At 40.0% G+C, this 144,179-nt stretch overlaps 1 protein-coding gene across 1 annotated transcript; it reads left to right on the top strand.

The window, feature by feature from the left end:
• Positions 1 to 26,952: 26,952 nt before the first annotated feature.
• Positions 26,953 to 97,530, top strand: STAC (SH3 and cysteine rich domain). Its single transcript, XM_009095934.4, has 11 exons — positions 26,953 to 27,449; positions 50,512 to 50,788; positions 68,892 to 68,992; positions 71,181 to 71,262; positions 72,682 to 72,797; positions 77,106 to 77,187; positions 81,410 to 81,474; positions 82,383 to 82,471; positions 86,231 to 86,282; positions 86,408 to 86,545; positions 94,630 to 97,530. Exons 1-11 carry the CDS (start codon positions 27,333 to 27,335, stop codon positions 94,726 to 94,728), a joined length of 1,218 nt encoding a protein of 405 aa, XP_009094182.2. The 5' UTR covers positions 26,953 to 27,332; the 3' UTR covers positions 94,729 to 97,530.
• The last annotated feature ends 46,649 nt before the right edge of the window (positions 97,531 to 144,179 follow it).

The raw sequence follows: 144,179 nt of genomic DNA, 5'->3' as shown, positions 1-144,179 counted from the left end.
TCAAGTTAAATATCTCTTTTCCTTGATTATCTTTCTCCTTTCTTTTTGCAAGCTATATTTTCTCTTCCAGGTATGATATATAGCTGTCTCAAGTTATATTACAGCTGAGAGTCTCCAGCTTTCACTTCCTGTGATTACCTTTTTGTACCTGTGTTTAGAAAGTATATTCCTTGCTTTGTGCTATGCTAAGCAGGCAGTCTGGTGAAAAAAACATGAAATCATCAAATAAACTGGTTCTTAAACCCAGGAAAACAAATGTTGCACTTAATTATCTGTACTCTCATTTAATCCTAGGTGATACTCTATTAGGTTCTGATTGAAGCTTCCAGCAAGTGTGTATGCACCCCAGGAAACAATTAGTAGAGAGTAATACTGCACTCTTCTCCAGAATGAAAATACTATCTCAGCACTGCAAAATTATGCTACTAATTATTGATGTTCCATCTCGGCTGATAACAAGAATGCTCAGTTGCATTAGATAAATAACAATATGCCATGAAGGCTCTAAAATTCAGTACCTTAGAAAGACATTTTTCAAAAGCCATAATAATAATTTTTGTCTTTCTTTACATCAAATTACTGACCAGTGGTGGAAAAAAAGATTATGGCATAAAGTTAATATCATTGTGGTATCCCAAAAATAATTCATGTTTGATCAAATTTAGGTGTAACAAGTTGAACTGTTCTTCCTGTACTAAAATCAGCAGCAGAATTTCCAATGGGATTGGGGCAAAGCAGCTGAGTCACTTACTGAAAGCTGTAATTTTTAGGAAAAAAAAGACAGCTCAGACTATGATATTGTCCCATGACTAAATATAGGGGAAAACCAAGCCTTTCTGTCTTTTTTGTATGATTGCAGCGTGGTGAAATTCTCAGAGGATGAAAGGACAGATCTGAATGTGATATTTCCTGAGAGAAGGATATTAGTTTTATGAGTCTAAATATAGAGAGTGGACCGACTGTATGAGAGTCACAAACTCCTAAACTCAGTGTGAGAGAATTATAATCACCAGAAGTATAAGACTGCTATTTGTGTAACGTCAAAGGAGTCCTGACCCATGCCAGAAAGAAAGAAACCAGAAAGAATCCATTTTCAGAAAGACACATTATTCACTTACAGGAGCTCCTAATGTAGGCAGAAGGATGCGCCCTGCCAATGTAGGCAGAAGGATGCGCCCTGCCATGTGAGAATGGATTTCCTACACAGAAGGGATTTGTATAGAAAATGAGATTATGAGAAAATGCAACTTTTTGAGAATCCAAGATTCAAAAGATTAACTGCAGAAACTGAATCTAAACAAAAACCACTCCAAAAATGTTTCTATACAGAGAACCAGATTGTATTCCAGAGCTTTTCAAACTTCTTTTCTCACTTGACATGTATTTGCTTATTACCAGGATACATAGAGCAAATTCATCTTATTTTATTCTTCCTCCTCTTCAGGGCAAGAATTAGTCTTCATGAGGTTTTGCTGTTTTATGCTGACTCCTGCATCTCCTTAGTTGGCGTTGGCTCACATTCAGAGTGATAGTAAAGCTCAGGTAGGTTGCTTGAGGAGAGTTTTGTGGGGAGGCATTGTCCTTTTGATTGCAAAACAGCCTGTAAAGAAAGTACTGTAACTTTCCACAGCTTTTTCTCAGGGGTAGAAAAACCTAACAAGAAGGTCCTAAAATCAAGTTATGAGGGTGAGAAACTTCCTTTCAGTCTAGAGAGAGGGTGGTTACTTCACAAACTGGTGGTCTTCCCTTTTCTGCTGCCAATAGCTATTTCTCTTCTATTGACAAGACAGAGAAACCAGGACTACTCCTACATTTACTGCTGTCCCCATACATTTTTTCATACTGTGGGGAATTGGGCAAGAAGCTCGTCCCTCTCATTAAATGCAGAATTTGTCTGCCTGAGGCTGAGTGGAGTGGTGTTTTATTGAATATACTCCACTGCACTGATCCATTGCACCCAGGGAGGGCTGTTGAGTTGTATCCTTTTGAAATACAAGGGTTGTTCCCTCTTCACTGACAGGGCTTTTTTTTCAAGTCCAACGGCATGGATCACTAGTGGGTTTTGTGTGAGCTGCTAGTCAGGGAACAGTTAGAGAGAATTATTTACCTTGAGGGACACACAATTAAAAATTCTTTCAAATCAAAAAGCCATGTCTCTTCTCTAACACCCTATTTTTTTTAACTTTAGTCAGAAAATTTAAAAAAATAATGTTAAAAATATAATGGGGATATATTGAGGTGGTGAAGAAAATAATTTGGTGGCCTTAGTGAGTCATATCACTGTTTTGCTTAACACCTTTTTCAGTTTCTTATTAGCAGACAAATGGACATAGACACAGGAGCATTTCCTTATACTGGCTTGTAGCAGAGCTCTAGGTTCGGCTGCTTATGATCCTTCAGCCAGCCATCTCCTCTGCCTTTGAATAAATAACTCCTCAGGATGCTATTGCAATGCTTGGATATTTGACCATTTCCAAAAATAATTCCTTGTGAATATCCCTGAGTTTGTAAATGAATCATTTCAAACCATGAATCACTGAGATGTGCTACAAAGGGAAAACAATAGCCCCAGTCACAGTTAAATTTATGGCTTAAAAGTTATAAACCCAAGGCTTGTAGAAACAGAATTCTAATTTGGCTAAATACTCCAAACTCAAGATGGAGAGCAAAGAGATGAGCTTTTTATGAGCAGCTTCTCTTCAAGCAGCTGAAGCTGTTGGCTGTTGTTTGGCGTGCTGAGCTGCAAAGCTGTCCTGTGCTGCTCCCAGGTAATGCAGACCTTCAGCTTTCTCTGCCACTTGGGGTATAGCAGAGCAAAGACGGGACACTCCCATCTCCTGGGAAGCACTCAGATCTTTAATTCCCAGCAGATGCAATCAGCACTGCCACTGATGACCTTTACCTGGGTGTGTATTTCAGGCTAGGTCTCATGTGGTATCTTCTGCTTGCATTGCCTGATATATCCGCAGCATGCATGTTGCCATAATTAAGGCAAATGAGAAATTGCCTCTCCGAACAAGACCCTTTTGCACTGCCTCCATGAGTTGGTAATATCAGCCACAACCTAGTCAGTTTTAATGAGGTTGTTGACACCTTCAAATGGACAAATAAAATAAAATAGCTCTCCTGGCTACAGAAACTGCTGTGATTTACATCAAAAAAGCCTAATAGGCCCCAAGACAGTGGTAGAGCATTTGAATTACTGCTACACACCATTGTTCTTCAGCTTCATCTGTGAGTTTTAGGTAAAGGCAGGGAAATGTCATCCTATTTAATTATCTGTTTATATGTGTATGTGTTTTTCTCAGGAGAAACACATTATGGTGTACCTGCCAAAGAGCTCAGAGCCGGGACATAAAGTTTTATAATCCTTTTATCCTCTCTTCTTTAGATACCCCAAAATATATTCTTATAAATTATTTCTACATTTTGTCTTCCTAATGTGTTTTTCTCCTCTCCCAGCCATAGTGGACTATTAGGGCCATGTTCCTAATTTTTTTTATTAACCAGCTGCATTTTTGTACATTGTTGCATATAGGTAGTTTTTCATTCTTTTCCAGCACTGCAATTTGTAGATGTAAATATTTTTTTTGCATCCTGGTATTCTTCTTAAAATATCCCTACCTGACATCACCACATGTTTAAAGTGCACAGAATGCTAAGTGTGGGCATTAGTCTGTAAGCATATTTTATAATTACATTACTGTGCATGTAGAAATGGGTTTTTTCTTCCATGATTACACATTTTTCATATATGACATGATATGATTACATTTAGAGGAACCCCAAGGGTTCAGTATGTTAACTCCGAGGGGTGCTAGTGAATTAGAATGCGCAATCAAACACCAAAGCTTTTATTATACTTCATAAAAATGTGTGGTTACTGAAAAACATATGATTTAGTTAAATGTGCAATTACTACTGGATTGAATGGCATATCTGATTTTATCTATCTTTAAGTAAATGTTAAGGGATCTGCAAAGTAACCTATGAAATGAGGTTAGGATCGCTGAACTGTTTGAGATAAAACTGGATGGAATATTAGATTAAAGCAAAACTTTTCAGTCACATTGTTCACTGGATGGAAAATCAATTTTTGCATGACCTAAACAATCTCCCAGTGGGGAACTAAGTACAGAAAAAAATAATTCCTTCAGGAAAAATGAGGAACTTATAATATTCTTTTTCATATTTCTTGTAGCATTTTCAAAGTGAAAACATTTCCTCTTCAAATCCTCATTTTAGATCATGATAAGCAAAATTAAAATTTAAGAAAGAGATACGAGCACTAATAGAAAAGTGCAGCTTTAAATTCTAAAACAAAAATAGTTATGCTTTGTCTTTAATCCAGTGATGAGTTGGAGAAGGAAAACACCTTATGCAAACTACATTTTATTTGTTACATTTTATTAGTTTGTTTTAGTTACTATCCCAAAATAATAAATTATTTCTGAAGTTCCATCTTTTCAAGAGCTATAATGAAAAATAGCTTAACATATTTAAGACTTGCATTAATTATTCCTAAAACTATGGACTTCAGTTTCAGTGTTCACACAGAATTTGGAAAATAGCAGGAGGAAAGCTTAATGTCTTGCTTTTAAGTATGGAATTAGAAGGATGTGTCTAAGAAACTCATGTAAGATTACCTATTTTTACTAGACACAGAGGAGAATTTGTCAAAATTTTCCAAAATTAAAAAAAAAAAAAAACAAAAAACCCACACCCATCTCTAACCCAAGACATTGCAAGACTTTTAGAGAAGTATTCAAAAGGCCTCATCCTGCCGTAATTGATTCCTGAGCTTCCCAGCTATTAAGATTCTGCCACCTTTGATGAACCTGTTTTGCTTAAGCCAAAAGAATCTCTTCCTGTCTACCTCTTCCAAGAAGAATCAGCTGTAGGGAAAAATATCAAGTCTTATGTTGGGGTTTTTTTGGTGGGAAGTTCAGATTAATTATTCTATGTGTTTCACCACATTCCTCAGGTAAAGAGAAGCCATTTTAGAAAGTTTTCTTGAGTCACGATTCTGAAGTGATAAAAAGATGTTATAACAGGAAGTCTAATCTTCTTTTCCTGTTTTTCTCCAAATATATTGCTTTGGCTACTGAAAAGAAGAGACAGAAAAAAATCAATAACAGGAGTTCATCATATAATTTCCTTGTCAGCCTATCCAGAAATCAGCTGCCAGATTAAACAAACAAAACAAAACCATAGAAAACAAAAAAACCCACAAACGAACTCCAAACAACCAACAGAAAAAAAACCAAGTATGCTATTATGTTGGCCCCAGGAGAAAAAAAAAAAAGAAAAAGAGTTTAGAAAAGAGTTTATCTGAGACTTAGCTGTTTAATCTTGTGGCTGTGAATCTGTAGAAGTAAAAATTGCTTTGACATTTCATGATAGTGATGGTGTCTGCATAGCCCTGAGAAGACATCCCCAGCAGCAAGGTCAAGGCCAAAGGCCTCACCTATCTGCCTGCTGTAAAATTCTGGGAATGTCATGAAAGCACATCACCTGGCATGCTGGGAGTCCTCAGAGGACATTTTTGGTGCACCTACCCCTGTTGTGCAGGCAATAGGAGCTGGTGAGATCAGCATGGGTGAAGACAGATGCAAAGTCCCCCTCCCATTCTTGTGGGTCTCTTCCAGCACAGATTATTCAGTGATTTGTGATACTCCTCCCTCCTAGGGCTTTGCACTCCTGGAGCACAGCCACGAAGCACCAGCAATGTCCCTTGACCACCCTTTGCCTTCCTGGGCAACCCTGGGGCTGTGGCAACACCAGCCACTTTCTGCTGGAGCTGAGCCTTTTGCAGGCACCTTTACTACTGCCCTCACCACAGAAGGAACGTGTCATATCCACATGGGATGCCTGAACCTTGCCCTTCTCATCCTCATCAGCAGACCCCAAACCACAGAACTGTAATAGTTTCAAACAGCATTGCTTCTGGCAAAGAGCTACAGAAATATTTAATCATTATGGTCTTAACTGACATGCAAGCAGCATCTCTTTGGCTAAACTGTTTTTGGGTTTTTTTTTCCTTTTATTGCTTTAATGATAGATTAATTAGTTTTTAAAGTGCTTGTGTCTCTTGCCTGCTTTAATGGTTCTTTAGATGTTTGCGGATCTAATCTAAATACAAGTTTGGTGGTCCTTATATTCCAGGCCAGATTCTGCAAATTATTTTAATTCACAGGAAGTATTTAGGCACCAGGCTAAGAGGCTGGATTTTTAGAAGAGCTCAAGAAGCTGGACAGACTGTGTAGACACTTAAAATTCCACTATGAATGACAGAGCAGCAAGATGTTGAGAGTTCTCTATTTTCAAAACAACATACAAAAAAAAAAGTTTTGTCTCAGTAAGAGAAGAGAGAATTTGAAAAATCATCCTATATTTGCAGACATTAATTCCTGTAAATGGCACTGCAAATACTCCTGGATTGATTGTTCAATATATTTTGTAAAAACCCAATTCTTCCTATCACTAATAGAGAATTGCAAGTCTTGTGTATTCTGCCAGCCGAGAAAATTCATCTACCTTTGTTACCAAGTTTTCTAGCTTTTACTTTTCAGAATTTGAGTGAAACTTGTTTTTCAATCCAAAATTATGTTCTAGCTTAATTGGAGGCCAGCATGTCTGGTTGGAATTGTTTGATGGTTTTTTCAATTCTTTGAGTTTCCTGTGATTTGTGATGTCTTTTATTTGGAAGTAAAGGCACAGCCAGCTTTTTTCCAGGGCTTGTTATTCTATTATAAAGCTACATAAAGGAGTAAGTGCCTATAGGTAATGAGCAACAACCAATACTGTTGTGTAACCAAGTCACCCCCTTCTGCTTCCTGTCTTTTCATTTAGTCCTCAAAGTTCCCTTCTCTCTGCAAATATTATGCTTTGTGCTAAATGGTTGCTGGTACTCAGTGGATACAGAAAGAGTGAAGCTGGCCTACAAGGTGGTGGGGATCTCTAACTCATCCCTTTAAGGGCAGGGCTTTAGAATAAACTATGCCCAAGCTACTGGATTAAGTTTGCACTTGGGATCATAGGCCAAAAGGATCCTGGTAGTGGGCTACAGGAGCAAGGAAAACTGTGAAGGCACTGATGCTGGCTGGAGATATGACTCACTTCTTTCCAAGCATGATGCATCACAGTCTGATGTGGTTTGCAGCAGTTCCTGAGAGACCTGAGGGTACTATGCCAACCTCAAGATAAAAACTGAGAGGACAGTTCTGAAATTCCACTCGCGGAGGGGAAGATTTCAGTTGTGTGTTGAGGAAATGTACTATCTCCACAAAGTGGGAGAATTAAGAAAAGGTCTCTATCAAGCATCTAAAATGTCCTGTATGCAGCTGGGAAAGAATGAGGACTGGAAAAATGGAGAAGAAATGTACAAAAATTGAATTAGGAGATTTAAGAACAGACATGAGCACCATTTTTTCTCTTTTCAGCAAATCAAAGAGATAAATTTGAAATTCCTAATTTCTTTCCATTTTTCCCCTTTTCCCCATAAGAATCAGTTTGTATTACATGCCCTGTTAGAAACTCTGTTCTGTTTCTCTGTAGTCTCTAGCACATTCAGGACCCCTGCCTTTCATTCTTATAGGTAACATTAACAGCCATTTGTCAGGAGTGCTTCTGTAGTGACATCCTCACAGAGATACTGTAAGTCTGCTACTCAGGAGACAATTATCTAGCAGTGAGAACAGCACGGAATGCAAGCATTTCAAAATGGAGTCAAAGCTGTAGTGAAGCATTTGCCTCAAGCTAAAATAAGCCAGGTAGACTAGAGCTGAAACAATAGCATGGTGCAGGCACATGCTGAGTAGATGAAGCATTCTTATTTTATCATAAAATCTTCCACACTAGATAGTGTAGTGTTTAAAAAAAAAGAAATAAAAAGTAGCATGAGCTACTCAGCACTACAATTCTGTTCTATCTCATGGCAGATTGACACCCTGCACTGGCTCAGGGCTCCCCAAGTATCATCCAGGTCCACATAATAGAAGGCCACTCAGAATGACTCACCATTTAATATGCTCACCTTCTATATACTCACTATCTTTCTGACTTCAATAAGGTTTTTTGGGCTTTTTAAATTTATTTTAAAGTCACACTCTTTTCTTTCTGCCCCCTCTTTGTTTTTAACCCAAACTGTTGGCTATAGAGGTTTTGTCCAGAGTACCCAGCAAGATAGCACAGCTGTGCTCCAGCTGAAATTAATAAGAGGATTTTTCATAACAACAGGAATCCTGGCATGCACTTAGGAGCCTGTGAACTGGATAGTGGCTTTTAAGCCAGTGCCCTGGTGTCCAGCTCCTCACAGGCAGTGGGAGAGCAAGCTTCTAATCTCCATCAGAAGCACACTTCTTGTCCTGTTTGTGAATTTGTTGTGTGGGTGGTGAAAAGGGAAGAAAACCCTGTCACTTCTCCAGACTTCTTGTAAGATTCCTGCTTTTCATGACAGTAACAGTGAAAGAATAATTTCTGAATGACCTAAAATATAGGGATTTCTCTTGTCTGACCTCCCCAGCTGGCTGGTTGCAGGGAGGAAAACTGTGCAATTAGAGATGTCAGAAAGGTAAATGAGGTGTTTTTCTTCTTTTAGTTGGTAGTGAAGAGGCATAGCACTTGAGCTGTTATCTTTCTGATTGATATTAGCCCTGGGGAGAAAGACTTGTAGAGTCTTACTGTAATGTGTATATACATTGTTTTAATTGTGTAGCAAAGGAGGAAGAAAAAAAATATATATACCTACCATTATTACCTTTAACCCTGCTGACCATATATAAGGAGATCCTACCATTTGAGAGCAATTGAACTTGTTCTGGTCATTCTCTAAATATATTAGAGTAGTAGCTGTTTCTAAGATTCCCATTCTTAAATGTTCTGGCAGTACCTGAAATGATTCAAAGTTCAGATAAATGTTATGTACTTTCTGCTCTATGTTGATATTAGGGTGGCATGCTTCCCAGTAGCAAAGTAAATAATTAGCACATGAGAAGTAATTATTTCTGTTAATAAACAGCCTCAGTGCCAGTTTGCCCAACATAAACCTATCAGATCTGTATGCCTAGGCAGCACAAATAGTCCATGGGGCCATGGCCTCAAAAAAATTCTAATAATACAGATAGGGTAAGGGTGGTTGCTAAGTGGTTGGAAATCTGGAACCTTGGGGGAAGAGATGATTCTATAATTGTGCTTCTACCTCAAATTCACCAATGATGAAATTAGCTGTAGGGGACTCTCTCCCTCTGGATGCACTGCCAGATTAATAAAGCTCAAAATAATGGCTCTGAAGAACGGCAGGCAGAGCATGGTCTCATATGCCCTGCCATGAGAGTGAAGTTTCCTATCCATTCTAGTAAGAATGATTGCAGTAATGTCTGTCTCAAGTTCTTCTTCTATCCAGAATGAACATAATCCAGTGAACCCATCTGTGTAAGCTGGTACAGAACAGTTTGTCACACAGCAAAAGGTAGTCTAGTTTGGCAAAGGAGGAAGTGCAACACCCTTAGAAAAAGTTCCCTAGTAAACCCTGTAACCCCAGCTCCATTTGGCCGAACAGCTGGTTTCTAGCCCTCCTTCCAGCTCCTTGAGAAGAGGTGAGGCGAGCTTTTCATACAGGTGTCACTGAGAGGAGAGGATGAAGATTGAAGCCAACCTGCCTGGAAGGCCACCAACCAAGTTCACTCTGTGAGTGCAAGGAGGGACAGCTGAGTGTCAAGAGTAGGATGATGATCCCTTTTAAATTAATTTACAGTGGTCCAGATAAGATTAACAAAGCTGTTTCAGCCCCTGAACTTCTTGCTATGTCATGATGAAAGGAACAAAAGCACCAGAAAATTTAAAGATCACCCAGAGTACAAAGAGTCACCGTCACTAAGCTGGCATTTGCCTAAATAAGAGACATGAAGAGGGAGAAAGAGTATTATGGGATAGCAGTGAGGTTCAAAAGAAGTACATGAATTGACTCCTTTCCTAATAGGAATAATAAGGGTGAATTTCCTTTTTCTTAAAGATGTGGCTTTCCAGAATCTGTAACACACACTGAGCAGTTACACTTAGGGGTCTTTCCCAACCTAGACAATTCTGTTATTCTTAGACTCTTTCCATCCATCTGTCATGCAGCTGTCAGATGAAAGGGTAGTTGGATTGAGCTTGAAAATGAAGCCTTCTTTACCTTAGAAGTACTATTTCTCACTCCTCTTTGTCATTTTTTGAATCACTGCAACATGCAAAACTGCTAACCTTATCTCTCCTCCTGCTAATTAGGCAACAGCATTAAAAACCTTTATTAAAGGCACCCCTCCTGGGTGGCTGCAGATATATATACTTTCACAGAGTAATTGCTTTCTGGCCCTCATTTTAATTGGAGTCCATGGGGGGGCCTGGAATTCCGCTGCCTTCATCTCCCACTGGCTCACTGTGCCTGTGACACAAATTTAGAAACAGGGGACTACTTTCCAGATCTGCATCTGAAAGAAAATGTAAGTGAAGGGAAAAAACTAACAACAGTTAGTAGATAAGATGTAAGAGGAATTAGACTGGAAGAGAACGAAGTCTTTCACTTTGGTTCCTTCTTTCGCTTTGGTTCCTCCTTTTTCTGGGAGAAAAAAAAAATTGTGAAAAATTTTCAGGCATTTCTGTTTTCTGTCTTTTGTCTAACATGGTGTAGCTTGTAACTAGGTTAACCAGATCCTGAAGGAACTTAAAGACCATTTAAAGCAAAGCCTAAATAAAACCTATTTTGGAAATATGACCCACAGCTTTCTAGGTCCTTGGAGTCTCAGGCAAGGAATGTAACACAAATATGAAAGGAACTGCCTCTTCCAATTCAGACTTTGTCAACTTTAGCTCCAGAAAAAATGTTTCAGCTTTATTGAAACTTCATATTTTGTTGAAAATGGACCCTTTTAAAGGTGCTGAAAAACTATTTGCCTGAATAAAACATTCTGTCAGAGGAACTCCAAAAAACCAACAGGTTGGAAGAAAAACGTGTGTTCATGCCTGATTACACAGAATATAGTCAGGAGGGTTTTATGCATAGAGACAATGCTTGGTTTTATGCTTTGAGTTTTTGAGATATGTGCTTTTGCTAGGTATTTCAAATTAAATGAATAGTAGTAAAATGGTAATTGTATTGTTCTTATATGTCTTCAGAGTTAATATATTCTAAGATGAGCTAATTCATATCCACCAAGCTATTGTTTCAGGCAGTAGCTGCAGACACTTCTACTCCATATAGTGCTCCAATTAATGTTTTCTAAATTATAGTCATAATCATAAGGACTGGAAACTGTAATTTTTCAAAAAAGTGCGCAGATATAACAGCATGAAAAGAAATTCTGTCTCATTTAAACATTTTAAAATAAGTTTTGTTCAATTCTTTTTGTATCAACACAGAAATAGCTTCATAAAACTGCAGGTATATAATTGCCTCTTTTGGAGGATTTTTTCCCAACATCTCACAGTTTTGACAGTTTTCAATTAATTCCACTAGAATTTAATATACATCCTTCATTCTTCTAACCCTTTTTTCTCTGTAAGTCTAGGTACTGGATTAGAGTTTTACCACAACCTAAAAATGCCCCAGTGCAGTGCCACACACACTGAGACAGACAAGGCTCTGCACCTGAGCGTCAGTCCGTGGTAATTGTGGTGCTAGTGTTTTGTTTCTTCTCTCTGACAAAAGGCTGATTACTGTTGCTATCTCTGTGCCCAGTTGGGTCCTCCTAGGGAGGTCTGTAGCTCCTCATCACATCTATCTAATTAGGCTGATTGGTTCACAGCGCTGAGCCAGCCTGATTGAGAGGTGTGCTTGGCTCAGTGTTCTTATTTCTAACTGCTTTTTTGTGTGTTAAATGAACCTTTGCTGAGGCCCTTTGTGAGCCTCTCTGCCAGCTTGAAGCAAAGATGCGTGACCAGTGTAATGCTGAAGTATAACCTATCCTTCTAACTTGCTGTGGGTGAACTACACTACAAATACCCTGAGGTCTTAGTTTAAAGTTGTAGCTACATAGAGAGAGGAAAAAAAAAACAGCCATGGAGTTCAAAGATTAAGGATCTGGACAGACATTCATAAAACAGGGATCTAAACATAGAGATTAGTGCAGGCTGATTAAATTCATTTTCTATTTAAAGGTAGTTTGGCCATCCCAGATTGCTTTAAATCTGTTTTGTAGATTTAGATTTTTGAATTTATAAATTAAAAGCTGACTGTATTTTTTTCAGGGGCTGGGAGCCTACAGCTGATATAGTTTCAGGATGCAATTCTTGCAGCCCTTTCATAATGCAGTGATCTCATTCAATTGTCCTTCAGGGCCTCAGAAACTCAGCTTCCAGTGTTACAAAAGAAATAGACTTTTCTAGTAGAAGTATCATAGAAACACATGAGGAGGTTGATGATGGGTTACACTGGAGCAAGAAGAAGGATGAGACAGGGCTGTGCCTGGAATGAGCTGCCTGACTTCTGTGCTGCAAGAGCAAGAGGGAAACAGGGGAGAGAAGGAGGCTGCATGGTGTCAAGCAGAATTCAGGCATTGGTTCATCTTTTACATCCGAAACTTAGAGATGTTTAGATTAATGAGATTTACTCACTCCATAGTGGTGGTCCAGGAGCTAATTCTCTGTTGGCTGTAATTTTTGTAATTAAAATAATTATTTCAGCACACCATAACTAGGAAAGCATTTGCAGCACTTGCAGCATATATATATATATATATATATATATATATATTTATAGATATGTGTGTGTGTGTGTGTCAGATTGAACTCTCCTAAATGTGCAATTGCTCTATTCTCAGAGAAACCAACACTCTTACATTACAGCCTTCAAGTTGTCCGTTGACTTTGACGAGCAGTTACAGGAATGCTGTGCTGTTTAATATGGGCTGTGAATTTAATATGGGCAAATGTTCCTTTTTGTTGAACCTCATAATGAACACGTCTCTAAATATCTCTAAAGCTAAAACTATCAAGTGCTCTACTGGGTTCAAGTTCTCCTACGGTTAAGTAACAGTTAACGCCAAGTGCATCAAAATTTGCAGAAATCATGTTCCTCTAAAACAGATGAACCACCTGACAGATTTACATCAAAATCAGAGACACTTTTTGCAGTTTCATTTGATTGCATGGGAGAGTGTTTCTTAATCTGATGTTCTGCTGTGCAAATTTAGAGTGCTGCCATTAACTTTGAAAGCACTGCAGTAAATCTACCATCCATGTATCTGACTCAGCAAAACTAAACCTCACATTCTTTTCAGAAACTGAGTTCTTAATATTCTGTTCTTTTACCTTTGTTTGTTCTTAAGGGATTGTCGTGGTTTGAGAGGAAATGAAGTTTTTTGGGATGGTGTGGTCATGCCAATCGGTGTTCAGATTTTAATATTGGCACCTGGTTTGTCCACTGAGGGCATGGATATGCCTCTGAGAACACAGGGGGTTAAAAGCTGTGAACTCCCAGGGGAAACTCTCTTTGGGTTCTGGTCTTGGAAGAGAGCAGACCCTCCCCTGCCCGGCTCCCAGCTGGGCAGGGGGAGGGGAGCCATGTGGCCGGAGGGAGGTAGGCCAGTCCTGGGCTGAAGGGTAGAGGAGCACTGCGAGGGCTTCGGGCAGCCATCCCCCATTTCGCCTCCCACCCGGAGGGAAAGAGAGAGAAAGAAAGCAGCCTGTGCCTGTGATAGTGCAGCTGGCGTGAAGGAGAAGGGGGGGGGGCGTGCCCAGCAGAGCAGCCAGCCATGGAAGTTCATGAACCAAACGGGGAGAGCCTGAGACTTTTAACCCTTCTTGGGATGATGGAAACCTTGCAAATGCTGATTCCTCCTGAAGTTGAGGAGATAGAGCGAGATAGCAAGAAAATGGGCAAGTAAAAGACATTGAGAGAAGTTGAGAAGGATCCTAGGTGGGAGGAGATGATGGAGTGGCCTTTGGCTAGACTTTTCTTGAATAGCCATGACAGAACCCTTGATTTCCTGTGACACAGAGACTGCCTTCTAGGGGGAGGCAATGGCTCAGAGCCAGGAGAGTGCGGTGATGTGAGAGTGTGTGAACAGAGACGACAAGTGAGGAGGGTGGTGGTGGTGCCCTCTGTCTTCGAAGAAGAAGAGGAAGATGATCTCTGTTCAAGAGACCCCTCAGTCCCAGGGGTGAAATTTGGGGGGGACAGGTGTCCCAAAAGGAGAGGGACTGTGCTCTTTTTGGAACTGGACAAAGTATCCTTAAAGGGAAAAACCCTAGAAGCAGCTCTGATCCATGTGCAGTGGTGAGAGCACTGGACATGGAAGGAAGAGGTCACAATGGCAAATGTTCTCCGGGCGGTGCCACATGTGACACAGAAACACGAGAAGTTTAGATTATTTCCTGGGTGAAGTCTGTGGTGCAAGAGGGACTCCTCTCTTCTCGAGGAATTGAGAATTGATTATCTAAAGGGTGGTGATGGACTGAGAGCGAGTGATCTAAAGGGTGGTAACGGAACTAGGAAATTTGTTGTTGGGAGGAGGAGGAAATTTGGAAGGTTTTCATCCTGTGTTCTGTGTGTGTTTCCTTGTAGTTTTAGGTTAATAAAGTTTTTCTTTCTTTCAATCTTAAGTTGGAGCCTGCTCTGCTCTATCTCTGATCACATCTCACAGTAGATACCAGGAAAAGAGGTATTCTCATGGAAGCACTGGCATTGCGCCAGGCTCAAACCATGACAAGGATCAAAAAAAAAAATCAAATTGTTTCATTTTGAAGGAGAAGGAAGATGTTACAGCTGCAGCAATGTGCAACTTTTGATCCATTTTCCATTTCAAATATACATTGGTATGTACAGCTGAGAGATCCACAAAGAATTTTGCATTCAGAATTAAAAGCTCATTTGCACACAGTATATACTGTGCATTACCTCCTTTTATAGAAAGACCACTGCTCAGGAGTAGTTGTCTAGAAAAGGTCTTACTTCAGACACATGACAGATAAGAAATCAAAGCATTTCCACAAGTACACTCCTTCCTCCTTTCATGCACCCACGTGGCTTGGACCAAACTGCATTTACTCACAGGTTTGAAAGGCTTTGTCCGCATCATAAATGGTAAACGCTGGAGAGATTTGTCTGAAGACATGAAATTAAAATGTGCACACAAGTATTGCAGTCAAAGACCAAGGGAGAGTGTGGGGGGGAGAGGGCAGTTTGCTCTGGTGTAAGAGTGAGAGAGGTAGGAGCTATGTTTGGTGTCTCAATAAGAATTATAGGTATTTGTCTTCATGCCTACATGGCTTATGGCATTACAGCTGAAAAGCTGGGCTTAGGGAAGGCTCAACAGTCTTTGATAGGATACTTTACATTGTTGAATTAGAATTTCAAGGAATAAAAGACCACCTCTTTCTCTTCAGTTTGAATAACAGATCTTTATGTGATCATCAAGCTGAAACAGCCAATGAGTCTATGGTGCATAGGTGTTCACTTTACATAAATAGGAAGCAGTTTTTCCTCTCACCTCCATCCTCTCACTGACCAATCCCGAGCATTCTCCTAAACATTTTTTGAAATCGGCATGCAGTCTGTTCCTGACTTCACATGGTGTGAACACAGGCACACAGGCTCTATTAAACAAATCGCTCTGTAACTCAATGGTCTTTCCTTACCCACCTGGGAAAAGAGGGAGAATCCTCAAGCAGCAGATCAAATGCCCACATACCTTTAAAAAACGTCCCCCAAGAAGGCTTACAGCTCATGAATTTCTTCCAGATCTCCAGGGAGTCTTTAACAAAGGCCAGAACACTGACCATACTTTTGCTGAGCAGCAATTCACCTCCTCCGCATTGGGAAAACTTTTCCAGCTGGTTACAATGCTACCTAAACTGGCAACCATACTTCTTCACATTGGCCAATAAATCCCAATAGGGATTATAGTGTTGTAGTATAATCTGAGTGAAAAAATAGTAGGTTAAATTTGTTGGAGAGACCTGGCAAACCATTTGTTAGATAAGGCCCCCAGTATCAAAGCTACAGTTGTGGGGAATATACAAAACATTTACATGTCCAGGACAGATAGTGGAATATGAGCTGATAACTAAGGTGACTAATTAAAGCAGCAAACCTTTGCTTCCTGAATTAACACATAACATTTGAATGGAATTAATAAGAACCCCTGAGGCTGAAACAGGGACATGGCTTTTAAACTGTGCTGAAATGCATTGAAATAGTTACACTTCTTTGTAAGATTGACTATACAGAAAAATACAGAAAATAGGAATGTGTGTGCTAAAAACAGAGACTGTCCTTTCTCAGTTGGAATGTCTGACAGCTAAAACAAATTGGTTTGGCTTTGTCATTTAAAACAGTGACTGATATTTTGTCAGGTTGTTCCCTTGTGAATAGATTCTTACAAAATGAGAGCAAGGATTCCATTAATTTGTGTCTCATCCTTGGTCCCAGGTGATGTAGTTAATATAGTTTCCGTAATGTCAAGTTAATACTTGTTCCTCCTTTTGGTGAATTCTTTTGCAAACTTGCCCTCAGCTTGTGTTATAACCTCCGCTAGAAGAGAAGTTGAACTTGAGAACAGAGACTTTAGGCTTGAGCTAAAAAATGTATAAGATCTAAAGAAATGAAACTTCCACATATGTCTTCAAAAGCAAGTTGAGTTATGGCTCTCCTCTTTCCTGTGGGGGGCCAACCCAGTGCCTGGATGTTTCACAGAGTTTTACCTCTTCTTCCATTAATTTTTTTGCTATTTTCTGTGTGAAAAGCACAGTTCCACATCTTGACTAAAGAGGAGGATGAGGTATTTCAGCTGGAGACAGTGGGAAAAAGTTGCCAAATGCAAACATGCTGTTGACATGGATAGTGCTTCCCAAGAGACCTGGTCCTTAGCCCCGGGAGCCTCTAGGCAGAAGATGGGAAGAAGTAATACTCAGCATCAGAATATCTAACTCATTTCATGAAACAAGCTGAACATCTATTCAGAGAAAACTTATGCTTTCAGGAAGAAATTTCTCCAAAACTTTAATTTCAATTTAAAATATTAATCAAAATTGATGACCTTAACTTTTCAACAGAGCAGTTATTTGTATTCTTCCATGCCTTTGGGAATTTTTGAGTGGTCTTCTCAGAGATAAAATGAACACTGGTGTAAAACTGTTTCACAAAATAAATTTGTATATTTCAGGAAATATTTCTCTCACAATGATAGAAATAAAAAAGTAATTGGCATAATTTGGTACAATCAGATGGTGCAAAAAGCACTAAAAAGAAGCAAGCATTAGAGAGTGATAAATCCAAGGATTGGATTTTTTCTCTTTTTCATTCCTCTTGAAAAAACCCACAACATAGTTAAAGCATTATCAGAATTGATGTTGATCTCTCTGGCTATGATTTCAATGAGTTAAAACTTCAGAGATGTTTGGCTGTATTCCAGTTTTTCTCAGTTCTGTGCTCTTTTAGGAATTTTAATTTTTCTTGGATAATTAGATCTCTGACATTAGACGCATATAATTAACAGGGAAAATGGCTTGCATGCTGGCTATAATAGCCCAGTCTGATCTGTTTGCCAGATAACTGTTATGACCTGTTTTTTTGGAACCAATTTATTCCCACAGATAGCAGTAGACATGCCTAACTGGAACCACTTCAACTTGTTTGAAAGGATGAAATCCTGGGACCTTTTACTTATTTCAGTAGTCCCAGGGTTTTGCATTTCTTTTTAAGATAATATTTTTCAACATTTATATATATATATATATATATATATATATATATATATCTGAATCTGAATGGCTCCCCCATGCCAATAGAATAATAGGACTGAAACTTCATGTGCAATGCTGTATTGCTCAGAGATGTTTATTAGAACTGTCACAGATGCTTTTACTGTAATTTTCAAAATGTGCCTCTCTGGGTGGGAGGGAGATGTGTTCTCTTTAAACTAAAATATTAGCTTTATCTGTCTGTTGTTAACCAAAGTTCAAGACTTGAGTGTCATTCACATCTTTTGCAAAATTGTCACCAAGACTTTTTAATAGCCTATTTACCAGCTGCTAAATAAACACCACCTGACAATAAAGGACTGGAAAAAAATGTTTTCAGCTGCTTGTTACCATGTATTTTATGCTACTTACAACTTTTTGCATTTAGATCAAGTTTTGGTTCAGTAAAATAAAACTTTCTCTCCTCATTTTTAAGGAATAAAAAATATGGCTATGAGGTGAGGAGAGCCAGCACCATATTACTTTTTATTTTTGCTTCTGAGCATGGGATCCAGGAAGAATTTTTAGGTGACTAATAATAACTAAAAAAGAAAAAAAAACCCAACCAAACAAAAAAACCAAAACCAAAGAGAACCATATTAAAATAATAAAAGCCTAGAAAGTAGGCTGAAAGTGTTTTGGACCAAAGTGGTGTTAGCATTTTCAGCTGAGTGCTTGATTATGGTCCAGCTTTTCAGTCAAGGCCACAAGAAGAAGGTTTCACTTCTGTGGCATAAGAGAAAGATCCATTAGGCATTTTTGAAAAATCCCAGGATGATCTGACAACAGTGTATTACATGGAGAAATTTCACGGAGAAATGGCTGTTAAGACATGTTCCAAGCATCCTTATAATTCTACTGGGTGCAATAGATTAAAAAAATAGATCACGGAAAATTCAAAACTTTTACCAACTCTGCAGTTAAAGCATATCATTCACATTACCCTATATTCTTTGCTTTTCTATGTGAAAGATAAAAACAGATTTCCTACACAAAGCTCACATTAGAGGGTCAACAAATACAGAATTTTTTTTCTATATCAGATAATCCTCTAAACTACTACTTTTGATGTATTGAGTTTAGTGCAGTGATTTTTTCTCTCATCTCTCCTGAGCATAATTCCTTAGCTTTCAACATGTCTACACTACATGAAGTCACTACTGTGCTAAGTATACAGCATGTGAACATATGTGGAAGTGTGTCTATATATAGTTACTGTTTAGATTCCACCTTTTCTATTTCAGTGTCTTTGCTTAAGGTATCAGGTTTGAAAAAAGCACTGTGCTTTTTTTCTAAAAAGAAAAATGTTTTTATACTCCCTCCTCCAGTTTCTAATAGTTAGTGCAGAACAGCACTCTGTTTATCATAACAAACTGAGAGGAAGGGAGCAGCAAAAGGGAAAAATTTTGATGATAAAATTTTTGAACAAAATCATTTTATTGCACAAATTAGATTTACAGCTCCACTGGGATAGAACATATCCATTTTTAAAAGATCCATTATTTCCTGCAATATTTAAGACCAGACAGAATCCCCAACTATCTGCTAGTTTCTGCACATGCTCAAATTAGAACAATGCCTATGTTAAAGAGTTCACAATTTGCATACAAATTTTCTGTGTTTGCAGAAGTTCATATTGGAGGGCTGATCACATCCCTTTGTGAAGACAACCTCCTCTCTATCCCACTTCGATTGCTAGAACTTTACTTTTCATATTTTCCTGTGAATCAAAGTCTTTTTCTGACAGAAATGATCTTTCCCTAATGTCTCCTTTCTTGAATCAGAGTCAGCTAGTCAGAATGCCTAGTATCTGGCATTCTAGAGGAATGCCCTAGTTTGAAACAATCCCTTGCATTAGGAGATGATGGGTATCCCTTCTGCTATAAAATTCTGCTTTCTTTAATGTTTGGTCTTCTGTGTTTACATATGTCCAACTACCAACACTCACTTCTGCTTGTTCTGTTTTTGGCTAAATTTCAACCATTCTGATGCTCATTGCTCAGTAGTCTTTTCTTTCCTCATGGTCCAGGTAAAGTGGCTAATAAGTGTTATGGACTACAGAATTAAAATAGAATTCTGAAGGTTTAGAGGTATATTACCTAAATCATTATTAATTAACTTCAGCTGTCTCAGTTATCTTAACAAAATCATTTTGACATGGATAAATCTCCAACATACTTCAGTACCCAGTTTATTCAAAGTCTGAAATCATAGACCTCAGTGATTAGGCATGTGAATTTGAGATACCCCTTACCATGGAAACAGCAGGAAAGATCCAGTTCTTACTGTATCCAGTGTGTAGTCCCATTCTGCCTGAAGAATTCAGACAGATTCTGAGACATCAGAATGACAATTACTGAGTGGTTTTACAGCAGGTGGTATGACTAACATGTTTATAAGAAAACCTTATGTTTATAAGGAAACATAAGGAAACTTTGAGTGATTCTTTCTTGATTCCAAAGAAAACAAAATAGTTATGAATGAGGAAGGTAAAGGCACTCATACTTTGGACAATTCCCCCCTCATTTTTATTTTATTACTCCTCCTTTATGACATTTGCACTCTTAAAATCTTGAATATCTTTGCTAGTAAAATAATTTGCTCTTTTAGCTGAGCTTGACCCCTTTGAATATTAAGAGGCTGTGATCTGTAACTCTCAAAAGAAGCAGTGAGTTCAGGATGCTCTGTGTTGAGATTTCAAATGGACATCATCACAATTAAAACAACTATATGAAATGAAGCCAAATAAAAGTAGGTGTTATTTCTATGAAGAAACCAGGTTTTAAAACTTCTCAGCTGCAATGTTTAGTGGTATAAATACTGCTTGTATTCTCAATAGTAAGATCTGATTTTTTCTATGTAAATTAACCTGAATACCATAAAATTTCATAGGCTTATAGGATTATAATTGTCTTGTCTTTATTAAGAAGAAAAACTTCCTATTATCATTTTTCACTGAGCTCTAAGACTTTTTATTGTTTCAAAACAGTACAAATCATTATATATAACCTCTTGCAGTGTTTTAAATGTTTCCTTTTTGCTCAATTAAAATTTTATTTCCATTTCTGAATTGGTAAATATGTTGAGAGATAACAACCCAGCTACCATCAATATCTTTTAAATTTTACATCTTATCAAGGATCAAAGAATAAAATTAATATATTTGGTCTTCAAGATGTTCACTCTTTCATCCAATTTATAAAGGGCTGAACAACTACTTTCTTGATTCTTGTTTGAGAGCTGTGATAGATCTTTATACTGAATTACATAATTGTGGGCAACCCTCATCATACACACTTCTATTTCAGTTGACACATGCACTAATCTGATAGAGTGAAATGTTAATCTTGATAATAATTTCTTCTATTTCTACAAAGCTTTTCATTCTTTAATGTCCAAAGGCATTTAAAAGATTTACTGTGCACTACTGAGTTCTACAAACCTTGTAGAAAAGCGCCCTTTTAGAACAATGAGAAATATATTTTTCTTCCAAAGCAAAATGCATTAGTACAGCAGTTGCAGGTTTGCAGTCAACAGTGAGGTTCATTTTGTATTCAGCATGCATGTTTGTGCCTAAATATTAAAGGACAAGCATGCTGTAACTACCTAAGACAGGAAATACTGTGCATGCACAGCCTGTTAAAAATTGCTGCATACCCGTAAGATATCTAAAAAAAAAAAAACAAACCATATATATGGAACACATCCTTGTGTTCACCACCGGTTATGCTGGGAATGTTTGACAGATCTTATTTTGGATTCTATTTACAGTCTAAGCAAAACATTGCTCTCAATGCATTTTCACTGACATTAGTTAAGAAATAGCTCATGATGACGGTATTCAATACCAGAGTAAATGGAAAGTACAGGAACCTGAAACAAATCCAGTAAAGCTTTGCAAACTGTGATATCCATCTCATGCTCGGAAAAGCTAACAACCAGACAAAGGAATTTAAGGAGTAATTCAGGTCAAGAAAGGTTGAGGGAAGAAAGAAGTGATTGAAGCCCCCTTCTATCAAAAACCTTTCTAAAGAAAAAAAAGACTGAGATCCAGCATGGTTAACCTGTTGGTCCTTCCTCCCACCATATCCTGGAAAATTATGAGAAGAGACACAGACCTGGCTGAGATGGTATGATTATGTGAGGCCATTATGACTGCTACTGAGAATCACCTGGAAGAGTCTTAATGACTATCTAAGGAAGTAGAAGTGAAGCAGATTCTCAAAAGAGTAGACGAGATGATGTTATTTATCATAATTCTATTATCTCTTAAATTTTTTTGTGCCATGGATACCCTGAAAGGATTTAGTACATGGCTAAATCAGCACCTCAGCGACCCATTGAACTGGTTCAGGTCATTCCTGTTAACAGTCATGTTGGACCAAATCAGTAAATGGCTATTAAAAGGCAGGAATTTCTAGGAGCATCTGTGAGTTGCAGGAAATGTTGCTACTGATTCTTCTTTTTATATCACATTCCTATAAAAAGTGAGAAGGAATCTTATTGCCAGCAGAGATGTAAAATCAGGTCGGGACTGTCACTGGATATTTAAAGGTATTGCCATCCTTTTTGTAAAATTGAACATATTACATGCTGTATCTTGACTAAATTCCATCTTTTATAATTAAATCCTCTTCTCCCCTTCTCAAACATTTCTTGCTGTCACAAGACGATGCAGCACTCTTCATTTTCCTGGTCTAGATGTCTGTGTAGCAGTGTTTCAATCTCATCATGACCTCCCTGAAAGAAATATTCAAGTTGCTCAAGATGCAGCGGGATCTCTACATCACTCCCTGTGGCATTGTTGTGGATGGAGAGAAAGAGGGCTTTGAAATTAGTACTCAGGCAGAGGTTCTGGTTTTTTCCCCACTTAAGTACAAGCATAAATCTATTGGTTTGGCTTCCTCCACAGTTACTCATTTGCTACACTCCCTGAAGCAGTGGAAGGCCTAATATTTTACCTCTAAAAAATACTTTGAGTTTATTTAGTCAAAATGCAGGCCACCAGTGTTCCATTAGTACTGGGAATGCTTTCAGAGCATTGACCAGCTTTTGCTTCCAGCTTGATGAGCTGATGATTGTAGCCCTCAGATGGCATTTAGATAAGCAGAATCCACAGGGATTTTTTAGTATGTTAGCTGCTCAGTGAACTGCCAAGATTGTATAGTAAGGAAACAAGGGGTGAGTGATTATAAACAAAAAACCCCAGCCACATGATACTATTTTAATCTTGTTTTCTTTGCAGATACAATGTTTGCTGGTGAGAAGATCCCATTAGCCTGTCACTTGGAAACACAGAAAGGTACTCTGAGCAGTGGTACTTGAAGTCTAGTAGCCAGCTGTGGGTGAAGCAGATGTTTGAGAGAAGAGTACAGTAAAGATACAAGTACATATGGCCAAAAGCACCATGCCAAAAAGTAAAATTCTCATCAGAGAAGGCACAGGGTATCCTGTTGTCATTTTCCACAATGATAAAATCTATTTGACAAAGAAACACAACTACTTCTCACTTGGAATACTCAAGAGAGAGAACTATTTCTCACCTGGAATAGTCACAAATTGGCATGAGGGACTTGGGATGAGGCTGACCAAGTCTCACTGCAAGTGCTACTAGGACAACATTTTTGGACAACATTTTTTTGTGACTAATCGTTTCTGTGGCTCTGTCTGCATCCTCTTGGAAGTTGGACTCAGTGGCTTTCTTTCAAGAGTCTGCTTTAGAGGAATCCAGACTGCAGCAACCAGACTGATTCCTCACTTTGTAAAGCTTTGTAAACTTCTAGAGTGTGGTACATAGTAATTTGAACCAGTGCCATCTACAAGCAATATAATCTCTCTGTGCTCCCTTAGACCCTCTTAGCTCAGAAGCATGGGATGGTTCATGCACCAAGCTCTGACAAATATATCTCCCTGAAAAATACTGACAAATATATCTCCCTCTTTCCTTTTTCTTTGTTTTCTTTTCTCTGCTAAAATGGGAGTCTAAACAGAAATAAAATATTTGGCGAGTACTGATTTCTTATCATTCCTTTAGTGAAATATAGCACTGTGCAGGTATATCATTGGCAGAGAGGTGCTCAAATATTTCAAAGGACTGTCCATATCAAAAAAGAATTTAAAAAGGGCAGCAAAAACCATGGCATGGGCCAGATCCCACCAGCCTAATCTTGCCACTTTGGAGGTCTCCAGCAGGTAGGACTTGGCAGAACAGCAAGTGTGTATTTATGTATTCTGGGAGTCAGGAGTCTCGGGGATGCTCTTATCAGGCTGACTTCAAACAGAGTTTAGGAAGAACTACTGCCCAGCACAGAGGGCTGTGCCACACCACACCCTGTCACCTTCATGTGTAGGACCAGAGTGTGGGAGTGAAGGAGGGCAGAAAAGACATGGCACCCATGCAGCCAATGTCAGACCACATCAGCCATGCAGCCAGCATCAGACCACCAGCAGAGGAATGCTTGACAGGGACTGCAGGCAACACACAACAGCCTTTACACAGCCAAACAACTTCAGCTGGGGGCTGGGAATTGGCGCTCATGTTTTATTCATCCAAATTGCTTTTCCCCACTCCAGGAATCTGCACTCCTCTCTACACTACAGAAGCTGTTCAATTTCCTCTTGTTTAGCACAGTGCTGCAGTGCTCCCATTTCCTCTGAGCACCTCCACATAGAGACTGATCGGCAGTAATCACAAGTCCAACTTCTCAGGAGTGAAGCGTGGGTGAGAGATGTAGGCTCCTCTAACTTGATCAGTCTGTTTTGTTATACTGTATCTTAGATCTTCCATAGCCAGCTCCCATGGAAGGAAATAAAAATGTAACAAATCCAGTTTCCTTTCCTTTTTGCATTTTTGGTAAAATTTTATGTTTGACTCATTTTTCCCAAGCTGATTGTCAAGAAACTGACAAATCCATCGTGGCTGACAAGTGAGTAATTGGGGGAAGAGAAGGAGTGCAGCAGGTGTTAGTACTAATTTGGTAAAACAATTAGGGTAAAGAGTGGTATGATAGTCACTTACACAATCATGACGTTACAAGCTCTTCATACAAATCATGTGCAGGATTTTACAACACTCAGAGAATTAACTATTAACCAGCCACTCCACATCCATTTCAAAGATAACTTGCAAGCTCACCATAAGATGTTTTTGAGCCTCTTAACAGGAAAGAGCAGAACACAACACTTGTGGGGAACCAGGAAGAATTTGGTTTTAAGATTCCCACCTGTCAGGTTGCAGGGCACACAGAACAGTCCTTGTAGGGGGCAGACCCCATGTGCTGACCATGGCTTGGCTGTTCTAGGCTGGACCATCAGGGAAGGATGCTACTGCCAGGGCTGGAGCATTCAATTGCTGTTGCCCTGCCAAGATCTCTGTTGCCCACAGCTGCCCTAATTCTCCAAACTGTGGCTCTAATGAGTCACTGCTCATTGCTAAGAAGATGATCTTACAGCATAGCCCAAATCTTACTTGCTGAGTGAAGAAATTACCTTTGCACCTGGAGAATTCCTCCAGCACTGAAGGGAATGGTCTAAGACACTGCTGCATTTTAGAAAGCAAGCCCTTGGAAATAAATTCTTCTACTTACCTGCCAAATCTGCCCCTCTGAACTGAGTATTTCCTTGCTTCAATGTCAGTTGTTACTGCCACTGCCTCAAGAGCAAACAGTGTTCTTGTTTTGATCCCTATAATCATGTTAGAGACTACAGGCCAAATAATAGGTTCTACTGGCAGACCCTTAAGACACTCTTTTGCTCTGAAGTAGCTGTATAAATAGCATTGCAACATTTCATCTTTATTGTCTGCTAAGGATTTTGGTATCTTATATGCTCTGTTTCAAAAACATAAAGACCTTTTCCCCATCTAAGTTCTAGTCCTGAAGATTCACTGGGGATTCAAAGAGAAGCTGATTTTTTTTTTTTTCTGATTTCTGCATAGTTATTAAGAATACAGAGGCTGCAGGGCAATTTCTGCTCTGGCTTTCATCTGTATAACCCCTACTATCTTGTAAACTTGCTTCCACTTTCACACATGGATTATTTGAGGTGAAGGGGAGCTGCAAGGCAGCTCCAAGTAGCAATTGTGTTTCTAAGGGATGGGTCCAGAGGGGAATCTGGTGTCCTCTCCCAGAACTACCAGGTACTTAAGATCATCTCTGAATTAGACCCCACCAAATCACCTCGAAACACCTGCACAGATCCACTAAACAACTATTGTTTTTCTTCTCACTTTCCAGGATGTAAGTATTGCTATTAGAAACATATTTGGGTTGCCTTTTTCTGTTTTCTTTAAATGAAAGAGTCATCTCCACCAGCCATATGGAGCGGCACCCGCTCAGCAAGGCGTATCTGGTGGGAAGCAGATCCATTCAACCTTTCACAATACAGACCTCAATTCAGCAGGGAAGAGAGCTGACAAGCACCTTTGCAGCAGATTTAAATCAGGCACAAAACCTCAAGCAATATAAAGCAATCTGAGGCAGACAGCAAAGTCACACTGACCTTCTGCCAGCAGTACTGCAGACCCAAGCGGGAATTCAGGTGCTGCATCCTCAGGAATGACAGCACTGGGGGAAGCCAACAGGCTCTTCCCAATGTCTGTCTCTGCTCTGCTGCTGCCTGATGGAGTGTTATCACTATGACAACCTACAGGTATAGTATGTGCAGGATAGTGGGAGCTCCAGATGACCCAGATTGCGTGTGCATGGCTCAGAGTGGGGCTTCCCTGCCTGGGAGGGGAGCAAGGAGCACGTGGACCCACAGGTAACTCTCCCCTGATTCTGTCTTATCATCTGCCAGCAAGTTTGGGATGTAAGCAAGGTGGGAGCCTTAGAGACACTGAATAACTAGGATTTTAAATAATCTTCTCTGAGACAAGGAAAAAGATTCATTTTCCTCCTCTTTTTCAAGAGCCCTTTTGCTGGACTTCTTTTTCTTCAGTAGAAGACATGAAAGAATATAAAGATACCCTTCAACTTTGTCTTCACCAGCATGTTAAAAGTAAAATGCTTCCAACTTCATATACACTACCTACCTCTGTGTGTGTGTGTGTGTGCATGTGCATGCACACGTTACTTTCTTTCACTACTATGAAGCACATGCTCCTCCAGAGCTATTCACAGCTTTAGAAATACAACTCCTCCCTCCAGTGCCGTGCATGTGTGTGTGTGTGTGTGTGTGTGTCTGTGTCTGTGTCTGTGTCTGTGTCTGTGTCTGTGTCTGTGTGTGTGGCTTGGGCTCGCTGCTTCAGCTCGCTCCCCTCTGATTGTGGGGCTGGCGGTCACGATGCTGCTCCACACCTCCAGGCTTCATATGGAGGGGAGGAGTATCGGGGAAAAGCAGGCACACAACCGACCTACAGAACCATCGATAACTTACTCCCTCGCAGCACAATCACATAGGAAAGGGGAGGGAGGAAGGAGGGGAAGGAGGAGGAGAAGGGGGGAAAAAAAGAAAATCCAGAGAATTCTAGTCTGGCAAATATAGTGAAACCAAGCGGTCGGAGTTCATTTGCTCTAGAAGAGCAGAGAAGAAAGAGGACGTTAAATGAAAAAAAAAGCAGGAACCATCTGTAGCCTTTTATTTTTTCCTGAGAGTAGCAGTGTTTTAGAAGTAAAATGATTCCTCCAAGCAGCACGACTGAAGTCAGCGTGGACAGTGTGGAGAAAGAGAATGAAGTGGAGAGCACAGAGCAGCCCCCCTCTCCAGCATCAACTACCAGCCAGGAATCAAAGGTACTCAGAGAATGAGATTTTTTTTTCCCCCTCTTTCTTTGTTTTGAAAAGAGATGTATTGCTTTGATTTTCCTTTGGAGCCCTGTGCCAGGATCAGCGGCAGAGAGCAATGAGCCACCTCTGGCTGCGGTGCCTGCTCCGATACTCCTGCTTCTGAATTCTCCCTGTTACCTCAGGAGTCTGAGCTGGGAAAATACCTCCCTTCTGACATGTTTGGGTTTGTGGATTTTTGCCTGTGTTTTCTTCTCCTCGTTCCGGTAACAGCCTGGGGTAGTGACGGGGATCAGGGATCGCTATCAATGGGCATTGTTAGGTATTTTCACGCCAAGTATCAGATCACTTAAAGGGTTTTTGTTGGACAAATTGATTTTCCTCAAAGGTTCAGAGAAAATAATTTTGTCTGGATGCTTGGGGTATTTCACCTGACTTTACTTCTCTGGCAGACTCATCACTGAACTTTCACTGTTTAATGAGTCTGTTAAAACACAAGATAAGTCACAGCTTTATCACAATATGTGTACACCACACAGAAAAGGATTTTTGTTTTCATAGCCTTTTTTCTGTTTGTGAGTTTTTCAGTGTGGTTCAATTTACCTTACTGAAAATCAACTTTCAGCTCAAATGGCACGGCCTCTGAATTTTTGACTTGCATGTGAAAAGTTTTTCTGACTGCCAGGGTGCTACTTGGAAGACAGAGAGGCAAAAGGTAAAGTAGTAACTTTACATAATGAAAGTTCCTTGCAGTGACTTAGGTAATATGCTTTTACTGATCCTCTGTTAATTATGATTGATATTATGATAGCACCTGACAGATCTTTCTGTGAACTTCATAGTGATGCTGTGTACACATCTAAAAATAGGGAGGTTCTTGTCACTAGGAGCTTACAGGTGGGTAAATCCTCAGGAGGTGTGAGCAAAACAGCTGCTTGACAGGGAAGGTTTGTGCTGGCCTGAGTTAAAAGGCGGTGGCTGCCTGGGTCTAATATAGAAACACTGCTACATTATTCTGCAGTTACAGCTTTCCACTTTCCGGAGAGCGAGTTCAAATTATTTGTCTGTGTGGGTAGAGTTTTGATGCGGGCTTTGGACTTCTTTATGTTACACATTTATTTAGAAGCTATACTCCAAGGAGGAGAGCTGAGGTATTCCCTATGTAATACAACCTCTTTAAAGAGAAGAGCTTTTCCAGTAATAATAGCATACAGTATTCACTACACTCATTTAGCTCTACTGGAGTCTCCCTGTTTCATGGAAAATGAAAAGTAAATGGGTTATTGGTATACGCCTGGGCTCTAAAAGGGTACGGTACCTTAATCCCACCCCCCTGAGTCCACTTCTCTGGAATTACTGAAGTGTTATAGGGAGAGTGGAAAGCTTTGCCCCCAGTGAGGTCCCAAAAGTACCTGTAGCCTTCACTGCACTGCCAGCACCAGCTGCTCAAGTGTTGTGGGCTGTGCATGGGGCCTGGTGGGCTGTGTGCTCCCCGTGATCCCAGCTGTGATCCTTACCCCGTGCCAGAATGGCTCAGGAACTCCATGTGCCTCTTGGTAAAATGGTGCTTGAGGGACTCTCCCGCTGGGTAGCACAATGTTGTTCCCAAAACAGACTGGCATGGATCCAAAACTCAGAGAAAGTGAAGAGCTGCTCAGAGGGTTCCCTCTTGCTGTTTGTGCACCCATGTTCTTCCAAGGATGACACAGAAATCGGGCACATCTGGACAGAGAACAAATAGGCTGCAAACTAGTTTATAATCAAATATTATCATCATCAATTTTTTTAAGTCTTTTGAGCATTTGAAGCAATCCACTGGAATAGGCAAAAGCTATGACCATGCAGTTGATGCCATTACTTGGATAGAGATATTCTTAGCAAACAAATAATCTCTGTATTCACATTTTAGAGCTGCAAAAATGATCAGATAGCAGGATTTGTTGTCATTTCAATAGACAGAGTCAAAAGAGACTTCTGATCACTGGGGTAATAAGCTTTCTTTTCCTGGCCCAAGGAAACAGGAGGATGAAAAAAATTCTGTGATTTCATAAAGATATTTATGCTTGGGGATTTTTTTTATATTTTCTTGCTCCTAAGGTACTTTACAAACTAGAGTCTGACAGAAGTGTAGGTCAGTGCTTTTATCCTGTGGTGTCCCATGTTGACGGAGCTATCCTGTCATTCATAGGAAACCAAGCTTTTTTCAGGTACTCTCTGCTGCCCATGTTAACAAGTTCATATTTGCTGCATTTACTGCAAAACTGTGCAGCATCTAATTAGCCCACAACAACTTTTTTTCTGTGGCAAAATACTTCAAATTCGACAATTTTTTTCTCTGGCAAAACTCTCCACCTATTATGACTCGATTTATACAAACAGAACCAACATGGATAATAGCAACCTTCAAAATGCCTTTGAAAACACTTCAGTGGAAAAGCAATTTTGAAAAAAGTAATGTAGAACTAATAGCTGCAAGCTTCCTTCCAGTCCAGTGTAATCATAGACATTGGTGGCACATAATCCCTGCTCATTTAAAGTCCAGGAATTATTTTTATCTCTCACCCTCCAGAGTGTACTTAGAAGATGATAGAGACCAGGTAGAGAGAACTTCTGCCTAGTGCTGGGTTTGAGAGGCAGAACTTTAGGCTGCTACCAAGTAGCTGAAATTTGGAAGGATGATTCTCTTGTTAGTCACACACTTCTGTTTCAGGAAAGCAGCTCACTCTAAAGCACATGCTACAGCCTCCCACCACCTTTTCCTGTGGATTAGGAGCACAGCTGCAGGTGAGCACACCCTTGCTGTTGAAGGAGCCATCCTGTGGTACTATATGTACTGCTACTGTGCTAAAAACCATAGAGCCTGAGTGGCTAAGAATCTTGCAAAACTAATAGTTAATTTATTAAACTAATTTATTGGCTCTTGAAAACATTTACTTCACACCTCAGTATGACTTGAGTGGATACTTTTTAAAGTTTACCAGGAGAATGACTTTAGGAGGGTACCACACAAACACATGCAATTGCTAAATTTCTTAAATTCATGTAGTTTCATTTATGGCTCCCACCTGTTTGAGACATTTACATCTGGTTTCCAAGAGGGCAAATTACTAGTTTGCCAAAGTCTTTTGTAAATTTACAACTCAGCAAGGGAGGAAGTCATTAGTTAATGAATCCTGAGGGAAAATTTCTTCTGGGTGGTAGCAATTAAAGACACATTGCATATTTATTTAACCACTAACTCAACAATATAAGCAGAAATCTAGTGGAAGTAGAGATCATATTTCTGATGTCTTTTATCTAAATGTACCTTGGAATTTCATAAAGGAAACTAAAATTTGAATAAATAATTGTCCAAAGAAAGGAATCCTGCACATGGCATGATTTCTTTGTGCTTTGGTGTAGGTGGCATATAATTCTGTCTTGGTTGATCTTACTGACATTTGAATATGAAAAAAACCCATTTCTGCTCATTTTTTTTAGGTATGAATCAAGTTGTTACCACTCTTCTGTAAGCAATGGCTGGGGAATTCCATGGCAATAGGGTTATCTTTGAAAATTCCTTTAGCATTAAATTTTAGGGGATACCTGAGCATCTACAATGTTTGAGCTAGTGCCACTAGGGTAGATTAGCACTGCTAATCTTCAAGCTATTAGAGTTCCATGTCAATATGTTAAAAGTTTTTCAGGCTTTCTTATATACCTCCGAAGGGATATCAAGTCCTACCCCTACCATTGCAGGCAATCTGTCATGTAGAAGTTACTTAGTTGAAAATATTGATGGATTTCTGAGACCAATTTTTTTTCCCCCCACAGTTTTCCCATTTCTGTCTACTTTATTTGCTAAAATACAGCTATAATTGTGTTGTACTGTAATCACACATCTTTGGAAGGATTCAAAATTTTCCTCTGAATCACAAATTCATTCATCAAAGAAGTTGCTAGAACTCAGATCAGCTAGGTAATTTGAGCAGCTAAAAAATTGAAGAAAAAAAGATAAATTAGATCTCCAAATATATATGGTATCTGGATTATGTATTTCAAAAACTAAATGAGTCAGCCTCAGTCTGACACTTTCACACACTGACTACCTAGTGGACAATATTCAGGGAAATGCAGCCCATTATCTTCAAATTCAGGTATGGCAATTCAGGAGATGCAACAGATGTTCCAACACGAGCTAGCCTGATAAACAGTACATAAAAGGGAAGCTGAAAAGAGTAGGAAGCCAATAAAATGATTAAACATTGAAGTTCAAGATGTGAACATCCCCACATCAGTCATGAAGACTGAACTTACATACCTGTCCTGCTGGACCAGTAGAGCAATATTGCTTACTTGAGGTTCAAAACCAGCTGTTAGTATTGATATTGAACTAACATAAACAGTTGAAACTCTTTGGGTTGTGTGCCATTTAAATCACATAGAACTTGACCTATGCTGTTAAGCAGAGATCTTCCCTACTTAAAGAGTTAATACTTTATGAGTCTGCATAGATGGTTACTCATCAATATTTTAAAAGGGCAGGGAGTGTGGTGTGCAGTTAGTGTTTCACCCTCCACACCAGTGATAAATATCCAGCATGTAAACTGGTGCGCTAGTCTTCAAAGGAATACCAAACAGCTTAAAAACATCCCATGAAAGGGGAAGAAAGAACAGTTTTCCTTCTCAGTGTTACTTCCATGCCTCTGTGTCAAATGGTGAGTACATGCTGTGAAGGTAAGACTAAGGGAAAGAAATTAGTTTAAGTATTTTTACGTGTTTTGCAAAAAATTATGTAAAGGAAAGTTTCATTAAAGCAGGAAAGTAATACTCTAACCAATCAATATCTCCTCAGCAGACTTATTCTTGTGTTTACACTTATTTTGACTTTTCTTTCTTATTCTTGTTCTGTTTGAAACTCTCTGGTATTGTTTTTACTTTGATATATGTGTCAGATAAGTTTCTAGGCACTTTGAGATATCCAAGACAAAATAGAACTGTGATCAGTTCATTCTAGTCACACTTTCAATGGTGCTAAAATAGAGAAGACATCTATTAGATTTCTACAACTAAAAATGACATGACTGAAATCTGGTGTGGTAATAAAAAAAAAAAAAAGATTTTTAAAATAGTGTAAAATTTCACAGAAAGAAAACAATTTATCTACACAGCTGGAAGAGAGTTCAGTCCACTGTCCAGTCTCTTACACTGTATTCTTCATAAAGTAATTCTGTATGGTCTAAAAATGGCTAAGGGAGGTCCCCTATGCTTCATCCTCTTCTAATTCCAGTATACATTTATTTTTTGCCAGCTTGTGTGGCATTGTAATTTTAATAATATTGCTTTAGCTTAAATATCTCCTTTCCATTCTTGGTGCAGGTTTCCATCTCATAATAGACTTTCATATCTCTTACTACCCTTTGATTTTTATACTAAATAATATGGGCTGACATAAAATAAACTCTCCATTCTTCATCTAATTCTGGTAGCAGAGCAGTGCCTTCATTTCAGTATTGAATAATCTTTCTTGGAAAAAAGTGACTGAGTTTGTGCATGGTATTCTCTATGAGAGCTTGTACAAGAAACCTCGCTTCTAACCTTTGTGTCTCCTAGTCACCCCTTGGTGAATCAGAGATGTCCATTCTATTTTTCTGGAATTTCCTGGGGATCCAGGCAGGATACATTTGTCTGTCCTCATCTGCCGTGGTTTGAATCAGGTCTCAGGCACAGAAGTTGGCATTTCTGGAGCTGAACTTCATCACATTTTCCCGACTCCATCCCTCAAGATCCAGGCCTCCCCATATGTGGCCATGCTTCCCACCTCATGTTAAAAAAGCTGTTAAAGAAGCTTCCCCATCTGACCATCCAGGAGCCACTCTGGCACAGTCCCTCTCAGACCACCAAGCTGGGACCAAGGCCTCTTCCCAGCTTCACATCTCACACTCACACAGTCACACCAGGTTTCCTTACCCATTTGACCCCAGATTTCCCATAGCCCATTCTCAGATGTTTCAATCCTTGAAACAAGGTGCAAGAGCAAAATAACAGCTTGAAGAGGTTGCCTCCAAGGAGGGACACAAAACCAAGGAAACCCTGGGGGTTTACACCTTTACAGGTAAGCATGGGACATTCTGGAGGCCTTGTCTCTTACCATGTGGCTCCTGCCAAGTCTTGGTGTCTGGTCACCAGGCAGTGCCACAGGTCCCCATACCCTTTGTTATGCAAAAGGTCATCCATCCGTTCACAGTCTTGCCTGGGGTCCTGTCACCCAGAGCTCAATCTGCAGCTGCACACATAGAGCTGTCTGTGCTAAATGTATTCCTCAACAGTGCCAGAGGGAAATGGCCTTATGACCTGTGTCATATTTGCAAAAAATCCAGTAATAAAAGTAGAGAGAGCAGTATTGACCCTAAAACTATGTCAGTGCTGTTCTTTGAAGAACTCCACCAATGATCAGCCCTCAACCTCTCCTATCAACAGTATCCAACTCCCACTGAACTTTCCATAAAACTTATTTACAACTTTCCTCCTTTTTTGTCTTGGCTAATAGATTCCCTTTCAGCAACGTATTCAATAATTTAAATGAAATTCAAGTAGACACAGACTACCTTTGACCTAATACATTTTCTAGAAAATTGTCTAGAAAATTGCTCATCTTATTCATTACAACTTATGTAGGAGGATTTCTCTTTTTTTTAGTGTTTGATTTTGATTTGGTTTTGTCAGATTCTGTTGAGGTCAGATCCACAAATCTGTGTTTGCTGGGATCACATTTTCTGCCTCTCAACAGAGACCTCCATTTCAGTTTACATCATTTCTGTCTTGATAAACCTTGTTAAGGAAACTTGTTTTTAGACTTTCAAAGTAAAATTTTATAACAGAGCTTAACTAGTTTATTTTCTCCATTTCACCTCAACAGACACATTAAACTGCTTTTTTAATGTCATGCCACAAATTTCTGTAATCTCTTTCCAATTGTTCCAGTTGTTTTTCCCCAGGATCATGGTTCTGGGAAGAAGGTAAGCTGAAGTGCTTCCTGAAAGTCCAAACCAGCCTTTCATCCTATCCTTACTGTACCACAGCCTTTTCCGTCTTTTTCTTTTCCTAGCCCAAATCTGTCCATTGACAACTCCTAAAATACATTTTCAAAGGACTCACTCAGCTTTTCTTTTAATATCAATTAATATCCTTTGACCTAAGGAACTGTGCTTGAAAGGTCCACTTTTATTTGCACAGTGTTTGTTTTACTTTTTTTCTTTCTCTTGTTCCCTTCTCCACCTTCTTTGTAGACTCATTTTTTAGTCCAAATTTCCTTTTTGAGATAACTATTTTTATGCAGTTTTCCAAGAGCATGCATTCTCAGAGTCTTTTCATTTATCTGCATTTCATAACATTGGTATTAGTAGTAACAGCTTTGGAGAAATTATATGTATCTTACATATCTAAGCACATTCAAGACAGCTCTGCTGCTTTCCAAACCGCTGCTGAGACATTCATACCTTCCTACAGTTAAAAGTTTAGGTCCTCCTGTGTCACACTCAAATATGCCTCTAAGTATCTGAGAGTGCTGAAGGCCTGAAATTTCTTCAGGGTAAGGGAGCACATCAATTTTGGATTTTTGAAATCCAAAACATGGCTTAGAGGTTCATTTTTCCTGTGCACTTTATTTAATTTAAATGCAAGTAAGTCATAACCACTTGATAGAAAACTGTAATTCTTTGTACGACAAGGATTTTGCCTACTGCCTAGGACCCATTGCTGCACACTCCTGATGGGTATAAGATTGCATATTTCATGTTTGTCAGGTAGAGGACTAGGCTTTCAGCTGTGAGCATGAGTTAACATTCTTAACACAGTACTCAGTCCTGCACAACTTCCAGTTGCATAGGCAAGCAGTCATTCAGTGTTAAATAAGCACTTCCCAGGAAACTGCTGAAGCATAAGCAAATGTTGCATGTTCATTAGCAAAGAGGGCCAGCTGTGAAAATGAGAAATCTATGTGTGAGTGACTGAAATAATTTGAATTTGTTTTCCTTTGACATATGCCTCTGTTGGAGGAAACTCCCTTTGATTCAGTAGAACAATTGCGAGAGTAAATGCTCCTTGTCAGGGAATTTACCTCAGGAACCCTGTAAAATATATTTATGATAGATGTCTGAAAAACAGATTTCTTGTGTCTCTGACATCAGCAGTTAAATGTGACAAATGGCTTGCCTATCTTCTTATTTATTAAAATAAAACGAGTTTCATGTCTGTAGTCTCACATTACTGGAAGCTCATGGAATTTTCTTCCTGACAGGTCAGCATTTCTTAGCTGACCTGTTTTTTAAGTGATGAGAGTGGTTTGTTAAGTACTGTCAAATGAAAGTGTTATTGTTTAGGGGCTGCAGCTGTGTTGAAAATACCATAGCACGAATAATTGTGAGACAGAGGTATTTCCCAGCCACAGGAGGCTGCAAGTTCAATATGGAATTGCAGTCCTTTAGGCAAGTAACAGCAAAAACTTTAATGCTTTTCCTTTCTGTAGACATAATATGCTCCATCTCTGAGTGCCATTTAAAAGCTTTATTAAAATGCTACACATGCACTGCTTTATTAATAAAGATCATTTTAGCAGTCTAGTATTCTGAATAGAAAAGGAAAATGAAGCTGACCTACAGTAACTGAGGATTAGGCTTAACTAAGAAAGGTGAAAAATTACTATAAACTGCTATTCACAGAGCTATTAAAATCTGCATTTAGAATTTTTTTTCACTTATTCATCAGAGTAAGACAAAGAAATGTATGCTTTGGAAGCACAGCTGCAGGTGAGAGGGCAAAGTCAACCTGACAGATTGTTATAGCAAATATTGTTAAATGGTCTTAAAGACAAATGCCCACTACCTCAGTCTTTTGTCAACCAAGGGAAGGGTCAGATTTCTGGTGCAATGCAAACAAGTCACCTTCTAAACTGCCACTTATATAGGTGTACTATTTGTCATTGATTTGCCAGTGTTTTCCCTGCAAGTTTAAATTCTGTGGTTCCCAAAATCAAAATATCTTGTGACTGAAATGAGAGTCTAAAAGCCCTGACCTCTCTGCCTTTGTGCACACAGTGGACTGGGCATCTCTATGCTCAAAAGTAAACAAAACATTCAGCATGGTAAACTTGCCATTGTCCCTGACTGCTGTGCAGTTAAATTGAGAATCCTGTTGTTTCAGAGGTTTCAGGCTCAAATGCATTTTTAAAATGCACTTTTATCAGCTAGTATTAGTCAACTCAAGGACCTGGCATACACAATTTTTGTTGTATCTCTTAGTGTACTTCTTTATATTATTTATAAGTGGTATTGGATAATTTCTCACTTATTTTCACACAACATCTTTTAATTTAAATTATCTAATTAAGGAATAATTTACAAATAAACATAAGGTGACTTGTAATGATTTGCCAGATATTTCTGATAATGAGCATTCTAGTGAAATGCATGCTTCTGGAGTGCTCTAAAAAAAAAAGCACTTACTGCTTATTTTTCAATGTCAAAACATCTGGTCCTGAGGATTTGTTCAGTTTCTTAATTGTGTAAACTTTTGCTAAGGTGCTTTCCCTGATTGCAAGTGAAATTTCCAGAAAAAGAGGAGGGAAAAAAAATGCATCCCAGGTTACATTGTACAGCTTCACCTGTAATTAGAGGCCAACTATAGGCAGCTAAGTTAGTAGTTCAGTCCTCCTCTGTTATAAATGGAACACAGACCAAAACTGTTTTATCAAAGGTGACTTAGAGGAAGAGCCTGCTTTGTGTGATCTAAATTAGCCTCTCTGAGCAGAAATCTTTTTTCCATTGACCACAGTTGGCAGCTACAGCTGAGTTTAAAGCTCAGATTTAAGTAAGGTGAGCACCATTGGAATTCTGTCAGAGTGAGGTCTTGAACTTTGCCTACAAAGATAGGTCAGCTGTCTGTTCCCCTGCATGGCTAGTCTGTCTGACATTCCCCTCTCCTGCCCACAGCTCTCTCAAAGACATTCTGAAAAGCTGCAGTTGTTTTGGGGGCTTTTTATGCCAATGTGGAACAAAATCATTCAAACTTTGAAAATTTTTGCTAAGTGAAACTGCTGTTTGCAGACAGTCCTATAATGGAAAGTTATACACCTATGAGAAAAAGAGAGAAAAGTGTGAGCCTGTCCAGGCTTCAGAATGAGAAGTGCTGCTGTTAAGATGTAACCACAAGATGAATCATGTGCCAGTTTCACAAAGTATGGGCTCGCAGGAGTCTTTGGCAGGTTCACAGCAGTTAGATCTACCTCCCGGAGCTGGTTATAATGACAAATGGATTTCATCCTCCTGACCATTAAAGATCCAGGGAAACAGTTAACTTTTGTGCTACCTCACCCACTTGCACTCTGCCTTTCAATGATTCTTTCTTCCTTCTCTCTTCCTATTCTCATACTAATTCTTTAAACCATGACCAGGCTCTCTGATAAAACGAGTCTTTACAGGAAAATCTTCCACGTTTCCAGGCTTAGCCAAGTTTAGATATTTCTGTTAGGAAAATGGACAGTGGCTCTTCTGTTAGGGAAAAGGACCTTTCATAAATACTGAGTGGATGCTGACGCTCATGCTGTAAGTTCACTTGGAAAAAAGCAAACCCCACAGTTTGTACTTTCCCTTTCACCTATACTCAAGCTGTACTTGCCTTATTCACAGAGGAATATTCACAGTTGCATTTAACTTACTCGTATATTCCAGTTTTACATGACCTGTTCCTCATGTGTGGATACCTATTTATCCCCTGATGTAACCTCATCATATGTCTATGCAGGAAACTATACACACATTTAAAACCTGAACAATGAGGTAATACAAAACACTTCTTATGGAGAAGAAATAAACCCCCTTCCCACTTCCCCCATCTTATCCCCTCCTTTTGGGGTAGGTAACTGAGGACCAGTGCTACTCAAAACAGCTCAAGTGCTCTGCTGCTGAAGGTCTTTTGAGCTCTTGCCTTCCCCAGAAGCTTAAGTTTCCACAGATTTCTTCAGGCTACAATTCTGCCCTTCAACAGCACTGGCTTTTTTAGCAGTACCTGCCTGGCATCCAAGAAAAATGCTTTGGACATCTTCCTTAGAGATTATCAAAGCTAACGGGAATGCCAACAGCTGTAATAAACCTACCTGAATTCTGCTATAATGTAGAAAAATAAAAACATTTCATAAAGGTCCAAAAAAACCCACAGTCAAACCTTAAATGAAAGAATCTGAACAGAGTGATTTTCCTCAGAGGAGGATGCATCTATGACTAGATGCTGGCCATAAGAAGTAGCCACTCAGTCCTGTCAAAAAAGCATCAGTTCTTTTTTAAACAAGATGAGAAAGCTAGCCTATTTTTTTTTTCTGGCATTGTAGGGAACACACTGTAATAAATACAATCTTCCCAAAGTAGCAATAGAGGTAATGTCATTTTATCTTTACTACCAGCTGCTGAATTCTAGGAAAAAAATCTCCTTTCAATGAGTTAATATCTCTCCAGTACGGTCCCACACATAGCCTCTGCTGCATATAAAATAAAAAGCAACTGATGGGAGAAAATTGATATAAATCTCAGAATTAAGCACTGCACTTACTCTTTAGTTCAGCAGTAGACAGTAACTGTATTTCTGCTGTGATATTTTACATGCCTTATATATGTTACTCAGCTAATATCAAGAATTCAAGAATTGCACGTACTCTAACAGTAGAATAGATGAGACAAAGGGAATCTTTTCACGGAAACCCCCCCCGCTTTCATAGGATTCATATGCACATTCTTTAAAACTCTTTCTATTAACTTGACTTTCCTTTCTTCTTCCTTCTATGTCCCTGCTTTCCTGCCTGTCTGAATCCCTCATGCAGCCCCATGCAATATGCTGTTCCTCTTGAAATCACAGATATTATTTTTGTCAGACAAGGCATCACAGTTTTACTGGTTCAAGATCCCTGACTTTCCTATCAAAGCAGTAAGTCTCATTAAATTAAACAATTGATAATTTATGTCAATGACAACAGGTCTTTTCTCTTGGAACACCAAAATTATGAAGTTTCATTTATTAGGTGAACACAACATCGTGACAGTATTACAAGCTTTTTTTTTTTTTCAAAAACATTATTACAATTATTAGATGTTTGTGTGCAGGTTTTCATTAGCAACAGTTTAAATTTAGAGAGTTTTGAGGAACTTTAAAAAAGTCTTAATAGTCAGAAAAAAATGTAGTACTTCAGGAAGAGTTATAGTTTTATATTCTCTACTTTTCTACATATGGTATCCTGTATGTAGCCATCTTTTTACACAAAACCAGCTATCTCAGTATGAAACCATATTTTTACAGTTCAGTCATTATAATCTTGAAATTTTGATAGAGGTAATTTGAGAAGGAAAATTGCGCAGCTGGTGAAGATAAAAATAAAATCGTTTTGTTTTGTAGGGTTGATCTTGAAGCAGTAGCTGGCTGAAGATATGTTCAGCAGCTTGGAGGTTTAGGGAAAAATATAAAGGAAATGGATTAGCCTGAGGCAAAAGGAGTCAAAGATAGATCACAAATCTCATACTTAACAACTCCTGCTAATTAACATCTCCAAATATATGTGTTTACATTGTCAACTCCTTGAAGCAGTGTTTAGGCCTTCGAATGTCTCCATGAAGCGCCAAGTAACTGTGCGTCATCTGCATGACAATATCATCACCAAGTTAAACAGATTTTCCATGTGGAGAATTGCCCTATTCTTTATGTTGGACATTCAGTGCAGTTTTTGCTTGGCGTGACTAAAAAGTCGTAACAAAAAGACAAAAGACAGAGTCAGATGGAAACTTTCTGTAGCAGTAATAGATTCATTGGAAACTGGTACTACAAGCATAATTTTCCAAAAAAATTTTTGGAAATACTTTTTGAAAATTAGAGAGCTACTAGAGAATATTTTTTTAAAGGGGTGAATGCATACTGTAAGTTGCACTTTGAGAAGAGCTTTAATGGAAAATGTACCAGATCTGGACTGGATCTGAAAATAAACATATTTTTGTCATGGTGGACAGTAAGATAACTGGATGCAGAACAAATGACAAGGAAAATGTTAAGGTAGAAAACAAAATTAGTTGACACAGCATTTGTTATTTATATGGTAGCTGCTGTAGGACTTAAGAACTGAAAATACAAGATGAAGGAAACCCTGTGGGTGCCCAGGTAAAGCATGGAGAAGCCCAGAGGATTAACTAGCTTTGCTCCCTGTGTGTTATCAGCTCTGCCCCCAGAACCAGGACTTCATGCCAGAGTGGCTTCAGGGCAGCAATGTGCACCAGGACCATATGGATCCTGTCAGATTTGTGGTGTCTGAACCAGCACTGCCCGGGTGGCCAAATGCCCTGGCTGGCAAGAAGCAGCGTTCACATGATGAGGCATCGTTAGTCTTCAGGAGGGGAAAAAGAAGATAGAAGTCAGCAAATTTGCTACCAGACTGCAAAACTATGCACATGAAGAGGAAGTGAACCATGAAAAAAAAAAATTGGAAAGGAGCCAACAAACACTGCTAATATGATGTAAGGTGTACGTTCCTATGCCATCTCTCACGGAGGTGTGTTTGAAATGGAACCATGAAAAAAACTTGTAAAATTTGGATCTGAATTCCTGTTTGTGAACAGGCAGCAAAGATAGAAGTGAAGAAACCTCTGGGATCACGTATGACAAAATATTGGCCTGTGGGCTTCTTTTAAGCCGAAAGGCTATACAGCACCCAAATTCTCGCATTTCTCGTGTTCTAGCTCTTTCTTTGAAAAACAAAATAATATAATCTCAAAGTTAAAGCAGAGTAGCTAGGCAAGAATTGGACAGAATAAATTCACACAAAGTAAGAATTGGTAGAATTGTCCAGGAAGGACTGGAGAAGCAGAAACATAACGTCACCTGGATCTATCTAAAATTGGTTATGGAGTGGCACACTTTAGAAAAGAGTAGTTTAAGAAAAAGAGGGAATTGAAAAGTCAGACAAAGTCAGCCAGGTAACAAAATGTCAAATGTGGCCAGGTGTTTTTTCATGCTGCCTGCAGAAATCCTTTCTTTTAAAGTATAAAACACGAATAAAATATTAAAAAAAGAGTTTTATTTCAAAATATACAAACAAAAAAACCTCCAATAACCCATCCAAACCCTGAGCCTTTACTCAGGTTACATGCTCAATGAAGTCAGTGGGAGATAGCAGTAAGAAAAGACTTTTAGGATTTGGCCCAGTGACAATGATTTTGTTGTAGAGCTGAGCACTTACATGTTTTCATTGCAAAGCAATTTTAACAGTGTTAAAAGTTTTGAGCCCCAGAAGTAAGAGTGGAAACATTGACTGAGTATTAACTATAACAACTCCCAACAGGTCTCGGACTTCTTTTTTTTGTTTTAAGATGACACAATATGATAATTCAGTATGTGGGTTGTGGTGTTCATGTTAATTTGCCCTCAGTTAGTATCAGCCTCTCTGCAAGATGTATTTCCATATTTGCTTCAAGAGATAAACTCCTATTTAAAGCATTATAAAACAGCTCTGTTAACAAAAATAAAAGAAAAAAAAAGAAAATAAAATCAATAAAACACAATAGTGGAAATTATTGCTGTAGGTAGCCCAGCATTTTTTAGCAGAAAATTGATGTGTTTTGGGCTTTTCTTTTTTTTTTTTTTTTGAGGTCCAAGGGTGTCATACTGAGGCAGAAGATCAGCAGGAGAAATGCACATTTCATAGAGGTACAGACCTGAGATACAGTCAAGGATGATTAATCTTACATTCACAATCACATTTGCTCCAGATTATTCATGAGAAGGAAAAGAAACAAAACTCAGGTCCTATTATTATCAATCTGGAAGACTCTCAGCAGGTAGTTACCAGTGTAGCTTCTTTCACCTCAGCAGGGCTGCCTGGATTTACATTGCTCTGAAACCCAACCTTTTAATCTCCAAATTTCCTTGTGCCACATCCACCACAGCAAAGATTAATAAATTACTGAATTGGGAGTTACCAAAAGGTTCTAAATGTTCCATTTAGAAGCTGAAATGGAAAAGATCTATCCAAAAAGAGATGCAAAATATGTGATTCCCTGAAGGGACCTCAGAGATAACAGTCCAAACGGCTTCTACATCCAGAGGCAAGAGATAACAACATCCTGATAGAGACAAAGTATGGAGATGACTGGCTGCTTAGCAACCAGGAGCCCGAGGTGGACCCCAAAGTACAAAACAAGATGTTGTAAACACCTACCTTTCTTGAAATTGAAAGTACAGGCTGTTTTTTTTTTTTTTTTTAATGGAAGGACTATTCCTAACCATCTCTTGCTTTCTTCATGAGCTTTTATTTTGGTTTCAGGAGGAAAAATATGAGACAATTCTATTGTCAGAATATGAAAGGGAGCTACATAAAGGTCTGCACCAGACACCTTTCGTAACCTGAATTATAAAGGATGTCCTGTAGCTGGTGCCACCCATGTGGAAACAGTTAATTAGCAGCAGGAAGAATAGAATCCTGGATATAGCTACAGGATTTGTAGTCTGTGCTCCTGAGAGAAACAGCCTGTCTTTTGTTACGTGAGGCAGCAGGGGACATCAAAGAGACAAAATATTTGCAACCCTGATATTTGATAATGACTGAAGTGTTCTTTAGTTTGATTTGCAAAGTGTTTTGTTTTATGCACATGTTGACAAAGGAGGGAGAACTGATGATCAATGAGTTCAGTAAATCTTTTTTGGGGACTGGTAATCTAATTTTTGTCAATTGGATTACAAACTTTGGAAAACTGCAGTACAGATTCTCTGAAAGATACTGTGACTTGTTACTATGAAATACTGCAAATTTGAGAAAGATTCTCTGGTAAAAGTAGGCTGAATGCAAACCATGGTTGAGGGTTATTACAAGTATTTTCCCCACAAAAAATAAACTTGACTCAAACCTGTTGGGAAGTATGAAGAAATACTGATAAACACTAGACCTCATTAAGATAATGTAATGTGCACTCTTTTATTTCTAGATTACTCTTTCCAACACAGCTTGGTTAAAAGAAACCAAAGGAATACATCAAAATAGAACTGTTCAAAAACACAAAAGCAAAAATTTTGTTAGATATAAAATTTGAGAGTTTGGGTGTGGATTTTACTCAGTTTTTGATTTTAAAAAGCCTTGCACTTTTCGTCATTTTCATTCATACAAATATTTATTTTGCATATGTTTCCTCCTTTTTATAAACTATTTTAAACTTTTTAAATGACTGTGAGTTTGTTGAAGTTACAATGAAAATATAATTTAGCAGGGAAGGTAATGTGAGCTCAGGGTAAATCCCAATTACAGTCAATCTAATAGAGTGTCTACCCTTTTTATGCCTTAGAACTAAGTAGACAGTTCTGAACATAATAGAGAGAGAAAAGGATTTCTCTGAGATTTGATGTCAATTGATACACTTATTAAATTTTGTTTCCTCAAATCTATCACTCACTGGACTGCATTACTTTATTCTGTCATATGTGCTACTGAATTTTGAAGATATATAATGGAATTCAGATCACATAGAAGACTTTTCATATTTTCAGGCCTTTAAATTTCATGTACTTTATCTCACGTTTACATGACATATTTGCCAGTCCTGGTTCCTTGAAGAGTTAGAAGACAACACACATTACAATGTAGGATAAGTTCAAACCAAGTGCAAGAGCAATTGTTGAGAACCAGGTGAATTTTTAGCTTGGTTTAAACCAAACCAGAGTTGTAGAGAATGAACAGCTCTGCTAAGCAAACTGCCTGTTTGGCTACATGTGCAGGCTGACCTCTTGATAATTCAGAGGTCTGCTAACTAGAGATGCAAATGCCCAGCTGGCAAGGAGGTAGTACATCAGGAGAGGGCTGAGGACATGGGATTCACACAGACATTTGTGAGGACATTGACACCTGGGCATCCCTTCAGATTTCATGCTTTCAAACCCTGAGGCTCTTTCAAGGTTTTTTGCTGCTATGCTCTGTCATGTCTATCAGACCATTTCATTGTAGTTTTGGACTCTATGTGTGAAAGAAAATCACAGAAAGACCCCTGCCTAGAAAGATTTATATTCTAAATAGGTCTGAGAATCTGTGAGCAGATTAAAAAAAAAAATATAAGACAGGGAGGAGAATCTGAGGACGATGATCAGAGCTGCGAGAGCCAAGCAGAGTAGCTGAAGGTACACAGTGAATCACTAATAATATTATTGGTAGATATTATGAAAAATGGCTCCTCTTTGACTATTTCAGTACAATACTCAAGCAGAAAGCTTGAATTATTTAGTTTTAACAACAATAACAAACATATTTGCTCTAACAACAGCTATGCAATCTGTTCAGGAGAATACACAAATATAATACGTAGCAGATTCTGCAATAATGGACACTCCCTCTTTGTCTGTAGTGGATTAAAAGGATACAGCTTCCAAGAGAGCTGGCTAGAGCAAACACATCTGCATGATAGGGCCAGATTCTCAGATTTTATAAATCATCCACAATTGAAGTCAGTTTAGCTAATTGTACTAGCAGAGTATTTTGACTATTTAGTATTTAGAAAGAAGATGGTGGAAAAGAAATCAGCTTAGCTTACAAGTTTTATGATGGGTGCTTTGCCAATAAACAATACAACTCCTCAAGTATCAGAAATATCCTTTTATCTTGTTAATATTATAAGACATGATACTCCTCTCATCAGCAGGCAAACACACGTACTATTTGTGAAATTGCATACTGCCTTTAGGCATGTTATAATCTTATTTTTGCTCATTGAAATGTCAAGGCAGAGCATTTTCAACTCAATATCTGTAAAAAACCTGCTCTTGTCTATCCTCAAAAATCACTTGCTTTTGTATCTCTCAGTTTTAAGAAGAAAATTATTAGCCTTCATGCTCACAAAAAGTAAGCACTCCTATTTGAGCTGGTTCCCTGTTGGCTCTAGATCAGCACAGCTAGCTGGAGCCCAGAAGTGCCGCCAGGGTAGCTTACACCCTGGTAACATCCAGTCCTTCCACAATGCAAGTAAACAACTGAAGTATGTTCTGAGAGTTGCTAATACAAATTGAATGTTCCTTGACCCAGAAAATGGACTGTACTCAGTAGAGGAGATGCCATTCATCAAGGCTTTGTTCTCTCCCTTATTTGAAATGCTTTTGGTCTGAGTCCCTTTTGGTATTAGCCCCTGTACCTGACATTGTCTCTAGCAAATCTACACAACAGCATCTGAGCCATGTGTTGAAGTCCTTCTTTTATAACAATGTGAGAGTCAAATAATTTGGAAATTTGGTCTAAGCTGCAAGGAAGAAAAAATGGTTCCTTACAGAAGGTGGATGTTTATCTCACAGCAGAGTGAAATCTGTTGACAGAGCATTTTTAGTCTGCTTACTAAACAAAATAGCTACATTTAATAAGGCTTGCAGGATTCAAACTGGCTTGATGGCTTGTTCCAGCTCTGTTAATACCCTGAATTACTTGTAGTGGATCTAATGATACTGTTACACTGGTGTAAGGAAAGAGATAGAGAACAGCAGGCAATTTTTTTTTTTTTATTTATTGCTAGTCCAGTAGCAATATAGCAAACAGCTGATATCTGAAAATAAGGGCTTGTTTATATGGTGAGTCAGTGAATAGGCCCCATAGGCCCCACACTGCACAGGTGCTTCTGCTGTTGGCAGGGATGGCTAGCAGTGACCAAGAGGGTAACAAGACCAAGCCTGTTGGGAAATCACCTGATGTGTGCACGCTGGGTGCTCAGCAGCCCCTGCTTCATCCTGCCTATCCTCTTCCACAGAGCTGGCTGCTAATGTAGGCAAGCTGGAGAATCAAGGGGAAAATTGTTCCTAGATATCAGGGAGCACTTAGGAGCCTGAATTAAGTACTCTGCGGGGTGGATGCATATCTTTGTAATTGCAAAGCTAGGGACTGTGAAACAGCTCGAATCACATCTTTCCAATTTTTGTGGGAACTTCTTAAATGAAAATTGTAGAAAAGCATTGGGTGCTTCTGACAATTACATCAAATAATGTCCTGGTGAGGGCAGGTGCAATTCCCATTCACAGCAAAAGCAGTGGCACGTAGCTAACACTAGCAATAAATTTGAATAGTTTTACTGCCTTCTGTTTTCTGCTTACAGAGGCTAAAGAGTTGTAGTATAGGGGAATTAGGAATGGAGGAGTGCTGATAACAGAGCTTCCTGATCCCTTGAAGCTTGAACATTCAGTGACTTGGAGGAAAATTGAGATTGTGCTGCAAGATACAGGAAAAAAAAGGTTAATCAAGCTCTGAGGTTGAGCTATTGCACTTATCTCTACCTTGCCTGTGGGGTTAGTATGTGCAGTCACTGTGAATCTGTGTGACTGATAAAAAGCTTTTAACTAGAAACAAAGATTTTTTTCCTTACTCTAATTTCAAACCACAGGAACATCCCTGCTTTAATATCAAGGGCTCATATTTCTGAAGTGTCAACACTGTGAAGTCTCGTGATGCTACCACAAGTCTAGAAAACCTCCTGTGCTTTTGGGAATGTTATTTTTATTTAAATGAAAGCTAAATTGCAGCCTTGCTCACAATGGAGAAAATGTGAAAGTCTAAGGAGATTTATTTCAAATATGTTTCTTAAAGCCTTCTTGTGCTTAGTTTAGGGGTTGTTTCAGTCTCAATACATGATAAGAGTTGAAGTATTGAGTGTAGAACAAACCCAGCTGCAGGGTTTTTTCACAAAGTTTTGTAATGTTTCTTCATAAGGTTTAACTTTGTACTCATTTACTCTGCAGAAATAAAGTGAAAATAATAAAATTTGCATACATTCCTCTCTATTGAAAGATTTGATTCCCACCTCAGGGGATTATTATAGCAGCTGTGGCATCATAAGTGCTTTAACTCAGTTTACAGCAGACCAAAATCAGACATATATTACATACCTGTATTAAATTACATTCGAAATCTGAAAATAAAAGAATGGGGATAATCCACAGCAAATTTCAAAATGAGGAGATGGTGATATTTAAGTAAGGGAAGTGATGCTTACTCAAGTGCAGTCTAATAATTACTTAAGCTTTTATGGTTTTATAGTTTATATAATATGTATAACAACCAGCCCTTGCCCTTGCTTGGGCCAACTTTTCCTAAGTAAACAATCACGTACCATTGCCCTATTTCAAATTCCCTCATGAACCTAATATGAGAAAGTTGGATCTGATCTTAAAACCTGATGCCAGGCTTTTGTGGCCCTGTATATTCTCTCCTACGCATGAAGGGCATAAAACCTGCTGACCTGAGAGGTATTTTTAACAGTAGAAATGTGTAATTAGCTGTGCAAAAGGCTAAAATTTGCCAATATTCTTCATTTTCTCCAAGTCACTTCTCCACACATATCACCTATTTGTAATTTAATAGTCCCAGACTTCCACTGGTGTTTTAGGTATGCAATGGAAGCCACACATGCAGACGTCTTCCAGCCTGAATGCAAATGGGCAGGAAATCTGTAATTTGGCTAATGAAAAGGATGCCCATCTTGTCTGAGAATTATTTAACCACATGAACCCAGGATGGTTCTCAGTGAGTTTCAGAAAGGGCTATCAGCTTGCAGAGGTGCAGAGGTGCCTCCCAAATATGTGAAGATGACTTGCTCAACTCATTCTTGGTTATGTGCCCTCTGAACATTCTGGGAGGGAGTGCACAGAATACACAGTTTCATGCCCTTTAGTGTTTATCCATAAGTTTGGGCAGGTCTAGCCTGAATGCTGGACTATTCTTTTTTTGAAAACTTGGCTTTTCTTCTTGGGGAAGGAAAAGCAGCTGGTAGATCCCTCAACTGGTAAATGGCTATGCACAGGAGAATGGGATAAGGATAGTAAATGCAAAAGTTCTTAAAATGTACTGCATACATTATCCAAACTAGCAGGACTGTTGTTTCATGATAAAACAAATACCGTATTGCACAGCTTAGGTTTCCTTCTCTGGCAGGAACAGCATTTTGAAATTTAATTAGCTTCATGTGGCACTGTAGAAATGGATGGCAAATCAATAACGGATGCCATTTCAGTCACCTTGTGGTGTTGTAATTCTCTGTGTTTTGCTACACTAATTAGGTCTGCCCTCAGTGAGAAATGTTTCAGGAGCAAGTAGGTGAATTATTGTTGAGTTCCTGGCTGTCACTGGGGAGATGAAGTAATCTCAGAACTGACTAACCTCAGTGACTTCAAGAGCCGATAACTTAACATCCAAGAAGAGGGAAGATCTCACATTTTCATGGTGCAGTTTACAGTGAGTTTTAGGCTCAGTCAGTCCTTGGCGTAAGCTTCAGCTGAAAAAGTATCAGAAACCATAAACTGCACTTACCTCATAGTTGGCATTTAATTACTTAATTGCTCTTATTTTCGCATTCACCTACAGACTGAGAGTTTCTTGCAAATAGCTATCTCCTTCCTTTGAATCCAGGGCTCCTCCTCTGAACCCAGACTGAGTTGTGGGTGGAGAGAGGTGCAGGTGGGACGGGCCCCAGCTTCTGATGCCTCCCTACTCCCAAAGCCATTGTGAAGGAACAGCTCAGGAAGTAGAATGCAGTTTGCTTCCATGTAGCAAACCCAAACACTGTTAACTGGAGCCAACAGCAGCTCCTTGTCCATTTATTTGACTCTGGGGTTTTATTGGGAAACACTGGGTAGAAAGCTGGTGTCTCCCTCTCCAGGAACAAGGTACTTGCTTCTGGAGGTGAAAGAGTAGCTTTCCCCCAGAGTGTCTTCACTCTCCTCTCCAACAGGGTGCTGTCAGCCACATCATAAAGAAAATGGATGGATAAGGAACAGAATCTAGGGAGAGCAAGTACTCTGAGGCCGCTAAGTCAGTGTGACGTACCAGTTCAATGCTTTTTTTGGGAAAGCATGTAAACTCCCTCCCTTTATATTAGTGTGAATTATGATTCCAAATAATCATTGCTTCTAACATAAACAGTTTCTAATATAAACCATTCCTGCTGGTTACCACAGACAGCCTGAGCGGCATGGAAAATTTTAGTTGTTACATCACAGTCACCCAGAGAATAGCAGCAGTGATTGAAATTACTTTGCAGTGGTTTGAATAATGCTGAGTGAAAGGTGATGCAGAATTATTGCACTTCAGAGGGAAAACACAAAGCAGACTCAGAGCTGGCTTTCCCTTTACCTGGCCTCTCTTTGTGGGATGTTGGAGCTGACAAACCCACAAATTCGTGTCGCTAATTTCCTAATCATGTCAGTGACTCATCCAGAACCCCTCTCAGCCTTATACAAAACTGGGGAAGAGAATGAAAAATGAGAGAATGGCTGATATGGCACAAGGACATTTACAGATAAAGAATTTGAGTTAACAACTCCAATTTAGTAATGCTTATTTTGGTGCTTGATAGTCTGACAATCAATGCAAAACAACATACAAAAACCATATGTGAATGTGTGTTAACTAATATTAATTAATACATTACCTATCAGCTGGCCAGCTAATTATACTCTTACTGCTGTTAAGACTTCTGTCCTTAAAAAAAATAAAGTAGAATTTCTTAGTCAAAGCTAATCAAATGCATATAATCTAAAATATATATAATAAAAAATGCATATAATCTTTGTTTCTGCCAAATTCAAGAACTTAAAGTATATCAAAAATATTCACTGAATTCACTTGTCATGTACCACCATTTAACAGCTATTCCTGTAATGGCTTTACAGACTGATTAAGTACTCTTAGAGGATGAATAATGCTCAAAGTTCCCTCATGCTTGAATACAAGGGGTCTAGTCTTCCATGCCTACAACTTTCAGCAATACTTCTTTGCTGTCATACTTGCAAATAAAGAGCAAAAGAAGCATTCATTAGGACTATCAAGTTTACTGTCCATCAGAAAACATATGTAGGGTACGTTGTTTTCTGATTTGGATCTGTTGTCTTTGCTCAGAGATTGCTGGTTAAATTTTAAAGTCAGTTTTATTGCTTAGGTGGTGTAAGGTCTAACAGCAGCTCCCAGGTTCGCTTGGCAACAACATGCCCCAAAACCAGGAGCCTTGCATTGCTTTTAGAGTAGAAAAAATAGTAATTATAATTGGTTTATTTGTTGCAGCTGCAGAAACTGAAGCGATCCCTCTCCTTCAAGACTAAAAGCTTGCGGAGTAAAAGTGCAGACAATTTCTTCCAGAGGACTAATAGTGATGTGAAACTGCAAGTAGACTTGATGCCTGAGGTCAGCACAAGCACTGGGCAGCTCCCCAACTCAGATAGCCAGGCATCTTCACCCACCAGAACCCAACAGCTGCCAGAAAACAGCAAGACTCACATCTTCCAGGAGCACATCTTCAAAAAACCAACCTTCTGTGATGTCTGCAACCATATGATTGTTGGTAAGAAACATTTTACTTAAAATCTCATTGTGTGTCCTTGCTAGAATTTACAGATGACCTTTCTCTAATTTCTGTGAGTCCAGAAGTCTCCTTGAGAATATTCATGTAGAGGTGTTCTGGATTTATGTCATATCTGCCACAGGCTAACACAAGTTCTACATTTACTGACAGATGTCTTGCCTTGTAGACACATACTGTTATCACGAATTACAGGTGAGGGATTCAGCTGCAATAAAACTCTTCTGTCATCCGGGTTATACTGAGCAGCAACCACGAGTTGTATGCTACACTAGAAGCAGCAGAAATTCATATTTCAAATGTGTTCACTATCCTCACTCTTTCCCACAGCAGTAATTTTAACTTCCTTCCTCCTCGTGTCTGCCCTCACACCCTGCATCACACCCAGTTCCCTTTCACTGTGGTGACCATACCTACCTCCCCCAGCTGTCCCACATGTCACTTAAGGGACAAGAAGTAGCATCTGCTGGGTGGTAGGCTCTTATCTGCTTATGTGGGTGTGGGTGTTGGCTGTCTAGGATGAATATTTTGGGAGACCAGGTCAAAAACCAAACATAACAGCTGAATTTACACTGTGGACTTTCTTGGGATTCTTCTACCTGATCCCTCCTATGCACAAAACCTCACACTAACTTTATACCTTTGAAAGACAGGCCATCTGCTCTCTGAAGCTGTCCATGAGTATGTAAGTTCCAGCCAGGGACTGACTGACGGATGGACTGACTGACTGACTGACTGACTGACTGACTGACTGACTGACTGACTGACTGACTTACTGACAGACAGGAGATAATTTTGTTTCTGTCTCTAGTGTGCGCAAAAAACCTCCCTGCTGAGCCCTTTTTGTAAGGTAATTTTCAGTGCAGTGTGAAGACCTAAAAAGCCAGCCTTCATGCAGATCATCCATGGGGCTGTGCAAGGAGAGGTCAAGAGAGAAGTGCGAGTGCCTGGAGGTGTAGAACCTGCATGGCCACCACAGTGGGAAGCTGCAGGAGCTGCTATTCAGAAATCTGGTCCTGGAAATTCACATCCTCATGGCTAGTGTTGTGCGCATGATTTGGTCTTCCTACTTACTTACCATCTACTTGTCCCAGCACAGCTGAGCAGGAATAAATTCAATGGCAATGTGAGTGACATAACTTCTAAACTTTTAGGCAGAACAGGGAGCTAAACATGCTGATGATTTAGCTTCATGTAGGAGTAGTACAGGTCTTTGAGTACAAAATATTGTCTGCAATTTGTATAACTTACTGTCAGAAACTTACATCCCTTGGCATGGAAGTCACCGTCTTTCAGGCAACAGTATGGTAAGTTCTGGAAAGATGCTAATAAGACTGATCAACATTTTTCAAATGAGGGTTCTCAGTGTTCCCCACTTCTGTGAGGAATTTGTGGTCTTTGGAAAAGGCAGCTGTCTACAGAACATTAAAATTGATGCAAGACAATCTTGGTTCCATAAATTAACTTATAGTCTCACTTCACCACAGCTGCACTGAATCCAAGGAAATGAAGGAATTTTCTCACCATTTTTTGGTGTCATTTTTCCAGTCTTTTAAGGTTTTTTTCTACTTGAAGTGATAAAATAAATGAAAGAGAGAAGCAGTAAACTGTCAGGGAAGTTCACGGTCCAGAATTTGACAGGAAGTCTGGAAAAGTAGTTAATTGAAATAACTTTTTATATGGAAAAAGGCCCGGAATTTTTCTTATTCAGTAATGTGGATGGATGTTCTACCAAAGCTTATTTTCACAAATATATACTGCAAATATAAGTTCCTTAAATTTCTGGCAGCTTCTTGTGAAGTTGTATGGAGATAAATATCATCACAAATCTGCATGACTCAGCAGTAGTGTTTCAAAATACTGCTGCTCATGACGGATTATTGCTGGCAGCAAAGTTCGCAGAGAGTAAATCCAGTTCATAAACACTCCTGCTCTTCTCCTTTGCTGGGCAATCTGTGTCCGCCTGGAATATGAAAGTCCTGAAGCACAGCTCTAAGCCTCAAAACAACAGCTTTGACCCCTTGTGCTTTCTGAAGTTTTTTCTGTTCTCTCTGCTGAGGGCTTTGTTTTTCTGTTCAGCCACTTCATTAGCTGAAGAAGCCTTTAATAATTGCTGAAGAAACTAATGTGAGCTATTTTGTCTGGTAGCAATCTGAGTCAGGTAAATTGCTCTGACCTCCTCCAGCTCATCTTTGCTTGGAGGTAAGGCAGAGAAGATGTTGAAAGTTTTACCTTAAGATGCCTTAGAGTAAAAATGGCCTGATTTTCATAGACAAATGTCTTCTCTATTCCTGTCATCTTCTCTTTTTTGTCCTTACTGCCTGGTTTTTCTGTATTGTTGTTTTAAGCAGCATGGTAGATCTCGATGTTAACTGTTTGCCATTCAATTATTCCATACGGGTTGTGCAACTGTGGGTTATAGGAATAGAAAAGCAAAACAGGCAGCTTTCAGGAAACCCTGTCAAGCCTGCTCCCAAAGACAGACTGAAAAAGCCTCATTTCTGTTCAGAGACTCTGACTGCTTGAAACATGGAGCCGATTTGTTCTCTCTATTTGCATTTTTCACAGGCAGTGACATTTAAGAGTAATGAGTCTATGACTTTAAATTCCTCATTGATGAGAATAAAGGCAAAGACAGATATATGTTTTGAAGGCTGGAGGAAAGATTCCAGGAAAATTGTGTCTTGACTTTAGATGGCTTTAATTTTGCCTCCAAGAATGATTCCAGGCTCACCTTAAATGGCACTCTGATCTATGAACTAAGCAGCTCTGGTACACGGCAGCGTAATGAACAGTGCACAGCATGAATGTGCAGTGACTGCTTCAGTCTTACTTGTGGCAGAATCCATCTGTAGCTTCAGAGTGAGCAGGACACATGGAACAGAGGTAGCCAGTTCCCTGTGCTGCTCTTTTCACAGCAAAATTAAAGAACTTGACATATTATCTTACTAGAAAAAAATACGTGCATCATCTGTCTCTGATCCCTGGGCACTAGGAGCCAAATATTGCCTTTGGGATGCAGTGCAATATGTATGTATATATATGAGTAAACTTACTCTTTCAAGTGTTTTTCATGCATCCCAGAGTACAATGAAACATAATCAAAATAAAATCTGTTTATTGAAGTGATTTAAAAAAAAATTAGTATTAATAGTGTGCTTTATACCATACTTTAAAGGCAGGAGTTGGAGTGTTCCTATTAATTGTACTAGACTGAGACTCAAGTTCCACCTCAGTAAACAGAAGAAAAATTTGATACAGAAGAAGTAATTTTCTGTCAAATGAAATAATGGAGGAAATTTCACATTTGAGGGAGCTTTGAAGAGTGCATGCAGAATCCACTTTACATTAATGGGACCTTCTTACAGCATCTAATTCCCCAATAAAATCATCATTTCTAATAATGAATTCAACAGTAATAATTCACATAATTTCAGAGCAAATCAATAGTGTGTTGGAGCAGACTCTGCACTCCTTTCTCCCACTCACTGTTTTGCTGCAGTGAATGCCTGGCATTGGGGTTTCAGCTGCATGGAGGGCTACATATTTTCCTAAATATATCCACCCTTGAACATCTTCTCACAGTGTGTCTCTTAGAATACCATTACTTTGCTGGGTTTAGTAGCAGTATTTATTACTATTTTAATATCTAACCCCAGCAAGGGACAATTTTGAAAATCAAAGTGTCTTGTGGAATGCATTACTAGATCATCATTTAGGAGACACTGATTTTATGGGGTTTTTATTTTACATCACAGTGAAACCAAGAAAACCAAGTCAGATAGCTCCCAGTTTTCATTGTGTTATCTACCATTTTCTGTGATTAGCAAGAATGTGGTAAGCTTTGGCAATGGCAAATTAAGGGAGGCAAAACCACCTAGCACCAGCAAAGACAGATACTGTTAAATAAATGTTGCATCAGATTATTGTCTTTATGCTTATCAGAAGAAAGTTTTTGCTTTTCTTCAGTCTCTGGTGTGTCATCTCTGTGACAATTCGCTGTTGAAGAAAACATGATGTCAGTACTCTATAGTTGTAAAACATTGTGTATTTTTTAAGAAAACCTCCATCAGTAGAATTCTCAACGTTTTACTCATTTGCAGATCATTTCCTGTGCTGATTCACATGGAAAAAATGTTCTTTTTCACATATTCTAAACATATTACATGCAAATAATGTATTCCCATCAAAGTCAAATATAAGTAATGCAGAAAAAAATCAAGCACTTTGCTTTTAAAAATATTAATTTAAAGTCAATCTTTCAAAGCTGTGTTTTAAAGAAATATATCCTTGTTTATATTGCATCTTTCTTTGTGTTTCCAAAGTAAATGTAACTGTTTCACTCCATCCTTAACCTTAACTATGGCACAAAAGTTTAATCAAACACCTGGGTTTTTTTGCATACCTGTTAGAGCATGGTTGCCTGGAATAACTTGCAGGAAGAGTAGAAAAATTTGTGGTCTGCAATGTCCAGTAATAGTCAGAACCAGACCCTTCTGGGTCATGCCAGCCCTGACATATATGCATTTATCTGTGTTCTCAAGGCAACTGGGTTTCTGGTTTGGACGCAGATTCTCTGGACCTTTGCAGCTCTGGAGGTAAATAGCTCAGTACCCGTTGTCTCAGGGAACTAACCAGATTGCAGTTAGAGAAACCTGTGGAAGACAAATAAACAAGTAAAAATGATAAAACCAAAACATGGGTGTAGCATAGCTTCCTTTCAGTCTATTAATCAGTAGTGAAATTGTATTATCTATCCCTTCAGAAATGACTCACTCCTATCACTGTCTGTTCTGGTTTAGCCAGTCATTCTGGAGGTTCAGACAGCCAAAAAAGTACCATGAGTAATTCTTTCTCACTTCATCTTTTAGAAGCAGCCTGTATTTCTTTATTTTACTGTGCAGTGGTGGCCGCTAGAACTTTCAACCACTTTTATCCCCAAAGCTGTATTGTAAAATCCTCCAGAAAGTTAGGGTCAAGGTTGATAAATTGGGCAAGCTTTTCAAATGCAGGAGTAAAGGAAAGAAAGAGGTCTAGATTGAAGCTATGGTTCCCTTTTTCTGTTAGATTCTGCATTTGAACTTCCTCTCTTAGACTATCAGTAACTGCGACTAATAAGTACTGGAAAAACTCCATGGTTAGAGGAAGTGTTTATATAACTGTAATTTATGTGGATGTTTATTAAATATAGAAAAATTTCACAGGAACTATGACACAGTGCTTTCTGCCTCCAGTCTGATCAGCTCTCTCCTAAAAAAATATGCTTGACTTTTTTTAAGCTTGCTGCCTCATTTCATGAAGTAGGCATTCTGGTTTGGTCCAAACCTGCCTATATCCAGCATTATCCAAGTAGACAAAGGTGCAGTAAATGATCACTACTTTTTGGCAGCAGATTGATCGCTACTTTTTGGCAGCAAGACAAAGTAGAAGTAATCCTGAAAGCATGACTGTAAGTGGCTTTTTCCAAAGCTATGGTAGTTTGGAAGGCTCTTTGGACAGAGATCTTGGAAAAAAACAAAAACAAAAAAGGCATTTTTATTTATCTTGCAGAATAAAGGATAAAAATGATGTTATTCATTCAGTCCTGCCCTCCACTCTTCCTAGTCTCTCTACGATCTCCCAACATAGATGACCTTGAGGGAAGAGATTCGTGTTGCCACTTCATCAGAACAGAGTTGTCACCTGTAGAGAAGGGTAAAGAGCTTCCAGCAAGGGGAACATACCCCTGGAGCAGGGCTTGTGTAGTCACAGCCAAGCCTTCCCACATCTATTCTCCAGAGACACTATTACTACTATAGCATAAATTTATTTTGTTTATTATCAGGAGTTTCCCTATTGAAAGAAACTTTCAAAAGCAGCTGAATATTTTTTTTCATTTGTGAGGAAAAATCATAAAATGCTGCCTGACCAATCTACTAGCCTTCTGTGATGGCATGACTGGCTGGGTAGGTGAGGGAAGAGTGGTGGATATTGACTACCTTGACTTCAGCAAGGCTTTTGACACTGTCTCACCCAACACCCTTGTAGGCAAACTCAGGAAGTGTTGGATGAGTGGATGTTAATATTGATTCAGAACTGGTTGAATGGTAGCAGAGAGTCCAGTTGGACACTCATTGCCAGTGGTGTTCCCCAGGGGCTGGGACTAGGTCCAGTCTTGTGCAACACATTGATCCATGACCTGGATGAAGGGATGGATACATCCTCAACAAATTCACTGACTTTACAAAACCAGCAGGAGGGCTGATACCCCAGAGTCCTGTGCTGACATCCAGTGAGACCTGGACAGCCTGGAGAGTTGCATGGATGGGAAGCTCCAGAAACTCAACAGAGGCAAATGCAGGGTCCTGCACCTGGGGAGGAATAATCCCAGGTGCCAATGCAGACTGGGAGCTGACCTGCTGGAAAGCAGCTCTGCGGGTCCCAGTGGACAGCAGTCTCAAGCTGTCCAAGAGCTAGCAGTGTCCTTGTGACCAAGAAGGCCAATGGTATCCTGGAGTGCATTAGGAAGAGATTTGCCAGCAGTCTGAGAGAGGTGATCCTGCCCTTCTACTCAGCCCTGGTGAGGCCTTATCTGGAGTACTGTGTCTGGTTCTGGGCTCCCTGAGTAAGAGTTACATAGAGCTCCTGGAGCAGGTCCAGTGGATGGCTGCAAAGATGATTGGGGGCCTGGAGCATATCACTTACGGGACAGGCTAAGGGAGCTGCTGTTGTTCAGCCTGCAGTAAAGACGGCTGAGAGGAGATCTCATCAATGTCTGTAAGAACTGAAGCCAGGCTCAGCAGTGCCCTGGGAGAGGACAAGGGACAATAGGCACAAACTGAAACAGGGAGATCCATCTAAAAATGAGGAAGAGCTTATTTACAGCGAGAGTTACACAGCACTGGGCCAGGCTGTCCAGAGAAGTTGTGGGGTTTCATGTTACAGAGATATTCAAGGCCCTCCTGGCCACTATCCTGTGCAACCTGCTCTAGTAGAACCTGATTCAGCAGAAGATTGGACTAGATGATCTCCAGATGACATTTCCAAACCCAGTCACTCTGTGATTCATTGAAAAAGAGCTATTGTGTAACCTTTTCAACAAGGTTTTTCAATAACCTTTTCATCTGGTACCAGGTGCCATTCCATATATTACTAAGTGATCTACAATCCCTACCTCTACCTCCTCCTTCCCTCCACTAAATTTACTCTTGGATTTAGGACACTCAGTTTTAGTTGACAACAATGAATGGCTCTGGGCACTTAAATCTTCTGGCACTTTTGAGAGTCAGTGTGAGTGAGAATTGCTTAAGTCATCTCTCTCTGCCATGCTAAGGTTAAGGGCAAGCAAAAACAGTGTATTTTTTTAACACACATCTGCTAAAAATTGGTGTAAAATAATAATTTTACCCTATTAGATTGAAATTGAACCTGGATTATCCTACAATCTCTTTCTTGAGTTATTATGCCTCCATAAGCATAGACGTGCCCACTTCTGAGTGGAGCCCTGTAAGAAGGGCCAAACAAAAGCTTTCTGGAAATAAGAAATTTATTTACCCAAACTGTACAGTATGCATTTAATGTTAGTTATAGACCAGTCAGGTATAGGTAATATCATCTGGACTCTCTAAAATTTTCCAACAACAGGGAACATTGTGTCTGTTAGAATAAATAAAGTGGGAATAAAGAGAAGTGAAGACTTAGAAATACATGTGGTATGTGCAGTATAGATGTGCTCCATCTACTTCTACTCCTATTTTTTAATAAACATGGCAAAAAGTATCCAATTCATGCAGTCCCACATTTGTAGAAAAGCTACAGGGAGCCACACATTATCCCTGCATCAAATAATAACTTTTCTTTGTTAACAAAGAGTTAAATAAGCTTTAAAGCAAATATTGAAAAGAAATATTTAGTTTGTTTATCCTCTGGGAGGGCTTCCTCCTCTGAGATGAGGCAAGAATGTTATCAGTAAATTGGATAATCAGGAGCTGCTTAGCTGAGAAAAGAGGGTGGAAATGTATTTTAAATTCTAATTTGTCCTTGAACAGCATCAGACATGTTTCACATTTGTTACTAGATAATTTTCAAGCGCACTTTAATTTGGGGGAAATTGCTATCAATATGAAACTGCAGCTAATCCTCAGTCAAAACAGACTTTAAAAATGTTGACCAACATTTGCTGTTTAATTAGATGGAAAACAATAAGCATTTCTAGAACATCTACAATTAATATTTTAATATTACATTAGCCATGGTGATTTTTAACCAAAAAATACATTAAAACCACCAAACACCCTATTCAGTAGTGAGTAGGCTCCTGGTACCATTGCTTCTGGTATCAGCTCTAGTAAAGAACATAATGGCAAGCTCATTTCCTTCTGGTATCAGCTCTAGTGAAGAACATAATGGCAAGCTCAAGGTTTTTCAGAGGCCAAGGGAGGAAGCAGAATGCAAGTGGGGTTTTTATGTCCTGCTATGTACTTTTCTAGAGCTCACATGGGATATTGGGAGTTTACAGATAAGCAAATTAAGTCCATCTTCTTTCAAGCTGACCTTCTTGTTAAAACATTATTTTTCTCTTTAGAGTCCTTATCTACCAGAGTGGGACTGTTATGTGGATAATTACAATGCTGAATAGCTGACAAAAGCATTATCCAGAAGCAAAAATATTAGAAGCTTTTCCTTACTCTGAGTTGCAGAAATCTTAAAATGAGGCACTTAACAGAAATGCTTCTGCAAGAAATAGCACACTGCCATCATGTAGAGTAAAATGCCTACCCACATTTGCTTGTTGCTGTCCTTAATATAGAAGGATGTCTCAGAGAGCAGTGATCCTTGTGCCTCACATGGATCATCGCATGTTTTCCTGCTTTGGTAATAGGAATGCAAGTTACTGCAACTTCACCAATGCTCTTTTTAGAACTACTGAAATTTCAGTTTTCCAAGTATACACAATATGGAGCTGCTTTCCCCCTTGACATAAATTAATCTTGTACATTGAATGATGTTTTTAATTCTGAAGACATGCTCAGTTAAAAATGACATGTAATTGCATTGTGATTTCATTGTAGTTTCCTTTAGAACATGCAGCGAGTTGTTTGTGTCCATCATTTGACAGAAGTTTTTCTTATTCATTTAATTAGTAATTGGTGCCTTATGGAAGTGTAGGTGTGCTTTAGGCCAGTACTGAGATGTGTCAACTAATGAATTCTTTCAGGTTATAACAGTGAAGGCTGATTGCCTCTTTGACAGTTGTAAATGAAGTGTTTTTACTGCCCAGCCTGTGTGATTTCACTGAAATCAGTAGCTATTTCTGGAAAAAAATTACCAACACCCTGCCCGACCTCACTCCCCTCCAGCCTACACTTGGTGTGAAAGGTTTCACTTGAATGTTTTTCCATTGCTTGGAAATCAGGAAGAATTCACAGAAAACAGGAACAGATATTGGAAGGGGCTCTCAGGCAAATGGTAGAGTCACTGTTGCTGAAACTGTTTAAGGAAAGACTGGATGTAGCTTTCAGTGCTGTGGTCTGGTAGACAGGGTGGTGTTAGGTCATCGGTTGGATTGATGATCTCAGAGGACTTTCCCAAACTAGCTGATTCTGTGATTGTATATTTCCCATGCGGAAAAGAAACTGAAACACATTTTGGTATAAAATGTGGTTGTAAAATTCTGAAAGGTAGAAGCACATTGTGATTAACTGTAGAAATAACTTCCCTGAAAATTGATCCCACCAAAATGGTGTAATGACCCAGTTACTTATGGTGGTGCCCTGAATTCCCCCTAGTCCAAGCAAATCATGCTGTCAATACACCTGTAGCTTCTAATGAGATCCTCCTTAGCAATGTGTTATCCAAGGGAAGAAATGGCTTTGGAAAAGAAATCTGTGCATGTGGCCGAATCCTGACCAAGCACTAGATTTTAGCCACATTGTGTCACTTCTTATCTTCTGTTATCTTCTCTTACTCCATTTCCCATCTCTATCACTAGCTACTTAAAATGGAAAAAGGAGGGAGGAAGAGGAATTGTTGTCCTGGTAAGTCACACTTCAGCACTTTGCATACAAGGTCCATATTGCTGCAGGCACTGCCAGTCAGTTTGTGCTAACACAGACCTGCAACAGCACTGGGAGCTTGTGCTGGTGAGGGAGTGGTTCTAGCGCAGGAGGAAAGGCCCCAAACCCTCAGTAAGTCTGAAACAGCAGAAGGCCAGTGAACAACCATATATATATATATAAAACGGGAACTAAACATCTTATAGTTCTAATTGATTTTCCTGATCTTCTGGCAAATAGCATCTCTCATTTCAAGCCCACTGATGACGATGGAGACACATAAGCAACAGGCTGAGTTAAAAATCCATTAGCACAGAAGAGAGGACATCAAATCCCTCTCCTGAGCACACACTGTTCTTTTGTTCTGTAATTCTTTTCCCACATTTTCAGTAAGCTCACAGTCCTGGTCTTCATTTCACATCATAGTTTTTGTTCAGATTTCTGGTTTCTGTTTTCCAGCTCCTCTGTTATGGTACAAGGCCCTTGGAAGACAAAGGTTTTGGCACATGTGAGAGGCCTTGTATATTCAGCTGCTTTTTCAAAGCATTTCAATATGGGGAAAAAAGGCTGCAACTGATGACTTTTCATTTCAAAACATGTAAGAACAGAGCTGCAAATAACCTGGGCCTGTCAAAATGGAGATCTTGTTTGAAATCTGACTTTCATCATCTTCACCTCAGGAAGAGTTACTTAAGATGCTATGTTTACTAATACTACTGAGACCAAGATCAGCCATTCATCTCTGCTTGTCCTCATTTGAAATAACACATCAAGCTTAATTTCTCCATGTCCCTTGTCCTGTTTAGTTCTGTCACCATCGCCTCACACAGTCAAGTTTATGCCTATCCTCTCTGATATGTTTTCCATTTCAGCCATGCAGCCCAGTTCAAGGACCTATAAGCACAGGTTCATCAATCTTGAAAATTATCTAGAAAAGTAGGTATCAATAAATCTGTGCCAGTTTGTTCAGAGCACAGAATGTTAGACATGATTTAGCATCTTTAGTATTTAGAGGACAGGGACTTTTTCTTTCAATAATATCTGTTAGTTTATTTACCATAGTGTTCCAGCATCCTAATTAACATTTAGATGATCAAAACCTGAGATGATATTTTAAGAAGTGCGGAGGTGGATATTTCCTTTCAGGGATAGACTTTTATAGCAAAGCTGCTGAATATGTGAAAAGTGGATTTTGAAAAAAATTCTTATGGCCAAATTTTTAAAAGGCTTTATTTTAGCAGGTATATTTTTCATCCCTTAACTGTCTTGCAGAAAAACCTGCCTATTACTGCCTCCTTTTTTTCTCAGCATGTCATTTCTAAAGAAAACTATGCCACTAGGAAGTCAATTCTAATTTTATGCACTGTTATGTAGCCTGCCTACACATTAGGCAACTGTTCTTGCTATTTAAACATTGGATATTGTAATGAAGAAACTGGGGTAGGCACTCAAATGGACCCACACCTCTCAATGAGATATAATCTAAAATGTATTCAATTGAAAGGGTAGGTACCATGATTGGATATCAAGTCCTACTCTACAGAACATAAATATACAAGCTCCAGCTTCTCTACACACCCTGTTTGGTTTAGAGTGGCACAGGGTAAACTCATGGGAACAGGTTACTTCAGGCAGTCAAGACATCAGGTCAAGACCTGATAGCTTGCTCCCAGGTTAAGGATTCCTCCTCTCATATGGTTGGACATCCCTGAACAATGTGCTTCATCCCAAGAAATTATAAATTTAACATGCCCAAAGCTCTGTACTTTTTGATCTGGCAGATTTAACTGTAAAAAATCCAACCCAGAACTTAATAAAGAAAAAAAAGGTACTACTAAAGAGTAACTCTTTGTTACTCTTAACAATTTAAATTCTCAATCAGGTATAAGGTATCAATGACTTCCAGTGTTCAGCCCTCTAGGGTGGCTGGGGAAATCTGTGTTCAGGCTTTGATCTGTGGCTCACCTGATGAAGTACAGAGGTGAGGATCTGCACCTCTGTACTCTCCAAAATGTCAGCTGGGGAAAGAGATGGGGCAGCATCAGTTAAAAAATATAATCAGAAGGGTGCCAGGCATTAGGACAGAGCATAGTTCCCCAGGTGGCAGGAGGCACCTAGGGAGGCTGGAGGCTGAGGAAGGGTGAGAAAAGGACTTCCCAGCTCATTCTTACAAACCAACCTAGTGGTTTGGATTAATTAGGCTCAAAGTTTTTCACTTTAAAGATCTGGATGTCTGGTGTAGAATATGCCATCATCTGATCTCCCCGCAGCTCTTGATTGAGATAGAGCAGGAGAAGGAGAAACACTTGTCCAGCAGCAGCCAGCCACAAGGGCAGGAAGCTGCTATAGAGGAATTTTTTAAAATAGTCATCTCAGTCGTCTCTTTCAGCATCAGAGCTTTTATGCAAAACCAATTAATTAAAAACTAAGAAGGGGGCATGAGAGTAGAGTGCACAAAGGCTTAGAGATAACTGCAGAGGCACCAGTCCCATTTAAGGGATTTCCTCTTTTTGAGGTGACATTCTAAACCCTTCACTGCTGCAATACTGGCCCAGCTTGCTTAAAATTCTCCATTTCCCATAAACTTTGGCATGGATGAAGTTTTCTGGTGACAACTGTAAATGCATTTAGGGAGAAAGGGGCAAGACACTCATTATTTTTATCAGCCTCCCACAGCAGAAGTTGAGTTCTATGGAAATTATGTAATTTTAAATATATTTATTTTTGAAAGTTTTAAATCAAAAGAATTTCTGAGTGATATGTTCCTCTCAGCTGGAATAATAAAAAAAAGGTGGTTGGGTCATAGCTAGATAAGCTGGAGGTGACAGTCTCTCTGTGTCTCTTTCCCTTCCTCTTTCTCTCTTTTATAGACCTGAACGTTTTTATCCTCTCCTTTCTGTTTTTTTTTTCTCCCAACTTTGGCGTAAGTGCCTAATATAGTTATGTTTATACAGCCAGTATAACATCATGTTGTTACCAACATCTGCAGTTTTCTTTGAAATTTCTCCAAGCTGTAGGGTTCGTTCTCCCTCTCCAGTTATTAATCTTATGGTGAGACTTGGAACAACAGGCAAAAAGCATCAGCCAGCAGTGCTGTGGCCATAGTTGTGCTGGCCAAGAGGATGACACAGGTTCCCTTTGTGTGTCTGTAGCAAGCAGATTCTCATTGCATTACTTAGGAAAAATGTGACATTCCTAAAATGCACAGTAGTTACTAAACTGCTTTTGTAAGGAAACACAGACAAAAAGAGTTGGAATCAAATTCTGCCCTGTTACCTCTGTCTTTCTCTGCCTCCAAATATTTCCATTCACCTATATTGAGGTGTTCTGTTTCTATTTAGGCTTCCTCCAAAAAAGATTTAAATTTACAAAAGTGATGCAGTGTGTTCTTTTAGTGGTATTTAAGGTCATATTATCAGAACAGTTTAAGATTCAATTTTCCATGACCGTTCTGGAAAACCGAGCCACTGGTTTAGATATTCAAATGGGACCTGACCCAGTCACAGAGTATTTCTAGTGAGGTGTTATTAAACATGTCCTGCTTCTCAAAACAATGCATCCTTCTAGACCTAGGTGCCTGGATACATTAGCTGATATCTGAAGAAAATTACTCATTTGTAAGTTTATTTAAGACCTACTCTGGCCTGAAATGTCCTCTATTTTTCCAGTGAAAGACTGTTTCTTTTGTCAGTTTTGCCTTTTTTTCCTGTTTGAAAAAGGAATACCAGCCTGTATAGACTTGGAGATAGTTGATACATAAATGAATATGTCACAGGGGACATTTGTTCTAAAGTCTGTGTGTTTTTTTCTCTGTATGAATTTCATAACCACATAGACTACTTCATTCACCAAAGAGGACATGTTAAATGTTCGTGGACACTATAAGTCAGCTAAACATGTCTAGTAATTTCCACTCTAAACCCCCACTTTTAGAGTTGGCAATTTTTATAACTTAAACACCAGCATCTGGGCCAAAATAATGTTAGTGCAAGCTCTGACAGTTTTACCCCTTATTCCCCTAAATGAGAGCCATTTCATACAAATTTTGGCAAGAGACAAAGTCAGTGAGCCCATAAGAAAACTCATGAGGCCGTTAATCACTTTGTATTTGGAATAAGGCTAACATGGGACTCAAGAGATGATGCTTAAAGACACACACTGACTGAGGAAAGTAAAAAATAAATGTTGAATAGAACTGCCCATTCATCAAACACTGTCTGCTCTGTTTGGTGAATGAAGTAGTGTGCCTTGAATAAAAATAGTGAAAATTACATCCCCAGACAGCAACCAAAAAGCAACTGAGCAGAATTTTGTTCTGTCCTGCTCAGTATTTACCAACCAGCTTAAGGAACCTTAGCAAAGGTTTTTGGAGAAGAAGGTAGGAGGGATGATTACTTTTTGAAGGTAATAGCAAAGCTATAAAATCTGTTAGTTTACTCCCCCTTTGAGTGAAAAACAGATAAAAAAGTACTTGGGTTGCTCCAAGTAGAGCTTAATTGTTAAGCCTTTAGTTCCTATATTTCTGATCCACCACTGACTGAAATTATTCCACGTGGGCTAAGATATAGCAGTGACTGCTGTATGTGAGTATCAGTAGCTTCCAGCTTTGCTTTAAGGTTGGTGTAGGGGAATATCTATTGGTGGGAATAAACAGTAGGCTGTAATCAAGCCATCAGCTATTTAGGGGGACAGAATTCAACCTAGACAGCGATGGTCAGGCTTACAGATCATCAGTGTGTGTTCAGCAGATGTCCCTGAGGAGACTGTTAGTGCCTGAGACTTCACTTATTGGAGCACTGCACCTTCCAGACAGTGCTGTAACCAGCTCAAATGGGAACCCTCTCCTTACCCTTCCCCTGCTTCAGTCCAAAGAAAGATTAACCAGGGGAAGTAAGCACGCCACAGAGAGGCTTTCAACTTCAAACAAGGCCTGGTACCCTCTGGCAACAAAAGAAAATTATCCTCAAATAGTCTCTATTGTGTTGTTGTAGCTATTGCTATAATTGTTACTATCTTTGTCATTGTCAATTTTTTTTTTTTTACTTTTATGAGTCATTAATACCACTTATTTTCTATTATTTAATGTATGTTCAGACCAAATTCCCAACTTTCTTATGATTTCCAGGGGAATTTATTGGGAAACAATGTTTCAACACATTGCTATATCCTGTGCCACTACTTTAGGCATAATGAAATATCTCTTATACCGGTACATGATTGTGGAACTCTCCCTGTAATCACTCAGCTTTAAATAACATCCTTGCAAGATCCGTGTTCTGCCTTCTTTTTCACTATTTTAAAGTACCATATGTCTCCTAAAACCTGCCCCATTCAGGCGTCTGCATGGTCAATAAGTGTGCATAAATGGGAGGCCAGAAATTGATGCAATGAGTCAAACCCTGGTCTCATTTACACCTGTACTGAATGTAATCTCTTATCTGTGATGTGAACTGTGATTGTGGCTCATGTCTGAATCTCAGAAACTTTTGGGTCAGGTACGATGTTGTTATCTGACTCCTGGCATGCACTAGTTTTGAAACAGCTTAGCCATAGTTCTCCGAGTGATTTAGTGTAATGGGGAAGAGAAACTGAAGAATTGTTCTGTGGCAAAAAAAAAGGTGTTTCTTGTAAAAATGCCATTTTCAGAGCTTGAGATATGGTGGTTAAGCATAAACACAGCATAAATTATTCTTCTCCAAGCTCCATAGTTATTCCTCAGTGGGAAGCAGGGAGATGCAGGGAAGTTTTTCCCAAGCTAGCCCCACCATAAATCAAGTAGTTAGAACTGAAAATGGGTTGAAGATTGGAGCTTTTGGTAGTTTCAGGGATTTCATTTTGTTTTAAAAAGCCTTCTTGTAGACTCAAGGGTGTGACAGAAATACTTTTCCTCTCTTTGAAGCCAATGGAAATACAGTATTGTTCTTTTGTAATTGTCTTATTCATTTTCACATGACCACAGACTTCTGTTCTGAAAGAGTTGGGGTTTGATTTTTGAGAGCAACTCAGATGCTTCACATTCATTTTGCACATCATTTGGGCGCACAAATGTTTTGACAAATGTGGATCTTCTGTGATCACATGGTTATAAAATGTAAGGACCACCATCCACCTTATAAAGTTAACATTTAAATGTGCTGGAAGGACACATAACATAGCCAGCAGGAAGGACTGTGTGGCTGTCTGCCTCTTTACAGATAAATCTTAGGAATACCTTGGTACCGAGCAGCACAAGAGGAGAATTAGTCCCGGCGTAAGCACTGATGTGTTGCATAGGCCAACTGTGATGTCATTTTGCTTTTCTCATTCTGCCCTATAAATATAATGAAAAACTGTGAGGGAACTACTCTTTTCTCGGTGCCAATCATGGATCACCATGAGGGGTGATTCAACATTCCATCATCCGTCATAAAAGTGCAAAGCCACAGAAGTCAATGTTGGTTTGGACATGTGTAATTGAAAAGAAACTATAACTGAAAAAATCCTCCCAGCACACTAATCCAAGTGCAGCCATGCAGGGAAAAGAAACAAATAAACAGGCATGTGTTCTTCTAAGAAATCCTGTGTTTGCTACAAAAAAAGACCCCAGAAAAGAGGATAGAAGGATGCCTGTGCACACTGAAAGGTGCCTAAAAGGGGAAACAAGTGGTTGGCAGGCACTGACCCCACTCACTTGAAGTCCCTGGGGCACACCCCCCACTCAGCCCCGTTCAGTCCCTATCACTCCAGCAGTCTCTATAGGAAGGTGGTGAGGATCTTTGTTCCCTGTCCTAAAGGAAGCACACAGGTGAAACATCTGAGCCTGGCTCACTGCAATAACCCATGGCTACCTCAGTCTGCTTTACCAGGATTGCATGTAGCCACTTCAGACACCTCTTCCTCTGAAAGTGGAACACAAGGCTTGGGTTTTGGCACCAACTTGATGAAACCTTCCCTGAAGTGCTTCTTTCTGAGGTAGCACTTCACTGAATGAAATTGACAGCATGTACATAACTAATGAGCTAAAGGAGTACTTTCAGATGCAGGATCCTTCTTACTGATATTTATCATGTCTGACTAATGAGGGCTGGTTAAAATGTCAAGAGTTTTTAGGGTTTTTATTACCTTGTTTCATACTGACTTTCACTGTAGATATAATGAACAGATATGTTGTTTACTCCTTCTCTTTACACAGTCCTGTAGGGGATAAAAGAGTTGCTGCAGCATCCCTGCTTCTGCATAGTTTAGGAAGTATTATGGTTGTATGAATAAAAGTGACTGTTCCTGCCTGGAAGCAAGCAGACTTGGGTCTGTCATTTAAGAGTAGGTCCTCGCTGAAGCTAATACAGAACTACATTTGGCCTAGTGGGAGAATTCTGCTTCTTTAAAGCAAAATTTCTGCTGTAGCTCCCCTACCTGTGACACATAACTTTTCTACCGACAAGGGAGGAGGGTATAGTCAAACTTGTGGCATTCTCACTTCCCCGCTCAGGGACATGCAAGGAGCCCTTCCTGCACCCTCTGAGCACTGCCCAGGGTGGTGACAGCAGCAGACCCTGGGAGAAATTGTCAGTATTGTTTTGAGCATGTGTAAAGAAAAGAAACTACAACTGAAAAAATCCTCACAGCACACTAATCCAGAGCAACCACACAAAACCTGGGCCTCCACTGATGGCCCAGTTCTCCAGAGCTGCTCCAGAGCTAGGCTGCTCCTTCAGTGGCTCCCTCAGCCATACGCAGCCATGCCAAGACCTTTCAAGACAACAGAGGGGTTTTGCTTGGTGCTCATGAGGCAGACACACTGTTGGTCAGATTATCATACAGCAGAGCATAATCCAATATAAATTTAAAGGCAGCAACAGCCTGGAAAAGAGCCTGGGGGACAAATGCCTAAAATGGAGAGACAGTAAAGAAAATGGGTGTACAAATGTGAATTTTTAAAAGTAGGTAAGGCAAAGAATGCTGTCAGTATTTGCTCTACTGCAACTGACCCCATCAGCTCTTTCAGGTCACTTGTTTAAATGGATGGAAACTATTGATTTTGTCTAATTCAGTCTTTGCTGTGCATTTCACAGGGACAAACGCTAAGCACGGCCTGCGCTGTAAGGCGTGCAAGATGAGCATCCACCACAAGTGTGCCGACAGTATCGGGCAGCAGCGTTGCATGGGCAAGCTGGTAAGTGAGCAGCGCAGAGCAGCTTGTGCTGGAGCTGCTTCTTTGTGTGCCCAAACCCCAGGTATGCATTTATCTGCTGCATTAACAGAACACACACCAGATTGCTTTGCTGAGGTGGGAAAAGCTAAGCCAGGTGGTGCCCTGTTGTCAATTTGGGCAATTGCTGCTGCACAAGGATGCAAACAAAGCCAAGGCACAAATCCAGTCTGCTTTGTGGATGTGAAAATACAGTTACAGAATACAAATTTAGCTAGCTAACAAAATTAATTACCTTGATTTCAACTGTGCTTGCTGTAGTGTAAACCTCTCAAAGAATGCTGTAAATTAATCATAGTATTTCAGTAGGGTTTAACAAATGAAAAATCCTTCAAATTATGTTTTATTGTTTTCTCCACTGTTAGGGCTTGAATAAAAAACCTAATCCACCTTAAAAAGAAAACCAAGGGATATTTCACAGTAAGACACAGCAGAGTTTGCAGCAATCTCTCAGCAAGAGAGGAGGAGAGGCTGGGGGGAGCCTGCCCCTGTAAGGACACAGCACTTTGGTGCCTTCTGAGCAGCAATATCTTGCGATTGGCAACGACAGTACACTGTGTCTGAGACAATTCTAACCCACCTTGTTGACTATTATGGGACTATGGTTCCTTCTGGTTACTTTTGGCAAAAGAACTTAGAAAAATACCAATTGGAATATGAAAAGTGAATAATACATAGATTCATGTTTCATATGTTCTCAGATTTGTTGTTACTTGAAGACACTTGAGACAACTGAACTAAAACCAAACAGTTTCACTGTGTTAAGTGATGGGAAAACACAAGCACTGACTTCAAATGTGCTACAAACCCCAACTTTCACTGGAAAGATCTTTCTGTCCGAGTGCTCACTGAAAGCTATTGCTGCTTATATCCCTGAGGCAAGTCTTCATGCATCTAAACCACAATCATAGTTCTAGTATGAGGCATTCTGGTATAGGGAATTGGTCTGTGAAGAGCTGAATGACAAGCCCTGCACAAGGCAAATATTATCCCATGTTAATTGATTCATGCATGTCTTGATTCCAGCCTCAGCTCTTGTGGTTACTACTTTACAAGAACAAAAAAAGAGAGACCAAATTTACATCAGGAAGTAGTCAGCAAAGTCACAGAAGTTTTGTGAGCTCATGCTGATGCTCTGTCTGAATCTAGCTTGAGGGCAGACAAAGGCTGAAGAATCTGGAATTTATTCCTCTAAGACTACAAGACTATCAGTCACCTCAATCTTTTTCAGTTTTTTCTGCAGCCCATTACCTGAAGAACTAGTTGTCTATCAGGTTTTGATGTACACTGAGCAGAAGATATGGAAAACATGCACATCTCTTCAAATCTTCCTCACTTCTCACTATGACTAGAAGTTCTCACAGCCTGCAGACATTAGAAACTGGAGAGACCATTTGTGAAATTCCAATGTCTCGCAGGCATTCATTTTGAGTACTAGGAATTTCCCTGAATTGAGATAAGATATTTAGAGCGGTATAGGCACCATTATTTGCCATATTGTGGTATTGGTATTCTTTAATGATATAGCTTGAGTTTTTATGGTGCATTTTTCTACAAGTGGACACTGTGGAAATATCTGGTAACAGCTTGGAGAGCTTTTTGACCTTACAAGACCAAAAAAAAAAAAAAAAAAAGGAAAAAAAGGCAGTGGAAGCTGAACCTACAGTCAGTCAGCAGTAAATGTTAGAAAAAAACCTGTGGGAAGGTTCTGAATTCTTTGGATTTCACATATGTATATGTAGGAACATGAGGATTTGGAGTTAGGGTGGGGGAGGATAGTCACATGTTTAACAAATACAATACAATGCAAATTCACATTCTATAAGAAGATAGGGAGAGGGAAACTTCCCAGAACCTCTAATGATTCAGCACTTCTACTAAAATTAATTAGTTTTGCTTTTGTGTAAAACAAAAGAACAAGGAGATCTGAAAATGAGCCCCTCTTCCACATAAATATAGGAAACTTGTTTTTTTCTAGGCGAAAAATCAAATAAACATCTGATCTCTAAACCTCACAGTGACTGTACAAGAGGAGGCAAATTTCCAGCCTCACCTTAATGTTCCATCATTAACCAAAGAGCTGAGGCTATTTCTACTTCATCAATCAAGGCAAGCAATGCACTTCACTCGTGTTTGCTTTTTCTCCCTCCAGCCAAAGGGATTTCGACGGTACTACAGCTCGCCACTACTCATTCACGAACAGTTTGGCTGCATCAAAGAAGTGATGCCTATTGGTAGGTTTTGACTGCTTTTCCATTCAGTCTTCCCTTGGCAATGCTCTGCAACAGCAGCGGCAGAATTCCAGCCATGGTCTTTACCCTCAGCAGCCGTCCAGCTCCTTTCGGTGACTGGATGCCCTTCTGCCACCTCAGGAAAGGACCACTTCAAAGATACAAAGCTGGAAGAGGAGAGGGTGTGTTCATTGTGTGTTTCACTCAAAACCCTGTGTGCATACCTCTTAGGAATTACCCTGCTTATCATAACAACTACCTGAGATCAAGGTAGGAACTTAGGAAGGAAGAAACACTGAAATATTGAGATGAGGGCCTGAGCTGGGAAAAAAACAAATAAAAGACAGGGAGATCAAAATAGCAGGGGGCATTCAAATCACTGGTCCAGCTTTTGAGGGATGCTGCTAGGTTCCTGTCCTTTTTCATCCATATTTTTTACTTTCCTCATATTTTTCCTTATTGATCATGTCTACACATTGTCTGCTCTTGAAAGACCACTTTTTTCTCACTGTAATACCAAATTTCTGAAAAGAAACATTTTGAAATGGAGAAGTTAAGTCTATTCTGGAAAATATTTTTCCCCATCAGTACTCTAACCAGGCAGACCTGGAATTGCAAAAAAATCAAAGCTAAAAGTAGGCAGTCAGATTAAAACTACTTGTCTAATGACATTTGCATTCTTACTGTCATCAGTTTAAAAAAAATTAATTACAAGGATTTCATCTAAGTTTCTCTTTCTCAAAAACATCCATCATTTTTATCAGAAGTAATCGAAATATTTCGAATAAACTATGGCTAAAAAATGAGGTGTGCTTTGCTCTAATCAAAATTTAAAATCTGTTGTATTTTCTCAGTACTTTGAAATTTCTCTCCATCTACATAGTGGCACAAATATACTGTTTTTTACATGCCCACAGCTTTGTGTCACAAGGGAAGTTAAGGTCTAAAAATGCAGGATGTAGAAGAGAGTTGAACTGAATTTGCTGGTTCCCATTGAAGGCATCCATTTCTCTTCCATGGGAGATTATTTCTGTGGCTAGCTATGAGGGAAAGCTACTCTTGAGAGCAATCCAAGAAGCCACAAACATGGATTAGAACCTCCTGGTACTCTGTCATATAGGTAGCACCAGTGATGTTTAGGGAAGGAGAATGGCAGGTGAAGAGAGACAAGGCAATGGCCGAGAATGGAAGAGCCAGGATGAGAGGAGGATGTTCTTTCTGGGAGTAGAGAGGCAGCAGAAAATTGATAGCAATTCCATTAAATTCAACACTCACTTTTTATCAGGATGGTCTCTCAAATTGTTTCTAAGCACATCGCTCAACCTCTTGGTAGAGGCAGGTGTTGCTCCAAGTTAAGCAGCAACATGACCAGAAATATTGTCAAGGTATTGATTGATGCACGTTTTGCTCCTTCTGTTTCAGCCTGTGGAAATAAGGTTGACCCTGTGTATGAAACTCTCCGCTTTGGGACTTCCTTAGCCCAGAAAACCAAAAAGGGAAGTTCTGGAAGTGGGTCTGACTCTCCCAACAGAAACTCTGTAAGTATCCCACATCTTTCTTCCATTTTCTTTCTGGAGGAGCAACAGATATTCATTCACATGAGATTGTGCCAGAGTTCACAGAACTTGTATTTCAAACTGTAAAAAAACCCTAAAATCTTACTCTCAGCTTCCATATAGAGACCAGAAAATTTGTTATTTTTGCAAATTCAAGTTTTATGTGTCTTTTAGATGACCCTTGAGAAAAAGAGAAAAATGGCAATTAAATTAGTAAACTGTTTTTATCAGATTTGAAAAGGAAATATTAATCTTTTTTTTTTTTTTTTTGCATATCGATATAGAAGTGTAGCAGAGATATTGAATGGTCAGGCTGGAGCAGATGCATAGTGCCTGTTGTTGATGGTGGTCATTTGCCCTTCATACAAGTGATAATGATGAGTTGGAGTCCTCAGAACCTAGATGTAAAAGTACATGATCCCAGACAAAATTAAGACACTGCTACTGCAACAAAGCAAGGGACTGGGATCTCCACCCCTTTCCAGTGCAGAATCATGAGGGGGGCATTACAGATCGGGGCTTCTCTCTCCTTCTACTTCACCTTGCAGGTGGTGTCCAACCCCAAACACAGACAAGTGTGATAAGGTTGTTGTATCCAGATAGTGAGGTTTTAGCCTTAATGTTTGTCATTCACTCTCTCTAGTCATAAAAGTCACTGTCTTAAGGACCATGGCAGAAGAGGTACAGAACAAGGGAAGTGGTAGCTCCCATGGCCATGCCTTTGCTATATCCATACCTTGTTCAACAGTAAAAATTGCCATTTTCTTCCTCATACTAGTATTGGGATCCCCGAGATCAGGAGCTCCTTCATGGTGTTGAAAGAACATTTCCTACCTTCTCAGCCTCTCATAAACAGGCGCTTACACCTATGTTTGAGGTTCTCTTCCATTCCCAAGAGATCCTCACCAGGTCACCCCTAACCCCCTCAAAAAAAACCCAAGGAAACAAAAAACAACAACAACAACAACAAAATCTCACCTGAATCATCCACTGGAGGCTAAAGCTGATTGTCATCTCTAAAAATCAGACCCACATTATCTGACAACCTCTTCTGCTCACACTTCATAAGACAAGTCACTGGGCACAGAGATGAGATGAGATGAGAGTTGGTCTTCAGGTCTCAAAGGAAATACATATATGCTTAATATCAAGTCATGCTAATATCTGTATATGTTTGTTTCCCTGACATTAAAATGCATGCTCACAGGCTGACCTGTGATCTCAGGTGGTATAGGTGAACTCTAAACAATCAATTCATGTCAGACAGGAAAGAAGATAAACTCATTTAAGCAAGAACTAAGTGAAGTCTGCAAGGGATTTATTAAAGGACATGTCTTCTATCCACTCCCATTTGTGCCTTAAAAGGAATTTGCTAATTCCCTTATTTTTTTAAACTCAAAGTGACTTTACCTTCTGTCGCATTATTACATTTCTTTCTTTCAATTATTTAATTTCCTTTGAAACAAAATTTCTACAAATGTAATTATTGCTTTCTAAATCAATAAAGTTTATGTTGAATTATAAATGAAAACTCAAGCGTAGAAATCACTAATATTGCGTCAGCTTACTCCAGGGAGCTGATCATAACTAGGTGGGGTGTGGGCATAAAATTGGGAAAGCAAGTTCATTACAGGAATTTCTCCAGGGTATTGAAGCTGAGAGAGAATGTAACATGTGTCAGAATACAGGAAATAGAGCGCATTAGAGAATTGAATAAACAGACCTGAGAAACCGTAAATTTTGCCAGCACAAGCTTGTGGATTGAGACAAGGATAAAAAACAGGGTAGACACAACCGTGAAAAAAATGATGAAGCTCAGGACCTTTAAAACTGATGTGTGACCTGGGAGTAGGTTCTGACCAGTGGCTGCAACAGGGATGTGGCACAGAGCCCTTAGAGGCACATGTAGTTTATAACTCAGAGGGACTATGACCTTTCCCCAGTGATCCTCCCTTCTGAGCTGCTCTGCTCCTCTCCAAGCAGAAGCAGCAATGCAGCTGTGAGGCTGCGCTGAGTCCCAGCCCTTGGAGATGGAATGTGCTTCAAGGTTCTGCCATGTCACCAAACTAGGGACACAGGGACACCTGGGTGTGTCCAAGCTGTCCAAGGCCTCACTCTGGGTCAGCACAGCAAAGGTGCTCCCACTGAACGTGATGAAAAGCAAAGGTAACTGGCTTAGGAGCTGTAACTTGCCCCTACAGCCATGAAGCTTCCATACTGCATGCAGTTCATGTAGGCAGCCTCTACTCTCTGCAGAGACAGCCACCTTCCTTTAAACTAGCTGAAGTATTTTTAACATGACTGAGCTGTGTGGACGTACTCATTGATTTTTCCGCCCGGATTCTGCATTTCCCATAAAAGAAAGTGGCCATATGCTCCAGATTTACTACCTACTGCTTGCTTCAAAACTGTGCTTCTGCAACCCACATTTATACAAAAAGGCACTTGAGGTGATGTAAATGTGACTCTAGTTCTTGTTAGGTTTTTTGCGGATTAGGTCCTCTCGAAAGCAGCTTTGCACCTCTATCTTTTCTATTAAACCATTTGTCATGTATCTGTTCACTGAAAAATCATTAAGGGTAAATGAGGTTGCCTCAGAAGGTTTTGGATGAAGTAAATACTGAAGAGACAGTCACTACACATCCCACATGCACTAGAACTTAACAAAATAACATTAATTGCTAATCAGCAATAATTAAGCTAATCTGTGAAAACTGAGGAACATGTTGTAGCAATGAGCTGAAAAATAGCTGGGACTTAGTCTTTCAACAAAGCCAATCTTTCTCTTCTCCACCCATCAATAAGAATCCATAGATATGCTCTACAATGGATCTGTGTAAACTTTGCTATTGCAGTGCCTTCTCATCCTTGGGTGGCCTATTTGGGCAAGATGCAAGACAAACATGACCTGCTGCAAAAGACTGAGTCTAAAGACAAGGAGCAACAGAGCAAAGTATATATTCTTAAAACAGCAAGGGAAACAAGATAGCCGCAAGACACCTGTGGCACAAATCTACTTTCAACCCCTTTGTTCATTGTTTTCCTTCATGGAGAAATAGCTAGGAAAGTACTGGATAGGAGAAATAAAATTGTGAAAGCACTTTCTAAAAAAAGCTTTGCTGTCAACACTAGTAAAAGGGGATAAAACAACATGTAAAATCTATAAAACAAGTCAGATTCTGCTCCCTAAACAAAAACAGAAATGTTCCTGTGATACAAGCACAGGACTGCAAAGCAATAGAGCAAACTGTGTGTACAGTACAGTTGTAAAGTGTCATACAATAACATTAAATCCTTCTTGTGACTTAAAATTTGTAAGCTAGAAAAAAAAATCTTGGGATCAATGATTTGGAATAAATTTACGTTTATTCAGATTAGAGAAAGCACCTGACTCAAGTTCAATCTTTGGGTTTTTTCTGGTTATCAAAGATGTAGGCAGTTAAACGACTGAAGTTCTGTTAAGGTCAGACCTGCACAGAGTTGTTTGGAGCAGCTCCTTATTCCTGTTGGGCTATACAAGGAGAAGCTGACTACCCAACCAAGAAATCTGTATGCAGAGTATATTTCTGAGGCTTGAGATTATGTCATCCCACATTTTCCTATACCCTGGAACATTGGGTCCCTAATCATGACTGACACTAATATGGTACAAAAAAGAAATCATAGTAATTCTGAAAGCAACACTTAGGTTTCAATTTCCCTAAGCATACTGGCCAGATGACTGTTTAAAAAGAAAGTGAGGGAAGATATTTAAAGACTGACTTCATCCACTTCATTGCACTCTAGCTATTTATTTTTCAGCCTTTTAACAGAATTAAAATGACCCTTACATTACAGTTATTTTACTGAATAATGTGTTCACAACTGATATATTAAAATTCAGTAGTTTCAACTAATGTTCAATCTCCCTGGATGATAGCTATTTAGTATACCTGCAGAATCTGCAAATTCCCTCATGCCCTTTCTCTCTTGTTCAGAGAAGCACATTGCTCAACATAATCCTTTGTTCCTTAACTTTCACTTTATTTTATACTGAAGAAATCTTTTGTGCTCCAGACTCCAAACTTGGTCTGGAATTTTTTTTCTGGGCTTCCACTGCTCCCTGTGCAGTAGGTATGTGTTGTGCATCATCACATCCAGTGTTCTTTCCATCTCGCTCAGCTGACTGTGCTCTGCACTCTCACCACTCAAGTACTGCATTTCCCAAAGGTTCTTGCTGTGGTTTTATTTCACTTTATCAGTCCCTTTTTCTGATTTATCCTGTCTCATTTGCTGTTTCTGTCCCTGCAGACAGCTGACTTGGTAGAAGTTCTGGAGGAAGGCAATAGCTCTGCAGGCACCCTCGACATGAGCAGAAAACGCAGCAACAGCGGTGAGTGCCCCCAGGCCAAGACAGCCCCCCCAGCTGAAAAGGCCCATGTACAGCCTGTTTCAGAGCAGGGTTATGGCATGGTCAGGTTTTAGCAGTGTCCTGATTTCCAAAGCAGGAGGTGAATTGGTGCAAAAAATTTGGGGAATGCTTTTTGCCATTCAGATGAAATTGCAGCCACCACTTTCCTTAATGTGGCGTGTCGAAAAGTGCAACTGGACAAGGTTCATGTCCATTCCCTATCTCCTAGATTTACTTCGTGATCATGACCGTAGACTTAACATGCTTCACTTTCACATTGGCAAAGTGGAACCAAAAAAGTACTTTTCCATACGTTTGATTTTTCCACATGATTTTGTATATCATAACCTCTTTGGGACAAAAACCGAATCATAAAAGATCTTTGTAAAATACACAACACAGTGAATTTTGATTGCAATTGCATCTTCTCAGTCCAACTGTAGTACATGCCCAGTAATATTAATGGCCCAATTCCTTTGTTTGATTTGCAGTAGAAAAGTAATGTTTTTTACAGCATTGGTTTGATGGGATTTGAAAACCATCATAGCATCATGAGTTTGGTAATGAAATTTCAGCCACCAAGAGTTGGTGTTTGTGACCACGTTCTTGAATTTAGTCATGGTGGTAAAGTCACACACAAAAGGAGTTGTTGCTCACCACAAATTCAGGGCCAAACCATCATGGCAACTTCTCTACCAGCACCTGAAATCTGCTTTGCTGAATCTCACAAGACGTACAGAACAAAAACAAACCACAATGAGCATAACTTTTTTTCTTTGTGGTACCCCAGTGCTCCTTACATACTGCTATCAATTCATGTAGGTGAAAGGCCAGCTTTAGCTGTCTCTTCCTATATTATGCCACCTCCTTATTCCTTTCCTCCCCTCTTGGTCCTATCACGTCTCCTTACAGTATTCTCTCATTCCCTTCCTCTCATTTTGTGAATATCTCATCCATATTATCTGATTTCTCCTGAAAATTTTGTTAAGTTTTCTGTCTTGCAAGTGCAAGTTGATCTGACCTGGTTAAAGATAGAGAATTCAGTCTGCACCACACTGTTTAATCCTGGCCACCTGAGATTGACTTGACCTTGTTTGAATGTTCAGATAACTTTTTATTTCTTTGCAAGTCAATAGTTTCATTTCTGAAACGCAAAGAAACTCTTTTTCTCTGAAATCTGTATTCACTGAATGCACAGAAAAGCATTCAAGGAACTTACTTAAAGAGATTAGTTTAAAAACTCAGCATGTGTCAAACCTCCAAATAACTTCCTCGGCACATTAACGATTCCTTTGATCAACACTGGCTTTTTTACAATCCATCCTTTAGGGGCTCAGAGTATAAATTATGCATCAGTCACTCCAAAATTTTTTTATTGGTAGATTTTTAATAAATTGCCTGCACTGTTTGCACAAGCTATCAAAATGGTAAAATCTTTTTCAAAATGTAAAAATCCCTGGGTTTCTCCTTTCCCTTTTTTTTTTTTTTTTTTTTTTTTTTTGTCTGCTGCTGCTCTGGGCAAAGTATGAAAATGGAAAAAAAGATGGATTTCTGTTTTTCTGTTGTGTGGAGATATGAACAACATACCTCTATGGCTTTCAGATTCAAGTGCCTCCTATTAACATCCAGAGATCACAAACTAAACATAGATTAAAAATATAAGTATGTTCAAAATGTTTTACAAAGTGACTCATGACTCCTTTTTCCTCAGTTCTCAGTTGTCTACTGCCTCTTTATCAGGAAGTTCCACATTAATGGCTCAATGACTCAGGTCCATTCCAGTTGAGTTTGTGTTGTTGTTTTCTTTTTTTTTTTTTTTCCTATTAAAATACTGTTCTACAAATAAGTATTTGGGAAAATGTACATTTGATGCTCTTTGGTAAAGGGAAACAGCAGAAAGACAGCCTCCAGAAGGGTAAAAGGACCCAGCACATGCATGGCCATGTAACTTTCCCTGTAGAACTCCTATACAACTTCAAGGTGAGAGTCTTTCATTCAGGCCCTGGCATAAATCCCATGAAGCAAAGCTTGCCAGTTTACAACTGTGAGATGGCAATACTTAATTTCCAGCCCTTCAGCCTCCTCTAAGCCAGTTAGACTGTTTCACTGCTGTGACCTACTGTCTGTCCCAATAGCTAAAATGTACTTTAGGTGACATCTATGAGCATGTTATCACCAGTGATTTGAGCACTTTCCCCTTGAATCAAATATGGGATGTCCTCCCTGCAAGCCCAGTTTTAGTGAGTGCTTCTCAGCCAACACAAGGACACAGTTCAGCTATGTCCCCATGTGCTGGATCAGCTCCACAGTTCACAAGGCTGCACATTAGTAACTTGCTTTATTTTCTGTCACCAAACAGGTATTACTCCAGACAGGATGTTGAAATACTTTTACTTTCTCTGGTGAATGACTTTTTGCAAGTCCAAAAGGCTCCTGGTTACCCAACTCAGCACCCACCAGAACACCTTCAATTTACTTCCTAACTTCTGCTCCTCTGAACATAAAAAGTAAAGCATAGCGATTGGGTAGGACTTAAAGCCTGCCAATCTGTAATAGCAGCACTTTAAACCCCTTCATACAGATGGCAGGCATGTATGTACCCCTATATTATAGATGCAGTAAATTAGGTTTTTTCTAAGGTTTTCCTTCTCATGCCTGTGATAGTCTGCAGGGTGAGAGTCCTTTGCAACAGGACTTGGTGAGGAGCATATTGAGGCCTCAGGTCCACTGCAGTCAGGACAGCCAGACACAACTTGTGTTGACATTTTCACATTAAGTGTGGCAGGTATCAGCTCACATGCTCCTTTCACATTCACAGATTGAACTTTATGACTACAAAATTGTCTTACATTTTGTCAGAGAAGATGTGTGTGCTCATGAATGCCTGTCACTTTGTACAAAATCTTTCTCATGCATGTTGTGGCTGCTGTTTCTCTTGTCTTTTATCTGTTACAAGAACACTGTCATGTTTTTCAATATTCAAGTACAACTCTCTACTATCAAAGAACTTTACTATTTCACTCATAAAGCTTTCCACAGACTCTGTTAGGTTGTCAACTACCATGTAGATTAGTCCCAGAAATATGTGTAAACAAAATAAAGGACAAGCAAGTGAAAAAACAGAGGAGATAAATTCAGTGGATTGGTGTTCCCTGGACCTTTTTTCCCCTGAATGCATGTAGCTCTATGCCAGAGAAACAAAAAGAAAATGCCCAACGTCACCTGATACTATCACTTGGGAGATTGCCAAACTGTTAGTCCAAAGTCCAGTTTCTGCTCAAAACACCTACAGAGGTAAATTGTAGCAGAAGACATTGATGATTCTAGCTGCTCAAAGACTCCAGCTATTAAAAAAATCATATTCAGACTTTATCCAGAAGTGAGAAACACTGTGCCATTCTTAAAATGTGAAGGAGGAATTCAGTCAAAAGGATAAAGCCACTGTGTCTTTTCTAGGGAGATAACCGAGTACAAGTATCAGTCAGCTCATGAATTAATTGCAATAGAGGGTAATTGATTAGTTATCAGGAATGTTAGGTGCTGTGACTATTGTCTTATTCTATGAGTTTCCAATTTAGTAACTTAAAAGCAAATTTTTTAAATCTGCAGGCCTGTGTCTGAGTTTACCTACCCTGATTTGAAAACAATTCAGGTACCTCCTTTAAATTCAGAGAGAGAAGCAGTGTATCCAGTCCACCCCAGGCATGAACTAGTGGAGAGAGGGACCAAAGAAGGCTATCAAACACTTAGAGCTAGAGGTCAAAGAGGGAAAGGAAGAGGTTTTGCATACAAACTTTCCCAGTGTTGCTCATATATGATCATCAGCTTTGGCAGGAGCTTTAAAATGGAAATACTGCTTATCCTAGACATGAGAATCCAGTACTGAATGTGAGAAAAATCATTCTGGGCTTTAAATAGTAATGTACTTACAGTACCTGGGTTCTGTTCATAGTGCTGTACTTGTGTATATTCATCTGATGAAAATGGTTCATTTGTTACTCTTGTAAATTCTGGAGGACAGAGATTGTGTTATGTGCCAACAGCATCTGTGGTTTTGTTGGGAGTGTAGTAGGGCTCAGAGGAGACCACAAGGAATCAAAGAAAATAAGGGAGAAAGGGAAGAGATCAACAAAATCTAAGTGATCCTGTTAAGGTGAAGAGTCTTTAACTACTCCTAAAATGTTTTGTGTTTTCTTTATTTCAGTGTTTACATACTCTGAAAATGGCACAGAACACTTTGGAGAAGAACCAAAAAGTATACATTCCCCGGTATGAGCATAAATTTTGTGATGATGCAATGGTAATGGAAAGTCATGTAAAACTTTTTTTATGTCAGTCTGAGGACCTTGTCTAGGTCTGATGGGTCACTGATATCTGACAGTCATGTTCTTACACTATTTCTGGGCTGCTGGCCACAGCTGGAAGCAATGCACATTACTGGATGGCTTTTGGCCTTATCATTTGTCATTGCTTTATGTTTTTCTGCTTATTGCAAATTGATTTAGAAATGCAAAAGATCCAGTGTGCAAGCCATGCAATTACAATAGAACTCCCATCAGGTAAAAATCACAGATTTGATTTTGAAAATTATTTCGTATTTGCTTCAGCTGCTTTTTCTTTTTCCCCCCCCAGATTAACAGTGGAAAAAGAGAGAAGAGAGAGTAGCCAGTCTTCTCTGTTGAAAACCCAACACAAAAAGCTTTCACACATTAAAATCACTTTAAAAAAGTGATTTTCCTGCTCTGAATCTGGGCCTGTGCACTGTACAATTCTAGCTCCAGCCATAATGAGAACTGTAGACTAGACACCTTATATAATGCCAATGATACACTACTGGGCTCATAAGAGCTATCATATGTACTACTGAGCAAAAAAAGGCACACTCATTTTTAAGGTCTTGTCCCAAAGAGCAGCCAATGCAAATTTCTGCTTGTGCTCTTTGGAAGCCTGGAATTTGATCTTCAAGTTCAAATAATCTTGTTTCTAAATTAAGATAGTTACTGCCTCAATGGCTTGCAAAGTACCTGGGTCATAGTCCTTCAAGATGTGAGAACAGAGAGATGATTCTGGATAATTTATTGTAAGATCAGGTTCTGGTTCCTCTGTCTGTAACAAAGTGAACCAAATTCCTTTACAGAGCAGATATTTAAATTTTCTCTTTCTTTTTTTTTTTAAAGGGACCATTTTATAAAAGCACATTACAAATGAACACCTATGTTGCCTTGTACAAATTTGTACCACAAGAAAATGAAGACTTGGAGATGAGGTAAACTCCAAAATATTTGGAAGTTGATTTGACACATTTGCACTGATGGTCATATATGACTTTGGGGAAGGGAGGGTTTTTTCTGACATTTTTAATACACATTTTTATAGATGTAGCCATCAAGATACAAAGGGGTTCTTACAGTTAAAAAGAGCAGATGACCAATTCTTTTGGCAAGGATACAATAGATTAAAAGTTTCAAAAACACTTATGTCACTTTAGGAGCAAGATGGCTTTCAGCTAAAAAATGTTCTCAATTGCTTTTTTTTTTAATCAGAAGTTTTCATCTAGGAATTCTCCACCATGTCTCATGCTAATGCTAAAAATTTTACCAGTCCTCCTTGATCCTCCCTCTTATTCAGTTTTGTCTGAAAAAAGAGAATGGAGTCCAGCTGCTGCATGGCAGTGTTCTCAGTGAGAACTTCACAAACTAACCTTGTTAATTGCTACTTTTAGCTCTTACTTCCTTAGTTCTGCATCAGTTGCTTGCATTACAAGGTCTAATCCAAGCCCAATGAAGGAAAAGGACAGGTTTTTTTTCACTGAAATTATTTTGTTCATGCTGCTCACATTTTGCATGGTCTTGCTAGGGTTCTTACTGTGAAACGTCACCTGTCTTCAAGGCATCCCTATATCAAAATAATCACGTATGTGCCACAGAATTTAGGGAATTGACAGAGAAATGCCCCTCTCCTCAGCATCTCTAACACTGAAAGCCTTTTCCCTGTTCCCATCTGTGTCTTCTCACTGCTCTGGAACTAAAGGGGGGGAAGCAATGCAGAAATTACAGGTTTTCCTATAATTCTGCTTTAATGGCATTTCCTGATCATTATTTTAGGAATGTCAGCTCTTCAGGAAATAACCACAGTATATGGCAACCTTTGGTGCAACTTGCCAGCTGTTCCACTTGAAAGATTCCACCTTTCATCCTGCTCTTGTTAGTTGGTACAACTTGCCAGCTATTCTTCTTGAAAGACTCCACTTTGCATCCTGCTCTTTAGGAGTGCATTCCATCTTGTGCAGTTCTTCCATGATGCAGAACATCTCTCAGACAAGCTTGCGCTGGACTACCATCCTCATCCAGACAGAGAAATCCAGAAAACACATCAACCTTCAAAATCCTCCTGTTCCACATTTTAGAGGGAAAGTAGCCTGTGGTCTGAAACATTCTCTTTCAGGAAACGCCAGACTCTTTCCAGAGATACCAGATAGGATTTAGACTAGTGGTACTCAACCATAGCAGCACTGTTTGTCCCTTGGTCAATTCAGCAATATTTGTGTTAGCATTGTTCCATAAGGGATGCCCAATAGCTGGTAACGTTGTTTTGTTACTGCAGAGCCAGGCAGAATCCAACTCTGTTGCATGAATTCCCATTTAGTGTAGATGAGGTGCTGGAAGTGGGTACAGCAAAGCAGTGTTGTCAAGACTGACAAGCACTGTCCTGGGAACCCAAGTTGGGAACCAGCCAGGCACTGATCAGCTCCATCATAATAAAGGCAAGCAGCAGGGGAAGGACCTGAGCTGAAAGGAAGAGTTAGGACAGATTTCTGGAGTTCCCAGCTCATCTCTGAGAGGATACAATGAGTAGCAGATTACTGCAGTGAAGATGTGTAGCCCCAATTTCAGCAGAAATTAGAATTTACCACAGCCTGGATTTCTTCCCTAACAGCAGGAGCAGTCAGTCAGATTTTCCAGTGCTTTGGCATAATTAAAGTAGGACATTGCAGTAATATTCTAAAAGATGGCCTTATATTACAAGAGAGAATCCTAAAGACAAGCTACACTGTTGTCTTTAATGTTCCAGACACTGCAGAGAATAGAATAGAATAGAATAGAATAGAATAGAATAGAAGAATAGAATAGAATAGAATAGAATAGAATAGAATAGAATGATAGAATAGAATAGAATAGAATAGAATAGAATAGAATAGAATAGAATAGAATAGAATAGAATAGAATAGAATAGTTGGAAGGGACCTGCAGGAGTCCCTGTAGGGACTTGCCACGTTGCCACCTCCTGAAACCCAGATCACTGAGGTAGAGCAGACAACTTATCCAAAGCTTTGATTTACAGAAGAAAAAAGTGAGACCGGACTGATTTCAACTAGTAGCAAGAATCAATTGGATTACCCCCTATCAGAGATTAGTAGCCTAAATCTAGGGGGCAAGAATTACAGATGGGATTTCTATTTTAATTACTTTTTGGAGATTAAAGACATCTATATTAGCTCTCTTCTAGGAAAAAGAAAATCAACAAATCAACAGGCCTTCAACCTAAAATTCTCTGTGCTCAGGCAAGTGAAGGGAGAGACTTAAGGTTCAGTTGACATCTTTCTCTGACAGACAAATAAATTTATATTTTCTGGGTTATTTTCTAACAACCAGGCTGAAGAGTATGGATTGGACAAGGCTCTCTAAATGCTTCTTGTTGAAAGTGTTTTTCCTGTATGTGTAATGACTCCAATGGTGTTGGCCCCAGTCTATTTACTTTGAAGTTACAGGATCCCTTAAAACCTATTTGAGTGTTTCATATTAAATATTAACTGTAGCAAAGGATTCATATATTCTTTCCCATTGAAAAAAAAATCTTTTACCACCGGGATACCAAGTTGTACATTTTCCTTCCTCACCTCAGTTATATTTAATTATTCCAAACACTTTGAAACTGGTTCTTGAGGAGGACTTGAATAAAATCCTGTTGCAGATTGCACGTTTAGAAGACTAAATACCTGTTTCTCCAGTTGTCAGTAGCAATGATAACCACTTAGAAAGTGACCAAAGCGGCCCACCACTGCCCACACCTCAAGCTGCATACTGGTCAGATCCACTTTTTCTATGCATGCTCTGAAAGAGCCTGTTAAATTGGACCTGTTGTCCATATTAACAGATGCTCCAGATGTGTTTGCAGGCTCTTGTGCTGATACCTCAACAATACAGTGAGCCTAACAGGGAAAGCTGAATAATTAGGGGTCAACAAATAATTTTATTAAGATCAAGAAATGTTTCTTATCCAGCAACCAGATCTTTCTGGAGTTAATCTCTTTGGAAGTGGTCTCTCACTTACTTATTAGAACATACCACTATTATAAGTACATAGGAATATTGATGAAGTGCCACTAGTGGGAGGGAAAAAGTCAAATAACTGTTCAACTACCTGCACAAAATCAGCTTAGCAAATTTTGCTATTAGTGTTTCCAGCCAAATTATTCTCCTAGCTCTTGTCTGGAACTAGTCAGCTGGATGCTGATACTTAGCAATTACAACTCAGTGCCACACATTAGAAAGGTAAATATGTCCCATTCAAATAAAAAAGACATTCTTGGGCAGAATTATATCCCTGCTGACTAATTTCCTTTGTCAGTAAAATAGAACTATTTTCCTGCTGCCTTCCTTCTGCAATCACAGCTTGAAAACACAGATGATGTAGTGTGTCCCAACAGTGTGAAATGTCTTAAAATAAAGCCTTTAACAAAGAGGGACTGTGTTTTAAACAGTTCCTTAATAAACAGGAAGCAAAACTTCCAGTTCACAGATATTGTCTCAAAATAAAGATCTAGCCCCAAAACACAGAGACTGTCTTTCTGCATTAACACGTGTGACTGAAGAAAACCTTGCCACCTTATTGGGTCTACCTTCAGTGAATGCTCAAACAAAATAAATATGTAGGGACCACCTTCCTATTAGAAGGGAATTTTTGAAAGCTGTTTCAACATGACAGTTTAGAGTCATCTTACATACTATTCCTCTTCTAATCACAGGCCAGGAGATTTGATCACACTTCTGGAAGACTCTAATGAAGACTGGTGGAAGGTATGTGCTAATCAGTTTATATCTGTTTTCTTTCCAAAAGGAAAAATGTCTTGTTTTCAATACTGAAATTGTATCAAAGCTTCTACTGTTAACAATCTTCTTCTATCAATATGTTTCCTTCACAGGGGAGAATTGATGACAGAACTGGATATTTTCCTGCTAACTTCGTTCAGAGAGTGCAACAAAATGAGAAGATTTACAGGTGTATCAGGACATTCATTGGCTGCAAGGAACAGGGACAGATTACTCTGAAAGAGAACCAGGTAAGATCCTCTTTGCTGGACCCTCACTGGACTCACTACAGCATCCAGTAGTCTTACCAATGACTGAAAGGAAAATTGTGCAACATGAGGGCAGGCAGATTTTTTTACCGCAATTTTAGAAGATTTGTTATTTGAATGGTAACAGTGTCTAGTAGCCAGTTAAGAGCAGTGTTTGCCTTGTGCACACACATACTTGATGCCTAACATAGCCTGAATTTTCAGTTTCACAGACATTCACAGTGATACTTTTTATATTTCTCATTCTCTTATTGACTTCAGAGGGATGAACGCAGAGTCTTAGCAGTAGACCTTGTGTGCCTGAAAAATGATCTGGTTTTCTCCCCACTATTAGAGCTAATCTAATAAAAGATAGTACCTCCCTCCCCAGATCTTAACTTACCTAAAGATCTAAACACAGCTCACTGTCTTTGCTTCAACAGGAAGAGAGTTAAGGCAGCATGACACAAAGCTGTAAATCCTTAATGTGACACTTGTTCACCAGTTGTAAGGTATATTTAATCCCTTTCTTTGTGTATGTGTCACCACTTAAATACCCTCTCTACAGGCTGTAATATATTTTAAGCTTTAAGTGCCCCTGTGAGCTTAAGTACACTATGTACAGTGAGGACTTGCAGGCTCCATTCATCCTGGTGTATTTTCAGCAGCTCCTTCTATTTTGTGTCCTTCAGGTGGGTTCACTAGGCACAAGCCATGACCCAAAACCTGCATTAAGGGACAGATTTGTGGCATAAGCTCATCTAAATAGGATGATGACATACTAAGGATACACACAGCTTGAGTTCTCTGAAATCTGGATGCAATAGAAAGGTAGTTTTTCTCACTGCACCTTGCAAAGCCCAATTTTTATCTGCCTCATTAGGTGTCTCCTTTCCTGTGGCAACTGTGTCACATCACCAGAAATGGTTTGCCTTATAACCTGAACAGCCACTGATTTTAATAAAGTGGAGGAGAAGTCAGAATCAGTGTTGACTTGAGGGCTGTAGATTTTTCCACACAGAACTTCTTTAATGCTTCACTGCACTGATGGATAAGATTAACTTATCTGCTGCTGATTTGTGGGCATAGCAAAACACAAAAGTGCTAACAATCCTTGGGTACACACAGCTTTTTAAGGAAGGCACAGAATACAGTGACCAGAATATATTTTAGCTGCCCCTGTACACATAATACATTGGGCGGCTCCGCAGTTTCTAGAAAGTTCTTACATTCTTTTTACCCAACATCTCTTTTAATTTTTTTTCTGTCTGTACACACTGAAAAAAGAAATATTACCAAAGCAGAACAAGAGCTTTTGGAGGCTTTATGTTCTAAAATAAGCAATACACAAGGGCAAAGGTAGGAAATGGTAGTGTTGGAACATGGCATGCCAGCATGAGGGAATGGTCAAGATCTGTGTCACTTCTCATTAGTGGGCATACCAGATCATCTCTGTCAGCGTGGCTACTGCTGCAAACAGCGAGAGCCCAGTTGCTTCCCTCAGTTTTCACAAAACCACAGTTTCCAAGTGGGCAGCTCTGGCAACTTCATCTAAACACAAGGGCTTTCCTATTGTCCCTATTTCATAATAGCATCAAAAAGGGAGCTTGGAGTCAGGGTGCCTCATCCTCTCTGGCAAGGCAGGAGGTAAAGAAAGGGATGAATTGATCCTGTTCCCCTACTACCTCATTTTTTAAAAAACTTTTTCTGCTCTATCTCAAGCCCACAAAAATGCTGAGGCTGAATATGAATGCTGTCTGGTGCTTGCTCCATGTGGGAGAGGCTTCAGAGGAAGAAAGAAATAAATATTTGTTGTGAAACAGGGGGCAGAGATCAGACTGCACAAAAACATGAATGCAGATACATGAGAGGAAAAGAGCATAGAAAACAGGTCCTGCTCCTCTCTCACACAAATTATGCAAAAGGGGAACATTTGAGTAGCTTGAAGGCCATTTTGAGTAATTTCCAGGTGAGACAGCCACAGTGAGGCTATGGACACTTACCTGCTTCCTGCTGTCCCTCCATACTGGGCACAATTTTTTATATTTTTTTATAAAAAACAACTCTGCCTTCACTGTGGAAAAACTCTTATTGTAAGAAACATTTTAATTGTTATTGAGAATTTTTTACTTTAAAAATTTATTTTATATTTTCAAAGTCAAATTTTCTTTCTTCTTTCTTCAGCCTTTCTTCATTTCTCTGATTTTCTGTCCTTCATTTCTCCATTTTTTTACATCTGAGGCAGAGAGAGAGGTGCAATAGGGGAAGGAATGGCTAAAACAAAGTCATCTGAATGGGACTTCTGGGAAAACTTAGGCAGAATTTTTTTTCTTGTTTGTCTTTTGGTCTTTGGGGAATTTCTGTGGAATGTCATCAGCCGTGTTACCTGTCTCCGGGCAAAGTGTTCAGAGTGCTGTGAATGCAATACATGTATGATGGGCAAAGCACTGACTTCTTCCAGATTAGCAAGGAGATTATTCATCACTACTTATTCCTGTCAAGTCTCACTTTAGCTAGAAAAACTCATTAACTGGTCTAATAAATTCCTGTGACTATAGGATGGTGAAGTTACTTCACTGAGTCACTTTCCATGTGGTCTAGAAAGAGCACAGAACCATTTTGACAATGAAAACAAGGATGATGCACTAACAGAAAAACTTATCCTGTGAGAATAATATGAATTTTCTTTATATTTCTTGATACCTCCCACGATTTATTCTTCAGGTTTCTGTCCTCTCACATCCTATATTAATTTTTCTGGGTAAAGAGTCTGCTCTTGTAAGGCAAAAGGCAATAAATTCATATCAACAAAGATATATGGCTACCCTAAGAAAAACCATTTTAAGATACAAGCAGAGATACTTTCAAAGTGTGAAGCACAGTGAGTGATGCTGTTTATGGAATCATTCGGCAGTTTCATGCCTTGGAAATAACTTTTGGAATTTCAGCTTCATGCACCCTTTCTGGCAAAGCCAATATTCGGGGAGAGGGCTGAAGAATAACCACAGTTTGTTCACCCATCTTGAGCAATATGCACAAGCTAATCTTCACAAAGGATCACTTGAAAATTTCACTATGCAATGTGAAACCCAGGCTGGAGGATAAAAAGTGTACTGCTTCAGAGATGCCAACATCTTGGAGTTGACAGATTTTTCAGTCTTAAAACCAGTTCAGAAGATGACTGGGCACCACCAGGCTCAATCAGAGATCTGTAGGAAGTATGCAGGCATAGCCCCTGACATCAGTAAATCAAGATTATCAATAAGGAAACCAAACCTGACCAATTTCAGTGGCTTTCCACACTTTCAAGCTGTTCTCACAAACAATGTGAGTGCATAATTTCCAACTCTGACTGATTGTATCACCACTTGTATATATATATAATATTTTCTCCAGCCTGTAACTTCTGCTCTAGACTACCCAAATTCATTACCAAACATTATACAAATACTTCTTTGCATGACAACAGGCTCTGATTTGACCTATGTTCACAAAAGAAAAAAAAATCACAATGTCTAATACGTCATCAATATTTAGAAAATAATCTCTTAAAATGCCTTTAAGGTATTTGATCATCCTTACTTTTTGAAGAAGTTAAAATAATCTGCTGTTTGAGTGTCTGATTTTACTTTGAAAAAGATCCTGCTCACACCTTTTCTTGGCTGCCTCTGACACATACAGTCACACTAACACAAATTAGTTTAGAGCTGGGCTTTTTGACTTTAATCACAACAACTGATTTTAAATTGCAAGTGATCTTTGGCAACAGAAATTACCCCAAATCGTGACATTTGTAACAAACTGGGAATCAGAAGCTCTTTGCCTCATCCAGAGTGCACTGTGAGTTTACATAGAAGTCAGTGCAACATCTTGTGATGGGTGTTTTACAAATGTCTTATATCCACAAGGCTGGGCTTAATAAGGCATGATTGGAGGACAGGTCTACAAACCCAGGAAATCCACCTCTCTCAGGTCTTCTGATTAGCCTGGTTGGTTGCTGCTACCTGCCTTACACCTCATTTCCAAGGAGTTACTTTATGTCCCCGTATTTTTGGGATGCTGTAAAAGAAGCTGAGCTTCTAAAAGCATGAATGACTCAGCTGTCTTTGAAAATCAGTTTTGTCGCAGTGACTTATGCATTCAAATTAAATCACTTAAAAGGCAAACTCATCACTGGAAGCAGCTCTTCATGTGCTCCCCAGCTCTTAGTGCTGCACCTCACAGCTAGGCTGAAAGGGAACAGGGCTGTTTTCCAGCTCTCTCTGATTTGCATTGACATCAGTCTTGCTGAGAAGGGATGGGTGTCCCCATTCATTCAGGGATGCTGAGTGACACAAGAAATTTGCAAGAGTCCAAAACAAGGGCACAGATCATCCAGTCTAGTCCAGGTCTTCTTTAAAACCTTAAGTGATATAGGAAAAACAAGACAGTGTTCTCAGTCCAAAAGTTAGGGAAACAACTGATATAAAACCCTTCATCATCATTTGCACAATGACTCTATGGGTATGGAAACTGAACTGCTCAGCATTTCCATCACAAGGCTCACACAGGCAAGGACCTTGGTGCACTGGCAGCAGCAGATATAGAAGCTCACAGTGTCCCTGTGCTGTCATTCTTGCAAACAGAAGACTTGAACTTGCAGACCTCTTGACCTGGCACACTATACAGGCTCTAAGATAGCTCTTGAAACTGTACTGCCCTCATAACAAAAGTCCTACTTCATCAGAACCAGTCTGTGGCTGTCAGATGTGTTAATTACGTGGAAGAAAGAAGAGCTGCAAAAAGTTACAGCAATTTCAAAATTACTCCCAAGGAGAATTGGCCATTTAAGCCCAAATTCAAAGCACAGGATTTAGAAGAACAGGAATGACCATGCAGGTCAAAGGACAGTTTCCTAATTGCTCATCTCCCCCACCTGCTCAGGGCTGACTGACAAATAAAAAATTTTCGGGGCAGCTGTTGACAAGTTCAGACAACAGTCACAATCTGAATGTTTGGGTTTTTTTTACTATTTTTTTAAGATAATGAGATGAAAGAATGGGGAAGTAACTTTATAATCATAGATCCCACTTTCAGATAATTCTGAAGATAACTTTTTGAGTGAGAAATAGCCTGAGATGTGGTTTCTTACCCTGTGGCTTACTCCATTACTAATCTCTTGAGCCAGAGTGCAGGGGAAAAATTCCAAGCATCCCCCTTTGTGTTCCTACCAAATTCGCTGAAGAGTGGTTTCTCTGGCTCACTTTTGTAGTCAGGCCAGGAGCTTGCCATCCAAAACATGCCGGCCTGAGTAGCTGCCATTTGAAGCAGTTTCCAACTTACTTCAGGTACCTGCGGCACCTGAATTCAGGTAACCTGTCGGTACCTGTGGCACCTCGTTCCTTCACAACCATCGTCTTTGCCATCTCTCATCAAGGCTAATCCTCAACAACAGCTGATCCAGCTGATCCATCAGCTGAAATTCAAAACTCTGGATGCTACCATGTCCTCATCGGGATTACTCTGAATTTACCCCTAAGTAACGAAATCAAGAGCCAAATCTCCAGGCTACAACTTGTGAGTGAAATCCTTGGCAGCATACATAAAAGGGGATGAGAACAAAAGTGGCCATAGATGGTATTTTATTCAGTCTTCTCTAAAAAGTGCAGAATTTGGAGCAGCTCCAGGGCTTTGCAAAGTTCCAGCAGCTGTCACAGACCCAGGAGACCTCCTGAGTTGCACAGGACTGAAAGTGTGACATTTTGTGGCCGAGATTATTCTGTCCCTGAACTCACTCTTGGAAAGTAGTGAGAGAAAACTCTGCCATCTGGGGTCTGGCACGTGCAAGGCTTAGTGTCTTAGTATGAGACAATTTCAGCTGGAATTTGGGAGAATTCAGATCTGTGTGTTGGTATGTAGAGCGAGAGTTCTCACATAAAGGCACTGTACACTTCATTCCCAGTGAAGATCTAAAGCTGCTGTAGCAGAGGACACACTGATATCAAGGAGCACTCAAACAAGTAACAAAAATAATAATAATAATAATAATAATAATAATAATGATAATAATAATACCCCACTCCACTTAAAATAGAAGAAATCTGCCATATTTTTCACTCCAAAACCAAAGAAAAACAGGATTCAGAAAACACAGTATTTTTCTTTTGTCCACAAATCATTCTGCTGACAATACAAGACAACAGGGCAAACCATTCTGTTCTTACAATATGTTCTGCACAGCACCAGAGAGGTTAAGCAAAAAAATGCACCAGGCTTAGTGAGCAATGTAGGTCTGCTGGAGATGTGCAAATGTCCTCAGTTAGGAGAAAAATGCAATGATGTAGTTAATCACTCCTTTTAACCGTCCAGCTCTAGTTATGGAGAAGCTGCAAATGCTCATGGCAGTAGGGATCAACTGAAAAGGGGAAATTTTCAACTAATTTTCCTTCCCACAGTTGGATAGCCTTCCTTAGCCATCCTTAGTCTTGTGCTTCTTTGCAGGCTTTTTCTCTCATCATTTCTTTCTCAGAGACAGAGACCAACATATAGCAGTAGTTAGAAACACCTTTCACTGTCCATGTGCTTTCAGCCTCTCTGTTTTGAACAATGATGTGACTGCAGAGGAAGCAGATGCTGTGCTGGGGATTCATGACATAAATGAGTTTGGCTGTTTTGCAACAGAACCTAAACTAGACATCATCAATTCTAGACCTCTCCCACACTTTCCATGTGATTTAGCCCAAACAACAATACATTATTCTTTCTAATTGCATGTCAGCCCCGTTGGTGTGCTCAGTCATTCTGCCCCAGGGATCCAATTCCATTAGTGTTGAGTAGGCAGGATAAGTAAGAAAATTAATGAGTCCATTTACTTTCCAAAACTTTGTCTGCAGGTACAGAGATCCACCTACCTATTTCCAAATACTAGAGGTGGTAAATATGAAGCAGCTTCTCCACCTTCTTTTCATTTCCTTCTGGCAGCATCAGTGCTTGCTGCTAGTAAATTTCATGCAAAAACAGGACAAGTTGGCCTAGAATTCAGACGTGGTATTTAGGTGTCAACTAAATAGTCATGCTGAAATGGATTTATCTAGGAATACTTTAGAGCTATTTTCATTCGTTTCATATCCTGTGAATTATTGTAAATAAACATTGTAAATACTTATCAGACAGAGATGAGTGTTAGTCCAGATAGAGGGCTGGCACTGACATCGTGAGAAATCAGTGTGTGGAGTGGTCTCAATAGGACGTCAGTTTTCCAGCTATATTTTAACCTTGTTTGACTGGTAGGAAATATATAGTTCTTTGGCACAGACGTTTGAAAACAAGTCTTTATTTGGTGTGGTGCTGTGCCCAGTCTAATGTGCCTGTGGCACTAGGCTTTCAAATTGCTTGGCCCTTACCAGATGTTTCAAGTAGGGCTTTTAAGTGGAAATGCCTGAGATGAGAAAGGTCAGGAGGAAATGAAAGCCTTTACCACAGTGTAATATTTGTGCTATTGTGAAGACCACATGATTTCACGACTGCTTCCCTGTGGAGCAGGTGTTATGGGAAGACTCTCAAAAAGCTGGATTTGGGTCACACATTTTGCTATCCAAAACAGGCATCTGCAGGTGCAAGGGCTGAGTGATTGTCATAATCCACTGCTTGTCTCAGAAGTACTGAGGCTCCTCTACCACACAAAAGAGAATATGCTTGCATTCAGGTCAGCTGCTACAAGTAATTAATGATTACTTTTCACCATTAGGTGCTGAGGGAATCAGACAGCTCATGATCTGAAATACCCACTTTTCTCATACGCAAACAACTTCAGCATGATCATTACAGTAGGCTGAAGTCAACATTCAAGTTTCAATATCTTTTATCCACCACAAAGTTCTTAACAATTTTGATATCTCTCATGCTTATGTGGCACTTCAGGGAGATAGGGGAAAGGTAAGTCTCTAAATATGTGAGATTCTTAAGAAAAGAGTGAGAGTCCAACAGGGATTTTTCTACTTATAGAAGTAACTAGCAGGATTTCTAACCTGCCTGATATATACCCTGGAATAATTTGTCTCTTTGATCATGACAAAGAGTTTAACATTTGATACCTTTTTTGTATTCAGATTTGTGTGACTTCTGAAAAGGAACACGATGGCTTTATCAAGGTATACAGCGGGAAGAAGAAAGGCTTTGTCCCCATAGACGTCTTAGAAAACATCTGATTCCAGCAGCCCACTCCCTGCAGTGGGAGCCCTTTGCTGGCAATGCCTGTCTGCCTCATCTCACACTGTGTCAACCCAGATGGGCTGTCTTGCAGATGTTCAGGGAAATAGTGAGAAAACTGAAACAACATGAAGAAAAAGACTTTTAGACTGCCACAGCAACACTAAAAAATATGAGAAGTTGAATGTTTGAAAGAAAATGTAGTCAGAAACCACCAGGAAAAGGAGAGGCCCTTGGATTGTAACAGGAATAAGGTAAGAGAGGGAGAAGAACAAAGCCTGGGCTGATTTCTGGCGCAAGATGGCTGCTACAATCCTGATGGAGACAGACAGCTTGTTCTGAAGGACTAAACTAGCGTCCTGTTCTTGTGTCTTAGAAAACTGTTGGACTGCTTTCTTGTTTGAAGTGTGTATTTTGGGGGAGGGGGGAAAATACCGCTCAAACTGTCCTTGTACTACAGTCCAATGCTTGTAGTAGAGTGTGGCTGTGGTTCCACAGATTTGTCCCCAATACCAACCGAGTTTAGGCGTTTAGTCCTGGTGTTTAGTCTCGTAACAAACCCGTTTGGAGACACCGTGTGAATGTCAGTTCGAGAAATGCACTGTGCCCTGGAAGCTGGCAACTTTCTCTTTCTGTGCAATCTTCCCTTAGGAAAGAGTAGCAAATTTGTGTGTCCTTTGTTTTCTTTGTATATGAACAAAAGCTCTCAGCATATGTTGGGTGTGTGTTGGCTGCTCTCATAGGTCACAAAAATAGCTGATCCTTGGATTCACAAGCCTGCTTGGAAGCATCGCTCTGTGTTTCCTTCACCCTGATCTGGTGATACAGAAAATGGGAAAAACGCTGGGAGACAGCCACAGGCTTGAAACATTTTATATTTTTCTGTGTTTATTGCACTTAAAACATTTTATATATTAATCCTATTTATAAAAAAAAATAAAACAGTTATATAACCCACTGGAAGGCTGAAAATGTTAGGAAAGGACAGGCTGCACACAGGACTGAAGTCTGTAATTATCAAACTGCAGAACTTGTGACAGAAAGGCACAGAGTGTCTTGGTGGTGTACTCACACACCAAAGCTCTCTTCTCCATTTGCTAAATAGAAGTTTTGCAGATTCAGCAGTAAATACACCAACATAAATTTTTTCTTGGCATAAACGACCATGATCATCCCTTGAGTCTTTTCCATGCAAGTGAGACTGTGCAGACATCCCTGTTTTGTCCATATAAGCCTCCATCTTCAGATGTGTTCTGAGCACAGGAACTTTCAGGGAGCGGTCTGTGAGACCTGTGAGTCTTGACTAAATTACACAAGTCAGTCAGTGCCAATTCTGTTGTAGAGCAGGAGTCTATGGTATTTGAAGACAGGGAACCTAATTTCCAAGTATTTAATTGGATGTAATTGCACCAAATACACTTAAACAGCTTAGCATGTATTATGACGTAGAGAATAAGCCCTATTTTAAAGCTCCCTGCTGAATTCATGCCTTCTTTGACTAGCTTGAAACTAAATGCCTGTCTTTTCTGTGACTAACCACAAATTGGTGTCCTAAATCCTGCTGCTGCATGCCAGGCTAGTATAGGCCTTTGCAAAGTTGATGCTCTTTCTAAAAAAAGCAGCTACTGATCCTGTTCCCATGTATCGAGTCAGGTTGAATCTGGGTTGCATAGCCCAAGTCTCAATAGCTAGGTTGCCCTATTTGAATTGCTGATCTTGCTCAAAGCCTTATAAAATCCTGGTGAACTCCACTTTTGACCAGAAGTTCTCAGAGCAGATTGGTCTTCAGTCCCTTAGAGACATATTTTGCTGCTCTTATGCATCCTTTAATTGCAGAGGAAGTTACAGGGCTGCCAGCTGCTGAAACATGGCCCTTTAAAATGCAACCATTCCATACTGATTATTAACAAACTCCTGGCTGATTTCATACCTTCTGAGGGAACATCAGTAGGTGTTTTTTTCCACTTCAAACAACATTTGCTCAGCTCATTTTCTTAAACAACCAATAAACTCGGTGGGAGAGGATTCTAATAATCCTTTAGGATCAAGAGGAAAAGCAGTAGAGACATATTAATCCAGTCTGCTTTATAAGATTACTTTTTATATGTATATTCACCCATTCAAAGGAAAAACTCAAATGTTTCTTACAACTGAAATATTTGCTACTTTTGATCAGGCCTGTCAAGTGGAAAAAAGGAAATTTGTATTAATCTATACATATGTGCTATTGTTTACATGATTGCATCATACTGTGATTCCCCCCTTTTTCAATCTTCTATGACTTTGATTTATCCCTACAATGTGCATCATACTATTCAAAAAGTTATATGAATATTACCTACAAATCACAATGGCCTTTAATCAATGTCAGTTTTATTCCTTTTGATACTGAGCAATAAATAATAAAGTGACTGAGTAAAAACAAAACAGGCCTTATGTGGACTGCATTACATCTGAGAAACTATTGCTTCTAAACCAAAGCTTTCATGTTTATCTTTTCTTTGTGTTTGGTTGGTTGCTTGCTTGCTTTTGTCTTTTTACTGGCCTTTTGCTGCCATTCAATATGTAGATGTAATTTATGCCTAATTTAGCAAGCACATATCATACATGAGTCTTACTTTAAGCATGTGATTCATTGGCTATTTCCATGCTTTAAGCTGAAGAACTTTGCTAAATTAAGGTTATTTTACTCAAATTTTTTTGATGTCTTACTCTTAATCCAGACAAGTATTTCATCACTTCTTTTACTACCATATGCAGTTTGCAATAGGTACTGTGTTAGCAAGCAGTTAAAAATCAGACAGAAGATGGAATGGATTTTATCCAACGTATGTTAAGAAAAATTGAATTTTAGGAGATAAATGCTGCTCAGATTTAATTTAATATTCTGCTTAATAAAGACTATGTGATGGTTGGAAGATGAATAGAAGTGTATGTGTCTTGGCTTTTTTGCATCAGACTGGAATTTTCAGTTACCCAACTTGAAGCACAGTGACTAAACCCATCAGCAGGAGATGTTACTGAGCATTTCCATTTCAAATTTACAGCACTTGCACTTGCCACATTTAGCAAACCATTTTTTATTGTATTTCTGCAATGTATGTAACATGGGGACTCAGAGGGAAGTTTTGTGGCAGGGCCACCCTCAACACTTGTTTCTGGCATATCAGAAAGTAGTTTTAGCCATTCAATGTCCCATCACAGCATAAAACTGCCTATAGAATATTTTCCTGTGTGCTGGGAACAGCTGACCAACATGAATAGAGTTTAAGCTGCCCAAATTGTGATCTTCTCCCTTCAGTAAATAACACAGTATCACAATTTAGTATGACCTCTTCCTACACTTGGACTCAGTGACTCCATCTGGAGATGAGTGCTGCAGCACAACACCATTCAGCTGTGGATTCATTGCCCCAGTGGAACTACCACACTTATGCCTACAAACTTTGGATACCTTGGAAATGCTTACAGCCCTTTTTTCTAATTATTTGTCGAGATTCAATTGACTAAATATAGCACTCAGTGCCATCAGAGGAGCACACACAGGGTTGGCAGAAAGTGTCAAGGGAGACTTGGAAGAGCTGCAACCTTCTAAAGAAGCCACTGGAGACCCTGTAGGTTTTCTAAAATGGAACTAGACAGATGTCTTCGTAAAATTAACCCAACTTATTTATTTTAAATATGTGCAGAAAAGTCTGATTTATTGAGCATTTAAAAGACATCTTTCTTTCCACAGAGGATGCTGAATAAATGCAGTATGCCATATCAATCTTATCCTATTTAAATCCAAAGTAAAAAGAACCCTTGAATGCCATAGGGACTAAAGTTCATTACTTTGCAAAAGGCTCGTCAGTGTTACTCTTCTCCCAAAAACCTATGATGTCATTTATCTGATTTATTTATATCTGTACCAGATAACATCTGACTACAGCATACCTTGTACTTTTTACCATACCTCTGAAAGTACTGCTCATGATTATTGTTAAAAATGAGTAAAGAGATACATTTTTTCCCCTTTTTCTTTTTATAGAATTTCTTTTGCTGGCTGGTGGGTAAGGGTCACTTCCTAAATAGAACACATAAAATATAAGGAGGGAGGAGTGTGAATGATATTCCCATGCATACTCCTGTACTTTGCTCTACTACAAATAGGATCAGACCAACACAAGTGTTTCATTTCATATTTGAGGCATTTCATAATAAATGTGGTCCCAAATTATCATCCAGATTTTGCACACTGCATTTTGCAACGCAAGGAGAATAAATATTTTCCCCAGTGGGAATATATGTCATCACAATGTTGTGTTTTCCATAGCTAAAAAGAGCATCTGGATCTAAGAGGTACATGGAAGTTATTTTTAAAACCATCCTTTATATAGAAAACTGCTATGTGCCTGGAGAATGAACACTTGACAGGGTTGGTACAAAGGAGGCCCAGAAAAATTTTAGTAGGACTGCTGCAGGTCAGCATCCATCTCCTGAGTGCCCCAAGAAACTCTGCACAGCACTTGCCTACATTAATGTAATTTTTTCAATCAAATGAGCTTAAATTAATTTCTTATTTTATTCATGTACCTACAAGCAACACATGCATAAATATGTATGTATATCTTACATACATTACCATCAATCCAAGAGTACATAGCCTTAAAAAATCTGTCATGACTGATTTTTTTCTTATCTTACTGTGCTCAGCACTGAGTTACAGTAGTGGATGGTGCCCAGTTAGTACTGAGACAGGCAGCTAGATGGATAAAGTCTAGAAGTTTTATCTGTATTATACAATGTGTACAATATATAAAGCCAGAGTTGCAGCATTTGAACTGGAAATAGTACAATACATCAAGCAGAGTCTAGATGCTCACTGCTCTGAAGTGCACGTTGTTCATCAGGCAAAGAGAGAGGACTGCATGCCATGTACAAATTGGCAGCCTGCAAACATTGTCAGAACATCATGTAGATCATACTGCTTTGACCCAGTGACTCACAATAATGAGATACTGAAAATAAAGAATGACTTCTCAGGGACACCTGAAGAAGAGGAAGCCAGGAGGCTTTAAAATGTGCTAATCAGTCTCACATGAACACCATGAGAAGTGCACCTAAATCTACCTTCATTAAAATGAAGTAAATCAATGTCTAGACAATTACCATGCTACCAGCAGTTTTCCAGCTGACAGGGTCAGAGGCTGACAGCACAAAACTGGGAGACCATGAGAGTTGTTTCAGCTTTGCATCACGAACAGGAAAAAATGAGACATAGCTGTGGGTAAAATTCAATGTTTAACAGAAGCAGTGCAGCAGTGGTACTGAAGCAAACCCTTTAATTTGTGTTGCCTGTTCCATGCAAGCCTCTCTCCCTGGCAGGCCCAGGCAGCAGATCCCACCCCTTGCTCTCTTCCAAGGGAGGCACTGCAGGAACATGGGCACAATTGCAAAGCAGAGCTCTGGGCTCTTTCCAGACTGCCCACCCCATGCCAACAGAGCCAGACACTCTTTATTTCAGCCACTGTCTTTCCAGCCACTCTTTATTTCAGCCACTGTCTTTCCCTCTTCATTTCAAGGGTCATGCCAGTTCAGCTTCTGTCTACCAACTGCTTGCCCTTGTGTCTAGGAGAAGAAAAAAAAAAAAAACCACCACAAAAAAAAGAAAAAAAAAAAACCCAAACAAACAAAAAAGTAGTCCTCCCAAGTAAAACAGCAGCCAAACAAAACAGCAGTCCCCAAAGCTTTGGAGTGTGGCCTTCCTGCAAAAAATGGTGGTTCTTTGTGCCTCCCAGAGAGGTACCACTCACCTCTTCTGCTCCCGATCGGTCTCTGTCTGGGCAGGTTGCAGCATCTTTCTCACAAGCTATCCTAATTTTACACCCACTGAGTCTCACTCTGTCCTGCCAGGAGAAACCTTTCAGGCCTATCCAATGCATCTGCTCTGCTAAGTGTTTGCTGTCGACCCAGTTGATCCAAAAAAACAAAATCTGGCATTGGCCCTGGCTCAGCAGCCTTCCCACATGGACATCTATGTACTGCTTGAAAAAGCCTCTTTCAAAGGGGTGTGGGTCTGCTGTGAGCCCCTTCCCCACCAGCACAGGGGATGGGCAGGGTCCACTTCCTTGTGCTGAATGATGGAGGGGGGAAAACTATCTGATTTTGAACCTTTGTAACAAGTCTGTGTCTCCAAGCCCAAGTGCTGCATGAGTCATACTAAACATGGAAGAACTTCTGGATTTAGCCCATCCACATTCTTTATTACTCTGTATCACCACATTTTGGCTCAAGAAATTAAAAGTGAATGCAAACCTTTCTTGCTTTCTCTTTCACTTCAAATCCTAATCAGCTGTTGCCCTGTGTCTTTCAGCTCAGTCTTGCAAAGGTCTCCCTCCCTGGCCTTTCCCTTCCTGCCACAGGTGATGCTTTCTGTGTATATTATCCAACATCATCCAGCCATTGCTGTACCTGGATCTCAGCCACGACTGAATATGGCCAGCACAACCACCTGGTTTGCAATTCATCCTGCTGCAAGGCTGAATAGGGTCATATGGGTTCTTTAAAATTCCATGGCAGACCACCAAAACATAAGTAGACCCTAGATGAGTACTGGGAAGCGGAATTATTTGACTTGTGAAATTGAGTGTCATCAGACCTCCATATAAATACCATATTGGTATTTATATGGTTTGTATCATTTTACCATGTAAATAAAATGGTAAATATACAAAAATCATACAAGACAAAATTAATAACAAGTAAGCTAATATTACCCCTCATCTTATGCCTGCAGCTTTTAAACTGCCTGCTGTAGTTTTTCTGTAGAGATGCATACAGTCTTGTGGCTTCTAGAGGTTACTGTAAGTACAGTGTTATTAGTACAAGTGGCAGGCAAATCTGCTTTACTGACATCCTGAAACTAACTCACAGGTGCTTTATGGAAAGAACAGAAAATGTGTTTAATTCCTTTCCATAAATCTTCATTGGATGCTAAGGCATTTCTTAGGGTTTTCCTTAGGAGTTCAAAAGCTCCCACATACCCAGACTGGAAGAAAGACGTTTCTCCCTGAAGACTACAGCATCAAGAACAGTGCTCTCATCCACATCACTTGCAAGGGTCTGTTCTCTAAAGACTCCAGAGACACCACAAAGAACCCGTGCTGATCCTCCACCCAAGTACAAGGAGTGCAATGGGACATTCAAGCCTACATGAAATGTTAACAGGGACAACTTCTGTATCCTTCACACTTGCATGCATTTTGTTCAAATAAAAGGTGGCAGGCTGGGCATACCTGTATCTGTGAAGATACAGGCTTTTTTCTTAGGTTAGGTCTCAGCTGCCCTGCAGCAGGGCTGGAGTGCAGGGTCAATGTTAGCTGTGTAGAAAGCAACACTTCCCATTTTGGGGTCAGGCAGCACCTGCCCAGTGTTTTCCATATTGTATTCATAGGCCAAGATGCTATAGCTTGGTTTCTCAAAAATCCCTGTGGCCTTTATGATGGCTTATGTGACATTAGTAAAGTTTGTGAAAATACAGTTTGCTTCTCTTCATGATGCACCTCCCAACACACAAACCCAATCACACATGAGCTGAGAGAGATCAGATGCTGGAGCAGACACACAGCTCTTCGTCTGACTGCACTGTACTCACCCCTCAGACTTCAGTTATATGAGATCTGATAATTGAGATGGAAGCACCTTAATTTCTTGAGTTTTGAGTGCTCTTTGAGAAGTCTTCCTGCTTCAGTGCTCCCATTACGCCCCTCAGAGTTAACTCACTAGTCACATTTAACATTAGCAATTAATGAAACAATCTGCAGCAGGCCAAAGGCATCAAAGGTGCCTCTGGTCTTCAGTGCTGTGTCTGTGAGTAAACTCCTCTGCCTGCTATATCAGGGTAGCATTGGGTGGTAAAGGTAATAGGAATGGTCACTTTTGCTCTCATTCTTTTATGGGGTTCCAGGTTACACCTTCAGACTAAGCCACAACCTCAGCCCCTAAAAGTCCTTTTTGAAGGCAAGCATAGCCAGGTAGTGGTCTTCGCATGTTTTAACTTTAAGATCAGGATGATACCCTCTGGCCCCTCAGAGTAATACCACTTTCATAGCCAGCTTTTAAAGATGTCAATCTGTAAGTCAGATTTCACCCTCTTTTAAGCAATATCACTGTTGCCTTGGTCTCAGACCAACCAGCCAAGCAAAGTCCTGACAAGCAGATAGAGCAGCACCTAATGTAATGTTGTAGCCTCTGAGTCTCTCCATGACAAGATGAAGAGTCAACACCTGCTTAGTGGAAATCCAAACACAGGTGGGTTATGTGCCTTGCCTTCCCCCACCATCTTGGGAGCCAAGGAAGGAAGAGCTGACAGTGCTAATGAGATATGTAGCAGGTGATGTAATTATCATCTGAGAGCCTGAGTAGGATGAGACAGATGTTACTTTTAGGGTTCATTGCTTTATTAGTGACACCTGCTAACCAGCTTATGTGATTCACCCCTTGGCACACCAGATACAGACTAATATTAAATGAACTGGTTTAAAGTCAGTAAAACCAAATAACTCTAGGTGATACTAAAGCCATACTCAAAGCTTCCTTTAAACAGTGGGAGTCCCAGCAGGAACTGTAAACAGAGACATGAAATTAATTAATTAGGTAAATATGCCATTCCTGCTTCTTGAGAATCTGTCATGAATCTATCATGTCACCACAAGTCCCTTATTTTCAAACCAGAATCATCAGCTTTGCACAGAGCTGCTGAGAAACAGTGACTCTCTGTTCAGCTGCAGCCTGAGAATAATCTAGTTAACCATGAGTCTGAGGTTATTGTAGGAAGGAGGGCCCAGCTGGTGTTCACCTGGTCAGACTATGTGGCACTGAGGAATGGAGGCAGCTTTCACTATCGAGGGAATGGCAGAAGGAGCCTTCAAGCATGCAAAAGCCACAGGTGATTGTGAAATCACAGTCAAGCTCTTGAAAAAATGCCCAACATGACAGATCATCACTCAAATAGGCAGGATATGTCTGAGTGCTCAGTGTTGCCCTAGAGAAGATGAAGGGAAGCAAGAATTTATGAATTTATTCAATCCAGTTTCCTGCATGGAATACCACAACAGCAATTATATTCTGTGTAGAGTTTGGATCTCTGCTTCTCTTTGCTTCTGAGAGCTAAGAACAAATGGACAAGAAAAAAAAAATCCATTAAACATGGGACAAGGTGAGTTTAGACTGTAAAGCACTTTGAGTCTTGTAACTTAATTCCAAAGTGTTACCATAAAACAGACCCTGGGCAGCAATTATTGCTCTATAAATCACTGTAGATTGAATTAGATTAACTCTAAAGTTACACCCACAAAAAGCGTTGTTCTTGTTCTTAAGCTTATCTAGATTTTGAGGAACAACATAAGAGCTTAAAGGAAAGTGGTGTTAACAGTGTCAACAGGCACAGAAAAATCTATTTTGTGCTGCCACTCCAACTTGACAAGAGAAAACTTAATCTTTTTAAGTTGTGTACCCTCATTTAAATATTTTTCTGGTAATTAACACCAGGCACCAACAGATCTGATGTTCCTTGAAGAAGAGTGAAACATTTATTGCCCTTCTTGTCTTACTTCCTGAAATGATTGAGGTGAAAGAAAGGTTAAAAAAGAGAGTCTTTTCTTGGTTGTCTTATTTCTCTTTTGTCTTTCACATTGGTTCCAGGAATGGAAAGTCATTAATCACCTATCAAGACTGCATATAGGAGTTGCCTTGGGGTTAGAGAGGATTGGAGAAGACCATTTAAGCATGACAATTAACTGAAATGAGTAAAATGGGGACAGATTCCTCATTTAAAAGTAAGTAGCAGGTGATAGGCAACAGATTTGGACTGCTATTAAGAAAAATTGAGTGAAGAATCTTAGCTGATGAAGATGGAAAGTAGAAAATTAGTTAAAAGGTAAAAACTAAAAAACAGTAAAAGAATGGAGAAAAAAGTTTATAGTGATAATCCCAGTTTATTTATTGTTTTAAATTATTCAGCTGGAAATGTCTGGCTCTGCTTTTCCTCCTTATTATGTTAGCTGTGTCAGTACTACACAGATGAAGAAGTGGGAGCCAAATGGCAGCACCTTTCAGGCTCCCAAAGAACATTTCAGGCAGAGATTGCATTATGCACATCTGTGACAAAGTTTTCTCTCCCAGTTAGACTCCAGAGAAACTGCAGGTATATATCCTGGAACATAGCAGCTGCTGAGTTGCATGATCTCTCATTTTATCTTTTGCTGCTTTTATTTACCCTGTGCTTTTGGCATAGCTGCTGAAAATTCCAACAGCCTTCTCTTCACGCAAGCTTTGCTCTGTGGAAAGGACTCCCTGGGAAGCTTCTGCTGACCACCACTCACCTCTTCCAAATTACCTGTGAGGACTTTTACTGGGCAGGCAAAATGACTGCAACACCTCTTGCTTTTATGTCTTTTCTGAAGGAGGTGCCAAAAAATGGACTGCAATGGACTGCCTTGAAGAGTCAACATAACACAATAAATCCTGCCCACAATCTAAAAATAACTACAAGATGAGTCCTTTCCTCTGAAAAGTCTTATGTTAAGAACAACTGGGGCTGAATTTTTTTTTGCCATGATCAGCAATAAAAAGCCTGCATTCCAAAAAGTCAGTGGGAGATAAGATTTGACCAGCATGCATAATTTAATTGCAATCAGTTTTCACATGTGTTACTTTCACCTCTTCATTGAGTTCAAAACATTCTCTACTAAATAAATTTGGTGTACCATACCCAACCAAGTAAAATGCAAAAAATTTCCTGATGGCATATTCTAAGTTGGAAGCTCAAAAAATTCCAAGTTCAACTACTACAAATTGCCATTTCAATAACAAAATGGCATTAGAAAAAAAATTAACATGGCAATGGATACTGCTTGTTATGTACTTAGATGTTTAAAGACAATGTATGGGCTATGGGGTTATGTGGTGTCAATTTGTAGGGTTTGCTGTTCTTCCCTGTTGATACCATGGGTTTTCAGCCAAGGTCTGGTATGACACAAGGAAAACACACTATGTGCTGTGAAAATCCAAATTTGCCATTGGAGCAGCTGCCATAAAAATCCTTTGGTCTCAGAGGAAAGTTGAGAAAGGGAAAAGTTTCCAGGAAGAAAAATTAATTATAAATTCATAAATATCATCAGCTGACAATTGTTTCTATCTAGAAGAAAGGAGCAAACAGGACTAAGATTTTATTTCAGAGACAGTCATATTTTCAGATTTTCTCTCCATGCTCTTACTGAATAAATCATAGTCTTTAAACTAGGGCAGAGGAGTTTTCATCTTCTCTGCATCCCAAATGTCCATTTCTTAGTGAATTCTGGCATGCAACCATCAAAGGTCAGATCCTCTAGAAAGTTGCATCTTGGAGCAGACTTTGGTCCTGGAGTGGTGGTTTCCAGATATATTTGTAATTACACTATTAGTAATTGCTATTGAATTACTAAATTAGTAATGAAGTTCACCTTCACTAAAAAAAAAAAAAAAGGCATCTGAAAGTGTCCCCTTTGAGTTGTGATGGGTGGCTTAATAAAAAGACATCCACCCACCTCTGGCAGCTGACAGGAGATTCCTCTGCTACATGTGTGAAGAATCCAGTCATTATTTTTTAATTCCTGTTGAATAAAAGAGCAATTTTGATAAATCTTCTATTCAAAGTTCAATATGTGGTGCAATAATCATTTTTGCATAAGTATCCTGTTTGGCTCCTAGGCTAAAGCATGCAGAGCCAGGTTGATCTAGAGCATCAGTCTCGAGGAAATTGGAGACATTTATAATACACTCTCAGACATATTTGCAATGCAAAGATAAACACCTTTTATGCATGACTTGGCTCATTCTAAGTCTTGGAAGACTGATAACACCCAGCAGCTGTGACTGAGGTTCACACACTGGGCTGTCATTTAGTGGACATTACACTAATTACAGTCCTGCTGGCTGCAGAGAGGAATTGTTCTGCAATGATCTGTGATGTCTTTTAAGGCTGCTGTAATCACATGAATCACATTTTCATTAATTGGAAATAAATCTCAAAGAACTGCAAATAAATCTAGGGGAAAAAAGTTCAGGTGGCAGTTTCATTAAGATTGGGAACTTGAAACTAGCTCTGGTGCAACATGGCAGATTCCACTTTCCAAAAATGATGTTTTCTTAAGATGTGTTAGCTGGTACAATTCTTTCTGCATGCACTATTACTGCTCAGTATATGGGGCGTGACTCATGATACAGAATGATAGCTAGAGAAAATTGAGCTGATGAAAAGTGAAATTAAAGCGGAAAAGCCAAAGGAATAAATAATTTAACAGACAGGCGTGTCTGGAGCATACAGATGAGATGTCTCAGGCTAAGTTTCAGCCTGTCATCCAACCCCAGCAGTGGGCTGTGGTCACACTTTATCTTTCTAGTATCCTAAGGGAAGAGTCAAATAACTGTATGTGCAGCATGAGGCCACCTGCTACCAAGTGAAGGTGTGCTGGCACTTGAGGATCAAACACTTGTATGTTCTTCCAGCATCCTCTTGCCTTTAGTTCTCTGATAAACAGTCCCAGACCATCAGCCAGCTCAGCCACCCATCATCCTGCAAAGACAAACATCCACAGCAACTCCCTGTGATTCAGGTCTCAGCACTGCAACCCATTCCCACACAGGAAACTTCCTGCTTGCTCTGGGTGTAGTGGGTCCAAGCCCAGCCACATACCTTCCCCTGGGAGGAAAGCTGCAGTTCAGCTTTGACCCCACAGTAAAGATCTCTGTGGTACAAGTACCACCACAATTATTTTAATGTTGGTTTTGATGGTTTTGTTGGGTTTTTTTATTGAATAATCTGACTTGAACATTTGTTTCAAAGTTCTTTCCATGAATTTTGTATTTGTCAGGTGGGGTCTCTTATGGCATTATGTGACTTCAAGCACTGATTACAACTAATAAATATTTGTACAAACTTTGCCCATTTTTAAGGAAAATACTTTTTTTTACTTCCAGTAATTCACACTGAATGGAATACACATGCAGAGCACAGTGCATGAGCTGAGCAGAGCATGACTTACCACCTCTACTGCTTCCTTTGGAGAGCAGAAGAGATGGCATGTTTGGCAGTTGAAAGGCAAACAAAGAGAAGGAGCAGTCCTCTCTAATATCTTGCTGTTGTAGTGGCTCTGTAGACATACACACAAAACTAAGTAAATTATCAGGCCTCTTTTTGTTTTTTCCCAAATGATTATCACTCTGTAGCAAGATGCAGAGGCTGATGTTATAAAAGGGTGGATGGTTTTAAATTAAATTAAAAACAAACAATAACTTCATAATGGATTTTCCAGAACATAAGCATCCTTCTAGAAAAAACATAATCAGATGTTATTGTAAGAGCTGATAAGCTTTCATGGCCAAATTGCCACAGCACTGAAACCTAAATCCAGGCAACTGATGTATTGTTTGTTATCCTTAGCCTTTCACTGGGCATGCACCTGCCCTTTTGTTCTGCCTTGTTTTCCATACTCAGAATTGAGCTACTAAGACTCTTCTCAGAAATGCCAGGATATATGTGCCCAGGAAAGTCACCTTGTGTTGGCCCACCCACTCACCCTCCCACTTGACAGACATCTTTTGTTAAATCAATTCCACAGGAAAGCCAACAGAACAGGTTACATCTTTCTTTGAGCAGTGCCTACAGCTCTTGAGCTCTGATCACCCTTGAAACAACTGAGAGTAAAATAACACTGACAATGGCCTCTATTATCCTGAAGAGTGGAATCCCAGAGGAATAAATGAAATACTTGTACTCCATCCTTACTTTCTATATGATGGTCTTCATCCCCATTGAGTCAAGTCCCAGAGTGCCATTGGATTTTGTGTAGGCAAAAGTTTTAGTTGTCAAAATCTTATGTCTCAGACCAAACAGGTCCTAACCCTACTTCACTTGATCACTTGAGAGTCTTGAAAGGCTCTCACAGAACTGCTAATATTTGTTCTGAAGTTCCAGTTCAGCACTAGGCAAATACAGCTCTGATCTTTTTGGAAAGTCAAAACAAGAGATACTACTAGGAGGTGAATCACCTATAAACAGACCCATGCAAACACCTGTGTTCTGACAGCTCCTAGACACAAGATCTCTCCCAGACAGGCCTTTAGAGATGCCACAGACCTTCAGATCAGGACAGTCACATCCTGGAACTCACTGAAAAGAATGTAAGTTCTACAGGTTTCCCACCTAGCACAAGAAAAGGTTCAGTAGGAAGCCCTAGGGATTTAATAAAAGATCCTAGAATATTTTAAAAATAAATACGTGACCTGCTGTAAGGGAGATTGTGTTATCTGCGCAGGCAAGACAGAGAAATTGAATACTAGCTACAGAACTAGTTGCAATTTAGGTGCTGAAAAACCCAGTGCTGGAAAAGGCATAAAAAATGATGTCGACACATCAAAAATTACTTTCAGAAAGACAGTTACTCAGAAGCTCATCAAAAACATGATTTCTGAGTGAAGTTTTTTTCACTTGATGTTATTGCTTTCAGAGAGCAAGACCAAGGCCAGTGACAAGTTCTTTCAGCCAAAGAAGACATAAAAAGCACCAAGACCTCAAAGATGAGAAAAATTCAGATTTTTCTGAAATGTTTTGAGGAGCAAGGGTAACTGACTGATTGGACAAGATGCCAGAAGAATAATAGAGTTTGACAAAGAAAAGACTTAGAAAACTATCTTCATTCTGCACAGAAGCTTTTAGCCCCAAAAAGTAGTAACACTGGGAGACCAGGAGTAACACAGGAAATGTGAAAGACAGTATAAGGGTTATGTCTGACCTATCATTGAAAATCATTGTTATTAACCTGAACCATAAAATGGTATTCAATCACTGAGAGGTGTTTCCCTGTAAGTATCCCTACTCCTATTCAGAGTATTCAAAGAACAAAAAAGAACAAGGAGTTTAAATTACTTTAAACACTAAAAATGTCACTTACTTTGTCAATAAAAGCTGCACAAGTGTTTACAGCATTAACCAGAGTTTTCAGTTCTCTGACCACAGTTAATCTCAGCCCCAAAACCACTGAATAGCCAAGCAGATGCTCAGAGAGAAGGGGAGGAGGGGAAGGGTTTGATGTCACATGGGGTGTCAGCAACCCTAACAAAGCCACAGAAATCACAATAATGTAAAGCACATTTAATATAAAACACACACATAATGCAAACCACACATATTCTAACTGTGGGGATTGTGCCCATGCCAACGTGACTGGCACATGAATCAGCAGCAGTGAGAAGCAGCCCTGGATGCTGACAGACACCTGCCCAGCCAGTCCTGTAATATGCAAAGGGCTTCCCACAAAAGCACTCTCCTAGCCAGGGAGGCTCAGAAAGCACTTGCAAGACTGTCATTGGAGGGAAGTACTACAAACTAATCCAATAGCCACTTATGCTCTCCTATACCCTGAGGCAGAGGCTTTAGGGAAGAAGAGATGGTGGGACCAGACAGGTTCCCTTGGTGGCCAGACCTGGCATGGAGTGATCAGCCATATGAGTTCATGTGTCATTGGTGGGAGCAGAAGGCATGGTGGCAGGTGACTGCTGGAAATTACACAGAACATTCCTGATCAGTGCTTTGAAAGCATCTTTTCTCTTTTTCTACATAACTAGGCAATCTTTTAGCATGGTCCTGGGAATTATCCTTTTTCCAGTACCCTGTTTGACTTTGTTGTTGATGTCATGGAAAAAAAGTAGTCAGTTGTTTACCAGAGCATTCGATTTCTTATCAGCAGATCTGGCTATGAATAATTATATCACTTATTAATACCATAGTAAGCCAGCTAATGGGCTACAGACGCCTAACAAATAACAGGATGAGAGAAGAAAGGGCAGATTGGCAGGAGGTTGTTTGCCTTTGTGAGGGTTGAATTATAGAACTGGCCAGGATTCAAAACTATGAATCATTAAGAACATGCACACAGCAGTTTTACATCAGTGAGCTCTATTGACTGTAGAGGAGCTAATATTGATCTACTAAACATATGGGAATGGGGAAGCAGGTCCCACATAGTAAAAAATGTGTTTTAATGTCTGTCCTTTGAATTGTGTTGGTTCCCTGAAACACCCACACATTTCTGACATCATGACCAGACCTTTACCCAAAGCCTTTGAAAGGAGAGGTCTGTTTTCATGTTCACAGTGATAGAAATCTTTGAAACATGACTGGAAACAAGATCATTGTGAGTTACCATGCTTATCTTGTCTTGTATCTTCCTTGTCGCATTAGCTCAGTTTGCAGTACCCACACTGATGTTTCTATTAAAGGAGGTGTTTCTGAATATAAAATAAAAATAATTAAAACATTATTTTGTCTTTCCTTAGTATCTGGGATGTATCTTCATTTGTGTAAACAAGACAAAAACTTGCCTCACTAGGCTGCAGACATAACTGTGGTGAATTCTGACATCACCAAGAAGCTGCTGTACTGCACTTTGTTCTTCATTCCTGAAAGGGACCAAGAGTGAATGTTGCATTCAGGGAAGGGAAGTCAACAAGGACTGCTTTTCTACAAATAAATACACTTCATTGTGCATTATAGGAGAGAGCACAAATTAGCCTAATGCTATTAGAGGCTATTTCATGGGGCAGCAGCAAAAAAAAAAAAAAAAACCAAAACCAAATTAAACAGAAATTTTCTTCAACCTGTTTTATTCAGAGGACTTGGAGACCCTGGACAAACACCAATTAGACCAGGATCATATGGGCTTCCACCAGCGTGTTCTAGCACAACTTTGCATACAAATAACAAATAAACATTTAGCACACTGGCATGTACAAGGCAAACAGTGAATTTAGATCTTAATTATAACATGAATTTTCTTTATGTGCTCAGTTCATGCCATAGGTCATATATGCACCTTAAGTACATATTTGCACCTCTCCTCAAATCTTAACATTTGCTTGAATTTGTTCATAGAAGCTCTCACCAGCACAGTCTCCCCCATCTCCAATGACTTTGTGCTGGCACCTTCTAATTTTATTATTCTAAATATCTCAGTCACATCCCTGTCACTCTGAGCCATAGTATAAGCCTAGATAAATGGGAGCTGGACTTGGTCCTCTTCTTTCATTCTGACAAGCAGGAGCACATCCACAAACACTTAACTGTCTCAGCAACCTTCAGTAATAATAACCAGCCCAGCTACTCATTGAAATACAGACAAGAAACTCTCTGCAGGGTAGGGTTACTTGAAATACAAGACATTCTTCAATTCAAATGCTGATTTTCCATCTCTTCACTGTAAAGAAACAGGAGTGTGAGATATGCATCAGTTTTAAGGCAAAGTCTGTTTGCAACACGACCTCCAAATATTGTAACCTGTGCACCAATAAACAAACTAAGCCTGATGGAAATCTATCATTTCAGCTTTGGCTATTGAAAACCAAGAATACGTATGATTTAATTTTCAGCTGTTTATGAAAAGGATAAAGCAGGCACAAAGCTCTTTCATTTCTCCATTTAATCCAACCTGCCTCATAGAGAAATTGAGCCATAGCCCTTTGATGACCCTTTTCCTTTGCTTTTATGTAAGTGAAAGAGAGGGAGACTAAAGGAAATTTTAAAAAAGCAAGGGAGATAAAGTGATGTCTCAAATGACCAAGGCATTGAAAAGCATTCTAAACCACCAATTCACCTTAAGGTTTCCAAGTCTCCAGTTTCCCAGATCTTTTCAGGGAGCTAAAATTCATGCCTTGCTGTGGACCACAACATTATCAGCCTCTTCTACTGAGAAAGAACATAAGTTTCTAGATGATGGGGAACAAATGAATACTTGCTCTAAGACTAATCTTGGCATGAGAGGTCTCAGAGAAGGACTAATTTAGGGCTGATTTGCCTTGCACAAACATTTGGTATTTTAAAATTTGACCACTTAAAGTCACTCAGTCACAATAAATCTCTACATCTAATTGCATCCCTGCTCTCCCTAAGATGCTTTTGGAAAAAAAATACATCCCTGAAAATTTAAGTTAGTGCAGAATATATTTGATACTTACAGTCCATGTGCAGAAATCAATTTCCCCAAGGAGAGGAGAGAGTAAGCTAATGGAAAGAGGGCATGACAGAAGCTTTCTTTTACTATCAAGTTAATGCAACTATTATATACTTCTGAATAAAATGCAGCCTTTCTGACTGCAGTAGAACTGATCTGCCCAAATGAGAAGAAAATCTAGCTTACAAAGCAAGAGATAAAAAAAATAAATGGGAGCCCTTATTTCGCTGAAATAAGATGGAAATACTTCATTTAAGGAAACTGAGCAGCTTCCAAGAACTGAAAGTTATTTATGGTACTTTTAAAATGATCAGATTCACACCTTTTGCTATATAATATATTTTTAAACATAGTGAATCAAAAGCAGCTTGATTAAAAAGCAATCTTTGGTATGGGGTCAATAATTTATTTTGCACAGGACTTCAGTATTTCTAATTATTGTTGCAATGCTCCCAACACCTATTAACTGTCCTCCCCTTCAATTTAACATTTTTCATCTCAGACAAAATCCTGATAAAATTTTCACATCAACTCTTCTCAGGCACTGTGGCTGCTGGATTTCAACTACTCCACAGTGTTGAATAATCCCAGTCTTTAACAGGCCTTACACCTGCTGGACCTTGATCAAACTCTTATAGAGGTAACCAAGTCAGACCAATTGGAAAATGAAACTTGAAAGTTGCTCTGTCAGAGCTTCTGCCACATTGGAGCCAGTTGCCTGGTTGAAAGGGAAGAACTGACCAGGAATGGTGGGCAGAAACCAGAAGAGTTTAGATCCTCCCCATCTGAAGGACAAAGTAGTTCTTCAATAACCATAGTGGGGGGAGAAGACTCACTTTAAAAGGGATAACAGAGAGAAGAGCCAAGAATTTGAGTGGTCACAAAGACATGAAAGATAAAAAGGCAAGATTCTTGCTCTTCTCCATCCGAGCTCTGGATACCATGAGGTTACCCCATTTTAAATCTTGTGTTTCTCACCATCAGTTTATTTGATGCTGTCTGAAGTAATACAGTCCAGTGAAATAAAATATCCCCACTGCTCCTTTTCACACTGATCCTGCACTCTGCTTAGAGATTGGATGTCAAAGTTTCCTATTCATTCCCTGTATAGAGAGCTAATTACCTTGGCTAGATGACAGACCATGATACTCACAGAGTTACACTGACAAACACAGAAAATCAACTGAGGATCACAAAAACTTCCCAAATCCCATTTCAAGGAGATCTTAAACCAAAAATTCTGAAGAGAGTTGCCATTTTCTGACTCTTCTTTGCATCCCAAAAGAATTCTGTCCAAGAAGGGAGCTGCAGAATGGAGATTGCTGTCAAGAAAATCAAATTTACAAGAGAAAGGGCTATACTGCTAGCTTCTTAATGGGAGGCTTCAGTTACGTGCACTGTCTATTTGCTTTTTTAAACATGGAATTGGAATATAGATCTGATCATAGGAACAAAATTGAAAATAGGAACCTGTACAGTAAGTATTCATGTGGTATTATTCATAATAGAAGTGGAGATACAGCTGCTAATGGAATTAATGACCATTAATGACCGAGAGAACTGAAACTGATCTCCCAAGGGAAAGGATTTACAATGCTGCCTCTCCCTGCCCTTATTTTAAGACTCAAACTGGTTCACACTGTTAATGGGATAAATATTCAGCATTTTTCACTCCTCTACCGCCTGCCTCTCCTATTTTTACCTTGGCAGGCATCATTACCATAATATAGTCTCATTATGTTGTGCATTGGACCCAATTTTGAATGTTTAATAAGAAATCCTCCCTTGTCCATGTACTGCTGTTGAACCCAAAGGGACTATTTGTGGGGTGATTATTTACATAATTAAGGATTGTGCTACAAGAGGTGGAGTTGACTTAGGAACATGTTCTCAGTGCCTAATAAATTCTCTTAATATATTTGTTAACCAAATAAACATATTGAAGCATGATGTAACCATTATTGTTTGACTTTTTTAAATCAAGTGAGGGAGGCAGAAGGGAGGGGCAGAGAATCCCACACTCCCGATAACCACAAGGCAGGTCTCAGAAAAGTGGAAGGAAAGGAAGACACCAGGCAAACGGAATACTGAAGTGAGTCAATACAAAGAATAGAAAAAAAAATTGTATGAAATATGGCAAAAGAGCAACTATGATACGCAGTGATTTTGCAAAGCATCTAATACCATGTCACAAAAATCTCACTGTTAAAGTCAGTTCAAAATTCTTTGGATGTGAACACTGTCACCTGGACAGAAACCCGATAAAGCAGCTGTGAATTCTGGGTGACAGCAGCAAGCAGCAACATGAAGTTGAGAATCACAGACTTGTAGAATCATTAAAGTTGCAAAAGACCGCTAAGATCATCGAGGCCAACCATTAACCCAACACTGCCAAGTCCACCACTGAACCATGTCCCAAAGTGCCACAGCGAGACATTCATTGAACACTTTCAGGGACATCAATTACGCCACTTCCCTGGGCTTGTTCCAATGTCTGAGCACCCTCTCAGTGAAGAAATTTATCCTAATATCCAATCTTAACCTAAAGCAACCTTGAGCCATTTCCTCAAGCTGCCTGTCCTGTTGTGCTGTTGCTTGTTACTTGGGAGAAGAAAGAGATCCTCACCTTGCTACTGCCTCCTTTCAAGTTTTCAGAGTAATAAGGTTGCCCTGAGTTTCCTTTTCTCCAGGCAAAACAACCCCAGCTCTCTCAGCCTCTCCTTATTCAACTTTTTCTCCAGACTCTCCCCCAGCTCTGTTGCCCTTCTCTGGACCTGCTCCAGCACTTCAGTATCTTTATTGCAGTGAGGATCCAGAACTGGATACAGGATTCAAAGTGAGACCTCACCAGTGCTCAGTGCAAGGGAATGATCAGTGCTGTGGCTCTGCTGTTCTTTTCCACTGGACAGCTTTCCAGACAGATTCTGCCCATATAGGAGGTTTGGAGAGTGGGGACACTGTGGCAGTGTACCACAGAAGTGCATTTATAAGTTTGACTGGAAAAAAAAAAAAATGTTATCGCAGGTTTAGGAAAAAGGAAAAAAAGGTAGATGAGGAAACAGACCAAATAGTACTTAAGGAGAAATACACACATTGGTCAGAATGAAAGCACAGGGATTTAGATCTGTTGCAATCTACTTACCAGTTTATTTTTTAGTAAAATAACCTTTGCAGGGGGTGAATACTCAGACATCAAGAGTGGGAATGAAACAAGATTCTTGACCAGGTTGTCTAGTTGCCTTTCCATAGACTCATGGGGGACCACCTCAGACCTGCAAGATGCAGAGCCACACCCTGGAGGCTGGAGCTTGTGTCTGCCTCCTGCCCTGAGTTCTGGGCTCACAGGGGCACCTCACGGTTTTCCAGGCCAACATCACACCTTCCTGCCACGCCTCACTGTCGTGTTTCTTGCCACCTCTGCTGTGCCTTCCCTCTCCATCAGCAGAGTTCCTCCATCAGGGTTAGGTCAGTGGGAAGGTTCACTCTCCTTCTTGCCCCAGGACATGCTTGCTGCAGGATGGGGGACAGGATGTGTTGCTGAGGGCAGGAGTGCCCCTGTTCCAGCTTCAGTTACTTCCCACCAAACTGGAATAAATAATTCTGGTGGCCCTTTCCACACCTCTCCACTGGAGGGGCAAGGAAAGGAAACAGAGAGAAGCAGAAATTAATTCCAGCTTGACTTCAGCGCACTTGTTAAGAGTGCTCCCTGCCTGCCAAACAAGAGCACCATGGAAACAGCAACAAGCAAATTAGTGAATTAGAAAACACTGATCTTTGCAAATTGTAGCTGTAGCCACAAAACCCCATACAAGGAAAAAACACAAATTCAGAGGCACGCGACACAGATCTAATACAACTGCAGAGCTCCCTTGCCTACCCAGAGAAGGATGCCAAATCACAGCTAAATGCAGGGATCTGAAGGACTGATTTCAGATGGGGGACTGGTGTTTTCTCCACTCTGATGTTGTGCTTTTGTCACCATCAGACTCTTGCCAAGGGAGGCCTTTGAAGGAAGAATTAAATCTCTTTCTATCTAAACAGTAGTTGAATTTATAGCGAAAATCATGGAATTGTTCTCCATTCCAAATCACACTGCTTTTACAAGTGCCAGGTTCTTGCTTAAATAACAATACTAGCAAATTATAGAAAAATAATCTGAATAATTTGAGCCTCAGCTTAGGAAAGCAAGCACAAATAATTTTAGTAATTCATGAGGTTCTTGACTTTTTTTATTGTTTGTTTGGTTTATTGAGGGTTTTTTTTGTTTTGTTTTGTTTTTTGTGTCCTAACAAAGGAGAGTTTTATTGGGAGATTCAACAAGAGATTAAAGATCACTCTTCTGGATGCTTAAAAAATATCTTCTAAATGTGAAGATGAAGAGACCAAGCAGAAAACTAAATATATTTGGAAAAATACAAGACGTGGGCAGCCTACCAAACAGCAGAGCTGCCCCAAAAGAGATTGTTGATAACAGCTAAGAGTTGTGATGAAAGATGAACAGCTGAGTTTTAGCTTTCTTGAACTGGAGCCGGGGGTGACACATCGAGAGGAAATGCCAGACAGACAGGCTGAAATTTCATTTGGACACAAGCAGATGGGTCTGGAACAGAGACATTGATCTGAGGCTTGTCCATATAAAGACAGTAATTAACTTTGTACTTACAGATGAGTCAGGTTGGTGAGCAAAGAGAAGGAAACCACAGGCAGACTGCTCTACAAGGCTCAAAGTGTGAGCTAATATTTTCCTTCCCTATTTTCATGCCCATGAAATAATGTGCACTTTCACATCACTTGCTTCAGTGATTTCTTAAGCACAGAAATCAGATTTTCCACAGACCTGAGCCTTCAGAAGAATCCTAAAATACTAAAAAAGGGTACTGACAACAGCACACATTGTCAGAAAAACAATATGTATTTCAGTTTTGGAAACCTAAAGGGTTACTGACATACATACAAGCAGTGAGTTATGTATTAAATATTGCATGTGAGTGAGAAAAATTATATATGACTCTTTGAGAAGAACAAAATAAGCCCCACTGATGCTGAGAGAACTGAGAGACTGAAACTACTGATCTTCCTTTTCACTGACCAGGTGTGGACTGCAAGTTATTTCTGGAGCCTGTCAAGAGAGCATCAGGTTGGTTTAGATGACAGAGGAGAATTCCAACACAGGACTTGTGTGGGGCATAAAGAATTTCTCTGACTCCTGAGGATACTCAGAAAATGAGCATCCATCACAAGACAGGGTCTGAAGTGCTTTGTGGTCAGCTCATCTCCACAGAAACACAGCTTCTTCAGTGAAATTCCCAATAGGACATGAAAGATGTGGGGTGACCTTTCATACTAACAGTAAGGCACCTTAACTTGAGCCAAAACAAACAGCCTGATCTGGGATGTTTCAACACCCCTCACTTGCCAAAATCAATCCTGCAAGAGTCCTTCTTGGACAACTTGAAAATAAGACTGTCCTGAGTCTGGTGTTTGGAAATGTAGCCCAGTTGCAATACCCCTAAATATCTGTGCTCTGTCAGGAGCAGGCACATCTGTGCTTGCTCTCATAATCTCTGCCAGCATCTGTCTACCTCATGCTTTTGCCAATACCCACCCACATGTAGTAGCCCCCAGCTGACTTTGACAGCTGCAGTCCTCAACAGCCACAAGCTGGTCAACACCAGTGAATACTCTCATTGCTGTTGACTTCTATACCTCCCCTTTGAAGCCTCTCCCACCTGCAACATCTTTGGGTGAAGGCAATGCAGGTGCCCAGACCTCCTGGAGACGTGCACAGCACGTGTGCTCTAGCTGTTCTCCACAAGCACCACAGCATCCATAATGTCTAAGGGGACACCAAGGTTGTGAGATGGATAAGGGTGTAGGTGTGCACCTGTTCAGACAGCTAAAAAAGGGACATTCTGCTGCATGTGAATTTTTCAATGCAGGGCTGCATCTTTGGAAGACATCAGTTTTAGCAGATCCAAGCTAAGCATATACTGCTAATTTAGTTTGCCATTAAGCACATTTTTCAGCAATCTTTATTAGATTTCTCTTGGATAAATATGCTTTCACTCAAGTACCAGAATTTTCTTCAGCTTCTTTGTCTCCCTTTTTCTCTTCAGGTCATTTGATGATTGACAGCTCAATGTACTGCAGGAACATTGGAGGGTAAGAGATAACTGTGTGCTGCAGTCAGAAGGTCCATGCTGCATAAAATGTATTCTCTTCATTATTACCTATTTGACAGAGATTTAAGAGGGTTTTGCAGCTAAGGGCCACATATAAAAAGACTACAAATCATTTCCAAAAGAAAAATTGCAAAAAGTCTGGCTAATTTACAGTGAGATATACTCACCTACTTTAAGGAGTAGATGAAAGCACATCTGCAGGATGCACCTCCACATAATGGGAAGGAAATTGAAGTAACAGACAGCTGCTTACAAATTCTGGGAATTATATATGCTTCCACTGGAAAATGGTAAGTTGTTGAACTCAGAATCAGTAGAATCCCCAATGTTTCTTTGTTTTTCTGTTTGTTTTATAATTAGCAAAAGGAAAGGCACACATTGTATCTGCAGCCACATGAAAAGGAAAATCTGCTTTTGAGCACTGCTGGCATTGGAGTTCATTTCCCCATTGCTCCCATTTTCCCCATGGATCCTGGGCCCCAGCTGGATCAGACATCCCCAGAGCCACATCTTCCTTCCCAGAGACCCTGCTGAGTGTCTCCCAACAAGGCAAGGGAGAAAATGTGTCATTGGAGGATTCTGAATTCTGCATTCAGCACATCTGCACCGGTGACAGGAGTGAAACACAGCCTTCTGTCCTGCTCTCCTCCTCTGTCCTCACCTTCCTACCCTGGTGCTGGTCCAAACACTTGCAGTTTCATGATGGACATGTTTCCATGTGGCACAGCCTGACAATCAGCACTTGGCCAGAGAGCAGTACAGCAGGAGGGGAGGTGGGGAGCTGGAGGTCCCATGAGGGTAGCTCAGGCAGATGGAAAAATTAATAACAGATCATAATGCACAAAGCACTCAGAGAAAGCCAGTTTTACATTCTTGCCTGTTGGTACAGATTATGGGAACCCCATTAATCCGCCATTTAATTCATGACTGCTCTGTAGCACCTGCCTTCAGGAGCCTCATGTGCTCCCTGGTTCATATACATAATCCAAAGATGCTGGTAGAGGTCTTTGATAACCTGAAAATTCAAAGAGGTACTAATCCACAATGCAGTAGATAACCTTAAATGTTAAAGAAAAAACAAAATTTGTGAATGGTCAGATGACAGATGCAAGAGGGAGCTATCCACAAGCTTCTGAATTCAAGCTGATCCCAGGGATACACATACCTTAGTCTGTGGGCTCTTTTGCAGAACTCCTGTATTTAGATAAAACACAGCCAACACTTCTTGAGTGCTCCATTAAACCAAGCTCACCTTTGCAGGGAGCTGTGCAAGGCCTGCATTACTTTAGCCTGTGAGTGCTTTGCTTTTAGTGTTTGTTTTTGAACAGCATTGAAAATATGTGCTTTCATCTTTGTCACCCTTCAACACCAAAACAAAAATAACTACTATAAACAACAGTATAAATAGATTCAGAAGAAAGTAGGCAAGTCATTGGGAAATTTCCCCTCTTTCCTAAATGGCAGTGATTCCACTCTAGAAATAGTGCCCAGGAACAGTGTTTCTAGTGTCCCTTTACCTTAGTGACTCTCTGATACCAGTGTAGCACAAGCCTCGCCTCTGTGAATGCAACCCTCTCCTCCATAAGACACTTTCATAAGCCTTGCAGGACATTTTGAGACAAATACACCTCTGTCAGATATGACTGTTGCTGGCAAAGAATTTTGAGGTAGGCGGACACAACCTCTGAGAGCGTGCTCACACAGGATCATTTCCATAGGGACAAAATTGAAGAGGGCAAACCCTTGTGACAGGAGGCATTTGCAGCCAGACTATGATGCCACCCCATCAACCTAGAGACCTGAAAAAGCTTGGCCACTTGGGGAACCTACAAAATACAGAATAAAGGGGCAGAAAAAAAGCTGAGAATCTTGATGAGCAATGATTCAGTTATTTGCTTTGGCACATGCAAGGAAATCCAGAATCCTCCTTGTTCACAGCTATCCCAGTGCCTGCATCAAAAACAATTTGCCTCCTAGACCTCAGCTAACCCATGCTGAAGGCAGAAAAAGGGACAGGTGGATTGGCTGCCTGATCCCATAGGCACAGCTCTCCCTGTTGTCACTGGCCAGAGCCCATAGAGAAGAGAAGTGGGAATGGTTGTCAGAGATGACATCACTTGTCTCCCTCTCTGCTTTGCCGTGCCAGCGACCTTTCCTCACCTCAGCTAGCAAACTGGAAAGGAAACATCTGTTGGGGGACTGGTGGTGAGAGCAGGACCAACACAGCATAGCTGTGAGGCCACTGAAGAACAGGGAGGATGAGCATGAGAGAGATGGCTGTCAGAGGGCAGCTGAACAGATGGAGCAGCATGGATGTAGCTCCTGCAGCAGGACGGGAGGTTGGGGAGCAGGTTCTGCCCTGCACAAAGATATGTGTAAGGGTTTACTTGCCTGGAACCTCTCGTTGTTCTTCTGGTCATTTCTGAATGAAATAAGGGAAGCACATGAGGAAAGAAAGAAGCAGGGAAAGAAGAGCATCTCTAGAGCAAAGCTGTCACCGAGTAACTTGGGAGGCTTTGTCCTAAGACAGAGGATCCAGTTCAGCTCCCTCTCAAATCACAAGAAAGGCTCTCATGCTCTGCTCTTTGCTTAGCAAACTACAGCTCTACAGACTGGTTCCAAATATTTCAATTCCTCAGTTTTTAGAAAATTCTAGTCACCTTGAAGTCAAGTCATCAAGAGACAGACCTTCTAAAAGTTTTACCCCACAACCCTGTTGCCTCAGCACAGACAAACAGCGGTCCTACAGGGTCCACCGATCTGGTTTGTGTGTCAGTCACCTGCCCTGTGTACTTCTGCCTAAGAATGCAATCCTGTCCTGCCCTTTCCTTCCCCAAAGATGTCCAAGCAGAGAAAAACAGAGTAGTTGTTCTGTTGGTAGGACAAAAACACATGTTCTCTGTAAGCCACCAAGACAGATAAAGCTGTCTAAAAAATCCCAAACCCTCTAAATTTAATAAGTGTCAGAGCATTGCTGATGCAATGCTCAGCTGATGGATGAGGTGCTGAGAGCAACCCAAAAGTCAATGCCACTCTGAATACCATCTGCAGAATAAACTACCCATGTCATGGACATCAATAGGCAGCTGCATTAATGACAGTGCTTGGCCTTGTTTAAATCAGGGCCAAGCTTTAGTCAAGCAAGGGCAGAAAGGGAAATTAGAGACTAAAGCTGCTACAGCTTGAGGACAGAGCACAACTCAAAGGCCATACAGTTCAGTGAAGCAGCATGGAGACAATTTCCTACCTTCATCCCAGGTTCAGTAAAACTGAAAGTATATGATTCCAAGCTAATCTTGGTGGAGCTATTTCACCCGGGCAAAGGACAGCACTAACGCAGCTGTATTTGCTCCATTATTGGAGCGCAAAATACGGGATTTGTGGAAAAAACTTTGTCTTAAACAGGCTTGAGTACCCACTTGAACAGAGGGAAATTTGGAGTTTTCTCTATATTCATATTATTTTTTCTTTGTCTGTCTTAAACTAGAATTTGTTGAGTTAGGTATCATACAAAGGAAATGTGGAGACTCTGTTGAACATTCTTTTTCCATCATCTTTGCTGAATTTTTGTTCCATGGAGTGCTGTGGAGACAGTTACTTAATGGTTCCTCTGGATTGCCTTTGTTCAGTGTCTAAATTAGATCTCTGATTTGGTCTCCCAAGGGTTTTGAATGTTTTGCATTTGAGGGAAATTCTTTGAGGGTCTGGTAGGAATAAGTGAAACAGAAATTCTGTGTAAAACCACACAGGGCAGAGGGGTTAAAGAGAGTCTCATATATTCTTAGAGCACAACCAATGTCTGGTCTGGGTCTGGATTGTTGCATACTGTCACATACTCTTCTGGTTCTACAGCCCAAGTGGTTTTTGCTAACATTACAAAACAAAGAGCAATCTTCAACTTTAGACTTTGACAGCTGATAAGAATAAAACCAGAAGAAAGAAGATAAGTCCTAAAGTGCTAAAGAGTCCTACAGACAACCTCAACAGACGGTGGAGAGGAGGAGTTTAAGTTAGTCAAGCAGTAAATTAGGATGCATTAATGGGAAAGCATAAGGAGTTCACAATACTACTGATGGTACCAAAATTATCAGAACACATGCCTGACCCAAGATCCATCTCTGGAGTTTTCCTGGACTGTTCTGCTCAAATACTAAAAAAAAAAAAAAAAAAGCTTGGAATAAAATTAAATGAGTACCAGAAGATTCACTTAGGAGAGAAATAAAGAACACAAACACTAACAGAGTAGTACTCTCCATTGCCTAGATGACAGAAATGTTTTGAGGAGTTTTAAAATAATGTCAGAGAGTGTGAAGGTCATGTTCTGCTTATTAGAAGCCTTCAAGTTTCATCAGGAAAAAGTTCATTAGAAATTCCTCCACAGCTAGTAAAATATGTCTGCATTGAATGATCCAAATATTGTTCAAACTTATTAAAAAACTCCAATATAAGCGTAGTGTGCCTGTAGATGCAGTAGCAGACACAATGACAGTTATTAAAGTGCAAGTATGATCAGCTTCACGGCACTTATTATAATGTTAGTGTGGAGTGCTACTAGTAATGCAATGCTGAGAGTATGATAGTGTTGAGTATTTCATATTTTTAGAGAGCATTATATTCCAATTTTTGATAGATATCTGAGTTACCACCATCAAAAAAATATACCAGCTAAAAACATCACCATGTATGTAAAATCATCTACCATTTAACATGTATATTAAATGGTAGATGATTTTAACCTTCTTTTTCTTGGTACCAGTATCAAATTTTCTCACTCCAGTCTTTGACAGTACAAACCAGACCTTAACCTCATTTGTTATCCAGAGGAAGGATGTGGAGTGTCTAGCAGGCAGTTAAATAGTCCACATTCCAAAACACACAAGTGTCAGGCACATTGTACACCAGGAAGTTAGCCTTGCCAGCTCGTCCTGTCACCCTCTCTCCTTCTAGCTGTGGAGGGTAATCCAGGCCTCACTGCCTAACATCTGGGTACCTACCTCCACAGGGCAGCTTTATTCCCTTCTCTAACTCCTCTGGCACCTGCCAGATGCCTCTGCTATATCACTGCAAGCAATCTCTGCAGCTGTGGCTGGCACAACTGCTGTCTTGCGGATCTTTGACCTTCCCAGATAGTGCAGAAGAGATCTCTATTTCTTATTTGTCCTTGAGCAGTGAAAGTAGTATGCAGTAACTTTCATTGGATGTCATTGATTTAATGCTTCTCCAGATTTACTTCTGCCTTATATAACTTCTGGGTTTTTTCCAGTAAAATTCAGCAGGACTCACATGCAGAAATTTTCATGCATTAGAGCTTACAAAATCAGATCCTGTTGTCATTAATTTCATCTTTCCCTTTCAAAGGGAAAAAAACAAGTAATAATTAGCTATGGGTAATGGTAGAATGGATCGCTGCTCCTTGTAAAGAGCTCTTTTCCTCTACATTCAGAATCCTGGCTGCTGCAATTTCATTAAGGTTTGTAAACACCTGTGTTTCCAATGGAGGTTCATCTTCTCTGCCACCAGAAAGTTAAATGAATGCTTACTGCTCATAGTTACAGGTCAGAGTCAAGCGCCTTCTTTGCTCTAGCTAGCTGTCTGACAATCAGGAGCCACAGCATCCCACTGGAGACTAACACTTCTCTCATATCTCAAACACCCAATGCTTATTTCCTCCCTGTAGACAGATCAGAGGCAAGAGCAACACCACAGTCTGGGCAGCTTTCACTTGTTAAGTCTCTTTGCCCAAAGTTCAACAAGCTCTGGAACATGGTGATGCCTGTGCAGTGAGGTATCAGACATCTACCTTTTTAATTTTATTTTTTTTAGAAGCATACTCATCCTCTATTACAAATTATCTCTAAGATGTGAACGTTATATATTTTATGTTCATTACTCATCACTAGCCAATTAGATTAATAGAAATGGAGTATATCAAACATCATTCCCACAGCCTCTGTGGACACAATTGGATAAGTTTTGCACCAAAAGTGTAAGCATTGGCACACCCAGCACTGGAAAATCCAGAAAATAGAATAAAAGTCCTGTGAACGGCAGCTACCTGACAACTATTTAGGCCAAGACGTGCAGAGGAAATTGGATACAGATGAAGTCCCAGGAAACATTAAATATGGATGGGATACCTTGAAAGAGGAAAGATAAGGTGATGTATCTCAGCCTTAAAAAATGCACTGGGTTGAAAGATTCACTGCTAGGAAAATCCAGTATGATCAGAAACCTGCTGCATTACCTTGTGGAACATAGCTTGACAGTCTTTTGATGTATTTCAGGGAAGACTTATTCATCTGAAAGGGTGAGGCCAAAAAAAGGAGAAAAGAGGGGGAAAAAATCCTGCCTGGAGACCTTTTTTTAGTGCTTGTATTTCAGAATGATGACAGCTAATTATAGCAACAGCTCTCCTTCTGGGTGACCTTTGCTCACAGTGTGTGATACCTTGTTACTGGTGCAAACCAGGGAAATTAATTAAATCACCTCAGCCTAAGTCCTCACACCTTCAAAGCATTTCAGAATCTGACCCCTGGTTGGCTATGCAGCCATCCTGTCTCCCCAGTTTTCCAGTAGAAAGCACTTCCTGCTGTAAAGGCAAGCTGCTGCAGCAGCTCATCTCTGTGTGGGCCATCTGAGCCTAGAAAGCTGCAAAAGAATCCCTAACAAAAAGCAAGAGGTAATCAACATACCTAAGGCCTCACTTCAACTTACTGTCAGGGATAAACTCATGGTTGGCTTTCTGATAAAGCACTAATGCTGTAGGGAATGTCTGTATTCCTGACTTGTTCCTGTCTCCATTAATAAATTCATGTCACAGACTCATGTCACAGCTTGGTTAGCTGGCTACTCACAGACATCAAAGGAGACATGAAACTTCGAAGGGAGGGGCTGAGACATCACTGTGAAAGGTGGGTAAGAGAGATTTGTCTTGCATATTTGTTAAAAGGTCATATGAAAGAAATAAAAACAAGTTATCTTTTCTCTGGACAGAGGAGGAAAGTTGGGGCAACATTTCAGTGAGCTAGAAAAATAGAATCCTATCAGTGTTTGAGCACTCAAGCATTATGGAAGAAAGAAAAAATCCTTTGAAACCCCAAAACATTTTTTTTGTGAAATATTGAAAAGGTTATTTAGGCAATGTGATGTTTCTTGGGATTTTTTTCCCAAACAGAATGTTTTTGTCTCTGCTGCAATTTTTTCGCAGTCCAGTTTGACTTCCATTTTCATTCCATATGAATCTCCATTAACCTTCAGGCTTTATTTTCTTATTCTAAGTCAAATCAATTTAATCATGGTGCAGACCTGTAGCTTTTTTGCAAAAGAACTATGATAAAACTAAAGCAATTTGAATGCCATGTTGGTGTATACCAAATTACTCTGCTAGTAGAGAGAGGAGTTCAAAGGCTTTAAAAACACAGAATCCATTTTATTTTTTTTTTCTTAACAGTTTGTGAAATTGCTAAGAAGCTTAATGCACTGTTCAAAATATGTATTCAGTGAAAAACACTCAAATATGATGATGCACACATGCACTTCAGAAGTAGTTTCAAAGATTTGATAGAGCACCTAAAAGACTTTGTGTGCAAGCAATGCAAAGGGTTAAAAACTACCAACTTGACCCAAAAGGGGAACAAGTATGCTTTTGTATTTATTGGGCTGCACAACAAAGCAACATGTCTTTCCTTTTAAAAAGGCTGGGACTAATATGTTCAGAAAATGTTAGCAATACTATCAACCCAGAAGGTTAAGAGAAGGATTTACTTCTCTATAATGATTTATTGGACTGACAAGACAGTGTACAAATGGGGCTAGGAAATGCATGGGCAGAAAATCTTAGAAGGAAATCATTGTGTCAGGGCACTGAGCAGATAGATCCTTTCAGTAATGAAGCAAGTGTTCTAATTCATAAATCTTGTTTGTCAAGATAAATAAATAATAACTAAAAATAAAATAAAAACAGAATCAAGGCTGGTATCTCCTTGTCTTCAGCACGCACAGAGCAAAAAGGTTCTCTCCCTGGAGCACAACAGAACAGGAAGCATCATTTGTTGACCTACTCCAACAAGGCATGTCTTTGTGCCATTTTCCACCTTTTCTGATGAGTTTGTGCAGTATATTATCAATATTGGCTGTTGATGCCAAGGTTTCAGTTGTCACCCAAGTGTTCTGCCGTGACTTGGGTTTTAAGCAGCAAGTTGTCAATGTCCCTCCAAGAGATGGACACTGCAGTAAAACATGTCATTTCCTTGAATGGCCCAGATGTCAGAGAGAAGTTTTCTCATGGCAGATGAGGCTGTCTTTTAATCCTCCCCCTCTACACTGAGACTGATGGGATTGCATTCTTACCCATCTAGCAGAGTTCCACACATAAATTAGCCAGAGCAATTTCCCAGAGGGTCATAAACAACCATCAGCCTCTCGCTGACGTTCTCTGGATGGCATTACAGAGGAGATATATCCAAGGACACTTTACTTCAGTTCAGCAAATTTCAACATTGGGGCAAGAGCAATACTTGATATAATGCAAGAACTAACCAAAAATACTTCCCAGATGCACACAGGATAAGCATGATTTGAGTGGCATACTCTTCATCTTGTATCTATAACACGGTACAGCTTAGATCTTGGACCAGTGCTGGATCTTTCCCTGCCATTAAAAGCGAGTAGCCGATAAATGTCACTACAAAAAAAAAAAAAATCATCTCTCCTAAGTTTTATGATTTAAAATTAGACAACTGTGTTTAGGCAGCTGTCTGGTTGCCTTCCATAGCTGACAAAGAATCATCTCCATAATGCAATTCATGCCGCTCCTTTTATGTATTTCTGCCAGAGTGTTCTTCAAAAGTGCCTCCCTTTTACCTTTGGGAAGGAAGAAAATTCACCCACCATGTTTGAGATTATTTAACATAACTATGCAACTGTGCTCTTGAGCAATAGACACATTTTGTTTGTCTGAGACTGCTCGCACTCTGAAAGACTTCTTCAAACAAGAAGTGCAAACAATTATACTGAATCTATTAAATATAAAAGAGTGAAGATAGTGGGTCAGACTAAAAGTCTAGCTGACACAATATCCTGAATCTAACAATTCCCCCAGGAGATGGTCAGGCTAACATATTTTAAAAAAAAAACAGGATAGCATAGTTTGATATTTCACTGATTTATCTAGCCACCATCTAGCATCATTTTATCCTCAGCACAATCTTACCTCTTTATGTACCCTTTATTTCACCAGAATTAAATCAGTGACATTTTACTCAGAGCATGTGCAGATTCTCTGTATATCTAACTCATCAATAGTACAATTTCTTGTCTATACAGGCAGTGTGCACCAGATCACCAGTGCATTTGCACATTCAGGTAGATTTCAATTGTGTGAGGATTTTTCCAAAAGTCTTTTTTTATGGAAGATGGCTTCATTCATTTGCATTTCTGACACAAAGCAAAGATTAAGAAGACTCCCTACATACCAGACTGCAGGACTGTATCATGACCTCCATACATGCAATATAACCAGCAGTGTGAAAATGGGACACCATTCCTGATGGAAAACACTCAAAACTGCAACCATCCTGCATTGGACCTTGGTTGGGAGCAAATGTACTCAAAAGCAAAGATGTTCACTGTGTGTCAGTGTGTAGATGTGCTCATGTTAGAGAAAATGAAGAAAAATTGTAAGCCATAAGACACAGAGGAGAGAGGTTTATGCCATCAGGAATAACCTCTTGTTTTGAACCTCCTGCCTTCACTGGACCTGCTACTCCTAGTAGGGGTATGCCTTTAACACCATAATTTTGCAGGTTTGGGGCTCTATTTCTTGCACTGCTCTGTAAGACAAGATTGAGAAAACTGAGTCCTTCTTTCCCTTCACTGAAGAATAACTTGACAGTGTTAGCTTTGGAACATATGTGTGAGTGAGGAGTCACAGAGAACACTGTGAGCATCTACAGATGCAGGAACAACTTGAGCTGAAAGTGTCAGTGCATTCTGTCTTTGCTCAGGACATGGATATGTAGAAAAGGTCCACCAGCATCACAGCAATGGCAACAAATTTCAGGAGCTGAACAATGAGAGCTACTAATGACTGGAGCTTTTACAGTCAAGAGAGAGTAGACAGAAGAGAAATCAGCTCCTTGTAGAGGTAGAAGTAGACATGTCCTTGGCCTACAGAGGAAATGTTTGTAAATCAGGGCACTGTCCAGGTGCTGTTTCAGCTTGTTTCCTCCAGCAGCAGCAAGCCAGTTCACAGCCCCCTGTGGTGCTCCCACAGATGATTTACAGAGCTGTTGATAGGGAGTATACAAGTACACACACACTGCACTTGTATATGCAGAGCTGTTTGGAGAGAGCTGCATCTGTCACCCTTCTGCAAGGCACAGAGACACCCTCAGCATCTGCAGTGAGCATGTGAGGGAAATGAGACCTTTATTAATTTCCCTTTTTTCCTCAGGAACTTTCATTATTTAGCCAAGCCTGTGAAAACTGACCAGGAGTAACACTAGGTAGCAGGAATGTGTTCAGGGAGGTACTGTGCTAGTCCTGTCACCAATGTTTCACTTCCATTCTTTCCAGCTGAGAAACCATGAGCCAGAAAATTCTTGACTATTCTAAGAAACTTTCCTTTCCCCAAGGGCACCAAGCACCCATTACTTCATGCCACACATCACTGTCTGTCACTGGCCATTCTGTTCCAAAGAACACAGGTCAATTTGCAAGGGTGACTTAGCCCTCTTAAAGATTTCACTCAGGTTGTTAGAGGCATTTTAGAGCAAAGTTAGTTGATTGAAGGAGTGAAAGAAAGATTTTACTGAAGCACAATCATGTTTCTTTTCTACTTTTCTTACATGTCCTACCACACTTTGCATGTAGAGAACTTAAATATATTAAGTTCATATATTAACAAATATCCTTTCATATATTAACAAATTATCTTTATTCATTCTAAATAATGTATCTTTCCCCATTTTGCAGAGGCATGAAAACATCAAATGAGTTTGTCTGATTTCCCCCTCTAAAAGAGCCAGGAACAAACTTGGATTATCCCAGTTCTCAATCCCTTCCTTGGGCCGCATGGAAATATTTTTGAACCAGAGTTTGATATAGGGTCAACCCCTCTATATTACACAAGGTCAAAATTAATCCTTCTCTGCATGTGAGGAGCAGGGTAGAAGATTCCTTTGTTCCTTCTTGTCTATCTAACATGAAGAAATGAAGTAAGGATAGAAAGTGCTCTGTCTTACATCTAGGAAATAGTTCCAGATTCTCAGGCTTAACCATGCTCAGACAAAAGTGGAGCCAAAAAACTCTCTACATGCAAGCTATTTGTTATATTTCCCCAGTTTTGCTCTTCCTCCTGTGGAGCTTTCTGAAGCCTTCGTCAGAGGAAGATTATATTGAACCAAGGTGGAAGATAATCATTGCCCATTTCCCCCCAGTATCTTTGTCATCCTCTGGCACATGCAAGGATCTACATGTATATTTTTATGTATTACTTAAGGTAGTTTTCCACAAGTACTTCCATACAAAACCCCACTCATGGAGACAAGATAAATTACCAAACCCACTAGCTGAAAAAAAATCAAACCTCAAACAGACAAACAAAAACCAAAGGAAAAAAAAACGATCAAAAAAGTCCCCTTTTATTTGTTTAAACCACCAACTGAAATACCAAGTGATGCCTAGGAGAAAGTGTGTTTTGGATGTTTTGTACCCTTATTTTTTCTCAGAGCCTGTGCTAGCTGGATCAAGCTACAGCTCCCAAGGTTCCCTACAGTATCTTTTGCTGCTCTAAAGGGACTTGAAGTTATAGCAATTAGAGAGCAGCTTTGAGAGCCAGAGAATAACTGTGGCACTGGAGAGGGGTTTGGAGCTATGATGGCAGTAATGTGGGGAAGAGTGGCGTTCCAGAAATGCTTTCAGTTTAGGCTGAAACGTTTCAGTTTAGAAACAAAAATATGCTAGATTTTAACTTTCAATTGGTCCCATTTTTTGAGTAAATAAAAGGTGCTGAAAGGCATACATGGAAGGTTTCAATCCAGTAGGGACAAAAATGTGGAACAAAACACTATTTTTTAATGTACTTTCCAGAAAAAAAGAGAAAAAAGAAAAAGGGGATTGCAGGCTAGGAGTTCTTTAAAGGACCTTTTCACAAAATAGCTTGTGCCCTTCCTACTCCCCCCTGCGTCCTGTTGCATCACAAAACTTCAACTGCTGTCAGTCAGAGTGACACAACTATCAGGCTTAAGAAGGCAGAAGAGGAAGGTATTTTCCTGAACCTGATCCCTTCAGAGCTACTGCCTGAGCAAGAACCAAGTGCTCCCATGGCTAATCCCTGGGAACACTAATCCTGCCTGTGAAGTTTCACCCAGAGTTTGCTGATGTGTGACAGTGCTCTTGCACTGCAGCTGGGTGGGCAGTGCCATCACACTGCCCTCCACACATTGTTAAACTCACCTACTGATCTTCTAGAGGGATGCACCAGTAACACATCTATCTGTTATTACTGCACAGTTATGAGGCAAGTTTACAAGCAATCCATCAAATTACTAGCTTTCATGCCAAACTCTTATTAAACTATTAGTTGCTGACACTTTAGTAACAGCATTTTCTATGAAATGATAAAAACACCTGATGGACACAAGGTTTATCTGTGACAATTCTTGAAATTCTGGTTTTAGAGAAATGATGTTGTCATTCTCAGGCTTCAGTATTTAAAAACAATTAATTCAAAGAATATTAAATTGAAATTTGGCTTATTTTAGGCAATTCAATGGCCCTTCTATCCTTCCAATATGTTAATGAGAGCTGATGCTAACTGAGAAACTTATTGGAAAGGAAGAGGTAATACTTCAAATGAGCAAAAATTTGCAGCAGTTTAGAAAGCATGATCCTCAAATAAGGTTTTGAAAAATAATGCCACTATCTCACATTTTCCCAACTGGCTAGGGCATGAGGGTTTCAAAACATTTCTAACCATTAAGATCTACAGCAAAATTAAAACTGAACTCTCAGGAAATATCTAGGACACTGTAGGGAAAACTGTGTTTAAAGCAAGTTGCTGCGCTCTCCCTGAGATTCCTGTGAGGGCAGAAAAGCCATTACAGAAAACAAAGAAAAATAATAAAGAGGCTCAGCCCAGATTTAACAGAGCAGAGATGATATGCTTGTATATTATTTTTGTATTATGCTTCACAATATCTGCTGCAGATATTACAAGTAGAGCAAATCATCCTCCTTTAGAGGGCCATGGCATTTTGGCCATGGGTGGCATCACTGGACCAATCTTGCACCTCAAGAACTTTGCCTCTACCATGCTTTGCCCAGGGCAGTGGAAGAAGGCTGCAGCACACTCTCGATTACCAAAGCTCTTTAGTCTTCCTTCTTGACCCCTTTTTCCTCCCTTCTTTCCTTTTTTGTGTCTTGTCAGTCCCTTTTCACTCCCTACTACAGACTGCAGTGCTGTGCCACCCCCTTCCCACTCACAGGTTGTTTTGGGGGTAGCATATCGTCACTGCCTTCCACAGGGCAAATTTTTACTCCTGGGGTTGAAGAGCAAGGGAGGAAGAAACTAAACACAGCCTCTGATGGTCATACACTGGAACAGTTCTCAGGCTTCCCTGGTGGTTTAACTTTAGAGTTGTGCCTGGCAGGTCCAGGAGCAGCCAAGGAAAACAATGGAGGCTGCTCCTAAACATCAATAAAAATGCATCAGCTTCTTAAACAAACATTTGGGAAGATTTTGTTGCTCTGCAGCCCTTGTGGCAAATATAATATTGCTGTTTAATGCACACATAGCTTGCTAAGAACCACACCTCTTTTGATGGTCATGAAATTAGGTCCTTCCAGAATTTTTCTTTGAAATATTTTGTGTTCATTCAAATAATTAAAAAGGTTATAGCTGTTGTAATAATTACCTCAAACAGAGGCATTAATGAATCATTCATCAAAAGGAAGGGAAGAAGTGTTATAAAAAATGCTTTAGAAAACTTGCCTTTGTTCCAGTAATTTAGCAGCTGGCAGCTGCCTCATCTTTATGCACACACACACAGAGGGATTAAAATAACAAGAGAAAAAATGGGCTTAGAGGTATCATGGACAAAGGCTAAGGGGTTAAATTTTCAAAAGACTCTGTGTGGTTTACACACTCACGTCCTACCCAAGAGCAGGACTTTGAATTTCCACAACACTTTTCTTGCAAAATTATCATGCAGAAATCCAGTTCCCCTGTTGGCACTGCAGCCCCAAGGCACAAAGGATACAGGGGCATCCCCACCCATAACCATGCTACACTGGCCCAGGAATATGGGATCTTCTCAGAGACTGGTCCCTGCAGAGAAAGACCACTGTGACTGCTGTATTGCACTAAATAGTTATTTAGCACAAAAGCACCCCATGGCCACAGCTGCTTCTCCAGGCTGAATGTGAGAGAACTTCAATCCAATACTGCAGCTGAAATGCTCCTTCTGCCAAAGGGTCAAAGCTGTCCACTTATCCAGTCACGTTTCTTGCTTCATACCTGTGCTTTACCATCATTAGCTGGTTAAACAGAAGGCAGATGGCTGCCATTGTGCTGGGCTGGGGATTTTTCCATTACTCTCCTAAGTGTGATGGGTAGTGTGTTATTGAAAAAACAGACAAGACAGAGCCTGGGAAAGGTCAGAACTCATTATGAGCAAGAGGAAACAACTTATCCCCCACATGCATCTAATTGGGCCTGACTTCCATTAACACCAGGCAAACAGGCTGCTCCCGACTGGGTACCTCGAGGCAGTGCTCTAAAAATAGCTGCAGGCTCGATCAAGTTTATTCAGACAGGAGTGAAGGCTAACACAATAGCTAACAGGGAACCACAAAGGAGATTAGGAAGATGTGCAAAGCAGACTGCAGGTGATTGCCTGCACCCCAGACAAATATTTTCTCAATTTTCTCCATTTTTGAGCCCCCCATTCATTGCTAAGCCCCCCAACTCAGTCTGGAAGGAACAAAACGTGGAATCTTCCAGCTATTTTCACCACCTCTTTTGTGAAGATCTGATACTGAAGCAGTATCTTTTGTCAAGATCTTTGGTGATACTGAAGCAATATTACTTCTTCTTGCTAATACCCACATGTTTTTGACATTATTCTTTCCCTGCTGTTAGTTTTCAGACAGCCAGAGTCCAATGCAGTAGTCAGTATCTCAGGAGGATAGGCTGGTCAGATGCCTCTTGGCTTTTGGAGAGCAGGAGTACCAGCATGATTGATGCTACAGCCAACCTTCCACTCTGGTGGGGCAAATGCAATTGTAACTGATGCCTCCCAAAACTTAATTGAAGTTGTAGGATGCCCTTGGGGAAGATAGATGATGGCAATGTTTCACCAGCATATTTCTGCTTTGAACTGAGACAAAAGAGAGTGAAACTCAGGCATGCCCCACCACAGAGTTTGCAAGGTAGCCCAAATCCAGCTCAGATCAGGCTAAATGCACTATTGTAATTCCCAGGATAAACAGCTGCACCTGCTTAACCTGTTTTAATTTAAGTTTGCTCAGCAGATGTTTCAAAACAGTGCAAACACTCTGTACAGTCAAATCAGCCTGGCTTTATACAACACATCAGAACCATTCTCACTGAGGGTTATTCGTGGGAGGACAGGGAAACTCAGGGTCAAAGGTCTGGGCTTTTCCTGGCATACTCAAAATCTCTTCTGCCTCTCCACTGATTTAATTTGGACAAGGACAAATGCAGCAGACTAGATTTTACTCTGCATGGGTCAGAGGCACTGCAGCTCTTGTGATGTGATATTGTGGGAATTGTGAGATCACCCACTTCCCTGGGCATAGAAGTGGCACCAATGGAAAGTGGAGGCACTAATCAATTGGCAAGACTGGTAATTACAATTGATAAAATGGGTGATAAAATGATGGGAGAAACATAAAAGTCCTGACTCCTATCTTAGATACGAAAGGGAAGATTCCCAACATTGAGAAAGCCAAATGAGAGCTTCCTGCAGGTTTCTTACTAATAACAGAACTGGTAGGTTGGAGAAAAAAAAGTGTGTGTGTGTGTATATATATATATATATATATATATATATATATATATATATCTGTCTTACAAAAATAGCATAAGAAATTAACACAATAGTCTGCCAATGGTAATGGTAATTGATTTGAGATATTACTCTGCCCTCCAAAGCACATTGGTAGCTTTCCCAAGAGAGGTGTGATTTTTTTTTAAATCTTTAATGACTCTCAAGTCACACTACAAACAGTTCATGTAATTCATTAAGTTACATTGCTGCTTGTCTTGCCAGCAGCAAGCAGAAAAACACAGACTTGCCCTTGCTCCATTTCTGTGCCTATTGATTATATCATTAGGTAAGCAAATTGGTTACCTCACTTCAGACTTGATGCTAAATTACAGTCACTAAGGTTTGCTATCACCTTAATAGGGTATTGACTGCCATGAAAGTAAAATGTTGAATATCTCTGTATCCCAGGAGAAGTGCTTGTGAAGGATGCTCCAAGCTCAGATACACTCTCCAGCATGACACACATTGTAATAAGTTGTCATTTATATCAAGGTCAAAATTCAAGTCATTGTATATAATTCAAGTATTCATTTTAACAGATCAAGTAAGCAACCCATCAAATAGAGAATTCCCTAATCTCCCTCAGTTAAATGGCTCTGTCAATGGACAGGACACTGGCCTCTCTGCAGACAGAAGCTCTCACAATGTGCTAGTGATGGCGGAACATCCTAAGAGACAGAGATATGGCAGATTTATGGGAGCCTCCATCTGCGGGGATGCTTCTCTGATCCTGCAAGTCTGATTCCTGGGTTTTATCTCCAGCTCTGCCACTCCCTTTACTGAGGATTTTCAGCTCTGGTTCACCTCTGTCCTGGTGAGACAAGGGGACTCTACGCTTTCACCCACCTGTGAAACAGTCCCAGTGAGGGGAAAAATTGGTCAAAGTGACTAAACCTTACTTAGAGGAGTAGCCTAACCCCAGGTCTGGTTCTTCCTCCTTACTGAGTGCATGCATTGAGCTGGAGATATAGCTAGGAAATAATCAACTCCAACCAGTCCTCAGACCCAATTTTCACCTTATAGCACAGATATGATGGGACCGTTTGGTTTTGGGTTTTTTTCTAATTTGAGTTGCTTAAAATCTTTTAGCAGCCCCAGAAGGATGCAGCGATTCTGGGCTGAAAGCACATCCTGACTTCAGCCTCAGGAAAAGCACCTTGTCATTGCTCTGCAAAATGCCCCAGCCTGTACTAAAGGGACAAAGTCACAAGGCCAGTTTGGTTAGGTCCTGAAAGCAGAAAAATGGGCAGAGATGGCTTTTGCTTGGGCCAGGATGATACCAGCATCTCAGAGGTAATGAATGTCTCCATCCATTGCAAACACACACCCTTCTTCTACTGGCCTCCTGGTGAGGGAAAAAGTAGAAAGAGTCTTCTGAGAGGACCTCTCTGTTAGTCAAAGAAAGTGTTCATTGATTTCCATCAGCTTCTAGATTAGGCCCTTAATTATTATTAACTTTGTCTGGGGATTGCAAAGCAACTTAGCACAGCAGCTTAGCAGCAAAAAAGGCTGGCAAATACTCAAACTGCCCTGTCCCTTCATGTTTCGGCTCAGTTCAAGTTTGGGGCAAACATACAGGTTATCACCTGCTTAACCTAAAGAAAACAGGTTGTCTGCTTTCTGGCTCTGTTGTGTAAAAAAATCAGCATTCCTTCTCCATGTACATATCCATATCCATGTACAGTTTTCCTGGAGTTTTGCTGTACAAGAGAGTTAGCCATTGAGTTGTTTGCATTTCCCAAGAAGCAGCATCAACAGAGTGTCAACAGTGACACCCCTGCCTTCATCCTGTGATTACAGTGCACCCCTAAAGGCTGCACAAGCAGGTCTGTCATGGTTTGAGCCTGGCACAATGCCAGTGCCCCCATGAGAATACCTCTTCCCTGGTATCTACTGTGAGATGTGATCAGAGACAGAGCAGAGCAAGCTCCAACTTAAGCATGAAAAGAAAAAAAACTTTATTAACCTAACACTACAAGAGAAACACACAGAACACAGGATGAAAACCTTCCAATTTCCTCCTCCTCCCCACACCAAATTTCCAATTCAGTTACCGCCCCTAAGATCACTCGCTCTCAGTCCATCACCACCCTTTAGATAATCAATTCTCAATACCTCAAGAAGAGAGGAGTCCCTCCTGCACCACAGACTTCTCCAGGAAACAGTCGAAACTTCTCGTGTTTCCGTGTCACGTGTGGCACCGCCTGGAGAACATTTGCCATTGTGACCTCTTCCTTCCATGTCCAGTGCTCTCACCATTGCACATGGATCAGAGCTGCTTCTAGGGTTTTTCCCTTTAAGGATGCTTTGTCCAGTTCCAAAAAAGAGCACAGTCTCTCTCCTTTTGGGACACTTGTCCCCCCCAAATTTCACCCCCTGGGGCTGAGGGGTCTCTTGAACAGAGATCATCTTCCTCTTCCTCTTCTTCGAAGACGGAGGGCACCACCACCACCCTCCTCACCCGTCGTCTCTGTTCACACACTCTCACATCACCGCACTCTCCTGGCTCTGAGCCATTGCCTTCCCCTAGAATGCAGTCTCTGTGTCACAGGAACTCAAGGGTTCTGTCATGGCTATTTAAGAAAAGTCTAGCCAAAGGCCACTCCATCATCTCCTCCCACTTAGGATTCTTCTCAACTTCTCTCAATGTCTTTCACTTGCCCCTTTCTGCTATCCCACTCTATCTCCTCAACTTCAGGAGGAATCAGCATTTGCAAGGTTTCCATCATTCCAAGAAGGGTTAAAAGTCCCAAGCTCTGCCGGTTTGGTTCATGAACTCCCACACCTGGCTGCCCTACCGGGCACCCCCCCCACCATTCTCCTTCACGCCGGCCGCGCTATAGGCCTGCCCTACCTCCCTCCGGCCGCATGGCTCCCCTTCCCCGCCCAGCTCGGAGCCGGGCAGGGGAAGGTCTGTTCTCTTTCAGAACCAGAACCCAAGGAGCTTTCCCCCGGGAGTTCACAGCTTTAAACCCCTTGTGTTCTCAGAGGCGTATCCATACCCTCAGTGGACAAACCAGGTGCCAATATTAAAATCTGAACACTCATTGGTGTGACCACACCATCCCAAAAAAACTCATTTCTTCTCAAACCACGACAAGGTCATGTGCCACAAACCCCACAGAGAAAGCAAGATGTAGAGGAAAGAGGTGGACATGGAGAAGTTTGCACAACTGTGCTGCTAAGCCTGTAGGAAAAGAGCCCCTTTGCCATTTTCCAGGATCTCAACTTCCTTTTTTTCCAAGAAAGAAGCAAAGATGTGATTTTCCACGTGCAATTAGAAAAATTGATGCAAGACAACAAACAAGGAGCTCCCACCATGGGAGAGGCCACATGTCCAAGGCAGGATGTTGAAATGAATACACCAGGGAGGTGCCTCATCCCCTGCAGCTTCTCCCCCAGCTCAGAACAGACATCAGGAAAATCCATCAAGGAAGGGCCTTATCACAACTACATAACCCCCGAGTAGTTTATTGATGGATAAATATAGCCTTGGCTCTCTGAACCACAGAAACTGGATGATTATAAGTATAGTTTCTTTGTAAAGGTATTAAAAGCTCATCATCATCTCAGGCATTGAATTCATTGAAAGATTCACTCAAGAGCAAACAAAATTCTAAGAAGCTTCAAGGAAAATAGATAATTTAGAAGACCTGACCTGGACCACAAGAATTTAAGAGTTTGAGGCATATTTATTAGTGGAACATATACTCCCAAAAAATTAACCTAATGTTTATTGAACTTGTGTCTAAATAGCTTAATCAATACTGGGTGTATTTAATGGATATCTTCTATGATTAAATTTCCAGGCAAGGATCCTGTCAGAAAATAATTCTCTGTTTTCTGCGTGTCAAGCTGACACATATCTGATGTGCTCATTTCCCTGACATTTGAATGTCAAATGAAATTTATTTTTACTTCTCTTTATTTTGTTTGTTTCCATATTCCCAAGAAGTTGCAAAGCTCAGTGCTTTTTCAGTCAGGGCAATCTCAACCCAGAGCAGGGAGAGTGTCCTTCATGCAGTCTAAACAGGAAAATACAGACAAGAACACCTGCACAGATAATCTGGAAATACTAACTTCTCTCTTAAAAATACAGCAGGAGACAGCAATTGTAAGAAATGTGTTGCTGACTGGAGACCTAATTGTTCCTCAGGCTTCAGTAACACTCTGTGCCCAAGCATGAGTGGTTTTGTAAGGAAGCCATCTCACTCACAGCTCGTTGCTGCCCTGAGGAAGATTGCAAGGACACTTAATCCACTAACTGGGCACTAGCATGAGGAATTTATCCCTGCAGGAACATGGGCCAAGGCTCCCTGTGTGCATGAGTGGTCATTCTGCCACCTGAAACAGTGGTTTCCATGAGCCATCAGTGGTCTCCATGAATCCCTGTTTGCAGGGAGGAAGCTCCTTCCCCAGCTCCAGCCACAGAACAATGTTCAGCTCTGGCCAGGCTGAGCTGCTGGTCTTCCAAGGGTAACCTCTTGACATTCCTGTGTCAAATGCTCTAGGATCCAACATGTGCAGTGGGCTGATGGGCCAACAGCTGAGCTTACAAGACCTGAAGCTGCACATTCTTCATGTATGCTGAAGAGCTCACAGCATTTTTCACTCCAGGTGCTCTTTGCTGAAAGGGTCCTTAGAAAAAATCAGTCAGCAGCTTCCTCAATAGCATCTTGGGATGTTAAGTCCCAGTTTCACAAAGTGACATGATTTGGTGTGTCTAGGCCACTTAGGTGCTTTAGAATTCTACATCAGGAGATCTTCTTTTACTTCCAGTTTTAGGAAGAAGCAGAAATCACAGCAGCACGCCCCTGGATAACAAGGAATGATGTGATAGGGATGCAGGAGTAAACAGTGCTTGCAAGTAAAGTCCTGAGAACCCTGTGCTGAGACAAAACTCACATTCCCAGGAGATAATTAACTAGAGTTCACAGAGTTTGCCCTAGACCACCATCAGATGGATCAAACAGAAATGGATGGGGAATTCTGTAGATAATTGAGGAAAGGCATCAGCTTGGAATCAACTGTGAAAGATGCATGAAAATTTACAGGACTGGGAAGAGAATGGTAACAGCAGCAGGCAAACCTCAGTTCAGCATTGCCAGAAAGTTACAAGGGTTCGTTATAAGAGGAAGTTTAGGCACTTTTAGACTCTAATTAGCATCTTGAAAGTATCTAGTCTCATGGTTTGCCTGTTGTAAATCTTCTGATATTAATGCTCACCAATTCTTGGTTTACTAGATAACCATCAGTGCTTTGATCCTGATTTGTTTTAAACCATGTGACCCAAACAGTTGTTCCCTACAATGTGCCTGAAACTTTCCTGACTGCAGGGAACAGCATAAGAGGAGGAACAGGCTTCTGTGTCCAAATCTCAAATCCTTAATAATTTCTGAAACCATGACTCACCCAGGAGTAATTGTCCCCATCATCTGGAGGTTTCGAGCACCATTTCAGTGCTTCATGGTGTGCTTTGAGATAAAAGATGCCATATAAAAATATTTATGTTTAACACTTTGTCAGGTGTGACATTCCATCTCATAAAGGATAATCAGAGTGGTATGCATGATAACATATTACAGTTTTACCTTATGAGTCACCCAATCAGAATTTAAGTGCTTATCTAGCAAATAGGACAGAGCAAAACCAGAAACAACCCAGAAGGGTTCTTTTTAATGTTATATTTAATTCCCTTTCAAACCCATTTTTTTATTTTTTTTAAGAGCTGAAAGAATATTATACGTAGAATAGATATGCAAACTCAGATGTCTTTTCAAATGTGAGCAGATAAATTCAGAGCTCAAATTTTAAAATCTACATAAACATTAGGGGTTTCTGGAGCTTCAAGTAGGACCATATCGCCATTTATGCTCCATTCATGGCAAGACAGATGCAGTCCCAAACCCAAAAAGGCTTGGATAACACAGATTGCTCCCATTCAGACATTTCTGGAATCAGCTGTTTCTCTAACAGAAACTACTTGGCAGCCTTTTTTAACCCACATAAATGACCCAATCCTGAATTTTTTTTCTTGTGAACTTGTGAGTATGGCTGATCCAAGTTTCATAACTATGTGTTGAGATTCTTTTCCTTCAGTTAGTTTCTTACTCTCAATATTTTCAGTGGGGTTTTTTGATTTTGTTAGGGTGTGATGTTTTGGTTTTCTTTCCAGGGGATTTATAAAACTAGCATTAAAAAAAAATAAGGAAGAGAGAAATTTGTACAAATAAGGCAGTGTATCCACTAACTATCCACCCAGATTTAAAATGTGATAGGAACCAGTAATATCTGCAGGTTTTTCTCTGTTGGAAACAAACTACAGGAGAAACCTGGCTCAAAGCAATGTCTGCAACACAGGGGCAGGGATAAACATTGGGAAAGTACAGGAGTCTCTGGTTTGTCTTCTGAAGTTTCTCTGTGTGTCCTTCAAGGATGTAACCAGGCCCCAGGTAATGGACTGCAACAAAATTTGTTTGTTCCCACAATTCTTTCTTAAACTAAGGCCAAAAGCTCTACAGTATTGGATGCACTTCCATTAAAAAAAAAAAAAAAAAAAAAAGCATCTTTCCAAAAGGCTTCCCTCCAAAATGTCTTCCTTGGCTTCCTACACAACTGAATGCTATGCATGGTCTATAAAGCTGGATATCAAACCCACCTTCCAGTGGTGAACAAAAGGAGCAGACCCCCTACTTGCTCACAGATCATGTATGTACAGAAATGCTCAATGCATTGCCAAACCCAGTACAGACGCAGGGCCTGGGGCATGAGCACTTCCCAGTGTCCCACAGGGCCCTTAGAACTCTGTCCTTCAGATACTGCCAGCACAACAAGGGCTCCAACTTCCACCTACAGGTGAGAAAACAAAAAGATAATAAATTTCCATTTTACTTGATGCCTTCATAGAACTTCATCTCCCCTTGCCTACCCCTTATGTTTGAGACAAGTATGTTCACAAGAAAAAGAACTGCCTATAAGGAGTGTTACAGCCCATGGTCCACCTCAGGTCACAAATCCCTGCCTCTGACTTCTTCATTCCTACATCAGACCCCTTTCTAGAGCAGGGTTTCCACCAGAAATGTTGATAGCTCGGGGTCTTGAGTTCTGCTTTTTGGCACATGCTACAGCCAGCAGCAAAGCACAAGGCAGAGAAGTGTTGAAAAAGCAAGCAGTGTATTTGAAACTGCTTACAACTCAAACAAGTTCCAGCTGCTGCAGAGCCAGCAACACTGTCATTTTGGTAGTTCAAGTTTCTGTGAATAAGACTTTTTTTTTTTAATTGTTGTTTCTGTCGTTGTTGCAACAGAACAGTACACTTAACCCCAAGAACTGGAAAATTTTGAACTCCTGTAAGAAGCAGAGGGTCTATCAGATCCCATAACCTATTTTCTTTCCAAGAATGATCACTTCAATTCCATTTGATTCTGAAATCTAACAATTCTAACGGTATATGTTGTTAGAAGAGATGGTCTATGAAAAGAAAAAAAAATCAGAGTAGTGTTCACATTTTCACTGTCCTAGTCTGGCACCATTTTATGGATCCAAAGCATTATTTAAAAAAATAATAATAATCTGCAGAGGGGCTTCCTCATAGCTGAACATTTTCTTAGCAAATTCATCTCTCCTGAGCTTCGGAAGACAACAGAGAGACCTCTTGTGAAAGAAGGATGTACTGCAAGCACACACACCACACCTTCTAGGCAACTTCATTGTCTTTTCAGCCTTGTCCTCAAATAACAGAAGGAAAACACCTGCTGCTTCTCCCTGTCCTGCCCATTTGTTAGGACATCCCTGGAGGATGGTCAGTTTAACTCAAGAAGGAGAATGGATTTTCATCCATCATAAAAATTCAGACTTATTTCAACAGACTTGAAATCTGATCCACACACGCTTGCAAAGTGCACCCTGCCAAGCCCAATGAGGCCATTTCTGACACAGACTCAAACCCTGGATTCAAGAACACTCAGTGTGGGACAGGGACCTGCCGTCTGTCCCTCAGTTCTGCCCTGGAGCAGCAGTAGAACAGCTGGAATCCATTACTTGGGTGATCAGGTCCCAAAACTTGGGCTAAAATAATGCAGCACAATTCCTGACATGGCCCAAATAATCAGGAGCCAGAGGTGGCTGTAACTGTTTTACTGGACACTGCAAGGGAAATATGCATGCCTGAGGCTCCCCGAATACACTCTGGAAATAAAGAAATAAATTTGTTGTCAGACTCTGGCTGTTCATCAGTTAAGAGCACCGATGAGCCATTAAAGGATGGCTTCACACAGACGGCCTAGTGTTTCATGCTGGTGTCTTGTTTGGTTTTGTTAGTGTCACCTGTTACAACACTAACACCGGTGACTGATTGGTTAGTTTGGTTTTTGTTTGTTTGTTGTGATTTTTTTTTAATATAGGGGCAGCTGCTTCCTGCAGTAATTTGGAGAGGCCAGTGCTGTTGCAGCACTTGTGTCATGCCCAAAATAAAAAAGGTAGTGACCATATACTGGGCTGCTAGCAGGGAGAGATTTGCTCACCAGCACCTCAAAATGTTTTGCTCTGCCTCACCTTCTTGTGAGGGTGCTGGAGGCTGTGAGAAGAAGCTGAGTAACTTGAGAGGAACTTGAAGAAGCAAAGGGCTATAAAAATTCAGTATTTCCAAACAGGAGAAGTAAAACATTGGGGGAAACAAAGAAAAAAAAATAGCTGAGGAAAGGGAGGTGGTTGCTGAGGTCCCAAGTCCTGCTCTGACACTCTGCCTGTCAACAAGCCCCCATGTCAGCTGACTCCTGCCTATCCCAGCAGTTTCAGCTGCTAGGGAATGGCTGGTCAAGAACCAGTGTCTGAGCTCCAGCAGCAGAGGTCAGCTTTAGTAACAGAGGAAGAAAACTCCTCATCTCTGACTCAGAGGAAAGCAAACGGCCCACACTGCTCAGTAAGACAGAGAACAAAATAACACATTTTATCTCCAGCATCTCCATCCACCCTCAATCTATTTGTCACTTGGGGACATGACTTACAAGACCGTCCCCTGTTCATCTTCTTTGCATCCGACGGTGTCAGATGGCACATCAGTGACAACAGCCCTACTCATCTCAGCCATGGGCACGAATCTTGGATTTCATCTCCAAAACAGACAAGCTGAATGGGAGGTGAGAGCAAAACAGTGGCCAAAACAGCCAAC

The sequence above is a fragment of the Serinus canaria genome, chromosome 2 (assembly GCF_022539315.1).
Source record: "Serinus canaria isolate serCan28SL12 chromosome 2, serCan2020, whole genome shotgun sequence".
Taxonomy (NCBI): Eukaryota; Metazoa; Chordata; class Aves; order Passeriformes; family Fringillidae; genus Serinus; species Serinus canaria.
This window is presented reverse-complemented; position numbering and strand designations above follow the sequence as displayed.

Excerpts from the sequence above, each read along its gene's own strand:
- STAC (XM_009095934.4), top strand. The coding sequence starts at position 27,333 with ATGATTCCTCCAAGCAGCACGACTGAAGTCAGCGTGGACAGTGTGGAG. Across the intron at positions 50,789-68,891 it reads CTGCAACCATATGATTGTTG|GGACAAACGCTAAGCACGGC; the intron begins GTAAGAAACATT and ends TGCATTTCACAG. Across the intron at positions 68,993-71,180 it reads AGCGTTGCATGGGCAAGCTG|CCAAAGGGATTTCGACGGTA; the intron begins GTAAGTGAGCAG and ends TTCTCCCTCCAG.